Source organism: Podarcis gaigeae (genome assembly GCF_964106915.1).
Source record: "Podarcis gaigeae genome assembly, chromosome: 7".
Lineage (NCBI taxonomy): Eukaryota > Metazoa > Chordata > Lepidosauria > Squamata > Lacertidae > Podarcis > Podarcis gaigeae.
Window position 1 is genome coordinate 43,578,210 of NC_139683.1, and position 107,172 is coordinate 43,685,381.

At 42.2% G+C, this 107,172-nt stretch overlaps 1 long non-coding RNA gene across 1 annotated transcript; it reads left to right on the top strand.

The window, feature by feature from the left end:
* Positions 1-2,673: 2,673 nt before the first annotated feature.
* LOC310848721 lies at positions 2,674-81,469 on the top strand. The gene is made up of 2 exons (XR_014566540.1): positions 2,674-2,795; positions 81,292-81,469. It is a non-coding gene; the product is annotated as an uncharacterized lncRNA (long non-coding RNA).
* The last annotated feature ends 25,703 nt before the right edge of the window (positions 81,470-107,172 follow it).

Consider the following 107,172-nt stretch of genomic DNA (forward strand, 5'->3'; position numbering starts at 1 on the left):
GGTACTGTCTATCATTGGCAGCTGGTAACATTTTGGACTTGGTAGGGCTGTCATTTTTATCATTGCTATCACAATAGGACTTGTACAGCACTGATTTCGGAAAGTGTGTCATTACACATATGCATAGTGATGGCGCTTTGCACATGTATGGACAGAGGAAGAGTTAGCATGTAAGAGGGTCCAATTATGATTTCCTGACCAGATTGACTCCATACCTCTTATTTTGAAATTAAGCCCTGCCACATGACATAAGTTTCAGAATTCATATATTGCTTTATACCTACATATCCAAGGCTAAAAAACTAAACAAACACACACATTTAAAAGGTAAAAAAAAGCATGCTTCCAGATTTCCTCCCCCAAAAAACATAAATTTAACTTTTTGTTATCCAAAACACTTTTTTCTCTAAATTAAAAGAACAAAGAATTCTATGGAATTCACAGTCTAACAAATTAAATCACAATACATAAGAAATAAAAGCAGTGATTAAGATACAATCACAAAGTGTGCTGTTTCTAGCACAATGCACAACAATTGCTACAATAGGCGAAAGAACAAGAATTACGTAAGTGATCCAGCAGGACCCTCAGCAATTTTCAAGTGGTTGGTGGTGGTGGGAGGAGGAATTTGGGAACTGTTTCTATCATATATTTGTTAGTCTTCGAAGTAAAGTGAAGTTTTTGCCACCAGTGACTAACTCAGCTACCCATCTTGTTACCACCCAAATAAGTGTACCCAAATAATTCTATGCAACTCAGAGGCTTCCTACATTGTGAATGCTTAGTTGACCTAATGAAATCATCACTTTCCTTTTACTTGTTCTTTCTTCTTTGTTGCATGTGAATCACATGACTACCAGGACTTTAGCATTGCTTTGTAAGGACACCATTCACTGGAAAAGTAGCTCTTAGGTCTGACTCATTTCAATAGTGTCAGAAGGATGTCTCGGCAGATTGTACCTGAGTGATCTGAAAGAGCTTGTGAACATAAATCAACTTTCCAAAGCAAAATTATCATTCGCACCTAGATCACACATTTCTGCTTTCTGTGAGAACATGTGCAGGGCTACTGGAGGAAATTTTAGGAAATCTTTAGAGGGAATGACTCTAGCAGAGATATTTGAAATGGTTCACATTTCACACCTATGTTTCTCTGCCCCACCCACCTGCCCTGAGAAATAGCTGGTTTGTAAATGCACACAAAAAGTTCAAAAGTGCAAGAGGATCATGTTTTCAGCAAGCATTTGTTGTTGTTTTTCCTTTGGATGCAAGGACAATGGAATCGAAACCCGGACAAATCTGTCTCTTTTTGGCCATGAAATCCTAGTACCATGTTATGCTTCACTTCCTGCTTGTGGATATTTAAAAGGCACCATTGCACAAAGCCCATGGGCTTGGCAATAGCTAATCTCTTTAAAGGAGCAGATGGCCAGTGCCCAAATTACGTTTATTATTATTATTTTTCTGATCCCTGGAACAACTCATGTCTAAAGTTTGGTTATGAAAGGATCCAAATACCAATTTCCATTTGACGGTTACTCCTAAACTCTAACTGCCCCTTTTTGCTTTCAAGATTCTTTTAGCAATTGTGGTTTTAAGTGGGTCTTTTTGCCATGAACTAACACAGATTACAGTGGTACCTCAGGTTACATACGCTTCAGGTTACAGACTCCACTAACCCAGAAATAGTGCTTCAGGTTAAGAACTTTGCTTCAGGATGAGAACAGAAATCATGCTCTGGCGGCATGGCGGCAGCAGGAGGCCCCATTAGCTAAAGTGGTGCTTCAGGTTAATAACAGTTTCAGGTTAAGAACGGACCTCTGGAACGAATTAAGTACTTAACCCGAGGTACCACTGTACTCACCTACTGGGATATAGGATCTCAGCCATATAAGAAACAGGAAAAGGTGGAAGTGATGTTACTGTGTCCTGAGATGGTACTGCTTTGTAATGCAGGTGGAGATGTTTGTGTCTTGTTGATCTGTACAACTTCAGTATTTGTGTATACAGGTGCAAACACTGCACACCCATGGAATGTAACACGTAAACACCCAAATGCTCATTCCTGACTTCCCAAACCCATAGGTTAGCAAGTTAGGATTGTTCACATCTGAACCTGCTCTGTAGGAAGATCAGATGCCAAGCCTTATACTGAGTCAGTCCAATGGCTTGTCTGTCACAGTACTACCAGCCCTGAGTGACAGATTTTCTCTGGAGCCTGCGACAGAAATGTTTCACAGCCCTACTACCTCAGAGGCTTGGGATTGAATTTGCAGCTTTTTAAACACAAGCTGGGGATTGAACTTGCAGCTTCCTATATTCAAAGCTGACTTGCTGCTGGGGCCCCTCCCCTGTGGAGCTCTGACCTCTCCCAGTCTCAGTGAAGAAATCCAGTTGGGAATCATTAATCCAAAAACAGCTCTGCTGTAAAACCCAGATACTTTGGGCTTAAACAGAAAAAAGAGTTATAGTCAGAAGTGAGCTACTTTTATGAGTATGGGGAAAAGAGGGGGAAAAGCAACCCAAAAGAGTCAGAATCCTATGACTTTGGTGTAAAATGGAATTCAGTTTTAACATAGCAGCTGTTGGAATCCATGTGTGTGAAGGCATTTCATTATACAGAACAGTTGATAACATTCTTACGTATAAAATATTTCAGCTGGCGGGGGGGGGGGGAGCAAAGTAGGAGTCTTACATGGACCATCAAACCCTGCCAGTGAATTCCAAAACTGCTGAGAACAAAGCACACTTCACTGGGGACCTGCTGGTTGCTATCGTCGACTGAGCCACTTACGGTAGGAATCTAAATAAATATATGGAACTCGGCCGTTCCTTTCTGTGAAATGTCTTGGCTGCAGCGTGTGTGCAGGTCAATTTTGGCAGTGTGCTCCTGCTACCTTGCTGTTTCAGTAATGCAAAGCAACTGTAAATCTGCCCTAATTGGGTCAATGGCTGTTTTGCACCATTGGAGCAGCATAGAAAGGCCTGGGCATTCTCTAAATCCTGACCATACATCTACCACATCTTGACATGGTTCTTCTGGCTGCCAAGTGTTTAAACAGATAAATTCCTACCTCCCCCTCCCCCCGGGGTTGTTGCCTTCTTAAAGAAAAATGTACAATGGGTTAGTAAAATAGCAGCCATTTCTGTTTCTTTCAGTGCTGAATACTCCTCTCCTCTTGGCATCAGACCCTTTTTCAAAGCTATACATACATACCTATTCGACTTGATTGAAACAAAACTGCTCAGCTTGAACTTTCGGTTTCAAAGCTCTGCCTTGAATGGTGCATTGCTAGAAGGTAACTGCTTTCACTGTTTAGAGCTGATGATGAATAAGCTGCACCATTGTTCACTTTCATTATAAACACACACACAAAAGACCACATAGAACAGAGAAACAGTCTATTTTCTAACATCAAACAATGTGACTCAATACAAGATTGCCTAAATGTTTCACGAGGTATCAAAGCTAAAGTCAGCTTGTTAAGCTACTGATGGGTGAATAAAACATCATTTTCCTTTTCTAATTATCTGACAGGAGAGAGGTTTCTGGGCAATGTTTTCAGATGTATTTGTTATTTGCGGAACCATTTGTTTTCCTTTGGTTATGTACTCATCGGGGGCACAGTCCAACAAGATGGCCCCCAATTTCAATGAACAGGAGATGCACGGTGTTCAATTCACCAACATTTGCATAGACAACGTGCTTCAGGATTTCTCAGTTGCTCATTCTATTCACACAAAGAATAAGAAGAGGCCTGCTGGATGAGACCAAATGCCCATCTAGTGTATGGTTACCAGGTTTTTTTCAATGAATCCGGGATATCAGGGGACACTTTTCTTTGGGGGGGGGGGGGAGCTGAGTAGCAACAGGGAGTCAGTAGTGGGGATGGTGAGGCAAAAGACCCTAGGCCCAAGCAGACATTCATATTGTACGAAGGTGCAAAGCCCTTCTTTCACACCCTGTGAAACATAAATGCGCAGAGTTTTTTAAAAATTGGGCAACGGCGGGCCACCCACCCATGATTCCTGAGCCTTCCCTGATCTCCTTCCTCTTTTGTTTTGACAAATCAGAGGAGGCTTGGGAGTCACGGGCGGGTGACCGTTGCCCAGGAGGGGCCAATCTGGAAGTGCAGTTAGCTCTGGCTGGCTTCAGGTACTGCTTGCTGCTGTGGCACAGGTAAAATGGCAGGCACCATGGCAGCGAGCGGTGAGCAGCTCCTGAAGCCAGCCAGAACCAACTGTGCTACCAGGCTGGCTCCAGGCTGCTGAGTCTGCCGCTGCCACATTTCCTGGGGACAGATTTGCAAATCTGGGGACATTCTGGGGACGGAATTTGTCCAGGGACAGATATGCAAATCCAGGGACTGTCCCCGGAAACCGGGGACGTCTGATAACCTTAATCTAGTACAGCATCTGTGACCAAACAGTTGCCCATGGGAAGCCCATGAGCAGGATACAAGTGTACCTGCATTCTCCCCACTTGTGATTCCTAGCAACTGGTCTTCAGAGGCAGGCTGCCTCTGATCCCTAAGGTAATAGGCAGCCACCATCCCTAGTAGTCACTGATAGCCTGATCCTCCATAAATTCATCTAAGCCCCATTTAAAGCCAGCCAATTGATGGCCATCATTGCATCTTGTAATTCTATAGTTTCCTTATGCACTGTTTAAATACATATTTTCTTTTGTCTGTCCTGCTCTCCCAACACGCAGCCTCATTAGATGACCCCTGGCTTCTAATACTATATAAGAGGGAGAAAAACTTACCTATATCCACTTTTCCCACACCGTACATAACGTTGAACACCTCTCTCATATCCCCACTTGCCCATCTTTTTTCCTAAACTAAAATGTCACAAATGGTGCAACCTTTCCCCACAGAGCAGCTGTTCCAGTGCCATAATGATTTTGCATGCCCTTTTCTGAACCTTTTCCAGCTCCACAGTATCCTTTTTAAGATGCAATGGTCAGGCCTGTACACAATATGCCAAGTGCACACCATAATTTGTATAATGGCATTATTATATTGGCAGTTTTATTTTTAATCCCTTTCCTAATGGTACCTAATATGGAATTCACCTTTTTCAAAGCTGCTGCACACTCAGTTGACATTTTCATTGAACCCATCATGACCCCAAGATTTCTTTTCTGGTCAGTCACTGCCTGTTCACACCCTGTAAATGTCCACGTTAAGATTTATTTATTTTTGTCCCAATGTGCATCACTTTGATTGCTTGCTTCACTTGCCGACACTGAATCTCATTTGCCATCTTGATGCCTATTCGCCCAGTTGGGAAAGATCCTTTCATGGCTCCTGGAAATATCTTTTTGTTCTTATCACCCTGAACAATTTATCAGCAATCATGGCCACTTCACTACTCACCCCCTAGCTCCAGAGCATTTATGAATAAGATAAATAGCACAGGCCCCAGTTCTGATCTTTGGGGGCTCCACTTCTTACATTCTTCTTTTGTGAGAACCGTCCATTTATTGTTATTATCCATTTCTTTCAACAGTATTGTTCCATAAAAGGTGCCACCTTCTTACCTCATGACCGATTTTTAGTGCAACTGGTAAGTTTGGACCTGTCCATAGCTGTCAACTTTTCCCTTTTCTTGCAAGGAATCCTATTCGGAATAAGCGAATTTCCCTTAAAAAATGGGAAATGTTGACAGCTATGGACCTGTCTTGGCAAAAATCAAGTGAAGGCAATCTAAGTCATGTTTTTGTCTGCCATCTTGAATCAAAATGGCACCCTGCATCAAAACATCAATGAAGTCTGTCACCCCCACCCCATGAACCCTCATTTAATGTTTGGTGATGATATATTGAGAGGCAGCTAAAGCCATGCCCCAAAATGGGTGGTCACACCAAAGTCATCTAGATTCAAAATGATACCTGGTACCCAAATGCCAAACATCCTTGCTTGTTGGTTCACATGATGGAAAGAGGCCTTGGTAGCCCCTCCTCCCAAGGTAAGGAGTGTGACCTAACTAAGCTTGGCAGGACACCTTACTCTATGATCTTAACCCCTTCATGCATTAATTAGTCTTAAGCATGTTGGCTATATGACGCTGATTTATCCCATGATCTCAAGAGGTGGCTGAACCTATAGAAAGCAAACAAACAAACCATTTCCCAAAATATATCATAGATCCATACATGTCTGACACCTGACATCATGTATGATGTCAGATGTGGGGCAGGTGGCTTTGGTTTCAGGGGAACAGCCTCATGGGGCAAATTGGGTCCCATGCTAGGTCTAATTTGTCTTCCTTGGGCTGGAGGTTCCCTACACTAAAGCATCACATGCAAGCCCTGACCAGGTTAGAACAGCATTCAGAATCATTTCCCCCTCCTACCTGGGAAGAAGCTTGTGTAACTACTAAGTAGATGAGTTATTTTTCCCCTATTTAAAAGGAAGAAAGATGGCATTCCTCTTTAATTCTCTGTCTTTTATGTTGTACAAATAACTAGCATTTATGGGTTACCATGCTATTCAAAAAGGCTTCGTCTTCTACCATTCAGCTCTCATGCAAGCCATCTATTCTTCCCACCCTTGCTTTGGCACGCACATCCCTTCTTAGAAACGGCTTCTTAAATAAAGCACAATCCCTGGCAGACTGTTCAGGAATGACTCTTGTGAGAAAGGCTATGTGAAAAGATAATGTATGAGTGGAAGCGGTATCTTTGTGGTGAATTCATCTGCTGAAACAACTTGATTAAATGCAGATTTTTATCAAAGTAATCCAAGACCTTGTTCTTAAACATCTATTATTCCATTCCATCACAGATGTGTGCATAATGGCTCTATTTTTCCCCCCAAGAAAGGTTACTCTATTCACAGCAAGATATATAGCTGAATACCCTTAATTAGGAGATGTGTCTTTTTTTAACGCCCACAATCACCTTTTCCACTCAGAGTGGGAATTGCCCTGTCTTGTAATGTGCGAATGACAGTCTAAAGAGAAGTTAACTTTAAACAAGGAGACAACGCAAATAAAATAAAATAAAAGTTCAGAAAAATAAAAGTTCTGGAGTTCCTTTTCTCCTATGCCAATGTATAAACACTTTGAATCAAAATTTTAGATCTTCATTGATTATATGCTATCTTTGTTATGCTTCCCCTGCCTTCCTTTTGTATCCCTAAGTTCTAGGTTCTTAGATGTATGAATCACTTTACACACTGTAGCCACAACTACACCGTGGCCTGCAACACCTTATATCACTCCTTCATTCTCACCGTTACTCCCAGTGACTTCCTCTTTACAGTAACACACCACCACCCACTCCCCAGCCTTTCTGTTAATTCCATACAATTACCCTTGTTGTGAGCCAAGAGGTTCTACTTGTACATTTGTACACTTACACACTTGGTCAGTAAGATGGGTGTCCACCAGGGAGTAGTCCTTCTCTATGGTTTCCCCTTGGCTGTTGACCCCCATTGAACATGTGCCAAATCTCTTTGAGGGTTTTTTCCTACAATCAAACGGTATATACATTTTATGAAATAAATAAAACAATTTTTTATGCTGCCAGCTTTTTTGAGGGCCTTGAAAATTTACTTTTTTTAACTGGCCTTCCAGACTTGATGTTCATTAGCTGGAAGACACTCTGCCACAATTATGTACTTTCTGATTATGTAAAAGTTTTACTATTACTATTATAATTTTATTTTGTACTATTTTAAAATTTTGAATTATTTTTATATTATATTTTTATTTTAAGATGCTTTTAACATGCACTTGCCTGGAAAGGCAGTGTTAAAATACCTTAAATAAAAATAATAAAGGGTGTCATTAAAGCATTCTGGATAAATAAATGAAGTGCCTGATTTTGTTAGTGGAATGTTATTGTGGATATGGTGCTGGCCGACTAGCGGTGACCAGTGGCGTAGCGTGGGGGGTGCCAGGGGTGCCGGCCGCACCGGGCACAACTTGGGCGGGGGGCGCACTCGCACTAGCAGCTCTCTGCCCCTACTAAAATCCACGGGTTAGGGAGCCCGCGCTCGCTCGGCTTGGCGAGGAGGTCGCAGAAGGGGGAGAGTAAAGCCTTCTGCCGCGGGCAAAAAAAGGAGAGGAAGCCGGGCGGGCGGGCGGGCGGGCTGGCTGGCTGGCGGGGGTCTGGCTGCGCCTGCTGCTGCCGTTGCCGCTGCTGCCGGGCTTTGACAGCTTGGCGAAGTGGAGGGAGAGGAGCTTTATGGTAATTGCGGCTTTCTCTCCACTGGCCGTGCCGAGCAGGGAGTCTGGCGAAGGGGCGGGAAGAGACTTTCCCCCCTTTTTTCCACCTCGCCTGGTCAGAAAGGAGAGCGGAGTCTCCTCAGGGCGCCCTCAGGCAGGGCAGGGCAAGGCAAGCAGAGCGAGGAGGAGAGAGAGGGGAAGGGGGGGGAGCAGCCAGCAAACGCTGCGGTGTGGAGGGGGAATCAATTAAGGAGAGAAAGCGAAAAGCCTTGGAGAAAGGGAAAAAAGGAAAGAAAAGAGGCAGCTCCGGGAGAGCGCGGGGGAAAGAGAAGCCTCACTGCTGCTGCTTGGGAGAGTAAATTACTGTACTTGCCTTGCCCCGGGTTAGGGGGCGCAAATTACTTGCCTTGCCCCAGGTTAGGGGGCGCAAATTACTTGCCTTGCCCCGGGTGCTGATAACCCACGCTACGCCGCTGGCGGTGACACACTGTCAATGGTGGCATCGCAGCAAATAGACCCCACCCCAGAATCAGCTTCAGCTATGGCAACGTTATTGCATATAATGGGTGGGGCTAGCTGACCAAATTTTCTGGTTCCGTCAAAAGGCTGCTGTTCTCCAAGTGCAGCATAAAAGGGTTGGGGAAGCTAAGGTTGGCACCCATTTTGGCTTAGTGTGGCTTTCATTGACAATTACCCAGGAGTAACAATGGACAAGGTGTTTATTTGAGGAACAATGAAAACAGAATGATATTTAATTGCAGTATGGAATGAATGTGATTAGAAGGAGTAATCTGTTAAACCCATTCCCACCCTGTCCACCTCCTCTACTCTCCACCCTCTTCCTCTTCCAACTCCCCTCTACTCTCCACCTGCTTTCTCTTGACAAAAAATCCTAACACCTCCCCAATTGTCATGCTATGCTCCTTTCAACTCTCTCTCCCACTTAGTATTCCCCAGCCCAAGTAGTTTCCTTCCTCCTCTCCTCCAAAAACAAATTCCAAATGTGGTTCACCACAGAGCTGTATGAATGGCAGGCTTTATTATTTATTGTTAGATATGCCTAAAATGATGCGACGATCCCTATGAGAAGAGCATTAAAATAACTATTTTTATGTATATGAGACCTACAATTCACCTAATACAGCTAGTGCAATTTTATATACAAAAGGCTCGGAAAAGATGAAGTGCAAAACTATAGATCTTGACTAGCTCAAACACTGCAAGAAGCAAATTATTTTGCTTCAAATTATCTGCCTGCTATGCTATACTATCTGGCAGGCAGAACTTTCATGTGAGTTTTTAAATAAGAGAATCTGCTTCCCTTTATCTCAGACTATTATCTGTGGTGTATCTAGGGCACTAGTGACAATGGCAGATAAGCTTTACTGTAGTTACACTGAATTTATCAAACAAGACAAAGCCAATGTCTAGGGCTGCAATTTTTTCCCATGCTAAATTGCTCTTTTCACCGTAGAATCTTGCATAATTCACAGGACATTGTCCAAATAATAGAAATTCCACATCCCAATGTAAAATATTTATTGTGACGGGGGAAAGGGTTTCTGACAATGTAAAAGGAATTTGTGACAGCTGTCAACAAGGCAGCACATATGATGTGTCAGACCTGCGAAAAGAATATTATTATTTTAAAAAGATAATGTGTTGTAACAAAGATGCTCCCTTCAACTCATCTGATAAGCCCCCTCACCTGTGCGCTTTTTAAGGGGTATGCTGAGACAAATACAATGCCTACATATAAATTTGCTGAACACATTAAGAGTCTGAGTTACAACTGGCTATATACACTCAATAGACTATCACTTTGCAGATGACATAGTGAAAGCATGGGGTGTAGTCAGATCTTGCATGCGAAATGAAAATGCATTTGGATATCTGAAGAGAGCCTAGGCAAATTCATCGGATGATCTGAAGGGTGTGCTGATTACCTGGCTTGTGGGAGTAGCTGGGTGTAGGGATGCCAAAAAAGAATGTCAAAAACGCCAGATTGATCAGCTCTAGTGCTTTATTAAAGAAAGGTGCAGTTTTGCAGCAAATCACCTTGCTAGGTCTCCCAGCCTTTACAGACACGGAACAGACACCGCAGCAAGGAGATGGCTTGTCCACATCCAAGCAAACATTCATACATTATTTTTGCACAAAGCAGCATACGTCACTTTGGCCAGGACTTCCCATCACTTCACCTGACCAGGTGAGGACATAGGTGGCAAATACCCAAACTTGCAGATAGTTCCCCTTTCTGGGCTCAGAACCCAGCACCTGAAGCTAAGGATAACATCAAAGGTAGCTAATTAGTTTATATCAAAGCGAGTGAATATAAACATATATGAGCTCATTGCTTCCTACCAATTAATTGTGGGGTCATCTTGACTACCAAGATGGCGTCTGCGGAGCTTCCAAAACAGTTCACCTTTGGTTCAACACAACAGGGGGCAGGAGCAGTGTATGTGATGGAGTGGAGCCAACACTGGCATCCCTGAAGTCTATCTGGATGGGGCAGGGTGGCAGCACGATTCTGACTGCACGGGGGCACTGGGGTGAGTGTTAGGTTGGCTCAACCAGTGCACCTGCACAGCCCCGAATTTGCCACTCTGGCCCACCCCAGCCCTATCCAAGTAAGCTGATGTTGAGAGGGCAGCTCTGCCCCAGCACATGGATCACTCCAGTCCTGGAGAGGGAACATCACACAACTCAAATATGTAAAGTAAGTTCTTGTAGCTTTGGATGCCATTCTTTTCTCTCAAAAATGTTTACTTATATTGGACAGAAAGCAATCTTTGAATCAGACTGAGAAAGGCCCTCAGGGTCTCAGATTCTCCTTCATCTTAGACTTTCTAGCAGCCTTAAAGTAGTGGGACATGGCGAGCTGGTTTCATAATGTAACGTTAAGACAAACTAATTAATAATGCAAACCAATGCATATTTACCTGTAGATAAACTGTGAGTCTAGTCCCCCTGTGCACAATGTACAAACAGTGAACACTGAAAAGCTCTTATGTCAATTGAGCAAAAATGTTTATATATCTAGACCTAAATCTCTTCAATATCTGAGTGATTTACCCATGCTGAAGATATATGTTCTAAGTAGAAAGCTTGGCTCCCAGGCCCAGCACTGCTCTTTCTCTGTCCCTAGCTGTAAGTGCGAAAAGAGTATTCTATAAAACTGAAGCCCAGCTTATTCCTAAGAGCAGAAGAAAAGCCCTGCTGGATCAAGTCGAAAGCCCATATAGTCTAGCATCTTCTCACATTTGGCCAACCAGAGGCCAGTGAGAAGCCTCAAGCATGACCTGAGTACAAACGGGAAGCAATTCCCTGATTGTAAAAGGGAAGCATCTAAATATAGCAAAGGAAGTGGCTATAAAGCTTACGGACACCTTCTTTATAGAACTCCAGGAATTACTGTTGAATCTAAAATGCAGATTTTAGGTCTACCCTGACATCACATCTGCTTTCAGCGACGACCACATGTAACACATTGTTCCCCATAAAGAAACTCCAATGTGTGAGCTCCTGCTCATGTGTAGGTCTCCCTGCAGATGGGACACCACCAGCACAACCAGGTGCCCCAGCTGTATAGTACTTCTGCACAGGAACAGGAGATCACATAATCAGGTCTCCATACAACAACCAGGTGCAATATGCAGTTGTTGCAAGAAGACGGCATTATGTGGGCAGCCATCTTTTTCTCCATGCATTTCCTCAGGAAGAGTTTGAACGAGGGTCAAGCCTCGCATGTACACTGGTGGCCTCCATCCAGTGCTCTCCTGCACGCCCACTCAACACCACTTCAGCCCCACCCAGGTAAACAGGAGTGATGCCAGTGTTAGGCGGGCAGCTCTGCAACCCCATTGCACCACATGCACAGCTACAGTCAGGTGTGTTCAGTCTGGACCCAAATATAGGGGCATAACACTTGGCGCTCAGTATAACTTGCGGCTAACTTGACAAAAGGACCACAGCTTTCCACCTCCGTAGCTAAACCCAAAGGTGCCAGACAAAGCTTCAAAGCAAAGTGATATTTTGGAAGGTTATTTTCTCACACTTTGGGGATTAATTTGGAGCAAGAGAATTCCAGGTGCATGTTGTTCATGCAATAGCATTTAGAAAGGGCCAGAGCATCTTTCAATTGCATCAAAATTGGTCAAAGTACAGTCAGCTACCTTGTGAGCTTTTATCTGCCTCGGGTAATGTCAGGCTGATCGACTGCTGTGTGCATTTTGTAGCCTTGATTGCTGCTGAGAGAAAACTTTGCAGAAGTTCAAAACAAAACTTTTTTATTTTTTTAAAAAAATAAGGAAAAGAAAGAAAGCTTAAAACAAAAACCTTAACGTTTTTAAGTGGGGGCAGATTCTGATTTTATGAGGTGGAGATGGGGAAAATTGAGTTTAAGAAGATCCTGTACAATTTTATAGCTGGAAGCTCTGATTCGTATCCAATAGTAGCTTACCTATCAAGTCATGTTAGGGCATCTCTTTTTATGCCATTCTTTGCTATACACGTAAGCCCCTATCTACTCCAAAAAGCTGCTCTAGAGGATGGGGAGACCCTCCAGAATAGAATGGGCATTGCTCAGCTAAAGCTCTTTTTGCCAAGGCAAAGACACTCTATGTACCTATGTACAGTGGTACCTCGGGTTACATACGCTTCTGGTTACATACGCTTCAGGATACAGACTCCGCTAACCCAGAAATAGTCCCTCAGGTTAAGAACTTTGCTTCAGGATGAGAACAGAAATCGTGCTCTGGCAGCGCGGCAGCAGCAGAAGGTCCCATTAGCTTAAGTGGTGCTTCAGGTTAAGAACAATTTCAGGTTAAGAACGGACCTCCGGAACGAATTAAGTACTTAACCCGAGGTACCACTGTAGAGCTCTTCCAGCTCAGGGGAAGCTCCAATTGGGCTAAGGGGCGTGACCACAGCACAGAGTGTTGGCGATGTGACTAGGCCACACAACCTCATGGAGTCCTCCACACATTATTTCAAAACATGGGGTGATCCTCCAAGCCTCTCCATTAATTTCAGAACACTCAGGTTTGGGATGGGGTTGCAAAAAGCAGATGTGACGTAATTAGAAAGAGAACCACCGTCACTGGTTATGTATGCCATTCACAAGACCTTGAGATAATTACTGCCACTCTGCAACTGACTGGAACTAATGACTGGCACAGATGATACCTGCCCTAGCAGTAGCCATCCCTGGAGACACCATTCATAATGGCTTCCCTTTCAGTTGATGAGGCAGTGCTGTGTGCCAGATTACTTAGGATTCAATTCTTGCTATAGATATGTTTGCCATTCCCCCATTCCAAAGCAGTGTTTTTAATTAACTTGCTGAAAGTTGGTGCTAATGAAAATTGACAGGGAGAGAGATTTATTCCAGACACAGGATGGGTACGTTGAGTTCTAATCTCAACTCTGATATTGACTTCATTTCAACTCATTTAGCCCAAGGTGGATAAAAATCACTTGGGTTTCTTGGTTAATTGATTTTTGAAGAAAAATTAATCCGATTTTTAAAAATTGCTTAACTTCAGTTATAGTGTGTCTTGCAAGTAACTTGTTTTAAATGCATATCTCAATGTGATATAAACAAAACATATTCAAGTCTACATGCCTGGCCTCTTCAACTGAATCCATGAAGTTCTATCAAATGCAATGTCTTAATCCACACATAGTCCCAAACCATGAGTAAGGAAGCTTAACTATTGTTTCCCCTTCATGGATCACTGCCTTGTCATGGTGAAGGGGCTTGAATAACTCAAAGAATCTATGAGCTATGCTGTGCAGGGTCACCCAAGACAGACAGGCCATAGTGGAGAGTTTTGACCAAATGTGATCCACCTGGAGAAGGAACTGGCAAACCACTCCAGCATTTTGCCAAGAAAACTCCATGGACATAAAAAAGGAGAAGCTTTGAGAAGAAAGTGAGAGTTTCCAAGGCATGCTCTGGTTCATGGGGTCATGGAGAGTTGAACACGACTAAGATGACTAAACAACAGCAGCAACAAACTACTGTTTGGTGCAGAAGTGACTATTCCAGTGGGGTATTTCCACACTATCACCCTCCTGATAGTGGCATTGCTGTTGCTTACCAGGATAATGAGGGGGCAGAATGGAGTATGGTGAAGTTGAGACTGTGTGGATGCCCTGGCAGGGCCAATCCAGCACTGTTCCCAGTGCATCCACATAGTCCTGGTCTCACCACCATTCTGCTCCTCCACAGTCCCTCTAAGCTGGCTAGACCTACCATGCCAGCCACTCCTGTTTGGTGAGATTCTGAACTGATAAACCATGACGTGATCAGCCAGCAAATCATAATTGAAAATCAAGGTTTGAAATGCATCTGCAAGCCATGGTTTGTACTAACTATGGCTCCATATGTGCTCCACCTGTAAAGCAGTATCATATCACTTCAACAATCATGGCTTTCCCCACAGTATCCTGGTAAGTGTAGTTTAAGGGAGCTCAGAGCTGTTAGGAGACACACACTCTCATAAGGCTACATTTGTAGAGTTCCCTGGCAATAGGGATTGACTGTTAAATGTATAATGTAGGTGGGGCCTGCAATTTGGCAGAATGATTGACATCTATTAATATCAGATCTTGCTCCTTCTTTAGAGACTGGAGTGCTGAGTAATCAGAAAATCAAAACACAACAACAGTTCTAAATCATAGCTTACATGATTGTTTGGAAGGTCAAAACTGATTGTTTGGAAGGTCAAAACTAAACTATGGTTAGGCATGAATGATGGGTTTAGCATTGGGTCTGAATTATACTACTAAGCTAAAGACTGCTTGTCTTTGTAAAAGCATGTAAAGAAACAAAAATGTATGGTTGCTTGAAATGAGCATTATCACACAATAGAGCGTTTTTTGTTGACAATGAATTATTACATTTATTATCGGCATCCATATTAATATTTAGCAAACATTGCCTCCAGTTCTTCCAGCACCTTCCCTTCCTCATCCCTGGTGATTCCCAATCCATGTTTGAAATGCACTTCTTTTTTATTTGAGATTCATGACTACTCAAAAGTCTCATTGAGGCCAACAGGACTTACTCCCAGGTATGTGGATATAGACTTCAATCTAAGATTATCATCAATTTGTTTTTAATGTTTGATTTTATTGGTATTTTAATGAATATTTTATATTGTCTTATGCAAACTACTTAGAGGTTTCTGTCACTGAAGCAGTTATATGAATCTTCTAAAATAATAAATCAATGAATCATATCTATAGCACTTTGTGACTGTCAGCAAATGCTTTCAAGAAATTTTCTCACTAACAAGAACTTTGTGAAGTAGGTTGTTGATTCCAAACTAAAACCAGAAATGAATGAAACTTGATTGCTGTTACCTGGATAGTCAGTGCCGGATTTATGTATAAGCTAAACAAGCTGTAGCTTAGGGCCACACTCTCTTGGGGGGCCCAAAAAAATTAATGGAAAAAAACCCTGGATGTACATTTCCAAAATATAAGATAAAAAACAAAATACAACCTACATACAGCAACAGTGTTTTGTGTTGTGTAGGCTCCTATGATGTAAGTAATGGGCATATATAGCATATACTCAACACAAAAAACAGCGGCAATTTGTTGTTGACAAAGGACAGCTGGACATAGAAAGGACCCCATTACCTTCAGTAGCTTAGGGCCTCATCAAACCTAAATCCAGCCCTGTGGATAGTTTATCACTGAACAAAGAACTGGAACTAAGTCTTGCACATCCCCATGGTATTATTATATAATACACTGCATCCACTTACAGCTGTTGCCCAAAATATTTGAGGAAGAACAATAACAGTCATTTCAACCATCTCAAAAGTGACCAAGTACTTATATAAAACATCCAAATCCATGAGACAGTCAAAAGAAAAATGTGACATGAAAGAAGCAGGTTATACATCCAACTTTTTTGTCCAAATAGTATTTGAGGAAAGATGCAGAGTTGTCTGGACAACCTCATGATTCATCTCCATTGCCATCTCTTAGAGAAATGAGCCATCTTGGCTCATTAACTCATAAACGATCCCATTTTATACAATTGTGATGACCCACTGACCTGTAGCCTAGCCACTCAGATAAAGACACAATGTAGTGATGACAGATGATTTTCATCCCATTTTCTGCCTACTTGACAGGATTTATGTAAGTATTCCTGGCCTGTTTTCCATGCTATATTTAAAGCAATTAATATTTCAATCTATCTAATAAGTCTGCATACTAAAGCACACCGGGTTTTCATATGTCCATATATTGTCAGGTAGCCAAAGATAGATACATAATTGAAAGGTGTGTGGGGAGTCTCATGTTCTCCTGATTCTTTGTGTGCAAAAATGTTGAATTAATATCCCTCTCTTCTGAATATGTATTTCTCAGAGTTCCAAATCAGGGATGTTGGTGTGTTTAGGTATTTGGGGTATGGGAGAACAGAGTGGGGAAATATGTGGTGTAGCAGCTAGATTGCTGAACTATGATCTGGGAGACGAGTTCGTCTCCGCACTTAACCATTAAACCCACTGGGTGACCTGGGACCAGGGACCGTCTCTCAGCGTAACCATCTTCACAGGATTGCAATAAGAATAAAAATAAAAGTTTCTGTGTATAGCACCATGTGCTCCTTGGAGAAAACTTGGGATATGAATGTAATAACAAATTAAAGATGAATCAATATGTGGTTCCTTGCTTTAGGGGCCTTCAGGTTAAAAAAAAGTATATAAATAAACCATAACATAATGCATACCAACTTACCCAGAGGTAAGTCCCCTTGAATTCAGTAGGACTTACTTCTGAGTGACATGTATAGGATTGGACTTTTGTGGACTAGGTTTATGCAGTGCTAGATTAACCATTAAGCAAAATAAGCATGTGCTTAGGGCATCAAGGGAAGAGGGGCACCACATAAATTTTTCATTGGCGGATTTTTAACATTAATGATCACAAAATAGCTCAGCTGAGTGTTCATTTCCTCAGTTGAAGTATGTTTAAAAATTCCCAACTGAACAACTATGCAACAAGGCAGGCTGGATTCCTTACCTCTACTAAGTATGGAAGCAGATGTGTTACATAAGATTAGCTTTGAGGATCTGATCAAAGACTTTGCAATTAGAAACAGTAGACGTTTTTTTTTTTCAAATACATATAAATAAAGTGGAAGGATTCAAAAATAAACATTATTATCAATCTTAGTGTAGGTTTTGTTTCATTTCAGGGGGGAATCATTTTGCAGTTTATTATTTCTCATATTTTGAATTAGATATATATGGGGGCACCAACATATTTTACATGCTTGTGGCCTTTAAAGTTCTTAATCCGGCCCTGGCTTTATGTATAGGATTATGTTTTTGTGGACTGACCACATAGGGTGTTATCCTCTGCACAGTTGGCACAAACACAAAGGCACACAGGGGGAGGAGAGAGAGAGAGAGAGAGAGAGAGAGAGAGAGAGAGAGAGAGAGAGAGGATGACTAAAAGGTCAGGAAATGCAGGACTATGTGACACTTCTATGCAAACCACAAATATATACAAGGTAAGTACAGTAACTATTCACAACACAGTAATGGGAGATAACCCAATCTTCCTAGGTAAAGGAGATAAAGTGTTAATTAAATGCAATTAGCCACTTCCTGATTAATAATGGGCTTTGAGGTAAGTGGTGAAGAAGCTTCATCAACTTGTTTGTTCTGCTTTCAATGGAGTCCAATAGCACCTTGGATGAGTAGAATCCAGCATTTAAATACGCAAATGGCATCAGGTACCAGAAAAGTATGTAATTATAAAGGTAAAGGGACCCCTGACCTTTAGGTCCAGTCGCAGATGACTCTGGGGTTGCAGTGCTCATCTTGCAACTGCAAAATCTGAATCACTGCAGGTACTTATTCTTCTACAAGGAAATACTTCCACATCTAACAACCACCAGTGTTGATTCTTCTTTGTGTAACTAGCTAAGACCATTGCACTATAAATTCCAACTGGAGCCAAAAGAAAATTCTTCTGCTGCTTGAAGTCATCAGACATTTTCAACTCTTCAGATGCAATTATTTTCCGATGAACAAATTACATGGATTTAGTATCCTACCACGTTTTCTAGAGTTTGCATAAAGAATGTGCTAGGCTTTGTGCATTTCTGCGTTGGTGCTGTTGGATAAAAATTGAAACTGCTGAATTAAAGTGGACACGTTATACATTATATTTTGAACTAATAAACTGGTTCTCAGATACAAAATACAAAATACACACCAAGGGTACCAGTAATAAATATGTAACCTGTACCCAACTAGGCATTTTAAGCCTAAAAAGTGAATAGACGCAACAGCAAAGCATAATAAAAAACAGCAACAAACTAAAAAACAGCGGGGCAGGGGCTGTCGCTGAACTACAACTTTCAGCATCCTTGATTATTCATAGAATCATAGAATTGCAGAGTTTGTGAGACACTAAGGATCATCTAGTCCCACCCCCTGCAATGCCAGAATCTCACCTAAAGCTGTAGTCAGGTCTGAAGGGTTCCCCATACCTGGCCAAAGGGAAAAGGAAAACCTTAGCAAAGAGACTGACCCTTAGTTTATTAGCTCACTGCTCAGTAATTGGCTGCTTTATTTCTGACCCCAATTACAAAATCTGTTGGAACCTATTGTGCTTCTGGTAAAATAACTGAGGGTGCAGCTGGGTCCATATCCTTTCTCCGTGAGTGAATGAATAAAATGGAAAGGAGATGGAAGTTCTTCTCTAGCTCAGATTGCAATCTAAGCAGGAAAAGAATTATGGGATTCGAGGTGAGCACTGGTGAAACAGCAGGGGGACTTAAGGGGTTAATTCTGTGCATTACCCAGACATGGCACCACTACTGCAGCCAGTGGCGTAGCGTGGGTTGTCAGCACCCGGGGCAAGGCAAGTAATTTGCGCCCCCTAACCCGTGGATTTGCGCCCCCTAACCCCCAGATGTTGCGCCCAGTGTGGCCGCCCCCCCTGCACCCCTCACGCTACGCCACTGACTGCAGCAAAGGGCCTGCCCCAAACATTCAGATGCAGATCATCCACCTGCACTTTCTCTGTCATTTTAAAAAACCACAAACCCACAAAAACCTTTACTCAGCAGTATTATCTGAAACTTTCCAATGCTTGGAATTAAGGAACATATTCCACTGAGGTCAGTAATAGGATTGTGTGTTTTTTTAAGACTAAGTGAGGTCTCCTTGCATAGTACACTCATGTATAACTTTTGATTCTTGCCTCCCCCAAATAAATACAATTTTGAGCAAGAAAGAATTAGTGCCCAACACACATGAGTGTATCCCCCCCCCCCCCCAAGATGAATCCTGCAATTTATAGACATGGACATCATTCATCAATGATGCTCTTTGCTTGTATTTTATAGTCAGGAATCAGTTCCTGCCTGCTGAATGTAACCCATGAAGCAGCCATAAGTGTGACATGTAATTTAGTGCAATTTATCAAACAGAGTTTGGCTGACAGTCAATTACCACCACACCGAGTTTGCCTCATAAACGGAGACTAGATCTTACATAGGTTTGATTTCTAGAATTAAACCCTTGGAGCTATAGTCAGGGAGATTTTTCAAGTTTTTCAAGTTTTGAGGCTATTTGAGGGAGATTTGTTTGCTAGAGTTTTTTATGTTTTTGACCTGCTGAATCCAAATTTGTCTGTATCTAAGCAACACACTTTAGTTTTGACCCTGAAACCAAGGATGACAGCAGCCAAGATGGTTGATGCCAATTGTTTTTCATCATAACTATGCCCTTACAGCTAAAAGTTTAACCATTTTTGATGAAATTTTGAGTGCAAGCTAATATTAGCCCTAACATTTATCCCAAACTTTGTAGAAGCCTAGGTTAAAGATTTACAAAATGGTAGCCAACTGCATTTTATTTTTGGCAGCAATGCAAAATAATTGTTAAAAGAACTATTCTTGTCATTGAGCATTAAATGATGCATCATTTCGAATATAAACCAGCTGTTTTTGACACTGCAAGGCTAAGGAAATGGAAATTTAAACATCCAAAATAGCTTGCAATAGTGCCACGTCTGAAATATATGTGCCATTTAGTGATCAGAACAACTATTAAGGATTTTAAACAACAGAAATAATTTTTGATATTACCTTACAACAACACTTCTCATTATTTGTATACCTGCTTTTATACATTGTATTAATCTTTTTGTTGTTCAGCCCAACATCTTTATATTTCCATGGCCTTTTGACAGAATCTAAACCAGCCAGAGGAAAAACTGGAATGCACATAAAGTGGGGGCCAAAATGGTGAAGACTGTACTTCACAAGAATATAATAAAAGCCTGCTGGTTCAGGCTAGCAGCCCATCTAGTCCAATATCCTGTTCTCACACCGGCCAGACGCCTGTGGGAAACCCATGGGGACACAAGTGTATCAGACACAGAGCACTGGTTTTTCCTTCAATAAAACATGTCATTCTAAACATATGAGTGCAGTACATCCCCATTGTGGATAAGCTGACTCTCCACTTTGGGGCTGTGGGACTCATAGGTCAGAGAGCTCCTTATACTACCGCCAAAAATAGTGCCCCTAGAAACAGTATGTACAAATATCTGCTACAATCCTGTGCAGAATTATGTTCAAATAAGACCGACCGGACAGATGCTTATATCTCAGTGAACATGCAAAGAACTGGGCTGAATTTTACATGAGGACTGGTCCTGTGGCATGCACAGCCCTGTCTTGCCCTGGGGACTCAGAAGGAACAGCTGGGGAAGTTGCTGCCTTGGCTTACCTAATGGCAGGGCCATCCCCAATCTCATATATATATATATATATATATATATATATGCAGGTTTTGGTGTCCTCGGGTGTCTTCCCGTGTAAAAGTTGGGGTGTCTAGGCGACGTTTCGACGAGGTCTCACTCGTCATCTTCAGGCTGGTGCTTTCGGCTTCTTGTTACTGGAACAGAGCGGGATCTCAATGTTTGAGTTCCTATAAATACTGTAGAGGGGGTGTGGTGTCTAGCCTCCAATGTTCTGGGCAGAGAGGAAGTTCCCAGGCTAGTGTGCCTTTTCTTCTTTTGTTCCTTAATTACTTGAGAGATACCTTGAGTGATTTCTTGAGTGATATCCTGAGTACCACTTAGGTGGGTCATTAGGTGTGGATTAGTTGCTAAAGTCTTTGTGTCTTGACCTCTTGAACTTTGTGAAGAGTTTTCCTGAGAAGATGGCTGTATTGCACTTAGTTGTGCTTTGGCTTGGCTTCGTGTATAGGGGCGAGCTGTGGTTTTGTGGCTTGTGTCAGCCAGATCTGTGTAGGGATTGCAGGGGGGTGCAGCATCCGGAGGTGCCACCATGGACTGGCTACTGGATGGTGTCAGTAATTCATCTGTGGAGAGGGTCTGGGTTTGGGTCTGGTGTGGTTGATTGGTGTTGGCGTTCTGTGTGCCTCTGGATCTGGTGTCAGTTTTTGTGGGGAGGGCTAATTTCCAGATGTCTGGCAAGCGGGATGTGTCGTCACGCTTGTTCATGTTGTGAGGGTGTTTCTCTATCTCGATGGCTTCCATGATTATTCTCTTGTGGTGATGTTCCGTGTTAAAGAGCAATTTGGAATCTGCAAAATTAATTTCGTGTCCTGTTTCTTTCATGTGTTGGAAAAGAGAGGAAGTTTTTTCTTCTTTTTTGACGGCATTCTTGTGTTCTGCGATACGTGCATTTATTCGTCTGTTTGTTTGTCCAATGTACGTGGCTGGGCAGACTTTGCAGGGTATTTCATAGATCCCTTGGTTTTCCAACTGGATTTTATCCTTGGGGTTTCTGAGGATATTGGCTATTTTTTGGTTGGTGCAAAAGGCTGTTTTGATATTGTGTTTATGGAGGATTTTGCTAATTTTATCTGTAGTGCCCTTGATATAAGGAAGGAGGGCCATGCCATTGTTTTCTTCTGTGTCTTGGTTTTTGGGGGGTGTTTCCTTTTGGATTAGCTTCGTAATCCTGTTTTGCTGGTATCCATTGGCAATTAACACATTTGAGAGATTCTGTAACTCAGTTGTCAAGTGGTCTTTGTCAGCCAGGCGTTTGGTTCTGGAGATGAGAGTCTTGGCTACGGAGTTTATTTGTGCAGGGTGGTGGTGTGATTGTGCATGTAAGTAGCGGTTGGTGTGTGTTTTTTTCTGGTAGATAGTGTGTCCTAGGGAGCCATCAGGTTTTTTGTAGATTAGGACGTCAAGGAAGGGAAGTTGGTTGTTGGCTTCTATTTCCATAGTGAATTGTATTTTGGGGTGTAAGTTGTTGAGATGTGTGAGGAAGCTATCCAGTTTTTCCTTCCTACGCAACTGCCGAGACAACAAATTAATTCCCACATGCTTCCAACTTAAATTCCATTCTAAAACCCCAGCCACCGAAAGGATCCTGAAACGAACTGAACTATCCCTAATCAGAAACGAACTACACAAGAAAAGATACCTACTAGACCAAACCAACAAAGATCTACTCACTCTTCACCTCAAACTCTGTAACAAAATCCACCCTGCACTCTGGGACAAATGCAAACAACTAGCCGTCTGGAGAGCTGAAACGGAGACCTCACATAAGACAGACACACACACCAACAAACTCCACAAACTAGAGAAACGCCAGAAGCCCGGCCACCCTCCACAGCAACCCATGAAACAAACAGTACATAACATATCAGACAGGATCCTCACCACAACTGAAACCAAAGTACTCTCCAAAGGTTTCAACTTTGCAGTCGCCCCGAGACGCATCCCCACGGAAAACATCATATGCGGAGTCGAAGCTAGCCTAACCAAATTCAACCCAGATGAAGCCAATAAAATCAGACTTGAAGTCACCAACATCCTCTGCTCCAGCAAACCACCCAGAAGCAATTTACACAAAGAAGAACAGAAAGCACTCACCAACCTGAGGAAAGACAACAACATAATCATTCTCCCAGCAGACAAAGGTAATGCCACAGTGGTGATGAACACATCGGACTACCAAGCAAAACTATCAAAGCTACTCCAAGATCCTGCCTACAAACCTATAAAAACAGATCCCACCACCTATCTGGAAAAAACCACCAAATCCAAAATAAAAGCCTCTCCTATCAGTGAAGAAATCCAGCTAAGAATCATCCCCAGAGAAAAATCATCCAGATGCCCCAAACTCTACGGCCTCCCCAAGATACACAAAGAAGGAACACCACTCAGACCAATAGTCAGCTCCATAGGCTCACCTCTACAAAATCTCGCTAAATTTCTCGCCAAGCAACTTCAGCCCTATGCAGAATCCATCTCTTCACACGTACCAAACTCCTTCCAGTTCATAGAAACAATAAAGAAGCAAAACCTACATCCTAATGACCTACTTGTGAGCTTCGATGTTGTATCTCTCTTCACACAAGTGCCCATTAATGAAGCCTTGACAGCTATTCAAAACAAATACAATCCCCCCGAATACATCTTGGACCTGACCAACCACTGCCTAACCAACACGTACTTCATCCACAATGGACAAAGATACAAACAGATAGAAGGAGCACCTATGGGATCACCCCTCTCACCGGTCATCGCAAACCTGTACATGGAACACTTTGAAACCAATGCTTTAGACAAGTCAGAACACAAACCCAAACTTTGGCTCAGATATGTTGACGACACCTTTGTAATTTGGCCACACGGGAAGGAAAAACTGGATAGCTTCCTCACACATCTCAACAACTTACACCCCAAAATACAATTCACTATGGAAATAGAAGCCAACAACCAACTTCCCTTCCTTGACGTCCTAATCTACAAAAAACCTGATGGCTCCCTAGGACACACTATCTACCAGAAAAAAACACACACCAACCGCTACTTACATGCACAATCACACCACCACCCTGCACAAATAAACTCCGTAGCCAAGACTCTCATCTCCAGAACCAAACGCCTGGCTGACAAAGACCACTTGACAACTGAGTTACAGAATCTCTCAAATGTGTTAATTGCCAATGGATACCAGCAAAACAGGATTACGAAGCTAATCCAAAAGGAAACACCCCCCAAAAACCAAGACACAGAAGAAAACAATGGCATGGCCCTCCTTCCTTATATCAAGGGCACTACAGATAAAATTAGCAAAATCCTCCATAAACACAATATCAAAACAGCCTTTTGCACCAACCAAAAAATAGCCAATATCCTCAGAAACCCCAAGGATAAAATCCAGTTGGAAAACCAAGGGATCTATGAAATACCCTGCAAAGTCTGCCCAGCCACGTACATTGGACAAACAAACAGACGAATAAATGCACGTATCGCAGAACACAAGAATGCCGTCAAAAAAGAAGAAAAAACTTCCTCTCTTTTCCAACACATGAAAGAAACAGGACACGAAATTAATTTTGCAGATTCCAAATTGCTCTTTAACACGGAACATCACCACAAGAGAATAATCATGGAAGCCATCGAGATAGAGAAACACCCTCACAACATGAACAAGCGTGACGACACATCCCGCTTGCCAGACATCTGGAAATTAGCCCTCCCCACAAAAACTGACACCAGATCCAGAGGCACACAGAACGCCAACACCAATCAACCACACCAGACCCAAACCCAGACCCTCTCCACAGATGAATTACTGACACCATCCAGTAGCCAGTCCATGGTGGCACCTCCGGATGCTGCACCCCCCTGCAATCCCTACACAGATCTGGCTGACACAAGCCACAAAACCACAGCTCGCCCCTATACACGAAGCCAAGCCAAAGCACAACTAAGTGCAATACAGCCATCTTCTCAGGAAAACTCTTCACAAAGTTCAAGAGGTCAAGACACAAAGACTTTAGCAACTAATCCACACCTAATGACCCACCTAAGTGGTACTCAGGATATCACTCAAGAAATCACTCAAGGTATCTCTCAAGTAATTAAGGAACAAAAGAAGAAAAGGCACACTAGCCTGGGAACTTCCTCTCTGCCCAGAACATTGGAGGCTAGACACCACACCCCCTCTACAGTATTTATAGGAACTCAAACATTGAGATCCCGCTCTGTTCCAGTAACAAGAAGCCGAAAGCACCAGCCTGAAGATGACGAGTGAGACCTCGTCGAAACGTCGCCTAGACACCCCAACTTTTACACGGGAAGACACCCGAGGACACCAAAACCTGCATTCCTGTACCCGTGAAAATCTACGAAAGCATATATATATATATATATATATATATATATATAATCTTGCAGTACAAGAATATAATAAGCACATTTTCCTCATTGCCATTTTTAAAAACAACTGAATCATTCCAGCAATCGTTTCCCAGTTACAAAATGTACCTCATTATTTTAAACTGATAAATAATCAAGTTTGCACATAGTCAATGCAGGATTTTAAATTGCTCATGAAATGAATTAAATCAAGTGCATTATTATTTTTAATAAGGGAACTGTTGAAAGCTGTTCACTTTACTAAGGTCTCTCCTTTATTAAATTCTGTTTTGTTTTTCATTGGAAGGCAAAGAAACCTGCCCTGAACTTTACAGTTATAGATGGTACCCTTCCCTCTCATTACTGGGGATGATGAGCAATTTTCAATCCTTGAAAACAAGAAGAATCAATATAAAGCTCCAGTAAACAGAAAGCCGCTTTGTAGGCACTTTGTAGGCTATGTTGGTGTTTTTGTCTTCATTTCCGTGGATGGAAATCTTGTACATAACTTGTTTTATTTATTTATTTGATGCAGCAATGGCTGATGCCCATGCAGGAATGGCAGAATGGAGGCCCAGGAGACAGACAAGGAGTCAGTGAATCCGCAGCCAATGACAGGCCGAGCCAATTCATTCTGGTTTTGCCCCCATCTGCCTCCCTATTGAGTTCTGCAAAGGAGGGGAAAGCAGACAGCCAGTGCCATACCCTGAACTGGTTTTACGAAAGCAGGCAGGTGGGGGATGGCTGAGGGCAGGCTACGGTTGGTGGGACAGCACCCCATTCATCATAATGGACCAGACTGCACTGATTTAATGGATTAAAAAACAACAACACCCAGAACTTTCAGGATCAATTATCCTCCCAAGGTGGTCAGCAAATCAATACAGTGGTACCTCGCAAGACGAATGCCTCGCAAGACGAAAGGTTTTTTTGTTTTTTGAGTTGCTTCGCAAGACGATTTTCCCTATGGGCTTGCTTCGCAAGACGAAAACATCTTGCGAGTTTGTTTCCTTTTTTCTTAAAACCGCTTGAAGAGGTGCAGTTGCGGGACTTCCGGAGGCGGCGCAAAACGGCAATGGCGGTCCTCTTTACTCAGTGAAGAGGGGCTCCGCGAAAAAGGGTCGTCCGCTGCGGCAAAGCGGAGACCCATTAAGAAAAACCACAGGCAGAGCGAGCCTGTGGCCGTGGGACTCGGCAGGCGCCAAAAGCCCCCCCCCCCCCAGAAACGAAGAAGGAGCTCCGTAAGGGGCTCCGGAACGCGAAAGGGGGAGCGGCGCTGTGAGTTCATCGCTCTTTTCGTGGATGCAAAGCCGCGCTGCTGCTGCTGATGAACGCCGACCTTTCTTCTTGAAAACATCAAAATTGGCTGCTACATACCCGTGAGTAAGGGGAGCTAAACATCGGATCAAAATTTGGGAATTTGGTTGAAATTCGGCTGAAAACGGGAGGCGAGTAACAGGAAGTCCGTCTCCCGATCTTGCTAACCAGATTAAAGCAACTGTTCAGAAGAGCGCTGAAGCGCTTAAAGGGGACTGTAAAAGTAAAACGAGGGTGTATTTGACAGACTTTATAGTGAAAAGACAAGCAGGAAACCTTTGCAAAATCTGTGGATTTTATCTCTTGGAACCTTCTTCCTAATTTTGAGCTATGTGGAGTTAAAAGGGACAACCCAGCTGTCGGGCTGTCAGTGCGCAAAAGAGAACTGTCAAACTGCTGATACTGTTATTGGAGTCTAAACTGATACATAGACTGAGACACTAACGTTTAAACATTGTTGCTGGGACCTTTCTTGACACCTTGTGGCCTTTCTTCAAGAAAAAGAAAGCCCGGGGAACCTTCCTTTTGTGCTCTGGAACTACTAAAGATTTAACACAGGGAATATAAGAACTTCAATGGCGGATAAGAGTTCTCTCCTTCCTTGAAACTTTGAAATACCCCCACCTAGAGGATTGTGGAGACATAGAGGCCTGGGAACTGTACTTTATTGTGATTCTCTGTGGTTAAATTGTTTACACTCTGGACTTGTCTGACTTATGAAACAAAAGAAAATTTGACCTTGAACAGAGGCAGGTGTGGAATGAGCGGCTCAGGGAGAACAAGAGCAGCTAAAGCTAAAGAAAAAGAAAAGAAACCAGTGCAACTTGTTCAAACAACCCTATCTCATCAACGAAGATCATCCGTCCCAACTGTGCTGACAGCACAGGAGGTGGAAGTTGAAGAGCCTGCTGCAGAAGATATGGCAACTGGAGGATCTGAAATAGTCCTGAAACAAATTTTGGAACAACTGGCAATTTTAAACCAAAAAGTGGACAATCAATCATCAAAAATTGACCAAGCTACATCCTCTATTACTAAATTATCTGAGCAAGTTTCTCAGCATACTCAGGCAATTGAAAAATTGCAAGGGGCAACAACTGAAAATTATAAACTTGCTGTGGAAGCCAGTCAAAAAGCAGAACAGGCGAACAAAAAGGTTGATGAGATTAAGGGGGAAGTAAGGCCTCTGAAAAGACAGGTAGGGGAACAACAAGCCTACCTGTCATTGGTTGAATTGAAAAGTAAGGAAAATAATCTCAGATTAAGGGCCATCCCAGAACTGGAGGAAGGAAATTTACAGGGTTTTTTAACACTTTTGTTCTCCAAATTCTGGGGGATTGAGGAAGATAAGGATTTTAAAATAGTGACGGCCTTTAGACTGGGAAAACTGATAAAGAAGGATAAGTCCAGAGACTGTTTGGTTATTCTGAGATCAAGAGAGGAAAGAGACAAGATACTAGGCCTACATTTTAAAAAATCTTTGGAGATAGAAGGTAAAAAGGCTGAAATTTACAGAGACATACCCAAACACCTTTTGGATCTTAGGACCACTTATACAGATTTGACCAAATTGTTGAGATACAACACAATCCCTTATAGGTGGGAGTTTCCGCAAGGACTATCATTTACCTACAAAGGAAGGAAAGTAAGAATTAAAACACCGGAGGACCAACAGAAGTTCTTACACGACCACGAGGAGGACCTCCAGAAAGGAGCCGCAGCTTCTTGGCCGCCACCACCACCGGGACCATCTCCAAAGCCTACACCGTCTGGATCTGGACCAGCATTACCACCTCCGGGATCGGAGGGAAACCTAGACATCCCACTGTAGACCCACCAATTAGACCAGGATGTCGCTGCAGCTTCTTAGTTGGAATATAAATGGCGGAAATTCTCCGGAAAAAAGAAGAAAAGTATTTCATATTTTGAAAAAAGAACAACTGGACATTATTTGCCTGCAAGAAACGCATGTGACAAGGCTCCACAGAAAAGTGTTAATTAATAAAAGATTAGGCCAAGAATTTATTTCTTCGGATAAAGTTAAGAAAAGAGGAGTGGTGATATATGCAAAGTAGAGCCTGTCACCGAAATTCTTATTTAAAGATGAACACGGCAGAATTTTGGCGATTGAAATTCAGACACAAGGAGAAAAATTTTTGATATTAGGAATATACGCCCCAAATGAAGGAAAATCGGAATTTTTCAGGAAGCTGCATGAGATTATGCTGGACTACCTAGACTATAACAACATCATCATGATGGGTGATATGAATGGGGTTGTGTCTGTAAATATGGATAAGTCGCAAAGTGCTAACATAACGAAAGATGGCAGACTACCTAAAACTTTTTTTGAAATGACTGACAATGTGGACTTAATTGACATATGGAGGGTTAAGAACCCCCTAGGAAAAGAAGGGACTTTCTTTTCTGAAGCTCATCTGACATGGACACGAATCGACCAAATATGGATAACTAGAGGACTGGCACCCAAGACTAGAAAGGTGGAAATCTGCCCAAAAACCTGCTCCGACCATAATGCTTTGAAAATGGAATTGAGACTAAATACAACCGGATCCTTCAGATGGAAAATGAATGACACCTTACTAACGGATGAGAAGATTGTTAAGAAGGCCCAAAAAACTTTAAAGGACTATTTTGAGATAAATTTAAATACCACTGTGGAAAAAAGAATAATCTGGGACGCAAGTAAAGCAGTTATGAGAGGGTTTCTAATACAACAAAACACGATCAAGAAAAAGCTCTGGAATGAAAAGAAGGAGAAGATATTGGGAAAAAAAGAGATGGAGAAAAAAAACTAAGATCCAGGCCCAAGTCGAAGGAAGTGCTGAGAGAAGTGAAATTTTTCCAAGCACAATATTTGAAATTGATAAATCAAGAGGTGGAATGGAGAATTAAACAAATGAAACAAAGATCTTTTGAATCAGCAAATAAGTGTGGGAAACTGCTAGCATGGCAGTTGAAAAAGAGACAAAAACTTAATACAGTTACAAATCTAGAGATTGAAGGGAGAATAGTTCAGAAACCCGAGGAAATTAGAAAGTGCTTCCAGAGATATTTCAAAGAACTTTATTCACAAGGGCCACAGAAAGATTTGGAGGTGGACCAATTTCTTAAAACCAATGGATTACAGAAAATACCTAAGGAAATGAGAACAATCCTGAATAGTAATATCACACAGCAAGAAATTGAAAGTGCCATTCAGAATCTTCAATTAGGCAAATCTCCAGGCCCTGATGGACTTACCTCCAAATACTATAAGGTTTTGAAAGACTATTTGATACAACCTTTGTTGGAGGTCTGTAACCAGATCATGGAGGGGAGGAAGACACCGGAAACGTGGAAAGAAGCTTACATCACATTGATACCTAAACTAGAAACTGAAAAGACCCAACTTAAGAACTACTGCCCCATCTCACTCCTAAATGTGGATTACAAAATTTTTGCAGACATTTTGGCAAGTAGGTTTAAAAAAGTGCTTAATGAAGTGATCCATAAGGACCAGGCTGGCTTTCTCCCTGGTAGGCATTTGTTTGGCAACACAAGAAACATCATCGATATTTTGGAACTTTTACAAACAAAGCTTAACACTAGAGCGGTGCTAATCTTTATTGATGCGGAGAAGGCCTTTGACAACATTTCCTGGATGTTTATGAAGAAAAATTTGGAAGGGATGGGAGTGGGGCGGGGGTTTGAAAATGGAATAGAAGCAATATATTCAGAACAAAAAGCGAAATTGATAGTAAACAATGTGGTGACAGAGGAGTTTAAAATTGAAAAAGGGACACGGCAGGGGTGCCCTCTATCCCCCCTATTGTTTATTTCAGTTCTGGAGGTGCTATTGAACATGATTAGAAAGGACCGGTTGGTACAGGGAATTGAGGTTGGAGTGAAACAATATAAATTGAAAGCATTTGCAGATAATTTGGTATTAACATTGCAAGAGCCAGTCCCCAGTACTAAAAGAGTGTTAGAATTAATTTCTGATTTTGGTCGGGTGGCGGGATTTAAGTTGAACAAGCAAAAAACTAAGGTTTTAGCAAAAAAATTGACAACTACAGAAACAGATGAGTTCGTGAAAGAAACAGAACTAAATGTGGTTAAAAAAGTAAAATACCTAGGGGTGTATCTGACCTCCAAAAATTTGAATTTGTTTAAAGACAACTACGAGAAATGTTGGTCAGAAATCAAAAGAGATTTGGAAACGTGGTCAAGACTGAAACTTTCCTTGTTGGGCCGAATAGCAGCTATAAAGATGAACGTATTGCCAAAAATGTTATTTTTGTTTCAGACCCTACAGATCGTGGACAAGGTGGAATGTTTTGGAAAGTGGCAGAGGGATGTTTCCAAGTTTGTTTGGCAGGGCAAAAAGCCCCGAATAAAGTTTAAAATATTAACTGACGCGAAAGAAAGAGTGGGATTTGCCCTGCCAGACTTGAGGTTATATTATGAATTTGCAGCCTTCTGCTGGTTGAAAGATTGGATCTTACTGGAAAACACTGATGTCCTAGATCTGGAAGGGTTTGACAATGCTTTTGGGTGGCATGCATATTTGTGGTATGACAAGGTTAAAGTGCACAAATTGTTTAAAAACCACATTGTTAGGAGAGCAATTTTAATGGTCTGGACAAAATATAAAGACTTATTGGAGAGTAAGACTCCGAGGTGGCTCTCACCGGTGGAGGCCAAGGCACGTAAGAGACCTAACATGGAAGCCAATTGGCCTAAATATGGGGAAATTATTGAAAAGATTGGAGACAATTGGAGGTTGCAGAGCTTGGAAAAATTAAAAAACAAAGTGCGAGATTGGTTGCATTATGCACAAATTCAAGAGGTCTTTAAAGTAGATAAGAAGGTTGGATTCCAGGTGGAAAAATCGAAACTAGAGACAGAACTGTTAGAACCAAAAAGTAAACTACTTTCGAGAATGTATAACCTGCTGCTTAAATGGAATACTCAGGATGAGACAGTCAAATCCGCTATGATAAAGTGGGCGCAGGACTTGGGGCATAACATTATGTTTGAAGACTGGGAAAGGTTATGGAACACCGGAATGAAATTTACGGCATGTAGTGCCTTGAAGGAAAACATTATGAAAATGATATACCGGTGGTACATGACCCCAGTCAAGCTTGCTAAGATATATCACCTGTCTGATAATAAATGTTGGAAATGTAAAGAGGCGGAAGGGACATTCTTTCACCTCTGGTGGACCTGCCCGAAAGTGAAGGCCTTTTGGGAAATGATTCATAATGAACTAAAAAAGGTACTTAGATTTACCTTACCTAAGAAACCAGAGGCCTTCCTCCTGGGCATGGTGGACCAGAGAGTGCTTAAGAAGGACAGATTTTTTTTTATGTACACCACTACAGCAGCAAGGATTCTGATTGCAAAACATTGGAAGACACAAGATTTACCCACACTGGAGGAATGGCAAACGCAGTTGATGGACTACATGGAACTGGCCGAAATGACTGGCAGAATCCGAGACTTGGGAGAAGAAACAATCGAGGAGGACTGGAAAAAATTTAAGGACTATCTGGAAAAACACTATAAGTTGTATGAATGTTTAAAAAATGCACCTTTTAGGAAACTCTAGCTTCAGTTATGTTAAACTAAAGAAATGGAAATTAAGGTACAGGAAGTCTGAGATAAGAATAAGGAAATAACTTTATTGTGTTTAAATGAAAATGTACATGATTCGGGTTATAATACATTTGAAATTGGGTAACATGATAAAACGAAGGATACAATAAGTAATGAAATAAGTTAACAAATTGCTGATGTTATGTTCACAGAGAATGCAGGGTTGGGAGGATGCGGGGAAGTCCAATAGATTTGAAAAAAGAACAAGAAAATTTGTAATCTTCTTATTTTACTTTTATAACATGCTCTCTATTCTTTTTTCTGTATTTTACAAACTTAATAAAAAATATTATAAAAAAAAAGAAGAGGTGCAGTTGCGACTGACAGTGCTTCGCAAGACGAAAAACCGCGCAAGACGAAAAGACTCGCGGAACGAATTAATTTCGTCTTGCGAGGCACCACTGTATGATGATTACACAAAAACAATAAAATATCAAAATAACATAGCAAATAAGTAAATAGGGCAAATAAAATGGATTATAAATTTGGCAACAGTGAAAACATTAAAACAGAAGCACTGGATAAAATAAACACACACCATCAGTCATCCCAAAGTAGAAAAAAAGCATCATTCTTAAAGCCCTGGAGGCCAACAAGGAAGAGACCAAACATGTTTTAAGCTTTAAATTATTAGATAGATGATAGATTACATAATTAAAAAGTTTACCTTCTTTATATATGCTTCACTGATGTATTTTTTGTGATCCACAATGGATGCTTCTATTTAGTTTCTGATCTGACTCATGTAGGCACTTTTAATAAAATGAGGTGATGGCATTTTTTACAGGCAAATAGCACTATGGCATCTTAGAGATGAAATGGTTTGTGAGGGTTATATACACAAAATCCTTGCATTATAACGGGGGCAAGGAAAATCAAATAAATGGCAAATGCAACGTACAAAATATGGATTGACGTTCTTTCTAATAACCAATATATGAAGACAATGCCTCACTAAACCCAGCATTCTTTGCTTCCCTGCTCTAAATGCAATATGATTTGTAAGCTTTCCTAGGAGCACAGCGTCCAAACATACCAGGATTTTAAATTTGTTTCTCAGTAATAGTCAGTGCTTATATTTGCAGAGGACCAGAGAAAGAATGGATTTCTGCTTATGTAAGTCTTCTTGGAAGTTCAGTGGAGCTTACTCCCAGGTAATTGCATATAGGATTATAGCCTCTGTGCTATATACTCAAGTTCTGCCAACTAAGGCATAGAGCACTTGACTAAAGCTCCACTGAATGACAGTAACACCTAATGCACAGCCACTATGACAGATATACCAGTGGAACATCTCAGGTTTGCCCGTGGAGATATTGTCAGATCGCGGAATGTGTCCAGGAACACAAGGAACACCTTTACACTGAGTCAGACTATTGGAACAGCCTCACATTGGTCAAAGGATTCCTGCAGTGCAGGAGTTTGGACTAGATGACCCTTGTGGTCTCTTCCAGCTCTACAATCCTATGAATGGGTACATGAATGTGTCTGAGTTAGACTATGAATGTAGTCTATCTGGTTCAGTATTATCTGTTCACACTAGCAGAAGCTCTCCAGGATTTCAGACAGGGGTCACTCTCAGCCCTACATGCAGCTGCCGAGAAGTGAACCTTGGACCTTTTATATGCAAAGCATGTCTCCCTTATGACACAGCCCCTCCCAATAAGATAGGAAAACCTAGCCCCAATAGGGCATAGCAGGCCCAAGTATCATTTCCCCTGTTAGCTGTATCAAAATAACTTGAGTAACAATTTTTTTAAAAAGCAATAAGAGGTAGTTCAGGTAATGGATGCATTCGTTTTTAAACAATTGGGTTTAGGGGAGAATGGAGCAAAGTTTCTCTTTCCTCTAGCACATCATCCATGGAGAATATTAACATCTTTAGAGCCTTTGGTTTAATCTCCAGCATTTTAATTGCCTCAAAGACTGAGGTCAGCTGTGTGCCGCAACAAGCAGCCATTTCTTTGGTGTTACAGGTTTGCGCTTGAGAGGTGACACTTTGTAAAACTCTAGTCAATGCCTAGTCAGAGGCGGCGGCGGGGGGGGGGGGGGAGAGAATCAAAGCTGGGAAATTCAGCTCACCGCCAGGTTGTTGCAATAAACACATGCTTTACATTAAAGCAATGAAGCCCAGAATCTAATGCTTCCATTGGACAATAGATGCTGGTTGCTGGTTGCAACGGAGCTTGGCTGCTGGGCTTACTATTTCAAGACCCATGGTGCATTTTTAAAGAAGTAAATGTACAAGTAATACAATCCTATGTTTACTTGGAAATAACTCCTACTGTATTGCAATAGAATTAACTCCTACAATGCTCAATTGCAGAGAAACCAAAGGGAGATGTTCCATGGCTTTCAAGTGTGTCCATGCTCTAAAATGACCTTTATAGACATCTTGCTAAGCTTATAGGAACAGAAATGGTAGCAAATGTGCCCATGCTCTTATTATGCTATCTGTGCATCCTGCCTGTTTTCCCTGCTCCCCTTTCTCAGAGTTCCCCATTCTGAGCTCTACGTCTGCATGGATCACATGATACTGAGAGATATAGCACATGCCCTGCCATCTGATCTCCTTATGTATACTGATGGTTGCATGCTGTGATTAGTTACACCATACACATCCTATCATTCCTGGTATTATAGATGGGGGTGGTTGACCCTGGGATGCCTTTTAAAAAATATAACTTAACTCCATTTGAAGACAATGGGTTGGAAAGTTCTGACCCAGACACTAGGCTTGAATCTCTAGTATCATGGGGGGGGGGCTGCTTTCTGAAGGAGCATAGATTACGATTTCACTGTGCTACCCATATCCAGCCCATGATTCCTCCATCAGCATATATTCACTGGTGTAACAGCCTCCCCCACTGCTCAGGCCACATGTCTCATTGACCCTGCTCTGTACCTTCCTTGAATGCTTTTGCCTGGAAGGAATGTGTTCTTGAACTGTAACTATGCTTCTTCCTTGCCTGGGAAATACAGAAGTGTGGGTGGGACTTGTATAGAAACATCTGTCTTTGGCATGAGTGGAATGTAGACTACCATACAAAGGTAAGATTCACATCCACTGGTCCACCCACTTTTGTCTCTTGCATGTCCATGGGAAGTTGCCCTTGACTCTAGAAGGTTCTCCACCCTTGATCTACTCCAACTGACAACAGCTTTCCAAGGGCTCAGGCAGTAGTCTTTCCCATCACCTCTCCTTTGTAGCTGGAGATGCCAGGGATTGAATTTGAGGCCTCCACCTTGCAAAATATGATGTTGTACTACCACTGAGTTATGGCCCCTCCTGTTGCTGAAAGAGACTAAGCAGAAGGAGAAAGATGTGTGTTGACTCTGGTGCCAAGAGAGAAGCCACCTGCTGGCTCATGCTAAAAAGAGTAGGGGTGGCTGACAGAAAAGCTGAGTAATTATTGACAATAAGGATTCCCCGTTTGTACCCTATCATCTTTGACAATGTGCACAGTTTTGAAATGATGGCAGGACATGAAAGTGTGGGTTGTCATCAAAGAGCTCTTCAGTCTAAAAGGTCTAGGAAGTGCTGAATTAGGTCTTGTGTTGTTCTGTTTCAAAAAGGTGTTTCTTGGCTGGTGGATCAGCTTATGGGAGCTGGGTGTGGAAAGGAAAAGGGAAGGGTTGCAGCATTTGAGGTGAAGTCACAAAATGGAGGATGTGGCTTATGTGAGGCCCAGCGGGACTCCCTTTTGCTTAGTCTACTTTCACAACAGCATGTTTCCTGCTCAGTAGGCAAAAACCAAAATAGAACAAAAACAAAACTGAGCTAAAGAACTTGATAGCTGTGCACTTTGAAACAACAGCTTCCTCCAATGATACACAGCATTGTAAACAAAGTTCTAAAGCTCCCGTAGCAAAACACCGCTGACATATTGCTATATATAATCCTGCCCATAAAATCATTCATGTGCTATTGTGCAAAGCAGTGGGCTCCTCAGCAGCTGCCTGTTTAGCAAGCTTGATGAAGAACATTCAGTATGAAAATATGGGAGGGGGACATTTAACATTGTTGAAAAGTAATTAAAAATATATTTCACCATATGCTCCTCTGCCTTTACTTCACTTCAAGAAAACAAATGCCTAGAGCATTTATTGTACCCCATCATTTTTTAAAGAGGACTAATGTTCCCACTTGGCATGGAAGACACACAGATAAAATAATCAGACCTGAAATGAATTGTGTGAAATTCATTTATCTGCATTCAAGAAGCTTCTTCTCTGCAGTCAATAAATGCAAACGGCCTCCTGTGCTCCTAAAATGTGTGGCTCTCAAAACAAGAAAGTTGGCTGCTAGTACCTTAAGCAGAATCATCAATAAAGGGCAGTATATCGTTAGGTTTATTACAGAATTGCAATAGTCATTCTTAGTAACTGTTCAATATTAGTAAGATTCCAAAGCTGCTGTGGTTTACCTAGCACATACACAGAAGAAACAACACAGTTAAAGGAAAACAACATAAAACTAAGATCTTTTGAAGCATATCTAAAAATGTAATGATTGTTTCATTGCTAATGTAGTTTATTTGTGTGCATATCTACCCTGAACTCTCCTCCCAAGGGCCATGTATTTATTTATTTGCTTATTTGAAATATTCATAAACTACACTTTCATATAAAATATCACAAGGCGGTGTACAGACTAAAAATACATTATTACAATAAAAACATCAAATACATCAGTAAGAGCTGGTTGGGAAAGGACCCCAGGTTTGAAATGCCTGTCAGAATAGCAGAGTTTTTAAAAGGAATCTATAAACAAGCAAGGGTGTCATCTGCCAAACATTTATTGGAACGGAGTTCTACTGGGCAGCACCCATACACAGAAAAGCTTTGACCAGCTAAACTTCAGCAACATTAGGGACCACCAGCAGTGTCCCTTTAGAAGACCTCAGTGACTAAGGAGGAGCATGAAGAATCAGGTGGTCTTTTAGGTATCTTGGGCTCAAGCTACTTAGATTTTTGTGAATTAAACCTGGCTTGATAACAGTTTGGTAACCAGTTACGTTAGTTCAGTAAATGAAAGTTGGGAGTCCTCAACAGAGAATTCTCATATTCTTTTCTAAGCATTGTTTCCCACAATTCTTTGGGGGGTAGCCATGAAACTATACCAAAAAAGAACTGCAGTACAAATCGGCTCCCAGAGTCTGAAGAGAAACTTGGCATCCAGGCTTTTGAATAGATAAAAATGACTTTTTCAAAACGCAAAGGGATTGAAGCAATAAAGAAAAGCTCAGTATTGTATAAGAAGCATTTAAAACAACAACAACTGTCCAAATAATGGTTGATGTGATTGTCTGGAAGAGCATGTGCTATACTAACATAAAGGTAGCCTGATGGAAATAACATCATCAATTGATACTGACAACAACAGCTGTAATTAGTGGGAATCATATATAAACACAGCTGGAGAAGAACATTCATGCTGTGTGTGAGAGGACACCATAATTTATGTAATGATCTCATTTAAATATGAGGCTTTCACCAAGCTTTTGATGGCTGCTCCCAATTATGAGCCAAGACCTCATATTACAGGACCTGGCTTGGTGCCACCCAGCTTTGGGGATGGGGGTGCCTCATGATGAATGCAGCAAGCTCTGGTTTCCTTGATAACGGAAAGGTGATAGCACTGCCCAACACTTTGTCTTGTTTGTTTTCATCTGTAGTAAATATAAGAATCTGATAACAGCAAATACAGGAAAGATACATGGAAAGAGCCATTTTCGTGAGGTTTTTTATTGTTGTTATGTGTGTGGCTATGTTGAAAACATAGGTGTCAGATACCACCTATGCTGCATCTTCATAAAATTTTCTCTTAATGTGTAGCATGCTGTGAACCTTATATTTACTTTCCACAGTTGTTCCCATAATATAAAATCAATAGTGTGTCCAACGTCCCTAGCCCAACTTATCATTGAAGACTTTACTGTTTCTTCCAATGTCTCCCACTCAAGTAATAAATTATACATTTTTTATAATATTTTGACCTTGGATCCTAATACCTCCTTTTCAAACTGTGAGTTCTGTTCTGCAAATCTGTAGAAGAAGAAGAAGAAGAGTTTGGATTTGATATCCCGCCTTTCACTCCCTTTATGGAGTCTCAAAGCGGCTAACATTCTCCTTTCCCTTCCTCCCCCACAACAAACACTCTGTGAGGTGAGTGGGGCTGAGAGACTTCAAGGAAGTGTGACTGGCCCAAGGTCACCCAGCAGCTGCAGGTGGAGGAGCGGAGACGCGAACCCGGTTCCCCAGATTACAAGACTACCGCTCTTAACCACTACACCACACTGGCTCTCTGTACTTTTTGTCTAGCTTAAATGTTGTCCTCAACTGGTAGTACTTAACCAATCTGTCACTTGATCTTTTTCACTCTCCACACTCTTTCAATTTGTAATCCTCTCCAGTAACAGCTGTCTTTTCTAGCTGCTCCAAGGGACCACTTTACAGAAGTTCGTAGGAATGAGAATTCCAAAGTAGACCACATCTTATTCACACATTAATCCAGAAGTTGTGGCTCTCACATATTGACCTCACATATCCTCAAGCATTTCGCTAGATACAAGGTCCATAGTCTACCTCCACTGCTGGAGACAGTGCCCTTCTCAACACCAGTTGCTGGAAACCTCAGAAGGTGAGGGTACTCTACTGCTCAGGTCCTGCTCACAGTCTTCCCAAGGGCAGGGCATCTAGTCTGCTGGTCTGGTTGGGTCCTTGGCCAGATCCAGCAAGGCTCTTATATTCTTAGTATCCATTAAGCTAGTCTGTTGCCCTCAGGTGTGGTGACAGACACTGCCCAGTAATCAGTGTTGAAAAAAGATTCACCTGCCAAACAGGTTGGATTCTATATGTGGTATTTAGGGGAGTAGGCACCATCTTGTCCTTAATTCCTACCAGCAAATGTATTGAGCTGTCTCTGGCCTAGGCATGTGTGAATAAACTTCCTGACATCTATAGACTTTGTTGTAACCTTCCTTCCCCACCCCAGCAACTGCCTATCAATGATAGTAAAAGGAAAACATGCAGGGATCTAGAGAAATCTCTCAATCACATCTGACATTCATTTGTTCATTTTTAAATGGACATATAATTCTTTTACGTGCAAGTTGTTAGAAGATTAATTGATGCTTGTGGAGAGATTTGAAATCCTCTAAGTGCTGTAAGACAAGATCTAACAGATTTTATTCCCATTATCCATTTGTTAATCAGGGCGCCCCTTGAGAGTCTTCTAAAGTCAGCCCGTTCCTCAAGACACTCATTATATGGGGCTGGAGGTGGCCATGAAGATCAAGAGAGGAGAGAAAGTGAATTTTAGTTTGTGAAAGACAAATGACAAAAGGGAAACTTTTGGAATATGTGTGCACAGTGAGAAGTCATGTTTAAATTGTGATGAAATTATTGGAGAAAGCAGAAAGGCATTTAAGCATTTGCTATATTCTACTTGAAAATTATTCAGTTTATTTTAATGATAATAGGTTGGGGTAACTGCATTCACAAGAGTTAGCTGTCACTCCCAAATGGAAAAGGCACAGTTCCGAGAGAAAAGTAATATTCATCTACCCTGCTCCATTTTGTGGATTCTTTTATTTTCCTTTTAGCTGTATTTAAATATTACTCCTATAAACAGACTAGGACATGGGAGACCAGGGTTCAAACCCCTGCTCAGCCATGAAGCTCACTGAGTGTCCTTGGGCCAGCCACAGTCTCTCTCAGCCTAAGATATTTCACAGGATTGTTGTGAAGATAAAATAAGGAGGGGGGGACGGACCCTGTATGCCACCTTGAACTCCTTGGAGGAAAGCTGGGATAGATATGTGATAAATAAATAAATATCTGCTATTTAACCTTTTGTGAATGCTATCAGACTCCTGGCCTCCAAACTGAAAACTAATGATTTGTTTATATTACAATATTACTCCATCAAGGATTATTCCCCAAATCTTTTAAAATGTAAGGCTGTATTGCTGATTTTGACCAAAAAAATATCCATCTTAAGCTAGCATTTTCTGTTTATTAGTGGCCAGTCAGATCAGTACCGGATTTATGTAGGGCCTCTAAATCTAGGGGGCCTCACCAGCCTGCCCTCTCCCCATTGCCGCAGTCTCCCCTCTCCCCAAATTGCAAACCCAATACTTCATGTTAGGGCAGTGGCATCATCAGTGGCGTAGCGTGAGTTGTCAGCACCCGGGGCAAGGCAAGTAATTTGCACCCCCTAACCCGTGGATTTGCGCCCCATAATCCGTGGATTTGCGCCCCCTAACCCTAACCCCCAGATGTTGCGCCCGGTGCGGCCGGCCCCCCCTGCACCCCCCACGCTACGCCACTGGGCATCATAAGAGGGGTCAGGGGGCAGTGCGTTCCATGTCTGTGGGGGTGACAAGAAGGTGCCCCGCCACAGCAGCATGAACAGACATTGTGCTGCTGCAGCTGCATGTGGAGGATCCTCTGTTCGCGGCTACAGCCGCGAACAGAGGATCCCAGCGCCAGCGGCAAACTGCTATGTACAGCGCATGTGTGGTGTCGCATGCATGTGCTGTACATAACAACGTCACACATGCGCTGTACATAGTGGTTTGCCGCCGTCACTACTCCAGCGCCATACGGATGGTCCCGGGATCCTGTGCTCGCAGCTGCAGAGGATCCTCCATTCACCGCTGCAACCATGAGCAGAGCATCCTGGCACCGTCTGTATGGCGCTGGAGCGGCGTCGGCGGCAAACCACTAAGTAAAGTGCATGTGCGGCGTCGCTAAGTACAGTGCATGCATCTGCAAGGCTGCATATGCTTGCTACGTAGTGATGCCCCGCCCCGGGTGTCACGACACCTTCATTCACCCCTGTATGAGGGCAGGACAACTTGGGCCTCTAAATCTAGGGGGCCTTACCAGCCTGCCCACTCCCCAGTGCTGCAGCCTCTCCTCTCCCAACATTGGAAACCCAAGACTTCATGCAAGGGCAGGGCAACTCAGGCCCAGCAACTATTAGACTCAGGGCTAGCCAGTGGGGCCGAATTTGAAGCAGTGGGGCCCAACTTGATTATTTTTTTTTTTTTGTAGGGCCCCAGTTCACCGCCAAAGTCTGCAAAATCTTATAGTTATATATAAAATCCATCTAGATGGCCCTGGTGCAGGGGATCCTTTAGGAGCAGCCCACAGGGCCCAATTTGGCCCAATTGCTCCAATTGCCTTAAGGTCAGCCCTGATGAGACTGTGCAGGGGTTGGACTTGACAAGCCCTGCACCTTCTAGGTCCCTGGTGTCACCATTCAGAGTACAGACTCAAGGACTTGTTATGGAAATAAAGGGGAGGCACTTATTGGAAATCAGTTTTGTCACCTCTTCCCCCCCAAACCCCGTGACAATGAGCCCAGCCACCTTTTATTCACAGTCGCATAAGCACTACACTACAGCATGGGCATAAACATGTATGTTCAACCGCTGAAATATACACCCAATATATAGCAATGGAGATTTATGTTACTGCTTTATGAATGAATGCTGTGTTTTATGAATGGACGGTTCGAATCCCTGTGATGGGGTGAGCTCCCATTGCTCTGTCCCAGCTCCTGCCAACCTAGCGGTTCAAAAGCATGCCAATGCAAGTAGATAAATAGATACTGCTGCGGCGGGAAGGTAAACGGTGTTTTCATGCGCTCTGGTTTCTGTCACGGTGTTCTGTTGCACTAGAAGTGGTTTAGTCATGCCCACCACATGACCCAGAAAGCTGTCTGTGGACAAACGTGGGTTCCCTCGGCCTGAAAGCAAGATGAGCGCCACAACCCCATAGTCACCTTTGACTGGACTTAACCGTCCAGGGATCCTTTACCTTTACCTACCAAGTTTCCAGTGAAACTACTTAAGCATGGTAATGAGTTGTGAAATGTTTAACTAACTGATAATGGTTGAACCCAACTTATTTCCCCTTAGATAACCAATGAAAGACACACCAAAACAAAGTCATCAGTTTCTGCTCATCCTTAGAGTAAACTGAAGTAGGAGTAAACTGTGATAGCAGCTAACATGAGTCATACACCAATAAACCTATTCTCTAATCCTCAGAAGTTTTCAAGAGTATTATACAGCACTGTTTTGAGGAGAAAGGACAACATTAGAATACTTTAAAAGACATTCTACTTTGTCTACCAGGCCGAATATTGGGAAGTGCTGATCTCATGTTCCAGGAATTCCAGAGCAATGGGGTGTGGGGGTGGAGTCCTATGTGATTTATGTATCCTTTGTTCTTTTCGTATCTTTTCTGTTTCTTTGACTACACACCATTTCCCACAAAGAGCTCACTGCCAAAGCATTACAAAAAAGGTTCAACAACCTGAACTCCACATGCTGCAACAAGATTCGTCTCTGACTCATGGTTTTCTTTGGAAACTCTTGAAGTATTAAGAGATATCCATAAGAAAAGCATAGACCAGACATTTAAAATTCCAGCTAGAAATACAAGGCGATAGACGTGAGCAAATGTTCCAAGAAGCCAGTTTTATTTTGGAGGTTTTCAGTGCTGAAAGAATCTTGCAGGCTTCATGGACTCCTCCACAGCCTTGCTCAAGAACTAGTGTCCCTGGAGCCATGCTGAAAAGAGAGTGAGTGATGGGGAGCCAGTAATTCCAACCTTCATTTTGTAACACTGCCTGCCACTAAGGGCTCATCCACACTTACCGTACATTTGCTCCATGTTTCTAGGCACAAGTCTGGGCTTTTCAGGTCCATGTCTGAGCATTGTTTGTTTGTTTGTTGTCCTGGCACATTCCCCAGAAAACCTATGTTTTACCACTGAATCAGAGCAAATGACAATTGGGATTTCTGCAGATTGCTGTTAGCGCCAATTCAGAAGTAAAACATGGGTTTTCCTGGGGAAAGTGCCAGGACAAAAACAAAACAGAACTTGGAAAGCCGGGACCTGAGCCTAGAAACATGGAGCAAAGGTAAATGAGCACCATGCACTCCCAGCCTTGAGAGCTGAAAACACATTGAATAAATGGACTTTTCATTTCCATTTAGGCCCTTTATTCCATTTCCCCAGTGTTTCCTCAACAGTTAATTTCTGCATTATATTTTAGCTTTCACACAGCATAAATTCACTTTTGGAAATATAGCAGAATATAGTGCAAGATTAGCACTCATTTCCATGTGATTTGCAAACTGATTTTTCCTAAGTAAGTAATGCAGAAATGAGTGCTAAACTTGTGCTATATTCTGCCATATTTCTGGGAATGGCTTTTATGTCATGTGAAAACTCAAATATAAGGTGGGAATTAACAGGGAAACGTTGTGAAGATGGAATGAAGGGCTGTCTGCAGCCTTAGTTGCAAAAGGTAATGTTTAAATCGGTCAGGCACAATGTACTCCTGAATTCTCTGGCAAGCTGCATTATTTGGTCAGCATCGCATTGCCTATGGCACAGGGACTTCATGATGCCTTGGTCTGGTTTAAATACCTACTGCTGTTTGTGATCTGAGTGCTACTTAAGGAGTTGCATTAAACTGAACCATTATTAGTCCACCCAACTCAGTATTTTCTGCAGTGACTGGCAGTGTCTAACCAGGATTTCAGACTGGATCTCTCCCTGCCCCACCAGGAGACACCAGGGCTTGAACTTGGGAACTTCTGCATGCAAAGTAGATGCTGTATCACTGAGATACGGCCCATTCCCAAGGGTCTTCCCTTGAAAGTCATTGTTTCAGAACAACTAGGATGCCTCCTTTGGAAAACCGTGCACTAATTAAGTAGTGCCTGTGTTGATGGACATTGAAATGTAATGCTAAAATGCCCTTCTAAGAACTGCGAAATGAAATGTTAACACTCAGTTGATCTTTTTGACAGCTAAAGTGAGTGGTAAAGTGTGAGCTGAGAAGTCCCTGGTTCAAATTCCCCCTCTCAAGCCATTTCTGAACCTCAAATTCAGAATGTGGGGACAAGGTAATATTAACTTTACAAATTTGTTGCAAAAGTTGATATTGTGTATATTAGGTTTATTGACATAGCTCTGATGTAGTGGTTTGAATGTGCTATGTTCACTGCAACTGCTATAGACCAGGGGCATAGTGTGGGGGGTGCAGGGGGGCCGGCCGCACCGGGCACAACATCTGGGGGTTAGGGTTAGGGGCCGCAAATCCATGGGTTAGGGGCGCAAATTACTTGCCTTGCCCCGGGTGCTGACAACCCACGCTCCGCCACTGCTATAGACAGAGTGCTTAAGTTGGAGTCTACATGACCAACAAAGTTTATGGAATCGCCACAGGGTCTATGAACCCTGCACAGGTTGCTTTCCATGTTCAGGAAAGGGAAAGGGAAAAAATCTGCCTTTTCTAAGAAATACTCTTCATGCCCCCAGGTTTGAGCCACAGTGCTGAGTCAGAAGCACAAGTAGCTGCATGTTGGAGATCCGTAACAGACATAAAACGGCAATAGTGATGCTTCAACCACTTTCTGATTGAAGAGAATGCAAGCTTTGACTCACACAGAACTCTTACCCAAGCAGAGCATTACATTTGCACTAAATATTTATTTTTAATTTGGATATAGCCCCCCCCCCTGAAATTTCCAGTTAAGTCCTAATCCACACCCTTTGCTGTTTACACCCAGGTGTCTGCATTAGCATCTTAACACCATGGAATCATCCTTAAAAACTCATTCTATTTTTTGGCAGTATACAAGCTTTTGACTCCCTTCTACTTAGCATTATTGCATTTGAGATACTTCAAAGAGAGCTTTTGAACTGTGATAGTGTCAAGAGTCTTTGTTATCATTTCAAAGGACATCCCCACTTTGTAGGGCCTAGGTAAACATCCTTTCTTTGAGGCAAACCTTTCAGCATGCAGATTGACTCCTTTCATTGCAAACTCTTATTCCTTTACCATCCACCCCCTTCTGACTGAGTACACACATTTTAATATGCAGTTGCCATAATAACACATCATTGTCCAGTTTGTATGTCATGAGAGACTATGCTTGGCAGAGAGTTGGACTCGATGGCCCTTGTGGTCTCTTCCAACTCTATGATTCTATATGCACTGTTGTGGTTTGTGTTTTGCCCCGCTCCACTAGCGCATGTATAAAACAAACCATGATCTCTGACTTAACATTATATGATCAGAAAGCCAAGAAACAGCTTTGGGTACAGACCATGATTTGTTGAGAGTGAAACAAACCATGAGCTCTGGTTCAGATGTAATGCTGAGCCAGGATTGTGATTTAATTCTTGTGTGTGTAGTGGTTAGGAGTTAAACTGCCCAGAGAGGCAGGATTACCGGAAAGCATTAGCTACAGTTTACCATGACATGTGAATGAGGCTATTCAATAAAAAGCAGAAAAGCAGCACAAGGATCCCATGTTATATGCCAGGAATTATCTACTTTTATTAATACTGATTGAGGTGACCAAACCATGGGTGCTTTTGTGGCAGGGGAAGATAAATGAGCCATCACAACAGGCTGAGTTTAAATGGTAGTGGAGAGGGAGGAGTTGAAAAAATGTGGGGAGTTTTTAAAAGGTGAGTATGATGATGTGGATTGAGATGAAAAGGTAAAGCTGGCACATTGGCATATGGGGTAGTATTCTGCTAAATTTTACTCATAGTAGATCCACTGAAATGACTAGGCCTAACTGAAGTCATTTCAGTGGGTCTATGATGAATAAAACCTAGTAGGATACCACTCCTCCTTCACAGATCACTGCCTTGTCGTGGTGAAGGGGCTTGAATAACTCAGAGAAGCTATGAGCTATGCTGTGCAGGGACACCCAGGACGGACAGGTCATAGTGGAGAATTTTCACTAAGCACGATCCACCTGGAGCAGAAACCGGCAAGCCACTCCAGTATCCCTGCCAAGAAAACTCCATGGACAGTGTTCTTGAAGGTACTAACATGAGTTTGACCAAACTGTGGGAGGCAATGGAAGACAGGAGTGCCTGGTGTGCTCTGGTCCATGGGGTCACGAAGAGTCAGACACGATTAAATGACTAAACAACAACAAGATACCACTCATGTTTCTCCTCCCCTCCCCTCCATCTTTATAATGCTTTGGACCACGTTTGATCAATTTGAGGCAAGTAAACTGGCAAGCATGGTTGTGTGTTAACTCATTCAGCAAGAGCAAAGAAAGAAGAAATCTATTTTTTTTTAAGAAAGAGGGGTGTTGTTGCCCCATGCTTTCCATTTATTTCCCTTCAAGCATCTGATCAGAGTGCAATCAAATACAGATGTGTGTGCTTGTGCTTATATATTTCTGTGTATGATAGTTAACTATATAGTTAACACATCCCAATGCTCTCACTGAGCTTTTCTTTTCCCTTAGGCAGTTTTACTCTAATCGCCCCATAAGCTTTCTCATGATATGCTCAGAAATGTAGTCAACGAGTTTCCTTTTTCCTTTAATTAGTGATCTTGTTATAATGCTATGTGGTGATCTTCCTTTTTGTTGCCTGTATTTTAAACGTAATTTCAATTTAGTTTTCTTTCTTTTTTAAGGGTTAAGCAATGTGAGGGCTTGCTTGTTGTAAAAATAGGCATTCTCTTTCTTACACTGATGCGGGGACCACAAGCTCTGTTCATAAATGCATGTGAGCTTCAGTTCAGCTAACCACACCTTTGGACTGTAAAACAATTTTACACACCTCACAGATTCTCTGGTCACAGTTATGAAGCTGTGTATGAAGTATGAAGAACAGAGTGAGCTATAGACCTAAGCACCTGAAGCAACCTCTTCTTGTACAGTAAGGTAAAGGGACCCCTGACTCTGGCCGACTCTGGGGTTGCGGCGCTCATCTCGCTTTACTGGCCCAGGGAGCCGGCGTACAGCTTCCGGGTCATGTGGCCAGCATGACTAAGCCGCTTTTGGTGGACCAGAGCAGCGCACTGAAACGCCATTTACCTTCCCGCCGGAGTGGTACCTATTTATCTACTTGCACTTTGACGTGCTTTCGAACTACTAGGTGGGCAGAAGCACGGACCGAGCAACGGGAGCTCACCCCGTCGCGGGGATTTGAACCACTGACCTTCTGATCGGCAAGTCCTAGGCTCTGTGGTTTAACCCACAGCGCCACCCTCTTGTACAGTACTGATGCATTATTTCTATTATAAAAAACTGTGATCTACAAAGCAGTTAGGCTAGAATAGTATTTAGATTCAAATGAGTTTGGGCACATTCAGTCAGTAGGGCTAAAAAATTACATCCTATTTAAATAATTCTAAAACATTTTTTTAACTCCCCTCCTTCAGTTAAGGAGATTTCACTTCAGTAGGCACTTTATTCGTTCTGGAACACATTGGCTAAGGAAGAGAGGTAATCAGACACCATAATTGGAGGTGAGGGAACAAATCCTACCTCTTGTGTGAGCTCTCCCCCACTTAATTGAAAGTCATGTTTTTCACCTTGATAACATGTGACGTTCCTAGCCGGATGATGCTTTGAGTGTTCCAAGCTGTATGGTACTTTGATCATCCTGTACAAAGCATAAGTGAGCTCACATTGGTTCACATTATTTTGTGAACTTGTGCATCTGTCATCCTCATTATCTGAATGTACAGCTTGCGCCATTGGATGGCTGATTAAAAGAATTTGTTACGCACATGATACAGTGATCAGCTGTTCCTGCTCATATCCCTAAATAACAGTGTGTTCTAATAAGTTGATAAGAATGCTTTAGTCAAGGCCAGAGAGCTCTGTGTTCTTTTTAGAACCTCTCAACAGTAGTCTAGGTTTTATGAATCGTTTTTGAAAGGCTTTCTTTTGGCAAAGATATCTGGGGCACCCACCAGATTTTGGCTTAACTGCCTTCCACATTTATTTATACACTTGCTTTCATAACATAATAATGAGTCCGTGTTGCCTTATCCATACATGGCTGATAAGTCACAACCAGGAGACCCCCTTCTGACTCCTCAAGCCAACTTGGTGACGTCCAGATGTTGTTCTTGAAAGTACTGGGACAAGAACCATAATTTCCAGAAGCCATTGGGACAGTCATGGCATTCAAGCAGTTTAATACTGTAGGGTAGATATGTTCAATAGAAGATAGTGATTAATTTGCCCAACTTGTGTTGCCCAACTTTGACATTTTAATGATTACTAGTAGAATCAACTGTTTCTGCTAGATATATCCTTCCTGTTGCTCATTATAAGAGGCTTTGCTGTTGACATAAGATAAGGTGGTTCCTGCCAATCTCCCAGAAGACCTAAAATAAAAAGTGAATTCTTGTAGTTTGGACAGCTGCCTGCTTTCATATGATTTCAGCGCGGCAAAGGGAGAGAGATCTCTCTATGCCTAAAGAGACAAATCACTTTCTTTCAGCTGCTCCTCACTCTCGCCTTCATTGGTAGAAATGACATGGCACTGCATCACTAGTCTCCTTTCTCTCATTGGCTGCCCTCGCAATTATGGCTGATTATCCTTGACCTGCACTTAATGGAGGATAGCCAGCCCAGAGCAGAGGTTAGATAGGCTGTTTTGACATCTGTTTTCCCACTAAAAACACTTTTGTCAGTGTCCATATATTTTGTCAAGGTACATATTCTCTTACAGATGAAAGAGCTTGCTTGTATTAGGAAAGCAATTCTTTCCTCATAGACATCTTGCCAGTAAATCTATTATCGCCTCTAACTGACTTCGCTCTGAGCCTACTTTCTCTTTGATGGGCAAAAACAGAGATTAAAGGAGGAAGGAACAATGATTAGCTGGGGAAGGAATGTGCTTCATTAATGAAGAAAAATGACTCAACCCTCTTCGGAAGCACACATGCAGATCTTGTTTTATGTAGAGTCCAGGGTGGGTGGGGGCTCACCCTTCTATTTAACAGGGAAACAGGTGGGCTCAGAATTGAGAGGGTCTAGAAAATGAACTCCCAGTATGGAATTCTCACTGCCCTCACTGCAAGCCAAGGCCAAACCCTTCTCCAGAATACAAGCCCGACTCATCTAAGTCCACCACTAACCTGATGTCCTCATCATTCCCTCTGCCTTTCCAAATAAAGGTACTCCTGTGAAGGGATGACAACCAGAAACGTGGGCAGGAAACGGTTTGTAGAACTCAGGCTACAAATGCACAGATGTTTCTGCTGTTTGCATGGGCTTTGCTATTTCATGGGCTTCCTGACTCATACAGCAGTTGGAAGGGACCACACAGGTCATCTAGTCCAACTGTCTTCAGTGCAGGAACCCTTTTGCATAACAACAACAAATTTTATTTATACCCCACCCTCCCCGTCCAAAGCTGAGCTCAGGGCGGCTAACACCAGTAAAATTACAATAAAAACATAATGGGGGGGGGGACCAATTTAAAATACAGGTTAAAATGCAATTTAAAATGCAGCCTCATTTTAGAAGAAGCCCATAGGCCAAAACCGTAAGGGGAGGGAAACATAAGGGTCAGACTGGATCCAAACCAAAGGCCAGGCAGAACAGCTCTATCTTGCAGGCCCTGTGGAAAGATGTCAAGTCCTGCAGGGCCTAGTCTCTTGTGACAGAGCGTTCCACCAAGTCGGGGCCAGTACTGAAAAGGCCCTGGCCCTAGTTGAGACCAATCAAACCACCTTGTGACTTGGGACCTCCAAAGTGTTGTCATTTGTGGACCTTAAGGTCCTCCGCGGGGCATACCAGGAGAGACAGTCCTGGATGAATGTGATCCCACGGCTCGAACCCACAGTCCTGAGATTAGGAGTCTCATGCTCTACCCACTGAACTCATACCTTTGTTTTCTGTGCTAGGCTATTTTTGAGGGACACTTTGCTCTGTGCTTTCTGTGTACTGCATTAGCTAACACAAATAACAGGGTTGGGATCTTAATTTGTGTGGTGGGGCAAGCCTGAATCCAGAAAGGCACCAGCAGTAAGCAAGAGCTGGGCTGCTGGGTGTGAAGTACATGCATGCACACACACACACACAAACATCCACACATATGTACTCAGTGCTCTCTTTTTTGTAAAAGATGAGGTTCCACTACTCTACTTGCTAAAAGTGCCAGCACAAAATGGCTGCCGTGGGTGGCAAAAAAGAGATGGTGGTACTCACTGAAAAAGCCCTGCTTGTACTCATGGTTAGCTTTCTGCTGCCTACATGTCATTGTCCCCAAGTCCCCAGTATGTGGGGGCAAGAGCAGCTTGGCCTGATATAAAACCTTTGAGTGCCTCAAGCAGGACAGGGGTTGCAGCACACATTCGGCCTCAGTCCCTCCATCTGCAATATGGGAGACAGTAATACTGCTTTTTCTTATCGGGTTATTAGAGAACTTTACAGCCGGATAATGCATGTGAAGTGTTTTGAGCACCTGAATGCACTAGACAAGTACTACGTATTATTATTGCTGTTGATTCCACCCATAAAGATGAAATAAATGATACAGATGCCTTTGCACGTTAAAATGTGGGCTTCCAAAGCAATTTGCTGCTGTTCTTGTGATTCACCTAAATGATTCAGAAGTATTTTAAATGTACTCTTTCATTGCCACTTTTTTACTGTTGCTCATAAGCACTCTACTTACACGTTCCTTTCATTCCTTATTATTTTTCCAGATGAAGATGTGCCTGGAGCATTTTATGCACTGATAGAATTTCTCCTCCTTTTCTTTTGCCTTGCTATTTTATTTTTTTTCAGAAAGAAAAACAGACAAGTTGATAAACTGGGTTATATAAGGACAATGCAGATGCACATTTCTATAGAAATAAATGGGTACCAACTGCTTGAAAGACTTTGAGCTCTTTCAGCTGCAAAACAACCAGAGTTTTGAGGTGCAAAGGGTCAAGTTTTGACTGCAACTCTTCTGTTTGCTTCCTCCTTGGGCTTCTTCCTCAGTAGTTATTGTGGTGTGTGCCATTGCCAGGCTGTGTTCACTCCATTTTTGGAGCTTCCAAAGGACACCATCATCTAGAGATTGTTGTCTTGCACTTTTTGTTGATTTCTCTGAATGAACTTTTCAGCACTATTCTCCCTTCTTTTCATGGACCAGGGGTTGACATGGGCATTGTCATGTCCGGAAAGTGAATCTCTCAACACACTTTCATTATAAGCTTTGTGGTGGCAACTATTTTATGGCCTCATTTATTTATTTTAACTAGTACTAAAAAACAAAACAAAAACCCTTTTCCAGCTATAAAATTATTTAATAAAAGGGGATAGTGCTATAACACCATAGTTCTATAATGTTAATAGTGCGTAAAATGGTGCTGACTAGAAAAGGTTCCCTCTCCCCCATCACTTTTATTTTTAATGAAGTATTATAGTGTTTCAGCACTAAAATACCATACTTCAAAATTTTACATTATAGCATTCTGAAGTTACAGCCCAATGCCACTACATTTTTTAGAAAAAGTATAGCTGGAAAGCATTTTATCACTAATTAAAAGATCAGTTTAACAAAACAGGGACATAAAATGGCACCCACCACAAAGCTTAGTGGGAATGTACGCTGAGCTTCAAATTGTGCCACCCAGAGCAGCTACAGTATGTTACCCCCACTGATGTGAACAGAACAAAGCACAATACCATCAATAGTGTGGAAATGCAGCAGCCGTGCTCCTTGTAGCTTACAATGGAAGAAGAGCAATTATTGATAAGCATTGGAGCTTCCCCTCTGGAAGCAGGTTTGATTGTCTCAACACTGGGAATATATATATATTTAATGTCCAAATTAAGCCAGGTTTTCCTATGAGCTCTTAATTTCAGAGTTCAGCTTTTTATAATTAAATTCCTGGAAGTTCAATAGAAGATATAGCTGAATCATGGGATGCGGGTGGCGCTGTGGTCTAAACTCTAAACCAATGAGCTTCTCGGGCTTGCCAATCAGAAGGTCAGCAGTTCAAATCCACGCGATGGGGTGAGCTCCCATTGCTCTGTCCCGGCTTCTGCCAACCTAGCAGTTCGAAAGCATACCAGCACTAGTAAATAGGTACTGCTGTGGCCGGAAAGTAAACAGCGTTTCCATGCGCTCTGGCATTCTTCATGCTGTACCATGCACCAGAAGTGGTTTAGTCATGCTGCCCACATGACCCGGATAGCTACCTGTGGACATCGCCAGCTCCCTCGGCCTGAAGCAAGTTGAGCCCCGCATTCCATAGTCACCTTTGACTGGTCTTAACCATCCAGGGGTCCTTTACCTTTACCTTTTTACCTGTAGCGGAATCATCAGCATGATCACTGAGAGGTAACCCTACAGAGTTCTGGAGGGCTTACTTCAAGGTAATCTGTAGCCTTCAGCATAAATGTGTGGTGATTTGCAGACACACACATCCCAAATTAGCACTTATGGAGGGAAATCAGGGGCTACTGTGAACAGTTTCCTAAAAGATCAGCTCAGTGTGTTACACTCAAAACAGGCAAAACTCTAGGAACAAGGGGGATCAAAAATAATACAGGAAACATGGTAATGCCTTTATAAAAGAATTGGTACACCCGCCCATTCAGTACTGTTAACAGCTGTGTTCACATTTCAAAAAAGATACACTGTAGTAGAGAAAAACTATGGATTTTTGGTTCTCTAAGATGTGGCATGAAAAAGATCAGCTCTCCTCTTCCATTAAAAAAAAAAAGACAAGTTCTTATTTTGTGCAAAGTTTTGCCTTAATTGTAAAATCGTAGTGAGATTGTGACCATTATCATTAGCAGAAAATAGTGGCAGGATTTGAAGCTCTCCAGAACTCTTCATCAGGCGAGATGCTACATAAAGTATGTATGAAGAAATGAGGGTGGGTGGGTGGGTGGGTGGGTGTTTGCATGCGTAATTCCCCTCTTCTCCCCACTCCCTGCCCCTGTTTTGTATAACATCTTTCCTGATAAAAGAGTTCTGGAAAGCTTGAAAGTTCCCACTATTTTGTAACATTTTGGTTGGTCCTTTGGTTGGTCCAACTGTGGCATTTTCTCTCTCTGATGGACCAATACAACTACTTTCGCTTTTTATGTTCCATTACTTTGTTGGGTTATTCACATTTCCATCATTTTTTGTGCATTCCAAATAATTTTTCTCTGCTTCTTTCTCACCACTGCAAATACTTTCACATTTTCTTTGGAGCTCTCCCTAACATGGATATCATTAATTACAGGTGCAATACCATGAATATGCTGCATTAGATTATTTCAGAGAGGAACTTCAAGCTTTATTTTGCCTGCAGTCCATTAGCTAAAACAGAATAATAGAACTGGGCTGTTAATTCACGCAGCATTTCTCCTGGAAGGATACATTGAATCTGGAACAAATGTAAATAACAATCTCCAAAACTAGCCCAGGCATGGAGAAGCACAGTTGACTGGCAATATGAGCTATCTTGGAATCGGCTGTGCATCCTGTCTTTGGAGGGTTACACACTCAAGTTCATGGCTTGGGGTGGTGTTGCATGCAGGGCTGCTCCTGAATGAACAAGTTGGATGGGCCTGATCCACACCTTATTCACAGCCAGACTGAATTTTTGCAACATGCTTTATGGGAGCTGTCTTTGAAGAGTTCTTGAAAATTTCAACTCAATGATTTGAATGGACATGAACCGCACAAATAATATGCCAGTTTTTGAATCAATAACATCAACATTATTTGGCTTCTGGTCCCTAAATGATCTGTGTTGAGAATATGTTAAGGCAGGGCTGAGGAGCCTTTGGCCCTCCAGATGTTGTTGGACTACAAAATCCAGTGGCATGGCCCATGGTCAGGAATGATAGGAAGTGTAGACCAACAACATCTGGAGGGCTATAGGTTTCCCATCACTGCCTTAAGGCACATGCATATACTTTTAGGCTTTTTAAAGGCACTCCTCTGAAGCCCTGTTCCAGATTCCTCCTCTGGGTATGGTGTGGAGTGGCACAAAAACTCTGGTGGGGAACTCTGTTCAAGATGAGACTGACTGCCCTACATAACCAGCAAATGAGTTTAGGTCTGTAAGATTCCTGGCTGAGTTTCTACTGATTTTTTTTCTTCAGGGACGGGGAGGTAATGCTCTTTGATTTTCGTCACAGTGGCTGAATATGATGGATAAATTGTATTTAATTTTGCTCCACTGTTTCTAATGTTTCCCTTTCTGTTGATTTTGTATTTCTTTTTTATGCCATGCTTATATATTTGAATTGGTTGCAAGCTACCTTGTAGGCATTTTGGGGACAAAAGACAGGATGGTAATCTTTTAAGCTTCAAACAATAAATAAATATACTCACAGATGAAGATGGATTGTGGAATGGTCCAAAACTGGACACCTGCATAATGTGTGGAGGCAGAATTGGTTTATTTGTAGTTGTTTGAGTTTCATAGTTCAGTGGTAGAGAACATGCTTTGTTTACATAAGGTCTCAAGTTTGATCCCTGTGTGTGACATCCAGCTTTATACTAGAATTGCCACTTGGTTGTTATTTGAAGTGCCACCCTTTATTTCAAAACCTCATGGAATTAAAGTAGTTTCCTTTCCAGACTCTGTCCCTGATCATATATTACTCGACCAATGGAGTTATCGTTGGGAAGCCAAAACGTGTGAAGACCTAGCAACATGATGGTTTGAGTGAAGGGCAGCCTACATGATTCAGATTAAGGGCTGAGCTTGTGCTGGAGAACATATTATTATTATTATTATTATTATTATTATTATTATTATTATTTCTCTTTTGTTGTTTTTGTCATATGAAACACTGCTGGAAGGCTTGGCCCAAGACATTTTGCTGCCTGAGGTAGGATGGCATCTCTTCCATCCACAGAAGCTTACCTGATTTAAGTTGAACTTTACTTTAACTCTGACAATGGGGCAGTTTCCTCCACCATACAGCTTAGGGAATGCAGTACGGGCTGCTGACACACAACTCTATCCTCCAACATAAAAGAATGGCTGAGGAGCTCAAGAGGAGGCTACTAATGGAGGCTGCTACTGTTATCTCCACAACATCTGCCACATGAGGCAGCCATCTCACTCTGCCTAATAGTATAGGCGGACCAGTCTGCAGGACACACGTTATTTGCTTCCTTGATGGCAGCTAGACTGTCAGGGTTTGATACAAACCAGTATAGTTAGTCTTACTCAAAGTCCTATTCTAAAACTAAGGATCATTATTACCCTGTACAGTGTGAGAGAAGAGAAGAAAAACAAGACTAAAGGCAGCTTAGTACATCACTTGATGAGTGGTAGCATTACAAATCTAGCTGTGAACAGCCAATATTGTGAGTCAGTGCCTCAGGGGAACACTGCTGCTTCCATGGTATTATGTGTTCTGACCAGTAGAGATTGGATTCAGAAGATCCAGTAGGAAGACTAAGCAGAGAACCATTTTAATAGCATATAATTATGACATGTTGAGGCTTAGCCTTAGGGAGGATTCAAAGGGGTCATTTCCCCCCTTCTCCATTTGGAGAAATCTGAAGTGTTTTTTAAAAGCAGAAGCCCAGAATCCATGACAGTAAGAGCAATTTAGCATTGGCAAAAATCCCTTTCCAGGAGCAAGAGATCTTGGATCACCTCCAAGGAGGGCATGTGATGTCTAGAGCTTTGAGTCTGGTGTCTATCTGCAACCTGTATTAATATAAGAGATACATGGCTGTGTGTAGTTTACCTCGAGTACTAATAAATCTGAAATTGAATTTTCTTTTTGGAGACGGTGGATTATTAATTCCCATAGTCAATTACAATAGAATTATGGAACATATGCCAAGGCATACATTCAGAATCCGCTCATTGCATTTTCAGGTCTCACACCAACGTTCCCTCATCTTGCTTGCATAGCTGCCTGAATTGTTAACAAAATACTACATGTCTGACACATAACTAATAGTTACTCTTAGTTGATTCTGTATTAAAGTATCATGGTAGTTGTTGGAGTGAGTAGGCCAAATGCAGGCAGAATGGGTCTGAGACAACATGGCTCATTGGACAAAAACAAAGTAACTTCTGGATCATGCTATGCTTTGACTCCAAAGCAAAACAAGTCCTAGGTATTTTAGTATACCACACAAAATATTGAAACAGAACTAAAATGGGAAACTCCTCACACATCCTCTGGAACCTTCTGTCAAGGGAGGCACTTCTACACCCCCACCAGAAGGCATAACAATGAAAACCTAATTGAAAATTTAGCAGAGGCCTCCTTCTAGGTTATCCAGTCCATGATATTCCTTCTATAACTGAGCTCTTAGTCCTTAGCTCCCAAAGGACTATTGATCTCCTTAGTAATACCTCACATCTAGAAGTACCCTCCCACTTGCTCTTCATTGCAAGACTCTAGTCATTAACATATAGTGTTATTTTTCTTTCAAATTTCTTAACATGTGAGGCACAGTTTGCCCACCTAGATATAATTGTTGCCGCTCCTGTGCCTCCTCATAATTTTTTTCCTGGTGCCACCACTGCATATAGGTACGCTGGACTCCTTCCTTGCCTCTTCCCTTTTTAATTGTCTTAGCCCATCCTTGCCTGCACAAAATATCATGAATTCTTTTCTTCAGTTGTTTATGCTGAGTACTTTCCTCTACCCTTTTGGCATGTGGGTGGGGGGACCACCATGTCCCTTGAGAAAGCTGCATTAGAAACAAATGTGGTGGAGAATGATCTGGGAAATTTATCTCGAACTCAGACCTGATCATCCACACCATCACTCATCTGTAGGCATTTTTGGCCACATCTTGATACATGCCTTCAAGGTATACCGGTAAGCTTCAAAAACAGTCTTACTCCAACGTTCAGACTTCTTGGCACTCCAGAATCATATCCTAAGGAGCCTTTCCTCCTAAGGAGGCTTTCCTTATACAAAGCAGGCCTTCTGGAGATGCTGTGAATGGCATCCTATCTACTCAGAAAGGCTGCCTCTGTTGTGGTGATGTTTTCACACCACAGCCAGAAGGCAGGAGGAAATAACTATGTGCTATGAAACCTAATTGAGAATATAAGAAAGACCCCTTGATGCCCTAACAAAGGCACAAGAACATCTTGTGAGAAAAGTCTAGACACCTTTTCAGAACTTCCCTGGAAAAATAGTTCAAGGACCTCATTTATAGTCATCATATTTATGTTTTATTCCATCATGATTTTAGAAGATGATTGTTCGGAGGGAGCATGTGGACTCATATATCTGTGAAATTGTCATTTTTGGTATTTTGCTGAGATTGGGCTAAGGTGCCAAGGTGTCTCATTATTTAGTCAGTCTTTTGGCACATGAAAGAGTAAAAGTGGGCACAGAGCACACTATACAGTTTTTACCATTGTGAATCAGGAAACAGCCAGGACTCCAGGGGTCTCTGTGGAAACCTCTGCTACCCTGAGATGCTTTACGTGTTTAGAAAGCTCTGGGTAATTCAAAAATTATACCTACAATGGTTAATTTGAGGGAGGAAAATGAGGAAATTACATTCAGCTGTGTGCCACATCAAACTCGAATGGGATTATAAGCAGCATAAAACTCTGAAGCAGCAGCTTGTGTTGCCTAGAGATGAAATTGTTTCAGAGTGGCTTTGGGGTAAAAAAGCCTACTCATGCCCCCTCCGTGGCTTATTGTGAAGCAACATGTTTCTCTCCTCTGTGTGGCTCTAGGTGCGAGTGCCACAGTAGAATGCCAAACTGTAAAAGCTCCAGATGGAATTTCAATTGCAGTGAACTCAGTAACAAACCTTTCAATGACTTCATGACACCAGAGTATCACCAGGCCATTGTAATGGGAGAAGCTGCCCCCTTGATAGGGTTACCATGGCACAAGTTCTCATTCAACAGCAGTAGCCTAATAACTGTGCAGACATGATGGGGGATGGGGAAGCCTCACCGTGAACAGGAGGAAACCTGTCTGTTCTTGAAAGACAGTGTATTGCTGTGTGGGAATGAATAGTCTTGCATGGTTCTTTTAGGATTTTAATTTTCTTCATAGATATATGAAGAATACACTGCATATCTATATCTATCTATCTATCTATCTATCTATCTATCTATCTATCTATCTATCATCTATCTATCTATATCTATCTATCTATCTATCTATCTATCATCTATCTATCTATCATCTATCTATCTATCTATCTATCTATCTATCTATGAGAGAGAGTAATGTACAGTATATCATCATGTAATTTATTTATTTTTTGTTTTATTATATTTTTATTGTTTCATTGTAAGCTGCTTTGAATATTTTTAGGAGGAATGTGGGGTATAAATATAATAAAATATGCCTGAATGCTCATGGGAACTAAAATGTCAAAGCAAAACTACTCCAAGTATCAGGGGTGGCCAATTTTTTACTCATTACCAGTGATGTCATGGGAACTATTTAAGAGATACTCATGGCAGTCATACACATATCTGCTGCTCTTGTGCTGGCTGCATTGCTGGGAATTATTTATTTATATAGGGGTGCATCTACTCTGGGTTCTTTGCCAGGACTCTGCCTGAGACATTTTGCTGAGACAGAGCACCAAATGGCAAACCTCTCCAAGCCAATGTGCACAGTCCTCAAGGCTGGAAAAGTTATTTTGTGCCTCGCCACCTCTGTGGCAGTAAAAAATACAAAAGCCAATGCAGTTGGCTGTCATTTCATGAATCCCAAAATCGGCTGCCTGGGACAGCTGCCTCGCTCTGTTTAGTGCTAACTTTTCTCCCTTTGCCACATTAATTGCTACAAAGCAAGCAAAAAACTAGCTGTCCCGGAAATCATGATGGGACAGAGAGAAATGAATGTGTGTACATTCACAGTGACAGTTCTACAATACTGCCTCCAGGTTTCTGGCAAATTATTGTTAGTAAACAGCCTCATGGGTAAACCACACAGTACATGCTGATAGATTTACTGCACACCCCTCAATGTTTTTGCTACTGAAAAGCAGCCTCGGGAGGCTGCAGTTTTGAGTGGAGAAGGGAGAGGAGATTAACCTGTTCCAGATGATCAGTGTTCCACTCAAAATTGCCTCTCAAGCTGCTTTCTCCCCACAGAGTGACAGTGGGTACCCATCTCCTTTCCCCTGAGCTGAAAACAGAGGGAAATGGTCAACAGGTAAAGGATTATGCACCCCACCCTCTTGCTGCTCTGACATTTAAAGCGCTTGCTTTCTTGGTCTACTTTTCATAAAATAAAAACAATAATGGGACTTTGTTCCACTTCTTTGTATATAGTCCAAACAATGAAACTGTCAACATATAGGAAATCTATGAATTTAATCATCAAACTACTTCCTCCAACGCTGTCTACATAATAATTGTAATTTTGAATTCTCCATCTTGGCTGCCTAAGGTGCTACAAGATTCTGTTGTTCTTGTGGTTTGCTTGGAGCACAGTACACCACTCTCTATTGTCCATTCTGATATCCAATACTTGAACTTTTAGCCATTCCAAAATATTAGGAGGGATGCCTCAAGCATCCTGTTTAGCAAATATCCATAGAAAGCAGCTTACTGATTTTAGACCTTTGGAGCACACATATTTTACCAGTGCTTCTATGCTACAAACATTGCTGGTTCTTTCATGTGTGTTTTTTAAATTCTGAACTAGAAATGTCCATGTATGGCATTGAATTTAGTTCTTGTAAACTTGGTAGGCAGGAACATATTATCCCACGCATTTTTAAGGAATGTGTAATTCACACTTTGCAATATGAATTATTTGTATTTGTCAACATGATTGCCTTTAGGTGGGAGGGAACTATGTGCCTACTATCTACATTGTTTCCTGGAGATCTTCTTAGCATTTTCTGGTGGAACAATAGGAAATCAAAGGGTGCAAAGACATTTTCCTAAGCACTGTTGACTTAGTCTACTCCTTAATTTCCTAACTTGTTTGCAGCAGGAAACAGCAGGAAGAGAAGGAAGGGAAACAGTATCTTCTTTAGATCCTTGAAAGGACAATTCCTTATAAAAGATAACAAGTTTGTTTCCGTTAATCAGCAAGACATTCTGTGTTTGTTAGTGGTTGTGTTTTGTCTTACATACAACAGATACTGTCTGCATCAATCAGAGTTCCCTTGCTGTGCACGATATTAATTTGTCAGGCTACTCACATTTTTCTTTGTATGTCAGTCATCTAGACCATGACTGTAAGGAGAGCTTTTTGAGATGATTTAGCAGCTGAAATTATCTTGCTGAAAAAGCAGGAATGAAATCTTCCATACAACCACAGGTGAGCATTTGTTTGTGGATACCAAACAACTGATTGTTCAAAGCTCAAATTGTTTCAATACATGTGAGATTTATATGAATATCATACAGCCCAAGCCCTACCCAAAGGAAAGCTCCTCTGCAAAATAACTCTCATTCACAGCACACAATAATTCCATCTATATATAATTCATGCAACTGTGTCCAGCAATGACTCCGGAGCAAAATATATGCCTCCCACACTAGAGGCTTGGTCACAGTTAAAAGGGAGAGTTTTGCTTCTTAATCAGGTTAAATAGCTCAACTTAATGGCTGAACCAAACCACATGTGGCAGGGGTAGCTAACATGGTAACCTCCAGATGTTTTTGAACTCCCAAGTCCCATCAGCACCAGACAGCACAGACAATCATCAGGGATGAAACGAGTTGCAGTTCACAACATCTGGAGGACACCATGTTGGCTGTCTCTGACATATGGGGTGGGGTGAAAAGGGAGTATCTTAACTGCAACTGATAAGGGCCTCTTCACATGTTACAAACATCCACATAGAAGAGCCATTAATACACAATATCCTGGAATACTGCTCTGATGTCCAGGGTAGACTCTGGTTGCCATGTGAATTCACACTGGGTAGCCACAGCAGTCTGCAGTTTCCCAGCATCATACACACGTAGCAACAGCAACAAAAAGTTCATCCAACACAATTTGCACAGTAATTTCTACACACTAGCTGATTTTTAAACATATGAAGCAGCCCTATAATTCAGGCAAAATCTTAACCAAGCAGTAATTGGAGTGACTTTAACTCCATATCCAAGGCTGCAGGCCAAACCATTCCAAGATCCAGTGCTGTTTTCCCAGAAAAATAGGTGCCACTTCTCAACATGAAGTTGTTACAGTGAGCGCCACACTTTTCAACAACAAAAAAGGATGTGCCAGTACTGCATACCCTTAAGTACATCCTGAAAAAGGCACTGCCAAGATCTACTTTCTGATGCTTTTTCATCTTCTTCTGCAAGCTTCTATTGGTGTTGTTCTGATTATGTCATCAAAAGTACCACAAACTATATATTTATTTGTTGAGATTTCCTAGTTAAACGTTATTAGCAGTAAGATAAAGATAAGCACTGCAAGAGCTGATTGACATAACAGCTTTGTACCAGACAAGCCAATTAACATTTGATTAGCTTTGCAAATCTGCTAGAACTTACAAATAAAGCGGAAGGAGATAGAAAATAATGTGTGAGATGTGTGTGTGACTGATGTTCTGTTTCCATGTGACACCAAAGACTTTAGTGGAGTTGACTTCCTCTTATGTAACTGTTTGTGCAGACTGTGATTCTATGCAGCAGAGATGGCCTGTGGCCTTCAAGATGTTGTTGGAGTCCAAATCCCATCAGCCCTAGCCAGCATAGCCAATGGCCAGGGGTTATAGAAGTCACAGTGCAGCAACATTTAGAGGGCTCTAGCTTCCCCACCTCTGCTCTACATAGCTGCTAGGGGTCGAGTCACTTTTCACTGAACCACTTTCCTTACCACAGAAGAAGAAAAAGTAGAACATGCTTCTCCAAAAAGCCCCAAAAATATTCTCGTTAAAAGGAGTTCCTGAAACTCGAGAAAGACCAATCCAGCAAACTTTAAAGCCAGCTTTAATTTCTGATAAGAACAATCCCTCCTACCATGTTTTGTGCTGCAGATTTCAGACAAAGCTTGCTCTCAGTTTAAGAAAGCAGTCCTGCTGAGCACACTTACAAGAGCGTAGGTGCCACTGAACACAGATGGACTTCATTCTGAGTAAACGTGCCAAGGATTGGGCTGCCAATCTTTGTTTTGAAGCAAAGCTTATTTATTTTGACAAAATTATATCCATTCCCCCCAACCCTTAAAAAGAAAACCCAGATGGACAGACTGCTCCTTCTGCTTGAAGGATGATCATGTGGGATTTACAGTTTAATTGTAAGGACTTGCGGCACATCCAGCAGATAAGTGACAGAGGCGAAAGTCTTGCTGGCAGCTTGGGAGAAGTGCTGTAATGAGGCAAAACTCCCAACCTGATCTAATTTAGAGCCAAGCAGTGCTTCAGGAATGTGCAATAATTAATCTTTTTATTTATCCACTGTGAACAAAGGAAATTAAGGGCGAGAGGAATAAGATTAAAATGGGCAGACGTGTATTTCCTCTTAAGGACCCTTGTAGTTGCGTTCCTGACAGCTAAGGTTCAGAAAGACAGGACCAGATGCGAAGGAGGAGAAATCTTTACTTCGCTTTTGCAGAGCCGGGCAAGATGATCCTCAGTCTAATTGCAGAGTAAATGTCCTCTGAGCTGAATAAATGCCTGATGCACACATACTTCAAGGGACAATAGAAACAGCCTCAGACTGACTGGAGGCCTTGTAGTTACCTCCCTATGGGGGAAATGCTGTTTTTATCACTGGCACAGACTAAGACTCATTTGCCTTGGACATAACAAGAGTCCTACTCCAAAGTAGGAAGAATGTGTTGTGGCTCAATCAGTCTCACACCATACACATCTGACCTGGAAATGTTTGCTATCTACCTCCTCCAACCTTTTGCTACCTGTAAGCACCTATCTCATCTTGTCCAGCATGATCACCCCACTTGTGTTGTTTTCTGATAGCATTCATGGGGAGGCACATTCTGATAGGTCAGATACATCGGTGATTGACCAGAGCTGCCTCTGCTCAGCCCACCAGTTACAGCTGTGTAAGGAGTTGGGCTACCTGTGAAAACCTGGGAAGATGACAGACAGGTGGGGTCTTCAGGAGACTTAGGGGCTGGGAGAGAACAGAACATCTAGAACAGGCATCCCCAACCTTCGGCCCTCCAGATGTTTTGAACTACAGTTCCCATCATCCCTGACCACTGGTCCTGTTAGCTAGGGATCATGGGAGTTGTAGGCCAAAACATCTGGAGGGCCGCAGGTTGGGGATGCCTGATCTAGAACAATGAAACTGTTGTAGGAAAGGGGGTTTCTCATGTGATTCTCTCCACCCACTCCCAGCAGAAGTCTGGGAAAGGGACAAAGTTAGAGATGGATACAGGACTCTTTAATTGCATTTCGCTTTTTGTTCTTAGGGTGAACAGTACACCATCCCGATGGCAGAGGAGCCTTTCCTGACAGAATAACTGCGGACAATTAAATGACCTGCTGCTCCAAAAGGCACATTTGTATGACCTTGTCCAAGCCCTTGCTAAAGCACCAGGAATAGTTGCAGATATGCCTCCTCGAGAGCTGACGACATCTATGTAGCAGCAATACTTACAGAAAATGCTTTTTCTCACACCAGCTCTTCCCCCCCCCCCACCTAGCTGTTTCTTATTCCCATCAGCTTTTGCAAGGAAGTGTCCAGTTTTTTTCATACGCATTTACTAGAAGTGCTCAGTGATGGTGATTCCCCTAACAATTACCATGACTTTCTTCCACGCATGCCCTGTCTGGATCTGGTTTCATCCCCCAATGCTTTTTGTGGATTTATGTTATGTTTGTTCCCTGTTCCCTTCATCTTGGCATCTTGACAACGTATTGGTAAATTCCCTATTACACAACAATTAAAACCATTTTGATGAATCTGAGGCACCAGCAATGTATTCTAAGCAGCATCGAATTTAAAAATTATAGGGGGAAACTGAGCATATACAGGGTATAGGTCAGTCATGAATAAAGCCTTTGTCTCCCAGAATAGGTCTAATTGTCATTTCATAGAATCATAGAATCATAGAGTTGGAAGAGACCACAAGGGCCATCGAGTCCAACCCCCTGCCAAGCAGGAAACACCATCAGAGCACTCCTGACATATGGTTGTCAAGCCTCTGCTTAAAGACCTCCAAAGAAGGAGACTCTACCACACTCCTTGGCAGCAAATTCCACTGTCGAACAGCTCTTACTGTCAGGAAGTTCTTCCTAATGTTTAGGTGGAATCTTCTTTCTTGTAGTTTGGATCCATTACTCTGTGTCCGCTTCTCTGGAGCAGCAGAAAACAACCTTTCTCCCTCCTCTATGTGACATCCTTTTATATATTTGAACATGGCTATCATATCAGCCCTTAACCTCCTCTTCTCCAGGCTAAACATGCCCAGCTCCCTTAGCCGTTCCTCATAAGGCATCGTTTCCAGGCCTTTGACCATTTTGGTTGCCCTCCTCTAGACACGTTCCAGTTTGTCAGTGTCCTTCTTGAACTGTGGTGCCCAGAACTGGACACAGTACTCCAGGTGAGGTCTGACAGTAGCAAACGTTGTCATCCCTTTCTATGGCAGCATGTTCTGCGGTGTGTGCAGAGCTCTCTTTAAGCAGCCACTGAAATATATTATTAATAGCAGAGGGCACTGTGTGATAATAACTGGTATAATTATTATATATTGGGAAACAGACAACTGCATTTAAGTCCTATATATATTGGGGAATCCCCCCCCCATTTTGGTAATAATTAACACTATATGTTATGATTAAATTATGGTTGACAGATTTGCTTATACTGTGTAGAGCAACTGACTTTGCACCTTCTCAGATGAACTCAAAGAATAATTGGTGGGCCAGACATCCATCTTCTCACTCCACCAGTGAGTTCAGTTTCAAGAGGCCTAAAGGTCTAATGTTCACATGTTCAGGAAAGCAATGATCTTCTGAAACCATTGGCCTTTTGGAACTTAATTGCTACTTCTGAGCCTAAAAATTATACACTGGAACCTTTAGATAGCTGTAAATTACAGACTTGCTCCATCTCCTCCTCCTCCTCCTCCTCCTCCTCCTCCTCCTCCTCCTCCTCTTCTTCTTCTTCTTCTCTTCCTCCTCCTCCTCCTCCTCCACCACCACCTTCTTCTCCTTCTCCTTCTCCTCCTCTACAACAACATTGCCAGAGCTTTCTCAAAATTCTGAGATGCGTGCTGCTAACCAGCCTTCATCTTGTCCCATTCCCAAGAACTCTCACTGTTTCTCCCTCTCCAATAGTCCTCCTCTTGATTATCTCTGATCCCATCAGCTTCTTAATAACAGTTCTCCTACTGCAGCTTTTCCTTCCATGCCTATCCTCCCATCGACACACTGTCAATGTTAGATTTAAGCAATACAGAAGCAGTGACTAGCCAGGGGTAGAGATAGGATGAGATGTGGGGGGTGGGATCCTGACAGAATATGGCAGGTCATGAACAGAATTTAGTGTGTCTTGTGATAGGATGGATAGCCCCAAATCTTCACTATGCTGGATTTTCATGCCATGATGCCTGCCCAAATATGTATGAAATATGTATGAAAACTATAAGGCTGAAAATATATGCTGCACTTTTATAACACATCCTAATTGAAATTAATGAACACACAAAATTAATGAACACCTTCACCCTATAGGTAAAGGTACCCCTGCCCGTACGGGCCAGTCTTGACAGACTCTGGGGTTGTGCGCCCATCTCACTTAAGAGGCCAGGGGCCAGCGCTGTCCGGAGACACTTCCGGGTCACGTGGCCAGCGTGACAAAGCTGCATCTGGCGAGCCAGAGCTGCACACAGAAACGCCGTTTACCTTCCCGCTGGTAAGCAGTCCCTATTTATCTACTTGCACCCGGAGGTGCTTTCGAACTGCTAGGTTGGCAGGCGCTGGGACCGAGCAGCGGGAGCGCACCCCGCCGCAGGGATTCGAACCGCCGACCTTTCAATCGGCAAGTCCTAGGCACTGAGGCTTTAACCCACAGCACCACCTGCGTCCCACCTTCACCCTATACCTGGAAGTAAACCCCATTGATTGAATGGGACTTACTTCCAAACTGATCAATAGTGTATATAGATGGTTCAATTCTTCCTGAAGCTCCTAGAAACAATATATGATTGTGATGATGATAATGTTAATGACAACAGATGACATGGTAACATATTCCTAGTAAATAAAACAGAGTAGTTTGAGCAGAGGCATAGGATTAATGTTGCATTCTTAAAAATAAGATAAAAAAGTGTTCATTCATGAGTCGGATCTTAGATGATCCCCTTTGCTGCATACACAGCAATATTTCATCTGAATGGGTCTTCCTTGCAATTTTATTGTGATCCATCTCTTGAACTGAAACTGGGCTCCAGAATATTTGTTTTATAAGAATGTGATTGTTCATTCAGATGAAACATCTGTATGACTGTGCTCCCATGGAAATAGGTCCAGAAACCATAGTGAAGTGTTATATCAGAAGTGGCACACATAATTTTGTTCTCGTTATTTGTTGCAAATGGCAACTGAAATGTTTTAGATTAAATCCTTGGACAAAGATCGTTATACTCTGACACACAGCTACATTTGTTAAATTTAGAGCATGGATTCCTCTCAGGGTATGTAAGCTGTCCTCTGGGAATGCTCCTCAATACAAGCTTGTGCTCTCTATTTTTGGAAATAATTAAACTATAGTGTAAGGAGTTATTAGACTAAATGGCGATGTAAGCCCCAAAAGCAAAATAGTTGACATTCCAATATTATGCTCTTGGTACAGTGTCACACATTATTTCTTTCAGCTCCATTAAAAATGAAATTAGATTCAATGGAAGTCTAAAAGGTAGGCCTTTGTGATGTATTAAGCAAAGGTATTTGGGTAGATTAGGAAATAAGTACTGTTTACAATTGGCTGTTTAAAAGTGTAAATCCTTACTGGCACATTGATTTTCAGAGTAAAACTGCTCAGTACTTAAAGCATAGCTCAAGCTTATCATCAGAATCAACAGTTATAAAACTGAATTTTGAATCTAATGGCGTATATAATATGAAATCTGGTTTGTTGTCGACCTTAATAGAGAACAAATGAAATACAAAAAACATAGGGAAATAAGCTACTGCTCTGACGTTAGCTACTGGGAAACTAAGTTTGCCGCTGATTGTATATCTTTCTTTAAATAAATGCTTTGCGCAACTCCCTATCCGTTGCAGCTCCTTCTCAAGGTGTTGTAAAAACCGAGAAACTGAACAACCCTAAAGCATATTTATACAGATTAAATGGTTTCTAATACTCCAAAGAGCACTTAATCTGCATGAATGTTCTTCATGTAGCTACGTGCCTCTAAAACTTGAATAAGAAGCCACAGCACTTTTGAAAGTATGCAGTATATTTTTACTTTAGCAAATCAACCAAAGGAGGAAAAAAACCAAAGAAATATTAATTGGCTTGCCAAACAATTCAAGATCCAACTATTCAGAGGAACACCACCTTTGCCCTTTGCTCTCCATCTACCCTTGATGGACAAAGCTTTTAGGAAGCTTCAGTTCTCCCATCTTTACCTGCCAAGTCTTTAGAGGAACTAAGCTTGGAGATGTTTCTAGGAAGTGGTTCATAAATGAATAAAGAATGCCACAGCAGCCACTGCCTTCTTGGGGATCTTGGATTGGTCTGAGAATTAATGGTATGTTTTAGAAGAAAAGGGGTGATCTGGAGTGGGCTGAGCAGCAGCAGCCTGCAATGTAGACTGACAAGAGAATTCTGCAGAAACCAGATAATGTTGAATACTTGGGCACAAAGGGTGTTATCCCACATTAGTCATGATCAGGAGTCCGACCCATTGAAATAAGGGATCACCCACACTTCTGCTTCTCCCATGCCAAGAAAGCTTGCATCTGAGCAGTTTTCTGCTTGCCCTGTGATTTCTATGTGTGGGTCCAAGCGGCTTCACTCTTGTCCTGCTGCTTTCCCCTGAAAAACCCACTCTTTGGTGATAAATCAGAACAAACAGCAATTTACAGAAAACCCAATTGCCATCTTCTCCAATTCAGTGCTAAACTGCAGGTTTTCTTGGGTGGGGCAAAGCAGCTGGGTCAAACAGAAGTGTGGCTGGGCCCTAAATGGACTTGAGTTGCTTTTATCTAAAAGCCAAGACAGATGTGATGTGGAAGATCAGTCACTCAATCTCCTAATGTAAGAAAAAGGCTAGGGAAGGCGATGTTTAATCCTTCCCCAATGTCATTTCTCCAACTGAAATTGCCACCCACCTTGAAGCTGCTGGAGGGCAGGGGAGATAGGTACCATATCATTTCTGATTTTTATTTTATTTTTACTCATGGGGCCAAATGGCAGCTTTTGAGATAACAATAGTAATAGGAGGGGCATAAAGACTTACACACACTCTTTCCTAGCATCACTCTCCAGAGCCAATGGGATTTCCTTCCCCACTGATGCTTTTAATATCGGAAGGTCCCATCACATATCTTCTATGTCACATGTCCAATGTACAACATAGTTACCAATGGGAACAAAAATATATTCCAGGAGCATCACCCTCAGTATTCCTACCTTTCCCTTCAAGTAGCTCAAAGTGGTCACATGGTTCTCCCTCTACTCATTTTATCCTCATAACAACCCCATGAGGTGGGTTAGGATGAGAGAGAGTGGCTGGCCAAAGTTCATCCAGTGAGGTCATGGCTGAATGGGGACTAGAACTCCAGCCTGCCAGGTCTTAGCCTAACATTCTGACTGCTGCACCACTCCGTTTCATCACCGGGTCTACATGGAGCACATCTGCTTCTGTGTCACCTCCCAGCAACCCATCTTTATTGATTGTCAGTGTAGCTTACACAGAGAAATAAGATGTGATAGCCGGTTACCTCTCATTAACCAACTGTGGACGTAATAAAATAGACATGCCATTTAAGTACCATATATTTTCTTCTTCCAACATTCAAAGGCAGTATTGGCAGAATGCAAAGGTGAGCAGAAGAATGGAGAAGAGGCTATACAGACTTTTCTCCTATAGTTGTTTCCCCCTCAAAAGTGTCCTCCAAGATGCTGTAGTTGGCCTGAGGCGAAAAACAGAACACAAAAGCAGCTTTCAGTTGATTATGGACAGGGAAATGACCAGAGGGAGAAAGGACCTGTCTCCATCACCATTCTTCCATGCAAACTCACAGCCACCGAGCACTGATATTGGAAGAAAGACATACACAAATTACAGGACAATTCTGGTTTCTCCCTGAGTTTATATGCTAACTGTGCATTCAGGATTATCAGTCCAATATTAATATTATTAGTATCAATGTTACTCATCCTTTACCCTAACGCCCCAGGGCAGATTACAACAATAAAACAGTTTAAAACAATTTTCAATCACAAGACTAAGATGGGTCCTAAAAATGTACCCCACAAGTGTTAAAAGCCAGGGTAAAGAGGTTGCTCTTCAGAATTCAGTGGAAGCTGTATAAAGCGTGGGCCAGTTTGTTCACAAGCTTATTTAGCTCAGCCAAAAGACTAGAAAGAGGGGTTCGTCTTACAATGCTTTTACTGGTGTCTGAATGAATGGGTCTCATGAATCAATAATTTAACAGAGCTGGGGCAGGTGGCGGCGGTGCCGGAGAATGGAAGGTACAGCAAACATTTCACTACTTCTTTGCTGCTAACAGTCTGCAAAGCCAGGGAGGAAATAAAGCGGGGGAGAATAAAGTGCATAATACCAGTGTTTAAGAGTGAGATTGGATGTATGCAAACTCTCTATAGGTGACTCGTGTTGCTATGGCAGAAGCACTTGAAAGCCTAATGAAATACGGCAGAATCCATTCTGCAGATCTGCATGCAAAATTCAAAATCAGCTAAAATACAAACAAAGCTCACAGTAGCTCTGCTGTGCCTCTGCAAGCTTAAGGGTGTGTGGAAACTTGATGTACGGAACAAGTGGCAAATATTGAATACAAAGTACTTTTCCAGTAGTTGGATCCCAGAGCTGAATAAATCTCTCCAGTAAGCAGTGCCCAAGGCTTAAACAGCATCTGAAATGAAAAAGATACATCTGTCAACTGGTATGTAGAACAGGAGGTAAACGACTTGCCTAAATGAGTGTAAACACGAGCAGTCCAATGCAGAGGAAGCTAAAAATTAGGTAAAGAGAAATTCTGAAGACACCAGAAGAGATGAAAGTTAACAACGATCTGAAGAAGACCCTTGTCCCCAATTTTGTTTCTTACTTTATATTGTTTAATTTTTAATAGTTCATTTGGTAGGCAAAGGTGGAAATACAGTGCACTCCTTTCATAAAGGTAAAGGTAAAGGACCCCTGGACCATTACGTTCAGTCAAAGGCGACTATGGGGTTGCAATGCTCATCTCGCTTCAGGCAAAGGGAGCTGGCGTTTGTCCACAGTACTAGCCATTGGGAGAAAACCAGATTAATAATAATACAAATAATAATAATATTTTTTATTTATACCCCACACATCTGGCTGGGTTTCCCCAGCCACTCTGGGTGGCTTCCAATAAAATATTAAAATACAGTGGTCTGTTAAACATCAAAAGCTTCCCTAAACAGGGCTGCCTTCAGATGTTTTGCATTGATAATCATGCCTAGCACATTGTACATTTGTAGCTTAATTCAGTGCAGTTAGCCAGTGATCTATGTTTTTAGTTATATGAGGGTTTTATTGTATACATAATTATTGTAAACTTTTTTAAAAAAAGTGAAATTACAGTATACAAGTATTTTATACATTTCCTCATAAATATATTCTGCATATGCTATGCTTAAGAATGCACAGATGATACAATAATACACAAAGAAAATAATAAACGTTATTAGATGCAATTTATATAAATTCAATAAATTCAGTTGGGAGATACTGACTAACATTAGTGATGCGGCAATTACAAAAAGTGAGGGTGGGACAAAAAGAGTGAGGAAGATATAAACTCCTAATTGAGTTGCTGTGCACTAGAAATTTGATAATAGTTTCCCATTTCAATAGCCAAAGAAACAAACAAAACCACAGCTACCACCCAACCCCAATATGATAGAATGCTATTTGAGTGCTATTGCTTGCTTGGAGAATTTAGTATAACCATTTGAAAATATGGGTGGGGGGTTGTTTTGTGAGTGCTTTGGGGACACATTAAACCCATAGCTTCTCAGACTCACATCCAGAGTATGTCTACTGACCACATATTACTTTTAGCTTGCAGGCTACAATGTGTTTTTCACCATACTTGGCTGCAGTTTCAAAGATTTCTTCTGCTTTACCTTCTGGTGACAATTTGGGCATGTGCCATTTTGTCTCTAACAGGTGGTGTACGTGCCTAAAGAAATAATATAGTAATAGGTAATAGGTGTAACTGGAATGGATATACCGAAAGAATACAAAAATCTATTTACGTACACAACAACAGCCACACGGACGTTGATAACCCAACACTGGAAAGTCCCAACTAAAGAAGATTGGTAACTTAAATTAATGGAATATGCTGAAATGGCTAAATTAACTGGAAGACTAAGAACTCAAGAAGACAACATATATATATATATATATATATATATGCTTTCGTAGATTTTCACGGGTACAGGAATGCAGGTTTTGGTGTCCTCGGGTGTCTTCCCGTGTAAAAGTTGGGGTGTCTAGGCGACGTTTCGACGAGGTCTCACTCGTCATCTTCAGGCTGGTGCTTTCGGCTTCTTGTTACTGGAACAGAGCGGGAACTCAAACATTGAGATCCCGCTCTGTTCCAGTAACAAGAAGCCGAAAGCACCAGCCTGAAGATGACGAGTGAGACCTCGTCGAAACGTCGCCTAGACACCCCAACTTTTACACGGGAAGACACCCGAGGACACCAAAACCTGCATATATATATATATATATATATATATATGAAAATGTTTGTTGCATGTATACAAAAGCATTGTAAAGAAGTTAATACAATACAATAGCAGGGTTTTTAAAAAAACAAACAACTTGTAATACTAAGGACAATGTTCAAAATTGGAAATAATTAAGGATAGGGAAATTATAGACATGTACAATACAAGATGGGACACGGGTGGTGTTGTGGTCTAAACCACAGAGCCTAGGGCTTGCCAATCAGAAGGTTGGCAGTTTGAATCCCCACAATGGGGTGAGCTCCAGTTGTTTGGTCCCTGCTCCTGCCAACCTAGCAGTTCGAAAGTGCTATAAAGTGCAAGTAGATAAATAGGTACCGCTCCAGCGGGAAGGTAAATGGTGTTTCCGTGTGCTGCTCTGGTTCGCCAGAAGTGGCTTAGTCATGCTGGTCATATGACCTGGAAGCTGTCTTGGACAAACGCCGACTCCCTCAGCCTGTAAAGCGAGATGAGCACCAGAACCCCAGTGTCTGTCACAACTGGACTTAACTGTCAGGGGTCCCCTTACCTTTACAATACAAGATAAGATAAAAGAACCAGGGGAGGGAATGGAGGGAAGTCAAGGGATCTGAGTAATTCCAAAATATGGATTTAATAAGGTGTCAAAATGTTTTATTTTCTATTTTTTTAATTGTATTTGTTTGTTATGGTGCATATGATGAAAATGTTTAAATGTGAAAATTAATTTTAAAACTTGATAAAGAAATAAAAATAAAGATATAATACAGTGGACCTTTTGTCACTCAGTAAGTTGCCTAATGCAGACCTCAAAATACAACTGTCATTGCCTACCCTCTTAACTGCTGCTGCTGCTGCATGCAGCACTATGGTTAACAAGCTGCCTCTCAATTCATGGACACTGACCACCTGACCAGTTTCTTGTTGAGCCTCATGTCATCGTTCTTACTATTCTTTTGCTGCCAGTTATTGGCATTCAACATCAGCAATGTGTGTTTTCTGAGCCTGTGGTGCATGAAAACGAATCAATCGGCATTTGACTGTATTCTTTTTGTATCATAGTCACTTGTTATACTACCCTATTGAAGGTGTTCTGCTCCAGATCCTCTCCGTGTGCCCTGATCTCTTGTTTGTATTTGGTTTTTGTATGAGCCGCTACAAAAGTATCACAGTTTCCACCCTGTCAGTTTGAACTCAGAAAAGGAATATTAGATTAACTGTCGAGATGTTGCAAGGGACAGAGCAGTGCAGTCGTAGTATCTGCTACCATTTTTACCACTGCTACCTCCTCCGTCCCCTGTGCAGGTGTGGAGGAAGGGGGGTGCGGTGGGTGCAGTCCGTCCCGGGTGTCAGCACTGAGGGGACATGACAAAATGCTGGGTGGCACTCACTGCGGGGCCTGCAGCATGCCAGGGCTATGCGTCTCTCCTGGGAGAGACACAGTGGCTTTGGTGCGCGCAGGCTCTGTGCTGTGCAAACGGTCCACCTACTGTCTCCCCCCCCCAACTGTAGGGCAGCTGAGTGGGAGGAGGCAGGCAGACTCCAGAGCCCCCACAGTGCGCCCCACCCCTATGGGCGGTGCACGCCGGCCCTGGGCATGCCGCCCTAGGTGCTGGAACGGCTTCCTCCACTGCTGCCCGTGTGCCCACAAAGGTCTACCAGATATACCCTGAGCAAGAGAAAGGAAAGGTGCTCTTGCAGCTCAACAGAACATCATTTCTTACCAACGAGGAGACTGGAATTACAAGTTCCACCACACCAACCAGAAAGTGACACTGTTCATGTCTATTTTTATACCTTGGCCTTGAGATGTATATTTTCAATACTCACTCCAGTTGTGATTTTAATTTGCTTTGAAGTTTTTAACATTGTATTTTACATTGCTGAGAGCTACTCTGGGATCTTGTGGCAAAGGGTGGATTGTTATTATTACTATTACTATTATTACTATTATTATTTCAGTCTGCGTTGTATTTCTGATTGTAAGAAGTACAGGATACACATTTAAGGCATGAACAACACATACTAAATTATTAAAATAATACGTAATAGATTATTCATAATGGAATTCCAGGAGAAACCTAAATCCGGTTCATAGCTGTCTCCAGTGTTGTGCATGTTTTGCAGGATGTCGACTCCACAGAGTCATTATAGAGCAGCCCATGCTCATGCGGGAAGCAGCGTTGAGCACCAAGGCCCACTGTTGTGTTTTGCTGAAATTAGATGGCGGCATCACAGATTCAGATCTGTACAAAACCACAAAGCTTCATAGGCAATGTTACTGTCCTCTATCACAGTTCAGTGGAATCAGCAAGGTTTGACTCTGAGTAGGCATAACCAGGATTCCCTGGGTAGGTGGTGAAGATAGAATTAAACTAGGTTATGTTGCCTGCTCAGGATAGAATACATCCCTCAACCTGGTAGTCCTTAGGTTGATATCGAAAAGAAACCTTAATGAGGAATGATTTCTAGTGCACCACTGTCATTTTCTTGTCACGCTGGACTCATTTTCCTAACACAATTGCCTGATTCAGGAAAGATGACTTTTCTCAACTTTGAGGAAATAAAAAGTATGTGCCACAAACTCCCTGGGCATATTAAAGCCAGGATTCTTGACAGTTATTTTCCCAGGGTTCTGCCACTTGACCTTCTACTTCCTGTAGAGGCGAAACCTTATGGGAATCTTCCACTTTGACCCAAAGTTTAATCTTTTCTGCCTGCTCCTCTTGTGCCCTTTCCAGCAGATGCTTATGTGTTATCTGTTGAACAGAGTCGGAAAGGTTGCTAACCAGCTTTCACCTTATCGTCATACCAACAATTCATTGATTCTGAGGTCTCAAAGGAATGTTGAGATCATCTAGTTTGACCTTCCATACACACAGAGCATTCAAGTCTCTCCCAGCTATTACTCTATCAAGTGCACTCACTTGTCGGGTGAATGCTTTTCCTTTACAGTGGTATTCAGCCTCTGTCTGCCTCAGTGGAAGGAGCTGGGTGGGATGGCCGTCAGCAACTTTCCAAGTTCAGCTCAACAATTCTGTCATTCATCATTTCCGTACACAAAAGCTAAGGGCACAATTCAGCCCTTGTGTAAGCTTTGTACAAGCTCTTCTACAGCCCAACACTAAATATGTTTACTTAGAAGCAAATCCCATTGAGTTCAGAATGGCTGATTTCCCAGAAAGTATTATCAGGATTGCAGTGAGACTTAACAGTTCTTAACCTGGACTGGTTCCAGTGAGATATTTCAAATTGGTATGCAAGTTGATTATTAAAAGAGAGCAAAGGTTCAGCTCAGTCTCGGTTGACTGCCATCAGCTATAAACTAGTGTCTGATTATGGTAGATGACCCTCTCAAGACTGAATATAATGTAAGATGTGAAGCAGTTTTGGCCACTCCTTCCTGACAAACTAGTCTTTGAGGAAACCACTACCCATTGAGACTGGTACATTAAATAACTCTTCCCTGCACTGTTGTGCACAGTTAAGAGTTGCTATCTTTGCAACACAGCCCACGTTTTCTTTTAACACTCATGAACGAAAGTGTATTGTTATTCAAACAGTAAAAAAAGGAAAAAAATTAAAGACTGTTCCTGCAGTAGCCATTGTGTGAGAGAGCTTTTACAAACTGTTTTCTTAATGTCAATAGCATGCATATATCAAGGACATCTCCCATTAAGAGCTCTACAGGGGTGAGATGCTTACAGCATTAGGTTTCCTAACTTTGGGAAATGCATGTAGGGAAATGGCTATAAATGTGTGTCTTTATTATGTTAGAAAGGAATTGGATGTATGAGATATGTCATTCTTGCAGTTCACATGCCTTGCGCTCATATGTGACCCCTCCAACATCACAAAGATGCATTTGTTTGCATTCGCCTTTTTCCTGGCATCGCCCAAGCATGCGTTTTCAAAATGTCAGTAAGGAAGTATAAAATTGGAAGCATTCAGCACTGTAAAGGAATTGAAAGCATTTGTAACTGCAAATGTGGGCCTCCTTTTTGATATCTATAAGCTGTTACTGCATGTAAGAACTCTGGTCCATGTCTTCAGTGCGATTCATTCCTTCATGAGACGATACAGAATTTTGAGCATGAATTGTAACATTTACTCGGTTTCCCCCTCTACAAAAAGAACAGCTAGTAAATAAAGCTGGTCAGAAATTATTCACGCCTTTTTGTTACTCCTATGTTTTCTGTAGTTCTGTACAGCCCTGTGGTTGGACAACAAATGGTTCCCGATGTAAATTTGATATTCCCCATTGCATTTGGAACTGTTGCTTGAGATCAGGCATGCCACATGACACCCTTTCCATTTCCTAACTCGATGCATTAACTCAACCTGGCTGGCACAAAATATTCAGACTGTGCTTCTGAAGCCCACTTTTCATAAACGTTATATAGCACCCAAATTGGTTGGCATGAATATTCAGGGAGGCAAACACAAATTGAGAAAGGGGTGGGAACATGACTGGAGCAAACTCATTTAAAAACATGAGCCATGACTTGCATTTTCCCAGTATTCTTCTGGCTACATATAAAATAAGTTTTATGTGAGAATTTCTTGCCAGAAATATCTTTCTCGATAGGGTATGCATTCCAGAATATATATCAAGTCCACGTCTGAAACTATGGAGCGGTGTGTGTGTGGGGGGGGGGTGTTTACAAGAAATGAAGCCAGTCATATTCTTGGTATCATTTGACTCCGCTGTGCTATCAAGTTTGGCTTCGAATGTGTTGGAAGTCTTGGTTATAGTTCCTCAGTCAGAGTTATACAGATGGGAGGAAAGGGAGAAGCCCGTGAACAGGTGGTGGCTGTAACAGAACCAGCAGGTGGTCCTTGAACAATCAGCTTCATCAAATGTATCGGACACCAGAACCAGAAAGCACAAAACCCAGCATCCTAGAAACATCTTGCAAGCTTGGATTCTGGCAGCCAGACAAGAAGCCCCCAAGGAACCTGCTGCTGGCTTCCACCAACCCTAAACTGGCCAGAGTTACGCCATCGTTTTCGCTTTGCCAAAGTGTAACTGAAAGACAAATTATCCAAAACCATCCACAAGCTCAGCATGAAACAAAGCTCTTCAGGAAAAGATACTGCTAGACTTGTCACCTCAATCAAGGCTGATTCTCACAACCATTTCAGCCAACAGCAGCCATGAGGAAATGTACTCCCAAGTCTCTTTAGCAGGCATCAGCATTTATCATCCACCACCCCTTTCACTGGTTCCAGGTTTTTTGGAGTACCTTGTGGAACCATGCCAAGTCCTCAATATTTGTTCACATTTGCCCACAAATAAGTCTCATTGAGCTTAATGACTCATGAAAGTAAAATGTTTTGAATCAGGCTACCTGTGTGAACTTGCCGATTGCATGGTCGGCGATTCGAATCCCCGTGGCGGGGTGTGCTCCCGTCCCAGCACCTGCCAACCTAGCAGTTCGAAAGCACCCCCGGGTGCAAGTAGATAAATAGGGACCACTTACCAGCGGGAAGGTAAACGGCATTCCATGTGCTGCGCTGGCTCGCCAGATGCAGCTTGTCACGCTGGCCACGTGACCCGGAAGTGTCTGTGGACAGCGCTGGCTCCTGGCCTATAGAGTGAGATGAGCGCACAACCCTAGAGTCTGGCAAGACTGGCCCGTACGGGCAGGGGTACCTTTACCTGTGTGAACAGTAGTTGGCAGTAGCAGGCCAGAGGTGGAATTCAACTAATATAAGTGGATATAAATATAAGTGGGTTTCAGAAAGCCCATTTAAAATACAATTGGGTAAAAAGCACTGCCCTGCCCCACATCCGCCCCCCCCCCAAACCCTGCCAGAAACCACAACAAAGCCGTGACAATTTTCTGCTGTTTCTCTAGGTGGGGGGAGAGAATTTTTTCACAAGTGCTGAGGGTTCTTGCTGCTTACCCTATTGAGTCTCATGAGGAAGTATGGCTGGAAGGGGTGGGGTAAATATTGCACTGCTTCCTGCTGACCAAACTTTGTGAAGAGCAACATGATGTGATATGACTGGGTATTGGGGCTTTTTTGTTTAGAGAAAATGCGAGAAAGAGGGGACATGAAAGAAGTGTATACAATTACGTATAGTACACAGAGAAAGTAGACTGAGAGACGTTTCTCTCCCTCTTTCATACTAGGACTTGGGGGCATCCAATGGAGCTGAATATTGGAAGATTTAGAGTAGGCAAAAGAAAGTACTTCCTCACACAGTGCATAGTCAAACTGTGGAGTTTCCTCCCAGAAGAGGAAGTGGTAGTCACCAACCTGGAAGGCTTGAAAAGAGGATTAATCAGATTTGTGGAGGATAAGGCTAAGTATGGCTACTAGGCATGGCGGCAATGTTCTCTCTCCACTCTCAGAAGCTCTTTCTGGGAATGACAGCTGAGGAGAGCGCTGTTGTGCTCAGGTTTTGCTTGTAAACTTTCCACAGGCATCTGGTTGACCACTGTTAGAACAGGATGCTGGACAAATGGGCATTATGTTCTTACATTCTTATCATTCCCAAAGTGCTCCTTCCAGCTGGGAAGCTGTGCTGAGAGCCTTGCACATGAGTTGTGTGGTGCTTTGGTTTAAAGTTTCGAAACCAGGGTGGCGGTGGTGGTGGGAATCCCTTGGCTGCTTTGGATGGTTAAGTGTAGTGAGGGCAATTCTCCCTTCCCAAATACAGTATGGGGAAAATATATTTCAGGAAGAGTTTCTTTTACTCTCACACACTGAACAAATGGCTGAAAAATAATAATAAAAAAAAATCTGTAGCACATTTTTAATTTAAAAGCATCAAGGGGAGTGTTTGCATGGTTATAAAAGAAAAGGAAATAAGTGCTATCTTATTTGTTTATGATAAGCTAGGGAAAGGTGCATGCAATGCCAGCATTTAGACTTAGGGCCAAATGATGCATGATATTATATGCCACAAATTCTAAAAGAATGCACCTGTGTGTGGTGGCAGTGAGACAAGTGTGGCAGGTGTGGACTTTCGCTTCATAGCCAAAGGGTGTAGTGGCTTGAATCCTGGCCCTAGGTGTTTAAGCGACTATAGTACTTCAGAGGCGGATTTAGGGGAGAAAGCACAACAGGTTTGGTTACACTGGCGTGGAGCCTCAGGGGTGCCACAACTATGATGTAGAATCGAAAGCAAGAAGTGGGGGTTGGGTGTGCCAAAATCTGGCATCACACAAGGAGCTGCTGAAATGTGATACCCCAAGTTCCACCACTGAGCACTTTAGGGTTGCCATACATCCCGAATTTCCTGGACATATCTCAGGGGTGCCACAACTATGATGTAGAATCGAAAGCAAGAAGTGGGGGTTGGGTGTGCCAAAATCTGGCATCACACAAGGAGCTGCTGAAATGTGATACCCCAAGTTCCACCACTGAGCACTTTAGGGTTGCCATACATCCCGAATTTCCTGGACATATCCAGAATACTGCAGTCGGAAGCAATGTCCAGGTGGAAATCTCTGTAATGTCCAAGAAAATCTGAACATATGGCAACCCATGTTGGAACTGTAGATTTTGGATCAACAACTTTTCTGACTTGAATTTCACTGTTTGAAATATGGCAACCCTAACTTCGTGCCCCACTTATTTCTGTTTGCAGTTTGAAAGGGAGATGGCTTCCCCACCAACTCTTCCATCTCATACCTTCCCAAGCACCCATCTCACTGTTATGTCCTGATCAGCGTGAGGAGGACACAGTTACCACAGTACTTCTTCATTCTACTCAAACCACGCAAAGGGTGGAAAACCTGTGACCCTCTAAGCATTGTTGGACTCCACTCTCATGAGCCCCACCCAGCTTGGCCAATGGCCAGTGGGCATGGGAGATGTAGTCCAGCAAATACTGAGAGGGTCACAGGTTAAGGATGACGTTAATTTTCTTAGGAGAAAATATCAAATACTTAAAGAGAGAGGGAAAAAACTCTTGACAATTGGCACGTTTCTTGCTAAATAACAGCAGCATTGAAATGTTATTTCAAATTGGGATCAGGTGACATTTTTTAATAGTCCCTTCAGTCTGTAATTCAGAATGTATCTCCTCCCAAGTATTGATGTGTCACGAGCTGAGTTATTGATTTCCCTTAACAATTTATTTCAGCCATCTGGTGTCTTTCATACAGGTCTACTCTTGTAGATTCATAAGACAAGCTGAATTAATGAGACATTCTATTAAAAATAATAATAACATAACAACAATGTGTATCATATATGTTTATATTAAATAAAAACTGATAAGCTTTCCCCAGAAAATATCCATTGCAAGCTTTACCTTGCCTAAACCGGCATTCCCCAATCTGGTGCCCTCTAAATGCTCCCAACAGTCCCAGCCACCATAGACAAAAGTCAGCCATGATTGGAGCTGGAGTTCAACAGCATGTGGAGGACCACAGGTAAGGAAAGGCTGGTCTAACTGCATGTCCTCACTTCTCAGCGATTCAATTCAGACATCCAAGAAAACAAGAAATCATGTCAAAGTTCTGTCTCTTCCAGCATTCTCTCCCACAGTGGTGAGGCAGATGGCCTTGGAAGTTGACTGCACAAAGGAGGAGGATGCTCACAGCAACGGTTAGGGCGGAAGGTAGGGAGGTCAATAGCGGATGCAGCAAGAGTGGAGCCAACTAATTCTGGATTAGTTCTCATCTTCCTCCCTGTTTAGTTCCATAAAGGCAACACTGAGGCAGAGGAGGAGCCTGACAGCCAGAGCCAGGTTCACACAGTGTTTTGTGTGGTGGTTTTTGTTGTTGTTGCTGCATCACACTTAACTGATACTAAGTTTGTGGTCTACTGAGACCCTTAGATTCTCTTAACATGTACTACTGGCAAGCCAGGCATTCTCCATCTTATCCTTGTGTTGCTGTTTCTTCCTGTGTACAGTAAGTGAAGAACCTTACATTTGTCCCTATTGAAATTCATTTTGTTAGTTTGGGCCAGTTCTCCAACATGTTAAGGTCATCTTGAATCCCAATTCTGTCTTCTGCAGCACTAACTACCCCTCCCAGTTTGGTGCCATCTACAAATCTGATGAACATCTCCTCAATTCCTTCATCCAAGTCATTTATAAAGACATTGAACAATGGGTCCACAACAGAACCCTGCAGCACCCCACTTGTCATTTTTTCTAGGTTGTTGAGGAACCATTAGTGAGTACTCTTGGGTTTGGTCCATCAACCAGCCACAAATCCATCTAACAGTTACTTAATCCAGCCCACATCTTACCTGCTTCTCTGAAATACTATTATGGGGGAATTTGTCAAAGTCTTATTGAAATCATGATACACTATATCCACAGCATTCCCCTGATCCACCAAGCTTGTAACCAACCATTTAATTATCTGTTCTAGGACCTTTACCGATATTGATGTCAAGATGGGGAAAACATTTGCCTGCCTCCAGTCTGCAGAGACCTCATATGTTCTTCAAGAATTGACCATGGATGGGAAAGCTCAGTAATAAAATGACAAGAGGACAGAAAAAGATCCCCCCCCCCGAAGATACTAATAATAAAATCTGGAAATGTGATACTCTGTGGGAGTCTGGTGAACAAACCCCATTACACCTAATGGAAGGCTCACACAATGTTCTTCAGTTGCTCATTTGCAATACATTGTCCTCTACTGCCCAATTTGAAACAGAGGGGAAATCATTCACAGAGCAAACACTTGAGCAGCTTTCATTGTCACTGCTAGTACTGTATATTTAGTTCAAGAAATTGGGTCAATGTGCTTTTTTTTATTTTACCCTTTTCTGCTAGCCCAACAGGAACGCTGGCAAATTACCGGGCCTGCTGGGTCCCAATCCTGACTTCCCTGCAAATTTACAGCACAAGCACTCACGTACAAACACGCAGACACACAAAATGGAGTGTGCGGATGGCTCAGCTGACACAGCCACAGGCAGGAGAGATGGCTGGTGCTGCTGCCTGTTATCCACACAACTAGCCAGACTGTAGATTTTGTTATTTTATATTTCACACTGCTGGCCAAGTCAATCAGCCGTTGCAATCAGTGCTGATGCTTCAGGGTAAAGGGAACGGAGAGGAGAGGGAGAAACAAAGCTGGAACAGCTGAAGCTCTGCCTGATGCTGTGAATACACGCAGAGCAACAGTATAAGTCAAGCCTGCCAGCAGCAAGATCAACTAATCAATCCCTGGAACCCTCTCTCTCTCTCTCTCTCTCTCTCTCTCTCTCTCTCTCTCTCTCTCCCCCTCCCCCATTTTATTTTGTGTGAGTACCAGATTGTGGCCACTAAAATTAGTCATTTGCAGAGGGGAATGCACCATGAAATGGATCAGCTCACAAAAGAGACTTGCTGCAGAACACTCCATCATCTTGTTATATGTCGGGTGGGGTGTTGAGGTGGGAATGGGAGAAGGAGGCAACAGGCTAGACTGCTGGGCTGGTGGCTCCTCACATACTAAGAGCCCTCTTTCCACATTTGAGCTGATATTTGTGGTTACATAAAACCACCATGTCTTACTATGGATGAGAGAGAAGAAATCACATACCTGTTTCGTGGTAGGGAGATAATATACACAGAGAGGGAGTTAGAAGAAGAAGAAGTGAGACCCAGTTGGCTGCTTCATATTACAATCAAATTAAACCAAATGCCACTTGGCACCCTCAGAGCAATCAGGGAAGATAATAGCATTTTTTTTAAATGGAGAAAAACCTTTTTTCTCTCCTAGATGAGTCAGTTTCCTCAAAATGGAGTTTTATAACTAAGATGATGTCAGATTTAATGGCATTTAAATGAAGGACAGCAAGAGATCCAAAGGGCTGAAGATTTCACCCAAATACAGGGCAATTGCTCCGGACTGTGCAGCTGATTATGCCAAAGGGGGGCGGGTTATTGGATGGGCATTATCAATAAATACCCCAAGAGGGACTTTCAGGGTGAGGAGGGAATACCATGGCCTGACAGGGCAAGGGGGAGCATATGCCCCAGGCAGCAGGATAGAGGGGCAGTAAAACAACAAACATCCTGCCCTGATGATAATGTAGCATGGGAGAAGGAGGAGAGAGACATGCTGTGGCTCTTTATGTTCTGGCCAGGTTCTGCTTACTAGGAGAGGTCATGGAAAGGCTCATCTCATTGCCCACACTGGGAAGGGGAAGACAAGAAGCTGCAGCAGGACCTGAACTTGCAGGCTTCCTGCTCTCAGTGGCGACAGCATGGCGTTCGGGAGGGTGATGATGAGAAATTCTCCCCCCCCCCTTTGGTGGTGTCCTGATGCCACCACCACCATTGAGAGAAGGAAGACTGCCTGGGGTATGAAGGGGAAGAAGACTTTCTCCCTGCCACTGCAATGAGAAGGAAGTCTGTGGAGGTTTGGGGCATCTTGCGCATTTGAAAAAGATCGGACCAGGCAAATGCATATTATGAAGCCAGCATGACTGGCTCTTCTAACATGGAGTGCAGAGATGCCCTTGGAGAAAACTAACAACAGGAAGTGTCTGCCACTCCCTGCAGCAATTGCTGTGCTTTCCTCGTGTCCTATAGTGCTCGGGATAGACCACTGAAATCTGCCATCTGGACAACTCAAAGCAGATCCCCTAAATTCACTTAATCTGTGATTTTGCTTGAAACGAAACCAAATGTCTTCTTATGGCTTTCACCAGAGAAGTATTATAATCAGGGTCACAGTGGCAACCATCAAACAAGAGTGATTATGAGATGAGAGCAGGATGCTTGGAAAAGTAAAAAAAGATTGGGTAGGATTGGGGACATATTAACAGATAAAGAGGTGTTACCGAATAAAACCCACGCATAGGATTCCTGACCTATTTATGCCAATTTGATTAAGGAGGTGAGAAGTAACTAGCACAGGAGGAAGAAAATAGCGAACAACTGATTGTCGAGGGGCAGGTGTTGATACTAGTCTGTTTCTCAAGTGGTACATGTTCAGTGGAACATGGAACTATTTTTAAAATGCATTTTTCTCCCAGGAGTCATTTCAAAAGACTGATAGCTATGCCACACCATTTTCTAGAAGCACACTGAATAAAGCGCTGGCAACTGGAAGCAACCAAAGTGCTAAAGGAGGCGGCGGGGGGGGGGTGTTTCAGCTCAGCACCTTCTGCATAAGGTCACAAAATCCTGTGATGCCTTCAGCATTGCAGCCAGCCATGAAGGGGAACATTGAGTGACTCACCTGCCGAGGGCCAAGCAAACAGGGAAAACTGAACAAGGATCCACCTCAATCAGTGTTTGTTCTTGCAGCACAACACAGGGGTCACCTGAAAGGTGTCATGAGGTGGCTCTATGTTCACAGAATAAACAGGTGATCTGTGGGGTGAAAATAGATTTTATGGACTGCCAGACACTCTTGACTCTGTAGCTTGTGCTGCAGCTGTATTTGCATCTCTGAGGCACATCAGGAACAATTCAAATGGTGTCAGCAGTATTTTAAGAACATAAGAAAAGCCCTGCTGGATCAGACCAGTCCCGAGCTGATATTTCTCAGACGACCTTTTTTCCATAAAAATTCTGAAATTTCCCCTTTCTCTTCCTCTTAAAAAAGGAGAGCCATTCCACAGAATTTCCTCTCCATATTCTCCACCCAAATGTGTGTGTGTGTGTGTGTGTGTGTGTGTGTGTGCGCACGAGCTGCCAAGGCAATGCCTAGAGCATTGTGGAGGATGCAAAATGCAGACCAGGCTGCCAACACAGATGCATCCCCACAAAAGAAGAGCTTTAGGAAAAAAGAAAGAGACAGTGCTATTGCTAGTACTAATAGCGATCCCCACCCACAAGACACATTTGCTATATTCCTCATCCAACCCTTTGGAAAAATTGGTGGGGAAATTTGAGAGGTCTTGTGCACACAGCTCCTGAACAGACCAGGGGCCTATATAACCCAGCATCCTCTTTCCTAAAGTGGCCAATCATATTGTTCCTTTTCTTTTGCAGGTGGAGTTAGTCTGTCATGTTTAACATGCTTGAGGAAATTTAGGGTGCTCTCAAACTATTTTTCAGGAGGAATTCAAGTGCATACCATAAATTTAGATTTGTAAAGGTGGGTTAAAGCACTCTGTCTTTAAAAAATGACTTATCATGAAGCAAAACATGTGCTGAAAAGTGTGGGGGTGAATGTATGATTAACATGAAGATGTCAGGACTGGCTGGATGACGAAGAATGGTGGGAGGAACCAGCCCCGGGATGACACAGAGGAAGAAGACTTAGACCCGGGATATTGGTGGTGGTGGACACTGAGGACAGGTCTGAGGAGGAGGCAAGCTAGGAGGTGATAGAAGTAGGAGGCTTGAGTGAACCCAGGGAGTTAGAAGAAGGAAGCCGTTCCAGGACACTGTGGGGTGCCGAGGGTCTCGGTTTGAGTGCAGACTCTGACAGATAGGAGCCAGCTGCTGCCTCAGTTTCACAGCAACTGGCCAGTAAGTTTACAGTGATCTCCTCTCCCCAATGACACCAAGATCATGAAGAGCTTTACACGTTGCTGAGCAACAGGCCAGCCCAGCCCACATGGGGGTCCCTCCTCCTTGCCATAGTTTACATCTGCTTGGGAGGAGTCCAGAGGCAGAGGACTAGAAGGAGGAGCCTGATGACAGTTCCAGCAGCGTCTTCAACTAGGGCAGTTGAGCCTAGGTGAACTCTGCTGTGTTTTCCTTTTCTGAATAAAAAAACTGACTTCACATTGAGTCTCAAGTCTTCAAGCCGGCCTGTGGATGATCCTGCCTGCCTGACAGCCCTGAAAGAAGACATAGAAACACACCACAGTCAAATTGGGATGAGTTCTCATTGATGCATAAACGGACCACAAACAATTCAGAACAAATGTTCAATGGAGACATGTCAAAGCCTAACCTCTGTGTATGCTTTGTGCCATAATATCTGGATGGATGTTCAATAAACCAGGTCATCCAGAGCACACAATCTGAATCTACAACAGATTAATGCAATTTTGAGCCCTCTGTCCTTAATTTCATAGTTTAGTTCACATAATACATATTCTGGAAGCATAAAACTAGAGAGCTCGTGTTTGCCTCTTCTATCTCACTCTTATAAGTCAACAATGAGAAACCTGTGACCCTACAGATGATGTTGGACTGCAGCTCCCATCATCCCTGACCTTTGGGCATGTTGCTGAGGCAAATGTGAGTTGATATGCAACATCATCTGGAGGTTCCCCATGCATGTTGTAAATCAATACAAGTTGAAGTCTCATTACATCATGTGTTACAACTGATTGGGAGGGGAAGAATAACCTTTCTGACTCCCAGTAAAAGACAGACAAATTGGACTTTACCATTACCTATGTTCAGGTGTTAATGTTTTTAAGATACTCAGAAGCTCTGCTTATGATCCTATACCCTAAATAACTCTAAACCAGGGTTATTGCTTGCAGAGAGGTTTCTAAGCATGCCAAATCACACTCACTTAAATACTCACTTCAGAACTTTGCACTAATCATGCAAAGATTTAAGCTTAAATTCTAAGCAGCCACCTATTGACTTTGGAGTCAGAACTTGCATGTGTGTCCCTGTCCTGTCCAGAGTACAAAACATCTCAAATTGGAGGAAGCAGAGAGATATACTATTTTGGATGTGTTAAGCAATTAAAGGTGTTAGTGGGCAGTCAACCATTTTGCTTTATTGTTAATTAAATTATTATTGAGACTATTTTGAATCTGAGGATATTTTATAATACTTCAATAATAAGTTGACGCATTCTAGGTTGCCCATGTGAGTCTGAAGAAGAAAGAATGCAAAATGCTGTAGCATCTTAATGGTGTAGGGATGAACCCCTAAGTTTGCTTGTTCAGAAGTAAATCCCACATAATTGTTGCGTCTGCTTTCATAGACCCAGAGCCATTTTCTTGAGATACCAGATGACCGTGGATAATGTACTTGATGGCTATTTAATCAGGATAGCACGGTCTCTGAGCTAAACATTTATCTACCATTGATTTTGGAAAGTTGTTGGTCTGCTTACTATCTTAAGATATCATAACCAAATTTTGCATGATGGTTCCTGAGATCAGGGAACAAGTTTCCTTCTAACTTTGGAGAATAGGCTAAATGGAAAGAAGGAGAATTGGCACATGAACTCCAGGTCTCTCTGCTCCATTACATCTTTCTCAAGAGAATCAAAGTGACTAAAGTCAAAGAAAGCATGAGCAAAACTTCAGGTTTCAAATTATTGTGTGCTTATCATTAACAAACAGTGAGCTGTTCAAATCACAGTTATCTAGCAAGGAATCAACACAGTGCTACGAAATGTGACCAGAATTATAATTTTTAGCTGTAATGTGCCATAGGTCACTTTAATTCCAAACAGAGCTTATATTTAATAATCATGCTTAATTTGATACTTTCAGAGAAAGGAGACTCAAAGTGTCCAAGGGAAGCAGCTCTTTACATTCTGTCAATTACAATTGTAAGTAGGAATTTCCAAAAATAGAGCTACCCAAAGGTGATGAGATTTTTGTGGTGAGTGCAAAGATTCTTATTATAGCTATGACTTTGCACAGGATGGAGCTGTATTACATCTTTACAGTGAAACTAAGACTGCTCTAGAGGAGCCCTCCTTTATGGTTGTCTGAGCTTCCTTAACATTTACCATATGAAACTACTGTAAGCATGGGTGCAATTTTACATATATTTTAGTATATATTTTACAGAAGTTTTGTTTTGTTTTTCAGAACGAGGTCACATCAACGTGTCTCTGAAATCCACTAGAAACAAAATTCAGATTAAATGTGGTGGTTCCTAACTTTCAGAATCTTACTCTTCAATTTTTGATAGCCTTCACCAAATCTGCCACAAGTTTTGGACAAGTGCAGAGGAGATCAGGAAATGGACACTGTTTTCATTCTTGCAGTGAGCAATACATAGTGTTATGGGGTCTTGTGTGAGCCATCTTGACCTTCTACTCTTATGCACCACCCCTACACTGTAGCTCTGAAATGCACACTGAGTTATAAGGTTTAGTTCAGAAATAATGCCACAATCATGGCTTTGTGCTGTATGGATGACTTGGAAGACACTTTGGCCTCCAGCACTCCCTTCTCTTCTTGCAGCATGTTGTCATTTCTTCCGTGCCTTCTTGGTTTGTAGCATAGTTTTCTGTTACATCCAAACTCACAAACAACAGCTTTGCACCGGCCCTACATACAGGGATTGCAAACCAGGATCAGACACTGTTTTGCAATCCAATATCTTCTGGACAACAAGTCCAATGATATCATAGCAGCCGTGGCAAAGTTTCTTTCAGTAGTCATACGAATCAAAGATCAACATACCCATGACTAAACAAATAACACTTCGGTCTCCCTTCCTTGGGGGGTTGTCTGTATGAATCTGTATTTTATTCTGAAGCCATGTTATGGGTCGTTGGACCTCAATAAAGATTAGAAATTGTTTTGCAATCCTTATTGGCAAAGTGACTGTAAACCATAGCTTGCCCATTTTTATATAAGGCAAACTATGGTTTGTCACACAGCAGGAAAGGCAGGAGGGCATTGTAGTGCATAAGATGAGTAAAGAAAGAACTGAGGGAACATAAGAGACTTCCTTCAGATTAATTGATGTAGCATCAAACTTTATTTTCACTATGCTAATGTGGTAGACTTTTTACCAGAATATGTTGCAAGTTGTACTGCAAGGCATTTGGGTGTTTTGTTTTCCATTTTTAAAGCAGCAGCAGAAAGTTATATATAGTGTGTGCCACCCATTATTCTTGGTGGACCTCAGGTAATCAATCCTGTCAAGCATTAAATTTCTAGGATCCCCCCCCCCCCATGGGTTTGAGTGTCAAATGCAAATATAATACTGAAGGCAATGTTAATAGAGCCCTAATGTTCTGACTTAAATCCACAGAAGTCAAGAAAAGTAGAATTATGGCCCCCAAAGCAGCTTTAACTTTGGCCTTCTGCAGGTATGCATTACAATAGAAAATTGCAGCTTTCAGAGAATGATCACATCACACTGGATAATGGGTCTTATTATTTGATTTATTTCACAAACGTAGGCTAACTGTGTGAGTTATGTGAAATGTAATGCATCGCATTCTTAATACACAAAGTTATCTTCCTCTAGAGGTTTGGGACAGAAATATGAGACACATTTGAAAGGAACAGTGAAAAACTGTGAAGTCTGAGGTTTATGGTAAGTCCCAAGTGCAGTGTTCTTCAAGAGTTAGTCAATGTAGTGAAACAGCTTTTGCCCGAAAAAAGCTCCCTCCCCCCATAGCACACACATTAAAAAAGAAACCCAGTAAACCAAGAACATTAATAATAATAATAATAATAATAATAATAATAATAATAATAATAATAATTTATGATTTATACCCTGCCCGTCTGGCTGGGTTTCCCCAGTCACTCTGGGCAGCTTTCAACAAAGATTAAAAATACAATACAAAAAATACAATAAATGATGCTGATAGGCCAAATAATGCCTTAGTGGCGCCTGCCCTGTGGAACGCCCTCCCATCAGATGTTAAGGAGCTAAACCACTGTTGGACGTTTAGATGACATCTGAAGGCATCCCTGTTTAGGGAAGTTTTAAATGAATGACACAACCAAACTTGTAAATATGGTTTAAATACCTTGCACCATGACACCCCTCACCTCCCCCCGCCCCCTCCCTGTCAGCAGCAGCGACTCACCTGCTGGGATGTGAGATAAGCATCTCCAATCCCACCATGCAATTCACTGCTGGGTGTTAGCAAGTGGTGCTCATAACATTTTCCCTATAGGAACAAATCATGTTCCTTTTCTCATATTTTTTTTCTTCAAGAGTCTGAGTTGCTTATCCCTTAGAGGCATCATGAAGCTGGAACGCAAAAAGTGGAATACTCATTTTGTGCCTTGAGGAAGAGGCTTCTCTCTATGCTCACTGCTTCACCCATTGCTTCTCAGTCTTTAATAAAGGACAACCTCGTTTATGTTAGCTTTGAATTTCTTTATGAACAGAGGCCCTTTCCTCTAATAAAGACCCATAGCTTCTTGTACACACCCGACCCTTTGTGATTAATTATTGCTGCCTTTGAATAGACTTCCAGTTTATGCTTTTACTTTCATTTCCAAAAATTGCTTCGGGAAAGTTTAGAAATGTCATCTATGTAAAGTGACCTCACAATGTCCGGATTGACATGGCGCTTTCAGCTCTACATTGCAAACAAAAGTGTAAGGGGATTATTGAAAACTGAATAACAGGGGCATTGACATTTAATTGTTACCATAAATGTGTCGTTTCATCTTTTTCTCTCTCTTTTAAAAATAGGCTGTTGAGCAATGAGCCTTGTGTATGGGTAACAACCGCCCCCTCTTCCTCTGGTGTGGTTGCTTCGATGAATCAGGAAGTGTTCACTTTCAATATACCAAAGCTTGTTGTGTCATCCAAACCAACCAACTGTCCAGGTCCACCCCTGCTAAGGAAGGCACACACCTAATCGTCAAGTCTTTATTGACAAAAGAAGTACTTACAAGAGGACAGTCCAACGTGTAGCCCAAGGGTCTTTTTTGGTGGCCCTCAGCGACATTTGACAACCCCACCCTCCAGCCCTCATGCTGCCTCCCCAAAGCTGAGTAAGTGAGGCACTGGACTTTGAGAAGGAGACACAAGGGCTCTGATAGGCTCCTAGAGTTCTCCCTCTTCTTTCCCAAAGCCTAGTTAGAGTAATCCAAGCTTTGGGAAGAAGATGGCAGGGCTCTAGGACCCTGCCAGAGCCTTGCACCTCCTTCTCAAAGCCCAGAGCCTTGCTTAGTTGACTTTGGGAAGGCCAGGATTTACTGCGTGGATAAGTGCTAATGTGAGCATGGCATATATTCCTGCATTGGCCATGCCAATGGACTCCAATGGTCATATTTAAATGTAAAATGATGCACTTCTAGTGAGATCTTGGGATAACAACTGATATGAGCAGAGGATTTTTTTATTATTATTTTGTAGCTTGAATAAGTAGCATCCCATTTCTCCCAATAATTTAACTAGTGGATGGGTGGGGGTGGGGGAACCCACACCAAAACATGAATTGGAGAAACTCTGCCAAGTTCAGTTCTAGGGAACAATAGGTTGAGTACTCCAAATGCAGCTCACATATACATAAACACTGAAATCCTTCAGAAAGCAATACTGATCCTTTTCTATTTGATAGGCTTATTGGCATTTGTTGCAAACAAGCTTTATTAAAATACAGAGCATTATTCTTACTTTTGTAGAGGCTTCTGCTGCTGCTTCAGCAGTGGTGGACTGAATCTGTTACTAGAAAATTGTCGCTAATGCCATTACTGTGGTTAGAGGAATTGGATACTAACTTTTTAAAATACTTTTTTATTGATCTGACTTTATCACATGTAATGTTGCAGTGGCGCTTATTAAGCAGGCGAGATCCATTTCTAGTTGTACGGAGGGAATTAAATGCCCAATTCCTATTAACGCTAATCAGAGTTGTGTGCCTAATTCCCTGCACGCTGTTCTGAAAGTGTACCCTCCTAATTGCCTAATAGGCTGTAATATGGAAGCAGATTGACTAGCTTTGTATTTTTTTAACATTTTGTAAATATAATAGGGAAACGGTTGATGCAACATAAAGAGCAGGCTTGTCAATTCATTTACTTTCAGAACAGAGCAGTCACTGGGGCCTCATTGTGGCAACTATTTGCTGTTGTTATGTGACATTTGGAAAGCCAGAGTATTTCAACATATGGAATGGCACAGTGCGGAGAGGCCATGCTTTGCATAACAAGACTTCCTGTGATGGAAACAATGGAATGGCACATTTTGAGAAAAATTACAAAGATGTGCTGCAAATATGAAGAGAAGCACCAAATTATGCCTGCCTACACCCCTCTCCAAAAAGACACTAGCTGCATCATTCAGACATAAAATCTTACCTTGCAATTCCACCCCCCATCCCCGCAAAAAAAATCCAGCCACTTTGAAGCAATCTGCTTCTCCTTAATAATGCATTGTAGAACTGGTCCTAGAATGATCCTAATGCTGAGTCTATTGGGAGACCATGGGCTCTATGCACATTACGGGCTCAAAACACAGCTAGATAATTGTTTATTCTCAATTTGGATTGAATTCGGTTCCAGGGGGGTGGGGAGGTGCAATGCATAAGAATGCAGTATTTCCTAAGAAGCAACATGACAGATATGTGTACCACTTCCCGAACCAGCAGTGTGAGCACACTGGAACCAGAATAAACGGGGTGTGTATGTGTGTACACAGCCCATGCCTCCAAATAGAAGTCTTATACATTCTTCCCACTTAGTTGTGATGATGTCTCCCTAAATGGGCAGCACACTGGGAAAAAGAGGCAATAGGTTTTCTGCCACCATTCCCCACTACAGCTCAGGGTCAGCATCTTGCTCATGGCCTTACCATCAGAATACCAGCAGAGAGCCATTGCCTCCATTAGGGCTTTCCTCTTCAGCTGAGATCCTGGTTGCTCTATTACTGTTCTGATGGTGCCGCTTAATGCCAGGTCAGTCCATTATAAGAACATGCTCAGCTATGACTCTATTGTGGATGAGAGGGCTGATCCAGTGTGTATTGCAGAGACCTAGATGTGGGAGTGGGGACTGACCTAGCTGTGTCCACCTGGGTACTTGGTACAGGGCTCAGTACAGATTGGGTGGTTGGAAGAATCTATAGAAATATAATTGATGCACAGAAAACTGAGGTGGTACTCCAGAAACCTGCTAAAGGGCAAGAAACTACAAGAAGGAAGCAGCTGCAGGGAATAACTCATGGCTTCAGTTGTCTCTACATAAATGCACAGAGTATGGGAAACAAATAAGATGAACTGGAGCTTTTAATACAGAATGGCAAATATGATGTGGTAGTCATTACTGAAACCTGTTGGGATGAGACTCATGACTGTTTTGAGGGGTATAACCTGTTCAAAAGGAATAGACCAAACAGGAAGGGAGGAGGAGTAGCATTGTATATAAAGAATGTGCACACTTGTGAAGAAATCCATGACCTGCAGCATGAAAAGCAGATTGAGATGGGAATCTCTAAAAGGAGAAATATTGAAGGCCCAAATGCAGACAATACCAACAAGAAAGAATAGTGGGAGGCATGAAAGGAAACCGGTGCGGCTACATAAGGAGCTTACAGATGAGCTGAAACTCAGAATGAGCTCAAGCCTTCAAGAGAGGTTAAAAATAATTTTTAAAAAAGGTTTCTTTGGCTATGTCCAAAATAAGAGGAAGAACAAGCAAGTGATAGGTCCTCTGTGTGGGGAAGACAGAGAAATGCTATTGGGTGACAGAGAAAAGGCAGAACTACTCAGCATCTACTTTGCCTTTGTCTTCACCCAAAAGGAAAGTGATGCCCAACCTGGTGATAACAGAATAAATTATGTAAGGAGGGAGCTGCAGCCAAGATATGAAAAGAGGTAGTAAGGGAAAACCTAGCTACTTTTAAATGAATTCAATTCTCCACAGCCTAATGAGCTGCATCCAAAAGTACTAAAGGAGCTTGCAGGTGTAATTTCAGAGCCTTTGTCTATTATCTCTGAGAATTCTTGGAGAACAGGTGATGTCCCTACAGACTGGAGGTGAGCAAATGTTGTCCCCACCTTCAAAGGGGGAAAAAAGGAAGACCCAGGTAACTAACGACCAGTGAGCTTGACAGCAATACCAGGGAAGGTCCTAGAACAGATACTTCAACAGTCGGTCTGTGAGCATTTAGAAAAGGATACTGTGGTTACTAAGACCCAGCATGGGTTTCTCAAAAATAAGTCATGCCAGACCAATCTGATTTCTTTTGTGTGTTTTTATGGAATTACAAACTTAGTGGAGCAGGGAAAAGCTGTGGACATAGTGTATCTTGATTTCAGTAAGGCTTTTGACCAAGTCCCCCATGATATTCTCGCAAGGAAGCTGGTAAAATGTGGTTTGAACAACTGTTAGGTGGATTTGTAGCTGGTTGACTGACCAAACTCAAAGAGTACTCATTAATTGTTCCTCATCATCCTGGAAAAAGTGACAAGTGGGGTGCCACAGGGTACTGTCCTGGGCCCGTTGTTGTTCAGTGTCTTTATAAATGACATGGATGAAGGAATTGAGGGGGTGGTCATCAAATTTGCAGATGACATCAAACTGGAAGGGGTAGTTAGTGCTGCAGAAGACAGAATCGGGATTCAAGATGACCTTAACATGTTGGAGAACTGGTCGCAAGCCAACAAAATGAATTTCAGTAGGGACAAATGTAAGGTTCTGCACTTAGACAATAAGAAGCAGATGCACAAATATAGGATGGGGGGCACCTGGCTTATTAGCAGTACAGGTGAAAAGGATCTGGGGGTCCTGTTAACATGAGTCAACAGTGTGATGCAACATTAAAAAGGGCTAATGCTGTTCTAGGTTGCATCAACAGAGGTTTAGTGTCCAGATCAAGGGAAGTAATAGTACCACTCTATTCTACCTTAGTCAGACCACACTTGGAATACTGTGTTCAGTTCTGGGCACGACAGTTTAAGAAGGATGTTGACAAGCTGGAACATGTGAGGAGGGCAACCAAGATGATCAAGGGTCTGGCAACTAAGCCTTATGAGGAGCACTTGAAGGAGTTGGGTATATTTAGCCTGGAAAAGAGGAAACTGAGAGAAGATATGATAGCCATCTTCAATTATCTTAAGTGTTGTCACATGGAGGAGGGAGCATGCTTGTTTTCTCCTGCTCTGGAGGGTAGGACTCGAACCAATGGCTTCAAGTTGCAAGAAAGTAGATTCCAACTACACATTTGGAAAAACTTTTTGGCAGTAAGAGCTGTTCAGCAGTGGAACAGACTCCCATGAGAGGTGGTGGACTCTCCTTCCTTGGAAGTTTTTAAGCAGATGTTGGATGGCCATCTGTCATGGATGCTTTAGCTGATGACCCTTGGGGTACCTTCCAACTCTAAGATTCTTTGAAATGTGTTCTCTGTCACCAAGAAACCTCTTTACACCAGGGAGAGCAATGCGACCCTATAACTTACATTTGGCCAAAGTTGGTATTGCTGTACTGGACACCTTGCCACCCAACAGATTCTATTATATGGAGGAAAATTCCACCATGTAAATTCCCCACAAACAGCCCAGGCATAGGACAACCTGGTGAGACTCAGGATTTGGGGTAGAACCAGTGACCTAGCCAGAAAGTCCATGTGTTCCTTAAGAATAACCCTATATCCTCTAAAAATTCTGAGTGGAAGGGAATGAACAGCATCAAAAATGTCACTTCTGATAAGAGAGATACAGTGGTACCTTGGGTTAAGAACTTAATTCGTTCTGGAGGCCCGTTCTTAACCTGAAACTGTTCTTAACCTGAGGTACCACTTTAGCTAATTGGGCCTCCCGCTGTCGCCAAGCCGCTGCCACACGATTTTTGTTCTCATCCTGAAGCAGAGTTCTTAACCTGAGGTACTATTTCTGGGTTAGCGGAGTCTGTAACCTGAAGTGTCTGTAACCTGAAGTGTCTGTATCTCGAGGTACCACTGTATTTGATTTCCTTCTCCGTGCAAATGTTTGCAGGGGCCACAGAGCCGTCTGATCCTGACTTGCAATATTTCTTCAGATCAAATGGTAGCTGTTAAAATCCTTGCCAAAGCTTGACACTGCTATTTATGACCTGTAAATCTTCACTGCACCAACAATACCAAATCGCTCCAGTGAGATTCTGTGCACTGTACTACTCAGTATGAGTAAAGCTTCTGGAATGTGGCCTTCTCTGCCTGAAACTGATTCAGAATGGATGCATTCAGATTGTGCTTCATGAGTGCGTGCAAATCAAAGAAAGATATTTGCATGACAGTACGTCTGTGGGTACCTTACTGTTCCTTGCTGTTTTATGCTCACGGTTCATCATCACATGTTATAATTAGAGCAATGCTACCCAGTGATATTATTATTCCTTATTAATCTGTTGCACAGAATTACTTTTGCTTATATCCTTTAAAATGGCAGTACCATTATCACACATGAAAATCTGCAAGGTAATGCAGATGCTTTAAAATGAGAGTTTAGCAACAAATTCATTAAGAGTGGCTGAGTATATATCAGGAACTCTGCTTCTTTTATTTCTGTGCATTCCTTTCTACCCTTGTTCTTACAGAAAAAGGCAACAAATTAATTTGCTGTGTATAGTAGAAAAACTATCCTACACAAAACCTCAAAGCAGAGCAATATTCTGTTTTCACTGAATGGGGAAAGGACATGGTGTTGGATAAAATACTAATCTCGTAAAACTGTGTCATTTGGATGATTCCATTTTCTTTTGAGCCTATGGCCTAGCTGAACTGAAAAGGCCTGTGCCTACCATTTACAGTAAAGAATAAGTTGCTTTCAGGTACTGTATGTAACGGATGTTAGTTCCAGAACACTGAAAAGAATAAATTGTTAGAATCCATGGTGACTGCTGTATGCATGAAAAGAGAATTGGCTTAACATGGCAATTGTGCTTAATCTTGCATTGCTTTGTAGATAGATGAAAGAGGATATTGGGAGACATTTAATGAATAGGAAAATTAGTCAAAGCCTTAATAATGAAAGACACTGGAGAAATGATTGTATGTAACCACATGCTATAATGATGAGGGTAGATCTGAACAGCTAAAGGAATCTGATTGGTTCAAGATGATGACATTTGGCTGCCACCACTAAGATTGATTAGCGAATAGAAATCACGCTTAATCAGAAAATGTATAACAAACATTGTTTTGGGTGTGGCCCTTTGCAGCCTCCTTATTTTTGATACTGTTCTGGGGTGTCCTGGTTTTTACCTTTTGAAAGTGTGAGACATATCTCCAGTCTAGGAACCCCTTGATCCAACAGTGGTTAACACAGGCAAGCATACAAGATGTATGTATGCAACATTCTTTATTTTCTTTAACAAAATTCATACATTGCTTCATTGTAGCAAAACCTCTGTCATTTTAGAGGTTATCCTTCTGTGTATTATCACCTGAAGGAGAGCTGAAAACCAACCAAAATCGCATGTAGCAGCCACACACACCCTGCATTGGGTCACTGCCAGATATCCCTATTTTCACTGCAGAAATGTTGAAGGTTATGGAAGCATCCAACCCCCAAGCAATCCTGCATAGGAAAGTTTTTAAAATGTTTTATGTTTTATGATGTTTTTATATATGTTGGAAGCTGCCCAGAGTGCTGGGGCAACCCAATAAGATGTGTAGGGTATAAATAGTAAAATTATCATTATGGAATGGGACGTCCCTATTTTCATCGGAGACATGTTGGAGGGTATGCCGTACCAGTAAGCACCATCACAAAAGCCTTGTTTCTAGCAGGTGGCAGTCCCACCTCCTGGACCTCCCTGCCCGCCAGTGGAGCAGCATTTAGACCATGAGTAGACAAACTAAGGCCCGGGGGGCCGGATCCGGCCCAATCGCCTTCTAAATTGGCTCCGCGGACAGTCCGAGAATCAGTGTGTTTTTACATGAGTAGAATGTGCCCTTTTATTTAAAATGCATCTCTGGGTTATTTGTGGGACCTGTCTGGTGTTTTTACATGCGTAGAATGTGTGCTTTTCTTTAAAATGCATCTCTGGGTTATTGGTGGGGCATAGGAATTTGTTCATTCCCCCCCCTCAAATATAGTCCAGCCCCCCACAAGGTCTGAGGGACAGTGGACTGACCCCCTGCTGAAAAAGTTTGCCAACCCCTAACTTGGACCATTCCCTAAAGCCCATCATCTGGCCTTTGACCAGCAGTAGGACTGCAGTCTTAATTTATTCTTTAATTTAATCATAGTTATTACTGCTGCAGTTCCATTACCAGGGAGAGGGAGAGGTGCTTCTTTTCCACTGAGTAACTAGATGGGCCTTGGGTATTTGGCACCTTAACTTGGGGTGAGGAGGCAATGGAACCATTTGCTTCTCCGCCTCAGGCAGCAAAATATCTTGGTACTGCCTTGTTGTTAGCTTGCTTCTAGGGAGCAAGCGGAGCACTCTGAGACTTTAGTGATAGGAGATGCACATTTATTGGGATTCCAAGATTCCATCAACAGGATTCCTGCATCATTAGCGGATTCACAAACCTGAGCCACTTCTACCACATAGCCTCACGGCCCAAATCACTTCATGTGTACCTTGTTTATTTGGCTGCTTCATTTCCAATCTGTGAGAGTATCACACTAAAAATAAATAAATAAACACCATTCCGCTGCTTTATCCCTCTATCTGAGATTTCCTCATTAGCAACTGTAAACGCCAGTCAGTCAAACTTCTCCCAGATGCTTCTTAGCATCAGTTAAGTCGCATAATATTAATACCACAGATGTCTGCTGCGTCTCTATGGGATTTTTGTAAAGAGAAAATGTTATTAAAGGAGATAGTGTGGCTTTTCCTGCATTTGTTCTGATACTGCTTGTTAGACACGAAGTATTTCTCCAAGTCTTGTCAATCAAATATATCTGTCTGGGACCAGACTTTTTACTTTTTTTTTAAAGGCACATTGTAAATGTTTGGTGCCTAAGAACAGCAATTGGATGGCTCAGGGGATTTGTAATGAGCTATAGAGGGCTTAGTGTCTACATCATTAGTTCAAATTCAGCCCTTGTTGGTACAGTATTGACTGGGGAATTTTTATTTTATTTTATCTTATTTTTTTTGTCAACCAAATCACCTATAGGAAATGAGCTGGCATTTTCACCCTAATAACCGTCAAAAAAAGCCCTTCTCATTTTTAGCCATAATTGGGTGCCTTACTTGAAAGATGAGAAGTAGGAGTGAGCTGGGAGCTGGGCTATCAGTAGGGAGAAAGGGCAGATGGCACGATGGAATGACATCAATTTTGTCAAATACAGATGCACGTATTGGTTGTTTTTTTAAAAAAAAACACCACCTACTCTGAGGCCTTTTAAACCTTTTGCATATGGGTAGTGTGTCAAAGAAATCATTTGGAAAGTTCAATGTAAAAATAGTAACAGTTAACTATTCAGAAAATGCACTAGAGGCCTGCAGCCCAAAATTTGGTGTTATTATCAAAACAATGTGCAGCAATGCTCACCTTTCCCTGTTTCTACAGTGTCCAGTCAAGTTTTCTCCCTTCTTGGTTCATTATCTTTCCCAATTTCCTTTACCTGGGGTTTCCCCCTCAAGTGTTCATTTCCAACCTCATTCTTCCATACACCTTCATAGTTCCAGACAACCTGACCTTCCCCTTCCTGGCTAGCCCTAAGCCTATTGCCATCTCAGGCCCCTTCCCAGTCCTTCCCATTTCCCCTAGGGTCTTTTGCTTATCCTGTCCTTCTCTAGGGCCTCAGCAGCACAGGTGCTAAGTTGCACCCAACATTGTAGGGGCTGCATGTGCGCATGACGTCAAGTGCATTGTGTGTGCATGTGACAACTACTGCATTGGGAGAGGCTGAACAGGCCTCCTCGTGATGCGACATTCACGTGCCAGGCTGAGCTGGTTGGCCCAGGGTGACTTCCTGCCAGACAGTGTTAGGAGATGCCACATGGCCCAAAATGGCGTTCTGCCAGGCCTCTTCTGACCCCTCAAGATTTTTTGGGGGGAGAGCTGAGCCCCCTCCTAAAGGACATTGGGGGGTTGTAGAAGCCTCAGCCCCATTGAGTTGATGTGCCTGACTGAGTATGGAAGCACCACAGACAATGATACCCAGGGTTGAGCTGCCATGCTACTATAAGGCAATTCAACACAATGGCTGCTGGAGGCCCTTCTGACAGTTCAGTAAAAGGCAGGAAGCTAAAAAGTCATTCATTGCAAGATATGTCATCACTACTACCATTGGAAAAGAAAAAAGAAACCCTAAATCAATTACCATGTGGATAGAAGGCAACATGAAATTTTGTGTCTCGCTGCTATGTACTCTGCATATATTTCAGTGGGGTTTAGAGTGGTATTTCTACAAGGTCTCCACTGAAACAGGAGCTGAGCATCACTGAATTGCAAACTTAGAGCATCATTTCATGAGCTTCGACCATGCACCAAATTGTTTCCTAAAGAGGGAGCACATATAAATTGTGAATAAATATAGGTAATGCTGTGTGCGCACGCACAGACACACGATTTGGCCATTCATTCGGTTTTCAGCTAAAACCAACAGTTAATCATTATTGTGTGCTCAAGGGCAATTCTATTCATGCACGTCTAGGCGATTGAAACCCATGACTAAGAAATTAAATTGGCCTAAAATTAATCATACACAGCAGCAATGATTTGATTCATCCAGATTAGTTACTAAGATTCCTCTAGAGGGTTGGATTAGCAGGAGAAATATTCTTTCTGCTGAAGGTGCAGGGAACTAGAACTGCTGCAGATTTAACCTGGAAGCAGGAACCTCTTTTCAGCCTTTTTATTTTCGCTTGCCTTTCCAGGCAAAATTGTAACAGAAGGAGGGCATAATATCATTGTCAAACTCAGTGTAGGTTGAAAAGAAGGATATGCTTGTAATGTTTTGGAGCAGGGGAAAATACAAGATAACATTCAGCTATATATTCTTCTTGACAATAACTAAATGCAATTAATTTTACAATTAATCTGGAATGTATGTGTGTTAAGTAATACAATTAGTCTGTAGTGTGTGTGTGTGTGTGTGTGTGCACCCGTTGATTGGGAATGGGTCATCAGGATTTTCCAGCCCTATCCAAAGATGACAGAGCTGAACCTGTGACTTTATGTGTGCAAAACCCATGCTTTACCACTTAACTACAGCATGCACACACATCCCTGCAGGGTTCAACACAATAGTTTTACTATACTGATTTTTGCATGAGTAATTCTTGGCTCCTTGGTGGGACATCAGCCCCTGTAAATGGCAGCTTGTATGAAGCCTCTGCATTGGTCAGACCTGGTACACACTAGGAACTTGGCCTTCTGCCTTTGGCAGAGCAATTCAGCTGAATCCGTTGACCTGAGAGACCTTGATCTGGACAATACCTCCTTCGAATCAAATTTGGGTACCTTGCCAGAAAAACCGGCTGAGCCTGCCATAAAGAGTTTGAGATGCCCCCAAGCTGCACACACATACAATGAAATAATGGAAGATTCCTCCATTGTGTGGAATCTCATCTCATTTCTTTGTGTGCTGTATTTGTCTCAGCATTCCTGCCGAGACACGACAGGCACCTGTAATCTGCATTTTCTGGAAACAACAGAAGACCTTTTTGTTTTTACAAGCTTTCCTAACTGGATTAATAGGTCTCTGCCATGGGTGTCCGTTTTGTATGTTTTTTTTTAATTCGTCTTCTGCTATTTTTGCACTGTTTTAAACTATATGTTGTACAATGCCTTGAGATACATATATGAAAGGCAACTGGTAATATACATCATCATACATGCATGCTTACATTAGTATGCACATAGAACCCTTGGGAGCATAGGAGCTGCCTTATGCAAGGTTAAGGCTGTGAGTGACTTTCTTCATGGGGAGTACATGTTGTACCACTGAATTCCAGTCCAGAGACCCAGATCCCTCAACAAAATGGTCCCAATACATGGATTGCTGGCTGTCGCCTGAGTCAGTTCTTGGAAGCTTGGTGAGGTATCAGAAGTTACAGTAAATAGAAACATTACCCAGTCCTTTTTTATTGGAGCAAATACTGTTGCTATAGGAATATGTATGACTGTACAGCACTCAGCCGGTGCTAGACAAGTAATGACATGATGATTATGACTCCATGACATTGAACTGAATCAGTGATAGCAGCCTCCTTCATTCTGTTTTAACAATTTTTGCTAAATGTTATGCATTTACATCTGTATCTTGTAATTAGGCTTCCGAGCAACTTCATCATCCGAGGCTCGTCTGCCATCCGAATGTTTTATAATGTCTCTTCTAATCAACTATCACTCAGCTGCCCCACTGAGCTACTTAATAAGACCAGCCAAAGCTCTCAGTATTTTTAAGATTTGGGTCACCAAGCTGAGAGCACTAATGCAGATAAGCAAAATATTTCTCTACCTAGTGGAAGAATGATCACATATGATACTGCAAAAAGACCCATTGCAGTCATTTTGGGTGATCAGCTTTGCCTTATGAAGTGGTCGCTCCACACATACACATACACACCAAAAGAAAAAGACATCAGTACATCCTAGAACACAACAGGGATCTCTTATTTCAAAACACCATCAGTTTTGTGTGTGTGTGTGCGTGTGTGTTTTGCAGAGATTTTGTGCTTGTCCCAGACCACCTGTTGATTTCAACAATGAGTGGGCTCTGAGATCTCCTTAGGCTGTTGTGCCGCATTATCCCTGACAGCTACTACTGACAACCTTAAGTGAATCACCCAGAAGACAGTCTTCTGCTGCAAGAAGGAAATGCTGCATTTCCCGGTTTCCGAAAGCAAGGAAGTGCTCTAGCCAGGAACATGATTACCTTGACTTAAAGCTTTCAATTGTATATATGCAATGTCACCAGAACTCCAGTGAAATCAGATTCACAAATGGAGCTCAGCAGTAGCGAGAGAATACATCTAAATAATCTGGAACAACTTGCATAAGAGCTCCAATTGCGTAACGGCAAATGGGGAAATGGCACATCTGAGTGCTAATATACTCTCGTGGGCTTTTTAAATGTGCCATTTTCTCATTTGTAGCACATTGCATAGGAAATCCATGTAAGCCTCTGCAAACCCAATCTGTTAGTTTAAGATGTAAGAGTGACATTGGCACAGGATATATGAGTGAAGCCAGGACAAATGAATATTCTAATTTATGACAACAGTAGCCCTCTTCAAGTATTATAATCCCTCATGCACATAGCATCATGTGAGGAGAAGTAGGGTCAAGTGTGCTTAGCTCCATCCCTCTGTCACCATCGTTGTCATCTGTCATGACCTTACTACCTTGGAACCTTATAGTGCTTGGCAGAGGACTTTGATGAGGACTTGGTCCAGGCTACTACCTCTGAGGGAGAATCACTAGTATCTTACATTGGGCCTGCTGTTTGGAGGACACAGCCCTGACTGAATTATCTGAAGCAGACAATAACTCACTTCTAGTACCTCTGTCTCTACAAACTTGCAAAACCCAAAGAGAGAAGAAGAAGAAGAAGAAGGAGGAGGAGGAGGAGGAGGAGGAGGAGGAGGAGGAGGAGGAGGTAAGGACCTGTAAGCAGCCAGCTAGCTCCTCGAGGGAGCCAGTGCCTACCACATACTAAGGCCACAGCCACACCATACATTTAAAGCACTATGATACCGCATTAGACAGTCACGGCTTCCCCTAGAGAATGTTAGGACCTGTAGTTTGCTAATGGTGCTGAGCATTATTAGGAGAGCGCTATTCCCCTAACAGTTCCCAGGGTAGCTTATCAATCCCTCTTCATGAGAAACTCTGGGAATTGCTGCTCTGTGGGTTGAAAAGGGTCTCTCAGAATTCTTAACAAACTATAGGTCCCAGAATTATTTGAGGGAAGCCATCACTATTTAAAGTGATATCATAGTGTTTTAAATGTATGGTTGAATGTAGTCTAGGCCAGGTCAACCTACTCAAGCCTTCAGGTGACTATAGCTCGCTGCAGAGAAAACATATCCTGTAAGTGCTTTAGCAGGTTCCCTTGGAGCTGTCCAAGACTTTGCATGATTTACTCTTGACTTGCATTCTCAGCACTGCCTGCTTTCCCCATGAACCTCACCCTTCCACAGAACTGGAGGGTGAACTTCTGAAGTGGATTGGAAAAGGAACTTCTGAAGTAGCAACCTCTTCTGCTTGTGGAGACTCTCTTTGAAATTTAGAACCTTGATCCATCAATTCATGGAAGATAAAGGAGGAGTTGGCACTTAGTGTGTTTGTCCTAACTTTTCTCCTGCTCCGACAATGCAGGTTTCATAAGATATTATAATGCCTAAAGAGGGCAAGTGGAGCAGAGGAGACAGCAATTATTTTTAAGAAGGAGCCCTGAGGTGGATATGCAAGCAAATGATCTCTAGAGTGTGAATAAAAGTGTTTGCAGTTTAATGAAACACCATCTTTTTAAAAACAAACAATAAAACCCACATTAAAATGTGGTTCTAACTAAAATATGCCATAGTTGCCTCCATGGGCTATAACTCCTGTATTGAAATGTTTTTTTCAATTGGGATTATAAGATTGAACTCATACACTATTCATAGGCCGAGACTCTGAAAACAGGCAGTGAAAGGAATTCAAGACTTTGGTTACAAAACTCCCTAAAGCTGCACATCCAGCATGAATACGTTCGCTGTACCTTACACAAAGCTTAGCATCACTTATCTGCTGGAAGAAAAACCCTTTTGAAACACCTGGAAAGTAAGGAAGAAGAAAAAGGTACAAACTTAAAAGCCACCAATGATGTGCTTGGTGTGGGGGAATTCTGTTTCGGGAATAACCCTCTCTGTTGTCAGTACTGAACCATAGGTAGGCAAAAGTTCAGGAAGACTGGTAGTCTCTGAGAATCCCCTCAGTTTTACAGGAAAGATGGCAAATCAGAGCTGGTCTAAACATCTAGGATTCTTGGGTAACTGGCAGGACCCCAGTTCTGTGGTAAGGCCCACCACTAATCCTTAATTCTGGGTCTTCAATATATATATATATTGTCTGGCACTCTGAAAAGCACCAAATGGCTGGGTCTAGCTGTTCTCTGCATGTCCAACAATACCTCTGATGTAGCATTGCTTAAGAGGAAATTAAAATAGTGAATAGACTCTGCCTCCCAGTGCCGCTCACAGCAGTGCCACTACTGCCCACCACTGCCAGGAAAGGCTCACCACCTGCTTAATATATAGGGCTGCTCTTTGTCCCTTCCCCTGAATTTGGGGTTGCAAAGACCTACCTTACAAAGGCTGCTGCTACAATTGAGATGTTTCCTGGCAATGTCCTATATACAGGCACCAACTATTTTAATCATCTGCAGCTTTGATAATATTAGAACATTGCCCTACAAAGGTAACAGCATTTTCTTGTTGACATTCTTGTTGACATGGAAATGTTGACATTCTAAGGATCAAGTGTTAGGATTTGATCCAGTTTCAGCTGGGGCATTTTGCTTAGTGGATGTTACCAAATTAACTGTGAATTTCAAAAACACCAAGAAGGAAGACCTGCATCTGAGCCTTTCACCACTTTGAGAGTAGGAACTCAGCTGTTTAAGGCATGATATAATTTCCTATATGGAAAGCATTTCTATGCAGGAAGCAGCATGCAAAGAACATGTAAATGCCATTGCTTTTGAGCTAAATGCAGCATAGCAGAGGGCTATTTTCTATATGAAAATGCTCCAGGGGTTGGTCGTTAGCCATGCTTGAAAGGGCCCCATTACATTTTATTACCCCAATTTATACAAAAAGGAAAAGTTAGGAAAAGCTGTGCACAAATAACTATAATTAATTATTTAACCCTCAGAAGAAGTAATAACATGTCATTATCTGCTTTTCTTATCTACTCTCCACCCTATACGGACTCTCTGAAATGACGATGAAAATGCAGGTAAGAGACAACATTCCCAATGCCAATATGTGATCCCCTGGCCTGGTCCCCATTTCTGTTTCATTGAGAGAAGCCTTGATGTTTGAGTATAAACCATCTCATCTGTGTTAACTGCGAATGAATAAACCCTGCCAACCTACACTATACTTTTGTCCTCAAAGCACCCCAGGTGATCCACAGCTAGATCTTGACATGTAAGAATGTATTTGCTCTGAACTGACACTTAAAAGGGAACAGTGTACGGTTCAAATGCTATTCCAATAGAAAATACTCAAAAGCAAAAGTAGATGTTTTGATTCACAAGGAATAAAAGAATTCCAAAGTCCACAGTTGGATAATACCTTTATTAGGACCAACAAGAAAGTCGCAAAGATGTGACTTTTTAGTTGGTTGTTATGTAAGCATCATCCCGCTATGTACTTGGAAGATACTTTTTTCATCCATTCTGTGTTTCTCCACATAACTCAAAAGCAAATTTAAGTTGCATTTTAAAGAGCAATCCCACCCTTTCACATGCACATAGCGAGGCTACCTTCGTTTGTGACCTAAGATTGTCATATCACTAATGTGAGTTACATGATACATAGAAATTTGGAATTATGAATATTTAGCAGTCTGGAAACTATGCCATGGAACACTTAACCTACCTGAAAATTGGGGTTATTTCCATTTTCATGATAATGGGACATTTTGTCCCAAGAGATACCAAAGACATGCACACTAATGGGCTTTTATGTGAACACCTGGAAGTCTGTTCACTCACACAGCAAAACTGGACCAGCAGTGATTTTATTAGATGCAAGTGAGTGATCATATGGACAAAGCAACAGGAAGGGAGTGGAACAAACTCCAGGGTGCAGAGGGAGGAAACATGGGAAACATAATTCGCACAGTTTTTGAGATTTCTCAGGCTGAAAGATCCACGGGCCATGAAATGTCATTTTGATATTGGGTTTCTGCAGAGCCAATATCAAACAGAAAGTTATAAGAAAATGAGTTGTTTGAGCAGCAGGAGAAGAAATAGGTTCTGCTGACATACATAATCGTATTATTTCAGGTGGATGAAATGCGACAGCTTGAAGAAAAAGGAGGAAGGACTGGGACCACATTCACAGCATACATTAAAAGCCCCATGATGCCACTTGAAACAGGCATGGCTTACCCCAAAGAATTCTGGGAGTTGTTGTTTGTTTAGGGTTCTGAGAGTTGTTAGGAGATCCCCCCACCCTCCACTCCTGAATTGCAATTTTCAGAGTGGTCTAACAATCATTCCCTCTTCACAGAGAGCTCTGGGAATTGTAGCTCTGTGAGGAGAATAAAGGGCCTCCCAAAATTCCTTGCACTCTTAACAAACCACAGCTCCCACGATCCTTTTGGGGAAGCCAAGACTGTTTCAAGGTGTATTACAATGTTTTAAGTTTATTGTGTGAATGTGGCCTGGGTATTAATTTCCTTAGATATGGCATATGCATCAGGTACAGTGATACAGAGAGCTCCCAACCATGAAGAAATAGTAGCAGCTACATTAACTCTTGTACAAGTGAACAACTGATACTGGTGAAATTAATGCTTGGTGAGAAGACCAGCAGATATTCCTCATGTTGCTTCCTCTTCTCGTGACAAGATGCTTCTGGGCAGACAGCAATAATAGTTAGGAACGTAGCAGGTGTTGTCTTTCCAATCAATTGTTTGGCTGACCACATTTCTGCATCAGTGTGTGTGTGTGTTGAAGAAAGGTCATGAAAATTTGTCAGCCTTTCAATGCAAATTTCTCCTAAGCTAGACAATCTTCCTAACAGAGATATTTTTGCAAGCAATTTCCTCACATGCGATGCAT